The 106,882-nt window shown below is 37.8% G+C and overlaps 13 protein-coding genes and 3 long non-coding RNA genes across 37 annotated transcripts; 6 read left to right on the top strand and 10 right to left on the bottom strand.

Moving 5' to 3' along the window:
* Positions 1–9,970: 9,970 nt before the first annotated feature.
* Positions 9,971–14,422, bottom strand: LOC103950723. Of its 10 annotated transcripts, XR_007260191.1 has the most exons (8): positions 14,247–14,408; positions 13,582–14,023; positions 12,698–12,832; positions 11,509–12,560; positions 10,903–11,082; positions 10,626–10,808; positions 10,452–10,557; positions 9,971–10,270 (listed from the first exon to the last, which is right to left on the bottom strand). XR_007260191.1 is itself a non-coding variant. In XM_048589403.1 (7 exons), exons 2-7 carry the CDS (start codon positions 13,994–13,996, stop codon positions 10,587–10,589), a joined length of 1,905 nt encoding a protein of 634 aa, XP_048445360.1. In that variant the 5' UTR covers positions 13,997–14,023; positions 14,247–14,419; the 3' UTR covers positions 9,971–10,586. The 10 variants fall into 10 exon arrangements, 8 of the variants coding, with proteins under 8 accessions (XP_048445360.1, XP_009360221.1, XP_048445359.1 ...); XR_007260190.1 differs by having other exon boundaries at positions 10,452–10,808; positions 14,247–14,415; XM_048589403.1 differs by having other exon boundaries at positions 9,971–10,808; positions 13,582–13,665; positions 13,765–14,023; positions 14,247–14,419.
* A 5,009-nt stretch (positions 14,423–19,431) lies between these two features.
* Positions 19,432–21,416, bottom strand: LOC103950722 (heavy metal-associated isoprenylated plant protein 30). The gene is made up of 3 exons (XM_009361945.3): positions 20,867–21,416; positions 20,149–20,224; positions 19,432–20,040 (listed from the first exon to the last, which is right to left on the bottom strand). The coding sequence occupies exons 1-3, from the start codon at positions 21,032–21,034 to the stop codon at positions 19,718–19,720; spliced, it is 567 nt and encodes a 188-aa protein (XP_009360220.1). The 5' UTR covers positions 21,035–21,416; the 3' UTR covers positions 19,432–19,717.
* A 3,566-nt stretch (positions 21,417–24,982) lies between these two features.
* LOC103950726 lies at positions 24,983–27,702 on the bottom strand. 3 transcript variants are annotated; one of them, XR_007260131.1, is made up of 4 exons: positions 27,049–27,702; positions 26,537–26,578; positions 25,369–26,353; positions 24,983–25,276 (listed from the first exon to the last, which is right to left on the bottom strand). It is a non-coding gene; the product is annotated as an uncharacterized LOC103950726 (long non-coding RNA). The 3 variants fall into 3 exon arrangements; XR_007260130.1 differs by having other exon boundaries at positions 24,983–25,809; positions 26,215–26,353; positions 27,049–27,697; XR_667700.3 differs by having other exon boundaries at positions 24,983–26,353; positions 27,049–27,696.
* A 3,270-nt stretch (positions 27,703–30,972) lies between these two features.
* LOC103950727 lies at positions 30,973–31,519 on the bottom strand. The gene has a single exon (XM_009361956.3). The coding sequence runs from the start codon at positions 31,390–31,392 to the stop codon at positions 31,201–31,203; it is 192 nt and encodes a 63-aa protein (XP_009360231.1). The 5' UTR covers positions 31,393–31,519; the 3' UTR covers positions 30,973–31,200.
* A 2,647-nt stretch (positions 31,520–34,166) lies between these two features.
* LOC125479630 (uncharacterized mitochondrial protein AtMg00810-like) lies at positions 34,167–38,734 on the top strand. Its single transcript, XM_048589186.1, has 3 exons — positions 34,167–35,204; positions 38,417–38,418; positions 38,721–38,734. The coding sequence occupies exon 1, from the start codon at positions 34,186–34,188 to the stop codon at positions 35,188–35,190; it is 1,005 nt and encodes a 334-aa protein (XP_048445143.1). The 5' UTR covers positions 34,167–34,185; the 3' UTR covers positions 35,191–35,204; positions 38,417–38,418; positions 38,721–38,734.
* A 2,516-nt stretch (positions 38,735–41,250) lies between these two features.
* Positions 41,251–45,280, bottom strand: LOC103950728 (NAC domain-containing protein 14). Its single transcript, XM_048589476.1, has 8 exons — positions 44,955–45,280; positions 44,210–44,511; positions 43,755–44,057; positions 43,248–43,628; positions 42,617–43,057; positions 42,222–42,536; positions 41,829–42,140; positions 41,251–41,746 (listed from the first exon to the last, which is right to left on the bottom strand). The coding sequence occupies exons 1-8, from the start codon at positions 45,118–45,120 to the stop codon at positions 41,411–41,413; spliced, it is 2,556 nt and encodes an 851-aa protein (XP_048445433.1). The 5' UTR covers positions 45,121–45,280; the 3' UTR covers positions 41,251–41,410.
* A 2,329-nt stretch (positions 45,281–47,609) lies between these two features.
* On the bottom strand, positions 47,610–49,910 carry LOC103950729 (E3 ubiquitin-protein ligase MARCHF2). 3 transcript variants are annotated; one of them, XM_048589097.1, is made up of 7 exons: positions 49,696–49,910; positions 49,255–49,622; positions 49,011–49,145; positions 48,879–48,921; positions 48,258–48,317; positions 48,047–48,161; positions 47,610–47,936 (listed from the first exon to the last, which is right to left on the bottom strand). In XM_048589097.1, exons 2-7 carry the CDS (start codon positions 49,521–49,523, stop codon positions 47,797–47,799), a joined length of 762 nt encoding a protein of 253 aa, XP_048445054.1. In that variant the 5' UTR covers positions 49,524–49,622; positions 49,696–49,910; the 3' UTR covers positions 47,610–47,796. The 3 variants fall into 3 exon arrangements, with proteins under 3 accessions (XP_048445054.1, XP_009360234.1, XP_009360233.1); XM_009361959.3 differs by having other exon boundaries at positions 48,258–48,314; positions 49,255–49,555; positions 49,696–49,909; XM_009361958.3 differs by having other exon boundaries at positions 49,255–49,555; positions 49,696–49,909.
* Positions 49,911–51,690: 1,780 nt separating this feature from the next.
* Positions 51,691–54,819, bottom strand: LOC103950730 (dolichol-phosphate mannosyltransferase subunit 1). The gene is made up of 8 exons (XM_009361960.3): positions 54,572–54,819; positions 54,350–54,449; positions 54,211–54,244; positions 53,989–54,065; positions 53,381–53,406; positions 53,120–53,284; positions 52,918–53,032; positions 51,691–51,943 (listed from the first exon to the last, which is right to left on the bottom strand). The coding sequence occupies exons 1-8, from the start codon at positions 54,664–54,666 to the stop codon at positions 51,839–51,841; spliced, it is 717 nt and encodes a 238-aa protein (XP_009360235.1). The 5' UTR covers positions 54,667–54,819; the 3' UTR covers positions 51,691–51,838.
* Positions 54,820–68,329: 13,510 nt separating this feature from the next.
* Positions 68,330–71,248, bottom strand: LOC103950731 (WAT1-related protein At3g30340-like). Its single transcript, XM_009361961.3, has 6 exons — positions 69,982–71,248; positions 69,829–69,891; positions 69,638–69,754; positions 69,135–69,549; positions 68,737–68,888; positions 68,330–68,638 (listed from the first exon to the last, which is right to left on the bottom strand). Exons 1-6 carry the CDS (start codon positions 70,170–70,172, stop codon positions 68,470–68,472), a joined length of 1,107 nt encoding a protein of 368 aa, XP_009360236.1. The 5' UTR covers positions 70,173–71,248; the 3' UTR covers positions 68,330–68,469.
* Positions 71,249–76,018: 4,770 nt separating this feature from the next.
* Positions 76,019–76,920, top strand: LOC103950732. Its single transcript, XM_009361962.3, has 2 exons — positions 76,019–76,197; positions 76,587–76,920. Exons 1-2 carry the CDS (start codon positions 76,048–76,050, stop codon positions 76,860–76,862), a joined length of 426 nt encoding a protein of 141 aa, XP_009360237.2. The 5' UTR covers positions 76,019–76,047; the 3' UTR covers positions 76,863–76,920.
* A 1,047-nt stretch (positions 76,921–77,967) lies between these two features.
* Positions 77,968–79,219, top strand: LOC103950733. The gene is made up of 3 exons (XR_007260125.1): positions 77,968–78,109; positions 78,216–78,944; positions 79,048–79,219. It is a non-coding gene; the product is annotated as an uncharacterized LOC103950733 (long non-coding RNA).
* A 617-nt stretch (positions 79,220–79,836) lies between these two features.
* LOC125479602 lies at positions 79,837–83,278 on the top strand. Of its 3 annotated transcripts, none has more exons than XR_007260123.1 (8): positions 79,837–80,476; positions 80,591–80,721; positions 80,834–81,060; positions 81,196–81,558; positions 81,735–81,856; positions 81,961–82,417; positions 82,513–82,638; positions 83,073–83,278. It is a non-coding gene; the product is annotated as an uncharacterized LOC125479602 (long non-coding RNA). The 3 variants fall into 3 exon arrangements; XR_007260124.1 differs by having other exon boundaries at positions 80,611–80,721; positions 81,189–81,558; XR_007260122.1 differs by having other exon boundaries at positions 80,611–80,721.
* A 525-nt stretch (positions 83,279–83,803) lies between these two features.
* LOC103950734 (dehydration-responsive element-binding protein 2E-like) lies at positions 83,804–84,889 on the bottom strand. Its single transcript, XM_009361963.3, has one exon. The coding sequence runs from the start codon at positions 84,698–84,700 to the stop codon at positions 83,843–83,845; it is 858 nt and encodes a 285-aa protein (XP_009360238.1). The 5' UTR covers positions 84,701–84,889; the 3' UTR covers positions 83,804–83,842.
* Positions 84,890–87,889: 3,000 nt separating this feature from the next.
* Positions 87,890–90,526, top strand: LOC103950735. Its single transcript, XM_048589129.1, has 5 exons — positions 87,890–88,572; positions 89,147–89,251; positions 89,478–89,579; positions 89,782–89,833; positions 90,122–90,526. Exons 1-5 carry the CDS (start codon positions 88,188–88,190, stop codon positions 90,183–90,185), a joined length of 708 nt encoding a protein of 235 aa, XP_048445086.1. The 5' UTR covers positions 87,890–88,187; the 3' UTR covers positions 90,186–90,526.
* Positions 90,527–91,694: 1,168 nt separating this feature from the next.
* Positions 91,695–96,084, bottom strand: LOC103950737 (probable methyltransferase PMT18). 2 transcript variants are annotated; one of them, XM_048589128.1, is made up of 6 exons: positions 94,702–95,094; positions 93,484–94,186; positions 93,188–93,398; positions 92,657–92,954; positions 92,089–92,553; positions 91,695–92,008 (listed from the first exon to the last, which is right to left on the bottom strand). In XM_048589128.1, exons 2-6 carry the CDS (start codon positions 94,174–94,176, stop codon positions 91,783–91,785), a joined length of 1,893 nt encoding a protein of 630 aa, XP_048445085.1. In that variant the 5' UTR covers positions 94,177–94,186; positions 94,702–95,094; the 3' UTR covers positions 91,695–91,782. The 2 variants fall into 2 exon arrangements, with proteins under 2 accessions (XP_048445085.1, XP_048445083.1); XM_048589126.1 differs by having other exon boundaries at positions 91,745–92,008; positions 94,960–96,084.
* A 4-nt stretch (positions 96,085–96,088) lies between these two features.
* Positions 96,089–104,389, top strand: LOC103950738 (nuclear pore complex protein NUP98A). Of its 6 annotated transcripts, XM_048589122.1 has the most exons (14): positions 96,090–96,300; positions 96,503–96,572; positions 96,962–97,031; positions 97,343–97,633; positions 98,270–99,931; positions 100,054–100,281; positions 100,385–100,905; positions 100,998–101,082; positions 101,195–101,464; positions 101,586–101,855; positions 101,978–102,205; positions 102,518–102,706; positions 103,237–104,213; positions 104,307–104,389. In XM_048589122.1, exons 3-12 carry the CDS (start codon positions 97,013–97,015, stop codon positions 102,646–102,648), a joined length of 3,705 nt encoding a protein of 1,234 aa, XP_048445079.1. In that variant the 5' UTR covers positions 96,090–96,300; positions 96,503–96,572; positions 96,962–97,012; the 3' UTR covers positions 102,649–102,706; positions 103,237–104,213; positions 104,307–104,389. The 6 variants fall into 6 exon arrangements, with proteins under 6 accessions (XP_048445081.1, XP_048445077.1, XP_048445079.1 ...); XM_048589121.1 differs by having other exon boundaries at positions 103,237–104,389; XM_048589123.1 differs by having other exon boundaries at positions 102,526–102,706; positions 103,237–104,389.
* The last annotated feature ends 2,493 nt before the right edge of the window (positions 104,390–106,882 follow it).

The following is a 106,882-nucleotide window of genomic DNA, read 5'->3' on the forward strand; positions in this document are numbered from 1 at the left end:
CTTACTCTGATGTCATGAAGAAAGTTGAGGTTCTACCATAAAATCAATTGGCAATATGAGAAGAATCCCAACCTCTTATAAGCCCTTACAAGTGTTTTTTTTTTTTTTTTTTCCACCGATGTGAGACTCTTTTATCTTCGTATCCTCACAATTAATTGCCAGTATACTGCATATAATTGTTGTTGCTCACTTGTAAGATAGTCTTAAAAAATTCGTGACAAATAAAGTGAGGTTTAGGTTTAGGTTAAACTATTACGTACATGCATCCTCAGAGAATTTGAACTTCATGTTCTCTTTTGATGGGCTGCTGAATTGTTGACCAGCATTAAAAAATTAACTAGACTTTGATTGTTCACTATTTGAATCCAAAAAGAGGGTCTATATTTATATGCACTCAAAAAGATAAGTTACTATTTTGCTCTCATGTTTTTTTCATACAAAACTTTATGATAAATTCCAAAAAAATTAAAAAGAACTCATCGTCAAATCTGGCCATAGCGATAAAGGGATAGAGCTACATGGCGAGGAACGGGGAGATAGATGAGTTTCTTCTTAGTATTTGTTAGTTATATTTTTCAAAGATGTGATTACTAATTGGTTTAAAGTTTGATGAATCTTTGGTATTCCACTAACTTGCCCATAATTATATAAAACAAGGAACACTGTTTAATAGACTAGGATATGTGTAGGGTTCATTGTACTTTTGGAAAATCTTTTAAAAGAAAAGAAAGAAATGCGAAGATGAGAAGATATGAAGAAATGTCTCACATCAGATGTTTATAAAATTGTGTATGAGGTATCATCTATTAATTTTATGATGAAACCTCAACTCTTTCAAGAAATCAATCCCCTTTTAAGTGTGAAATATATTTGCTACTCTGCACATAATCCACATCCTGTCGTAACTTTCAAATGTTTGGTTCATAGATATGTCCATCACAAAAGGAAGCTTAAAGACGCCATATATATGACATGACAAGTATCCAGAGGAAATTAACGACTAATTAAAGAATCAAGAGACAACAATGTAGATTTTCCTACCTAAGAAAAATCAAAGTAGAATAAAACTTTATATGTTCTTTATATAACTTTATATCCCCAAAATTGATTAAATAAATTTATATGTTCTTTGTATATGATCAGTAAAATAAAACAGAAAGCAGAAAAATATTGTACAATGTAAGATATGACTGTGCCCTTTTTAGGGTTACTGAAGCAGTAGTGAGCATAACTACTGTTGTGTTCGGGGGTTGTCACCCTTTACCAGGACATACCCACTGATAAGTTTCTAATTAATTTAACCTCACTTTTTTTTCGTTTCAATTATATCATGGATCATATATATATACATATATATATATATATATATGTATATATAGCCCTTGGTACTCTGCAACTGGGGGCCGTCTAGAGTATACATGTGGATCATGTAGGCAGGCAGGGCAGCATGTAGGCTCAGATGATCAAGAAGCAAGATAATTAATTAAATGATCGGTAGTGTTCAGTGATAGCAGCAGCATTGCTGCAGCTAGCAGACCGGACAAGCATAACGAAAAGTGTTGGACAAGTCCCGATTGCATTTACAATATATGGACTACTGCTCCCCTCTCCCCTTTCTCATCTCTCTCTTAAAAAACACACCAAACACAAGTTTTGTCCACTTGACAATGATCGGGCACATCGGGTTGGTTTTTATTCCGATAGCTAACTTGCTTTGTCCTATTGTTATTAGGATTGAGAAGTACCCCTTTCGAAGCTTCGACACTAGCTAAACCCTAATCCAAAATGTAATTGGTTCAATTGGTCCAAAACTAAACCTAAATCAAATTATGGAGAAATAATTATGTGTCATCGGGTGTAGGACGAGGGGTAAGAGTAGGTTATAAAAGTGTACAACTATATGAGAGTTTTACGGTTTGAATTGTTGAGTTGTATTCTTTTTTCAAAGACGAAATATATATACAAATACAATGATTTCTAGTATAGTGAACCCTATTCCAAATACATTAAATCCTTATTGTGCATTGACTCACACGAATAGGTTATGTCTAAATTTGAACCAGTAACATAGAATAATTATATCTTTTTTATTTTCTTGTAATTACAAACATATGGTAGCCAAAACTAAGTTTGCTTCTTCCAACATGCATAAGAAACAAAAATACGCTGATTGAATATCAACCTAACCAAATTGATATATATATATATATATATATGTGTGTGTATGTGTATGTGTGCGCGCACGCGCCTTGGAGTATTGTAAGCACGTGACATCGGTAACTAATAAAGAAGGCAGGACATTACGGATGATGAAAAAGGAGGTGGTGAGAGGCAAACAAGACTCCAAGATTTCCTATGCGCTGCTTAAAGCCTTATCACTCAAAGCATGAAGCAGAAAGAAGAGTACAGTGCAGTCCCCACTCTGTGGAAAGAGAGGGCAATAGGATACTAGCTAGAGTAGGTTTTAGGGTTGATAGGCGTAATCAATGACGTTCACAAAAGAAAAGAAAAGTAGTCGCAGTAGAACTAGGAATTGTATTCTTCGTTTTCAGTCTCTCGTTCTTTCTTGACTTTGGCCAAAACAACTTTCATAGCACAACAGTTACGTTTTGTATCAGTCACACAATTACATAAAAATTTAGACATAATATTATATAATTAATACAAACTACGAGAATACTGGTCTATCAATATCAAGTCAGTCGTTCTCGAATAAACAACGCATTCAATTTACTCTCTACAAGACTTCTTCTGCATGGCCCATGTTGATGTTTCTTTCTCTAGTTTTGAGGAACTGGACCCTCTTCTGAGCTTAGGATGGGGATCCTCATGAGCAGTCCATCCGGACCGTTCAAACTTGATCTAACGGTTGCAATTATTATAATTTTTAGAGAAGCCTCTTGTTTGGAACCGTTTGATCAAATTTGAATGGTCCGGATTAGCTGCTCAGGAGGATCTCCATCCTGAGCTAAGGAGAGGATCCAGTTCCTAGTTTTAATGCACCACATTCCCATGATATATGAACGTGAAGACTCAAAAACACGTATACACTGTCCAAGTCGAACAATTAGTTTGGCTCTACTGCAAGTGGTAGATTTCATTCATGGTAATGAAAACCAAACAATTCCCCATCAAGATAAAATATAAATTAAAGAACTTCCAAGAAACATAGGGTGACATGGCATGCCATGGCATATGGAAAATGGGGAAAATGACAATATGGGGATCGAGATGCCATGCTGACTTTTTCTTTCCTTCCTTATTTCTCCCACTCGACATTCCATGTTTCGCAAAGGTTAAATGGACCATACACCCATCTGGTTCTGCTCACTTCAGAGTTTTATCAAAGATGCTAAACGATCAACGGCTGTGATCAACTAGGGTTTTCACTTCTGGTCAATTCCGTTATGATCTGATCACTATCTTTACTGTCATGCAGAAAGCAGGAGAAGGATGGATAATAAAAACAAAAGTAACAAAAGAACAGGGGAAAAAAATCTAAAAAAAAAAAGGAGAGAAGAAGAAGAAACAAAAAAGCTGGTGGGGGTTGTTTGTGCAGTGTTATGGACAGCTCTTCTTTCTTCTGCTAAATTGGTGGTGGCAGAGCAGCAGCGGCAGCAGCAGCATTAACAACGACAGTGCAAAGAGAGGGCAGCCGATCCCAAAAAAACAATTGCAATTATTTAGGGTTTGATAATAGCGGGTCATGGGGTGCGCACTGCACACCTCTATACAAGCTCCAAAGCAGCCGTAAAGATGTGCATAAAAAACTTACCATATTTATAAAAGGGAAGGAGAGAAAAAAGCTACTGGCCACAAATATAAAAAAATAAAATGTATTTTGGTTAATTTTTCTGATAAATTCTGACCCACCTGGATGGGATCGGGGTTGGGATTATTTGTGCTTGTGATCAAGAGCTCTCCCTCTTTTAATGCTGAGTAGCCAGTTTCATGCTAAGGTATCAAAACTGCACCCATGCATGATGCCAGAGTCCCAGTTGGCCAAACCCTATCTTCCACCCTAATCCTTACCTTTTTGTCCATTCCTTCCCTCTTTTTTTAATCTTCTTTTACACACTCTGCTAGCTACTCGTTACCAGTAACCAAGTTCTTTTGATTTCTATTTTTTAATTTTCCTATTTATTTTTTTTTATACATTAATGAGCTGGTAATATCTCAACAAAGCAGACTGAGTTGATACTTTTTTCTGGTTCAAAAGCCAGACATGAGTTTATTTGCTTCCCACGCTCATGGTGGATGGGGTTTCTCCCTAGCTACTAGGGCAAGGGTTTGGAGACAAACAACGGTGTACAAATAAGTTTAGCTTTCAAAACCCTATCACTTTAATGCTTTACTTAGTTATACACCATTAATCAACGAAAAGTAAAGAGAAATAACATTTAGTTGTCAGATTCCTTTAACATGTAATAATTTGCAACAGTGTGAGTGGGTTTTCTTCTGTTCTGGTAATGGGTTGTGGGATTTTTCTGGTTAGCCAAAGGGAAATTGGGTTTGGATTTGTTTTTTATTCATGGAAAATGTGATTAATTATCAAGTAGACACCAGCTGCCTACTTTTGTCTCCTTTTACAGTGAATTAATTTGTTATCAACATATATTCATTTATTTTCGTTGCGGTCTCAATATATGTTGTGTAACATCAAAATTTTGATGTTATGTGTGGACCATATATAGGACCATGTACAACCATATGGGGCAAAGAGAGAGAGAGAAAGACCTTGAAATTAATTTTGTCTGATGGACTAGTTTGGTATTGCTGTGCTTTGAAAAAAAATTGCTTCTGTTGTGCTGTGAGAATAAGCTCATTTTTGCTGCTTCACTTTTTCAGCTTTTTCACCAAAAACTGTAAAAATGAGCTGTTTTTAAGTGTTTACCAAACACCTTTTTGAGCTCAGCTTTTTTTTAAATCACTTCAATACCAAACCAGTACTTACATCCACACAAATGACAAAAGAGTCCACTATAAATTGGCCTTCTGAAGTTGGTGGTCGTTCAACGTTAGTCCTCAATTGTTTTTGGTTTCAAGTTATGTGTCCTCAACTTTTAGAAATGTGTTAAATGAGAACAATAATAATGTCTTTATAGAAGTTGGCTAGTTTGGTATTGTTGTGCTTTAAAAAATAATTGTTTTTACTGTGTTGTGAGAATAAATAGCTGTAAAATAAAATTGTTGAGTGTTTGGTAAATTTGCTTTTGTAAAAGTCTTTTGCCAAAACAAAATAGTGTCTGAGTATTTGGTAAATTTTTATATAAATGACTATGAATACGTTAAATGACTAAAAATGATATGTTTTTTAATATGATGTAATAATTGTTAAAGAGAATAATGTAGGAGAGATTTTTCAATGTGATCGTCACACGAGATGATACACCACGTGTCCCTATATAAATGGTGGGTTATGTGTGTTAAAAGGTTAATAACTTAAAATTAAAATTTTCCACCACTTGCATAAAAACACGTGGTGTACCATCCGTATTCACGTCACAACTAAAAATTTCTCATAATGTAGGAGCGATGATTGTGGGTTTGTAAAATATGTGGGGGTATACTTGCCATTTGAAAATTTCAATGAATGTGCACTGATTACTATGCTTTGGAAAAAAAAAAAAATTTAGAAGCACGGTAGATTCTACTTCTGTTTTTCTTTACTTTTCTACTGTCATTGACAATAATTTTTTTTTTTAAAGACACTTTTTTTTTTATCTTACCAAAAACATTTGATGTTTCAGATTTTTTTTAATAAGCTGCTTTGTGAAATAAACACCAATTCATCACAGCTTATGCACGAAATTTCTTTTTTCTTTTCTTTTGGTAAGGGGATAGATCACCCCAAAACGCCAATTCAATTTGGTTGGTTTTTGTCTATGTTTCAACATAAGTACATATCCTAGACATAAGTTGTCACATGCCAATAGAGAGATTTTTGGTTAAGGTTATCAAAATGCCTTTCAAAATCTCATGTTAGCTGTCCTGTCAAACTTTTGTTATGAGAACTACTTTGTCCTCACAAAACGCTTTCAAAAGTTTATGGACCAATGTAAAATGAAAAAAAAGAAAACATATTTACCTAAACCAACTATAATGGTAGATGGATGTCTAGGTTCAAAACGATGATGGTGATTTTATTACTCGAGGGGTTATGATTAATACTGGATACGAAATAGAAGGGTTGGGTTTTGTGGGAGGTCCGCAGTTCCCACTGCCATGACCTGTCACTTTTGGCTTTGGTGGGTGAATGGCCTAGTACATTGGCCTGCCTCTTCCCACTTCCCACTGGGCTAAGCCTGCAGTAATGTTTCATAATGTTTTCTGTGGTATCACATGACCCAACAATGATTCTATAATTAAATGCTTAAATGAGGTCAATTCCTACACCCTAGATTTGGCCATCGTGTTGTTTTTATGACATACCTTATATCTTAACGGATCATGTTGTTTCAAATTCGTTAAAATAAACAAGTAATGTGATCCAACCCAAACTCCACCCGTTAAAATTAGAGGTAGCTAATCAACAATTGGGTTGTTAATGGGTACCCATTAAGACCCATTTAGCTTTGTTTCATCTTACACCCTCATCACCATTGTCTCACTTTTATATTATAGTGATATCAAATTAAACATGTCTTAACGGGTATCCTTAACAACCCAATAAGTTAATTTGTCACCTCTAATTAAAACTAATGGATAATGTGACTTGACCCGTTACTCATTAAATAAAATAATTTTGCTTCGATAAATAATGAAAAATGTCATACTAGCTCCAGAATCAATTATCCATGTATTATTCGTAACAGGAATGGAAATATTTAGTGCCTTACCATCAATACTACCTGCCGCAGCAATCATGGCAGAGGCCTTGTCCGCTATTTGTTCTGAATCATTCTTGGTTTCTCCAACGGATGCTCGGGATTTGTTGCAACGAAGATCACGGGTCTTATCCCAATTCTCGGGATATCCAATCAACTTAAAGTAGCGACTCTTGGAGTGTCCTGTCATGCCATAGTGTGGGCACTTATCTTGGGGACGATCCCGGCTTGTCTGGCTAGGGCGAGTTTGTCTTAACTGATTTTGTGACTCGGCTCGGTCCGACCAAAAGGAAGATCCACGAGTCAGGTTCATTCTTGTCAACTTTCGTCTTCATTGCTTCCTTTCAATCGGCTTTATGACAAACATAGGCATAAGAGGCCTGAAGCCCAAGCGGGGGATCCTTCCGCAACACTTCTCCATGAACCTGATCAAACACATCATCAAGGCCACCAAGAAACACATAGACTCGTTGTTTCTGTGAAACTTTTCAATATCGTTCTCACACTCCATAGACACCTTATTAAAGTGATCTAATTCCTTAAAAATCTCAGTTAGTTCCCCGAAATACATAACTAAAGGTCAGTCATTCTGACGAAGATGTGATGACTTCTGACTCAACGAATAAATTCAAGCCTCGTCATTCTCATCAAAGTAAGCTGCCTTAAGAGTGTCCCAAATCTCATTCGAAATAGATAACCGAATGATGTACTGTTTCATAATCTCCGGCTTCATTGAAGACAATAGCCAACTCTTAATTCTTTGATCTTCAAAGAACCAATCATTGTATTTAGGATCGTCTTCGTTAGGTGCCTTGATAGACCCACAAAGATACCCCATTTTCTTCCTTCCAGCAATATGGATTTGAATGAGAAGAGCCCATAAATCATATTTCTTCTCATCCAATACTATACCAATGTTGAAACTATAATTATCCAATTGCACCATAATTGGAGAAGCAACATGAACAATCGCAGAACCAGTCGCCTTTTCTTTAGCCATCTATCTTGCTGTCAGTATAACTTAGAACCTGCATCGTTGTGATGGGAATCTGGAACAAGAGAACGGACTGACAAAAAAAACTGGGCAGCAATGACTTTAAGTTGCTCACTGCAATTGAGATGGGCAACAACTCGAATAGCAATGACGTTAAGTCGCTCGCTTGTTTACGTCGAAATAGAGGCACAACGAAAGTGTGCTGAGCATGGCAATACCAACCCAATTAAGGCTCTTTTTTTTTTCTACCTAGGCTCTGGTGCCAAGAAAAAAGAATGTTTTCCAATATGTTTCGTATTGTTCTCATTCAGAGGTATATATACAATCATATACAATCCTATCATACTAAGGAAAGAATAAATACAATTGATTACAAGAAACACATCCCAAACTAGGAAACCCAAGATAATAGGAATCCCTCAATAGTAGGAATCCCAATACAAGTCAACACCTAAGTGATAGAGGTTCCTGGTGCAAAATGGGTCTTTATTTGCAGTACAGACCGGTCAAAGTTTCGAGTACATTCTTCTCAAAATTTCCAAGCTCTCGTCGTCATTCGAGTCAATGTCAACTTGATAGATTAGGAACCATGAAGTCGTAGGTACCCATGAGGAAGAGATATATTGAGAATAAAACAGATATGAAGGGGTGGTTGGAGGTGTTACTTTTTAACTTATGTTTCAAATTTTTGGTGGTATGAAAGGTCTGTTAAGGTTGGGGGAGAGGAATGAGGATCGTCTCCAAATCCTCTTTGTAAGGATTCCGGAGATCCTTCAATCATGTCAGTTTACCGTACATCGTGCGGCCAGTTTTCGTATGGTACTGTTTATATTCAATTTTAAATAAAAAAAATTATATTGATTTCTGACCGCACGATGTACGATGAATAGACGTAATTGAAGGATTTTCCGGATCCTCAGAAAGAGAATCTGAAGAGGATTCTCATTCGGGGGAGAGGTCGCGAAAGGATGGGTGGGACTAGGATTACCTTAAGATCCCAGTGTGCGAAGCCAACTGATCAGAAGATTTCAGCCTACCAATTTCATCCTGCCCTGTTTTGTGTGAAAATTTTTCAATATTTAAATTGATTCCTGGTCACAGAATCATATATGGAAGAATGAGATCTTTTGATCAGTTGGCTCCACATGTTGGAATCCGGAGGTGATCCCAGTCCAGATGGGCGGTGATGGGAATTTGTTGCTTTTTCTATTATTTTTTATTAACCACAAGGGTAAAGTTGAATCTTCACGTTAAACTTTTGGAGAATGGGTGGCTTGAGTTTGAACTTTGAGGGCCTTTTAGTATTTTTAAGATAGAAACATTAACGGAATTGGATGGAGGTGGTGCATTAGTACCAAATGTGAAGTCTAGGTCGTAAATTCTCAAAATAAATTCTTCAGGTGGCAAATGCACACCTCCATCAAACTTAAGGTGGCACTTATGCAAACTTGTCAAACATTTACCGTCGGGTGGTGGCTGCAAACACCCTAAAATGATTTGGCTCCAAAACCTAATCCATTCATTTTTTATTTTTATTTTAAAATGCTAATAATTGTTCCCTAAATTTTAGTTGGGTATTTTGATAACTTAATGCAATGGTCATTAAAAAAAAAGGAAAAATTTGTGGGTGTGGAGATAAAAAAAAAAATGGGTGTGCAAAGAAATTTTTTAGTAAATTTAAAAATAGTAATAAACTCGTCATTTACGGTTCGAACTTAAGATATCTCACTCATCAGAGAAATACTACCAAACCAAACTATTGTACAAAGTAGCCAGTTAATGGGTTAAATAACTTAAATCAACTAAACTAAGCTATTATCGATGTAAAACTTTGTACTAAATAAAACTGAACAACGCAAGCATGCCTGTTTTTAAATTAGAGTTGAAATCAAAATCACACATTGTAAGTAGAGTGAATTACATAGAACAAATACAGTATTGTTGTAGTGTCCCGGTCCTTGCAATTTGCTCCAAGGTGTACGCTTTTCACATATTTTTTTTAATTATTTTTACGTCACACATACCTTATCTCAGAAACATTTCCCATCAGTAGGGACTGAGTTTCAATTGCAAAATCAGAATGTCAGGATAATTTGACCATGTTGAATGTCAGGATTTCTGAGCATTATCAACCAATTAAAATTCGAAATTGATAATCTCAATATTCATAGAGCAAAACCTGTATTAAGATTCAAAATTTACACGACCCACGTAGAATCTCTCCATTCTCTAATAGCAAACATAAAACATAGACCCCTTAATTCTCCGGTGGATGCACCTGCGCTATCTCTCATCACGTGACGTGGTCACATGAACACCGATGCATATTCAATGCCTCTTTAAGGTCACTCTCCCTGATTGATTTCAAAAATCATTGCCATATACTAATTACACGAATCTTGTCTCTTTCGTCGCGAAATCGCCCATAGGAAAATACATCCCTACGATCCTGAAGAAACGGATTTTCCAGGCAATGCTTCAACCATTATGTACCAGCAAGAGTTGTTTCCACTCATTCAAATACTCAGAATATTCAACCGTACGTATTAAAGGCGCGAACGTGAAATGTAAGTCACTCTATAACAAGTAGTACTATGATATACTGCATCTCGAGTACGATTTGTACATACATGTAGGTGAAGAGTCTTTAGCTTCCAACCAGCAGCCCCTTCCGGTAGCATCAGGATAAAACATATAGAGCTAGTGTATGTCTCTTGCTAATAGCTTGCCTGATACCTGAAACAGCAGAAAATAACAAAGTTAAACTAAAAACGGAAAGAAAGGATGGAAAGGAAGAAGTTCACCTTATATTTGTCTAATTTGCGGCCGCCCATTTCCACTTGCGTGTATAAGACACAAGTTTCATACTTCAGGGAACGTAATTCTGCTTCAGCCTCGAGCCATAATTTTTTATATACTAGAGCTTCTGGATCTAACTCTTCACTGTTCAGATGATTGCCTCTCAACGTGTTGCCCATAACCTGCATCTTAGCATACAAGTGTGAACTTTCAGTTTCCAAGTAGAGAAACAACATTTATGCACTGATATGATAATTTATAGCATCAGATCACAAATTATACCTGAATGATGTCATTGCTCTTCTCAGTGTCAATGCCACTACGTGAAGGACAGGAATCCAACGTTCTCTCAGTAAAAACATGAGAATTAACCTTGCGCCCCTTGTAGCAGTTCTGGTAATCAAGCTCATGCAGAGCAGCCAAAGCATTTGTCCTTGTTACTTGAAACCCCGTATTTGAGCACTGAAATACATCATTTAGGCTCTCAGACCAACATAACATAACCACTTGCATGCTGTGTCGATGCACAGACACACGGAGAGCACAATAGCCATTAGCAACCAAAAACCTTTAGTTATAATACAATATGATGATGAAAATATTTCTGTCAACCAGCTCCAGGGCAGACACAGATCAAACTATAACGATTATTTTTACTGTAAGGACATTGTTCATATTAGTATTATTATTAATCTCATCATAAGCATGATAAATCAACTAAACATGATAAATAAAGGCATGTAAAGGAAGTTTTAATACTTTCAAAGATTGAAGATTGAAAATCAACAAAAAAAAGAGTATGAATTCAAATGTAAGAACATAAAATTTAAAAAAGGAAAACAAGGTTCAGTAACCAGATTCACAACATTTAAGGACACGCGCACATACTTCTACCTGTTGGAGCTCTGTTGATTTATTAGGACAGTATGGAGTGCTCATAAGAGTTATATCAGAGATTGGAGTCTTTCCTCCAGCCCTCGGTTGGATCATGGAAAGATTATTGATTATATGCTGGATCACATCAGGCGTATATTCGTTCAGTGAATCTAAATCATTTGCCCAATTTTGTACAAGCATTTCTGACATTTCATGCATGACGTTAAGCATTGTTGGGACATCCATTATTGGACGAGTAGACAGCAACTTGGATGGTCCCACAGGTGCATTAAGCACAGAGCCACATTCTGAGTTAGGCAGGGCATAAGCGCTTTCCACTTGATGGTTGTCATTGGAAGGCTGATCGGCAATTCCATAAACCGATATGGAAGACTTTGATCCTGATTCATCAACTGGTTCATGCCCTTTGGAGAATGAAACAACAGCTGAAGATTCACTCTTTTGGAAAGATGAGAAATCATCTCCTACGCACTCACTTACATGATAATTTACTACTGTTTTAGCATGACGAGGAAAAAATTGTGGTGCCAGTGGATTCAAACTATTACGTGTTTCTTGTTCATTTTCAACAGAGTCTGAACTCGACCTTGAAACTCCAAATGGGGATTGCCAAGAAGCCAAGGTTCCTTTCCAACAAGGTGAGTCCAAATCAGAGTCATTCTCGTCTAATTTTCTCACAAGAGAAACATCTTCTTTGACTCCAAGATGTTCCGAGCTGAAATCATCAGAAGTATTGATCAAAGTAATTAGTGGATCAGATTTTGCCAATAGTAATGAACCAATACCCTCACTAGAAAGAGCTTTGCCAGCCCTCCCTTCGTTTCCTTTATCTATGGGACTTTCATCACAGTGGATCCCTTTGCCTTCACCAGAGAGTAGGTGATGAAGATCCATATAATTGTTCACAGAACAATTGCCTTTAAAATCCACATTCTTTGACAATACGGGATACAAGGGAGCAACTGTTGTGCTGGTAATTGACGGCTCAAGGACCACAGCTGGAAAAGCATTATGTTTAGGTGAATGGAAAGCCGGAGATTTAGCTGTATAAGAATCAAATTTTATTAAGCCACTCTCGCAAAAAGCAATTTTGTAACTACAACCACTCCAAGTCACTGCTGGTGCAGTATATGGTAGCTGAGTTTGAGAAATTTTTCAAGCATTGGTGTAGAGAACGTACCTGAATTAACCGCTGAAAAAGAGAATAATCCAGCATCTAATTGATTGTCTCTTCCAATATTCAAATCACTAAATTTTCCACGAACAATTTCAGAATTGTCAATATAGGGCTTCAATCCCGTAACAGCAGGCTTTCCTGTGCAGAAACATGTTATGTATGAGGCTCTTACAGCATTGATTTCACAACATGGGTAGCCTCAAAATGTAACTTTCATTTGTTAATACACCCAATTGATCATTTTTTCTTCCATATGAGACACCAAGGACTTGCCCAACTTAACAAAAGAGTAGAATAACAACACAGGAGAAAAAAGGAGGAACTATTTTCCTACAAATTTATATAGGTCTCAATGCAAACGATGAGAGTTCGTTGCCTGAAACTTCAAATGATACTTAACATTGTAATATGCAATGCTTTTAATAAGCACTCTAAATAAACAACCTATTTGTTGTTATTGATGTTGTGGTATTTACATTCTCATATAAGTTACACGCCTTTAAGTAATTCGAGTAGGAAACATTTGCAGTGATAGCTATAAAGTTCTACGAGTTATTCGAGGCCCAAAAAAAGATAAAAAAGATGTCACCAAAACCCGTCTGTTATCCTTAGTCAATCATAAACATTAAACAAGAACATAACAAATCTCAAACCTCACCCTAAGATTACAGCTCCACAGAGTGGGCAAGTGCTATGAGTACTCTTATCATAAAATGATGCATAAAACAAGGTTTTTCTAATTGTGAAATGACATGAAAATGTTGCTATACATGTATGAATTGAAACTGTTCGTCTTTTTAGTAACCAAAAGAAAGAAGGGCTTAAAAACAAAGTTATTGCAGAAACTCAATTTCATAAGCTTAGGAGCCAAAGGGGATGAAAGTTACCTAGTTCAAGCAAAGTTTCGTAAGCCAATGCAGCACTCTTGTTACTGGAGAGACTGGCTTGGCTGTGCCCAAATGATGAATGCTCTGTGTAATCGAGCAGGGACTCATTCGCGGCAGAGGGTATAAAACCAAAATCCGAGCTAGCATTAGCAGATGGGTAATCCGAAAAACAAGAATTCTCACCAAAATCAAGGAGATCATGGGAAAATACAGACGCCAATTGAAATGGATCATCTTCCAAGTTGATACCAGACAAGAGTTTGGGCATGGAAGCACAGGGGTCAACTGAAGTCAGTGTATGCAAGGGGGGAAGGGCAGTATTGGAGCGGTTCGACGAAAAGGGCTCAGCTAAAGGGGACAAACGCGATGGTTTTGCAGCAGATGAAGCTCTCCTTCCATGATCATCCCCCTCCATTTCTATGCAATCAAGTTTTCGTCAAACCTGGTCAAAACCCTCGTCCCAAACAAAAACCCAAAACCCAATAATCAGAGCAAGGCAAGAATCCATAGCCTACAATGGTGCTAATTACTAAGCTAAAGAAGTAATCTTTTGTGTTTTCTTGTTCTTGGAAAGTGAAAATTTGAACATTTTTGAGCTGCCCATTTCCATACTTATAAGCTAAAGAAACTTTAAGCTTGGAAAAGGAAGTAAATTCAGAACATACCTACTGCAGAGGCGAAGCAGTGACTTGCAGAGCAGAGGAGGAGGAGGAGGAGGAAGAAGGGTCGGTTGGTTTTCTTGTAACTGTGATCGTTTTGCTTCACAGACTCGATTTTTCCTTTTAGTATTTTGTATTTTGTACACTATTGGCCGTCAACTACCTCGAGAGTTCTTCGTGTTGATCGACTTTTTCTTTGGTCAAAGTCCTATCCTAACCATGGTACTGTGCTACACGCAAATTCCAAAATGTACGTGCAATGTAACGAAATGTTTGGGAAAATAATAAGAACAAGGAAGATTAATGTCCTAATGATTCTAGGAAATTCAAGGGCAAATTAATCAATTTGAAAAAGTGATCCGTCAGTGTGTAAAACGAGTAATATGAAGGACGTCTGATCGGTCTAATGATGAAATTTAATTTTTCATCATTTTAACCGATTGCTCTAAATTAAATATTCATTCTAATATTTAGGGTAATATTTTTCACATACTTTTTTTTTCCTTGTATTTTTCTCAACGTTTAGACTGAATTAATTAAAGAGCATCGATAAATAAAAATGCATGAGTTCACAACAAAATACATGAGTTTAAAAATAAAAATCTATTTAGTAGAAATTCATACGGTATTTGATATTGTTTTAAAATATAGATTCACGAATTCATTTTTCAATCACATAACTAGTATATATGAATCTTTGATAAACTGGTCTGTATAGATACGAATTAATCCAATCTTTAATATTCTTTGCAGACCAAAAGAGTTTAGACCATTTTGAATTGACTTCACCTTGCCTTCTCAATTAAGGAACAACGAGCCTGTAGGGATGCTGTTGGACAGTGACAAAAGTTTAGTGGAAATTCCCTAGCGAGTTTGTGTCTTCTTTCCCCATGTTGGCGAAATGGTATGAGAGATCGTTTTATATTTAAATCTCTTTTATGGGTAGTGCGTGAGATGATGAGAAGAACTTTTATGAAATAAATATGTCATTATTATTGTATATTAAACTATATATCTATTATTTTGATTTTCAGTATAACAATGACACACTCGTTGCACGAAAGTTCTTTGCATCATCCCATCTCGTAGGCCATTGTAGTTGTTCGATCGAATTGGACAAATTTACCAAAATTTCCTCTAAAGTCGGCCGCTCACTTCATTAAATTTATATAGAAATTTGCTGCCAAAAAAGTTTGAAGAGGTTCAAATTAAAGAATCAAGTGGACATAGACTATTTAGATTCTGTAAAGTTGCACTTTAAAATGTAGGAGATAATAAAAAATTCTCTCCCTTCTCTCTCTACTGAAAACACAAACATTAAAAAAGTCGTAGCCGTCCGCCCTAGCCTTTGGCTTGGTTGCCAGTTGCAACTTAAACCCCCCCCCCCCTCTCTTTCTCTCTTTTCAATTATCTCTAAGTTTTATCTCAAATTTTCTTGAGTTTTGTGTCAAAATTCTCTCTTAGATTATGTTTGAATGAGGAAAATAAACTTAAAATTTTGATAAATGTCAGGATTTATAAATTAACATGCACCAATTTCCTTGTTTGGATTCATAAACATAGAAATTTAGAATTTTTGCGTGGAAAAAAAAAACTTGGAATTGGAAAACCAATTCCAAAGTTTAAATTTCATGTAAATAGGCGTCATTTCTCAATTTCTATAATTGAGAGTTTAAAAATAATAAATTATGTATTCATCTCCATTCTTTTTTAGGTTAACCAATAAAAAAATTCACAAATTCTATAAAATAAATTCCGTCATTTCAATTTCCATCATTTTAAAATTCCTTAGGAATCTTAAATTTCTTCATTCAAATAGAGTGTTACTTATCATAGATTTGGGCTTTATTGACACACCCTGACTTGGGATATCCACCTAGACCCCGAATCGAGTTGTGTTGGTTGACACTCGGAGGATGACGAAAACATAAAGTATAGTGATGTGAAAAATGTTAATAAATTTAAAACTAAAAGTGCCTAATTATAAGAGTGCATTTGTGAGCAGGAATGAACCCCTTTCACATGTGATATCAGAGCATAAGTAAAGTACAATAAAAGTAGAATGAGAATTATACCATCGAAGGTGATCTCCAATACCAAGATTTGCTAAGAATCCTCATCGACTCGAAAACTCAACTACTTAAACCTAAAGGGGTGAAAAACAAGGGTGAGTGAGCCTAAAAATAAAGCTTTGTAAAAACCTTTTCGAAACATAATAACCCCTCGCCGTGAAGCATGTATAGTTTCCAAATATACATACTACGTATAGTGTGAAAATACTTACCGTAGCCTGCAATATCTCAAGAATTCAATACGTCACAATATTTCGTAAATAAACGCCTAACATTCAGTAATCACATAATCTCGCATAAACAAACAAATCATATCGAGTGCTTATCGACATATCCTGACACACGAGTTCATGCAGAGATATTCTAACATGAACAGAACTGTGTATAATAATGATTTATGCTCTAGTACTATAATCACGTGAAGACTGGCGCTTTGCGCATCACATACAAATCATAATTGCCTATTGCAATCTAGGACTGGACTGGCACCTACAATGGATCCAAAGTGTGTCACATCCTGACCCGGGCTCCACCACATCTCGGGCCCCGCCTCCACCATAGCACGATATTGTTTGCTTTAGGCCCCGATCACGCCCTCACAGTTTTGTTTCTGAGAACTTACACGAGAACTTCCCAGTGGGTCACCCATCCTGGGATTGCTCTCGCATGATCTCGCTTAACTTCAGAGTTCCTATGGAACCCGAAGCCAGTGAGCTCCCAGAAGGCCTCGTGCTTTATACAGGTGGGCATGTGCATATAAGGCATAGAGGATCCATTCCCCTGGGCAATGTGGGATCTAACAATCCACCCCCTTAGGGGCCTGATGCCCTCGTCGGCACACTTCTGGCCAGGGATTGGCTCTGATACCAAATTGTCACATCCTGGGCCCCGCCTCCACCATAGCACAATATTGTTTGCTTTGGACCTTGAACACACCCTCATGATTTTGTTTCTGGGAACTCACACGATAACTTTTCAGTGGGTCACCTATCCTGAGATTGCTTTTGCACGATCTCGATTAACTTCGGAGTTCCTATGGAACCCAAAGTCAGTGAGCACCCAAAAGGCCTCGTGCTATATGGAAGTGGGCATGTGCATATAAGGCATAGAGGATCCACTCCCCTGGGCGATGTGGGATCTAACAAAGTGAGTGTACAATACGATGTGAACGTACACGTGAAGCCTAACCCTGGCCCAAGCGAGTACTGACACCATTATAGCACATGATGAGCAGATAACGTAAATATGATCATGCCATAGCAATTCAACAATTCTAGTCAATATAATATTATTCATGACCGTAAATATAATTAAGGCATCCCCTTATAATAAGCTTACATGTGCATCCCGTAGAATTATTTCATAATTTCTTAACAAACGACATTTCTTATAAATATATATGTGGAAACTAACAAACATATATACTATATAAGAGAAAAGACTCATTCACAGATACTTGCAAGATCACAACCGTTCGAACTAGGAAAGCCGAAGTCTTCGATAGTAATCGCACCTAAGCATAATAGTGAGACCCATTAGTAAAACTTGACTAAAATGATTAAATTTGAGAAAACGGAGTGTGGATTCAGAATAAGTGCGTCAAAATACACTGATAAGGGTCTCGGGCAAATTTTGTAAAAAGTCAGCCGCACCTGCGTTCAATTACGTTAAAACTTTGGAATTCCACTAAATGGATGTTAAAAACAAACTCGGGGCATCAAAATTAGCCTATGAGGGTTATCAAGAAAATTTCGAAAAAGTAAAAAAAAAATCAACTAATGGTCAACAGTTTACCTTAATGGAATATTTCATTCTCAAATGAAATATTTTGTTAAAGTTATCTGGAAGGTTAACATAATATTCTAAGGGAATATTCATTCCTAAATCTTAAATGGATCTGGGTTAAGGGAATTGGGTCATGGGTTTGGGCCGCGGGTTTTGGACTTTTTTTTTTCAACCGGGTTGGGATGTGTTTTTTATGCCCTTGCCTTGGCACATATTGTCGCTTCTCCAGCGTTTTTCGTCATATTTCTCTTTAGTTTTCCACCATCTCTCTCTCCTCTGGGCGTGCCTCTTCAAACACAAACCTCCATCTCCTCCCACCCTTTCTTTCTACCTTCCTTCCTCATAATCCATCCCCAACTTATCATTTGCTCTGATTTGCAGGCTCCAAACCAAAAATGGATACTAGGTAATCCATTTCCCTCCCTCACTTCCCCTCCTCCGACCGGCATACCAAATTCTCCTCGAGGCCAAGTGTTTTGCGGCTTCGACCAAAGTAAGGGTATTTTAGATTCCCATTAGCCTCACCTTCTATCCATGTATTACCATGTTTGTATATATTTATAGGAATTAGTGAGGAGGACTTGGATTCGGTGACTATTTTTCGGTTTGGCATTTCCAATGAGGAAATCTGTTTATGAAGTGCTTCTGATTACGGCTTTGTAATTTTTGCGCTACGATGTCTTGGTTGAATTAACCACTCAGTTGTTTTCTCTAGTGTTCCTACCTTGGTGGCAACTGGCAAGATGTTCGTGGTGGTGGTGGGAGTTGCACTCTGCGTTTGGAAGATAGGGATTAAGGTTTGTCTTTGTTTGTTTATTGGATTGGGTTGTGTGTTTCTACATTACCCCAATGTATTTTGGGCTATTTTGCCTTCTTTGAGTTGGCGTGTAATCATTTTTCTACTTAATGAATATATTTTTTTCAATCAAAAGAAAGAAAGAAATGTTAAGGAGACTCTCAAATTGTAACTCTCCGCCACCACATTTTTTTGTATAATATTTTATAATGTTTATGTTGGCATGAGAATTGTGCAAAAAATTAAAAAAAATGATGGAGAGTCATAGAAAGTCTACTTAGCATTTCTAAAAAAAAAGAATCAAGGAGACTTTATTTTTCATTTCTTAGTTCTGAGTGCTCTCAAAGTTCTCAACAATGAACATGTACTCAATCAAGTCCTGAAGGATTGAAGTATAAAGGGCAACCAATTAAAAATGGAATCAAATGTGCTTGAGTTGAGGGTGACCACACCCTTGATGACAAGGCTGCAGAGAATCCCTTACAAGTGAAAACGCCAAAATAATCTGCTGTAATTGCCTAATCCAAATCATGAAATATGGAGGGAAAAGATAGATAAATGAAACATGATCAAGAAACAAAAACTGCATACAATCAAGTCCTGAAATTGTTCCATTGAATATATTCTCAACTCCTACAACTATTCAGCATGAAACCAAGCCTGCATGCTGTACAACACTATGATGGAGATTGACAAATTTATTTATTTATTTATTTTCTTTTCTCCATCCAAATCATGCATATTACTACATAAGAATAACACACATATTTCTCGTAGTCATATATATTTCCATCACATAAGTCTTGTTTTCTTGTGTAGCAGAGTTACATAAGGCAACACGCATTGACATTATCATCATTGAACATGTTGCTAACTTTATCATCTCCCCTTTGAGTCACTGGAATGGTCCCATGTTTGTCCCCAACATTGTAGCCATGCCTATAGTAGTTGTAGCTCTCTTTGAATTCATTGGTTGTGTCCTTAAAATAGTCATTTGAAGATGTGAAGTACAATGGAGGGTTGGAGTAGGGCCAGAACTCGGCCCTTTTTCCAGCCCTCCTCACTGCCTTGAGGACTTTGTTGCGATCAACGTACCCAATTACTGTCACCTTTTCTAATGGTAGATTCACATCCACAGAATCAATCCCTGAATACATAACATATACATTTGTGCACATTCATTGCCCTATTCCCAAGTGAAAAATTGATATTAATTTCAAAAAACAGAAAATGAATGATTATTTTGATAGTGTACCTCTGAGCTTGAAAATGGCATTTTTCACCACTCTTTCACAGCCAGTGCAGCACATCCTGACTTTGAGCTCCACAGTCTGTAAAGCAAACACGGTTTCAGAATCTGTTCTCATATTACAAAAAGTATGTTTTGGTTTTTCCTTCCTTTCTTTTTATTCCTTCGTTCCTTTTGTTGGTTTCAGACAGTTTAATACTTTAAGCAGTTAATAATTGGAAGCTAAAAGGGGATTAATTAAGAAAAGCCGTGTTGGGATGCAGATTGAACCTGTACCTGGAAGCTAAAAGGGGATTAATTAAGAAAAGCCGTGTTGGGATGCAGATTGAAATTGTACCTCATGAATCATGATTAATATTCTTATGTTACAAGAAACATCATTTAATTAAGATATAAATCGATGAATGATTAACAAGATTGGGACATGGTTGCAGATTCTCCATCATGGTTAGTAATTTAGTGTGCTCAAAACATGATCATTACTCTTTGAACCACTTTGAAACGAGGTTTCTCAAATCGATTTCTCTCCACTTGACAAGAAAGATTTGTGTTCTTTGTTTCTCATATAAATAAAACAAATAGTACTTTGAGGGAATATATTTATGTGCGTGCGTGTGTCTGTTTAAGGAGAGAACTTGAGGGAGGAAGAAAAGCCATGCATGGTGAACTTTCATGCTGAGATACCTTGAAAAACGAAAACAAAACAACGGGGATGAAAGCAAACCTGTAGCGAAAGCGGCCGACTCCTTGGCATGCTGTGTTTGATTTTCTTATTGTTGATGAAGCTTTGGTAGTAATGGTGGTGGTGGTGATGATCGTTGTTGTTAAAGTAAGAGTAGCATGCAATGGAAGATATGAAAGAGCCAAATGTTCTCTTTAGTAGGTTTGCCATAACCACAAGTTGTGTATATTTATACGACAGAAGGAAAGATATAACTATAGGGAAACTCTAAGACAAACCCAGGCCTAGAAGATATTCCTGTTTAGATTGGCAAGTGGCATCCTTTATCCCTGAAGTTTGATCTCAGTTTGGTAATAGATTCCAAAGCTGTCTAAAAACAATTCCAACTTAGCAGCTTTCTTGGGGTCTAAAATCTTGTGGTTTTAGGGAATAGGACTCCCAAATTATTAGAACTTTAGACAAGGCATGGTATCTAAATCCTCACATTAATGCTTGCTATGTAGATCAAGCTAACATGGCTGCTGACACTGAGAAGAGAATATATCATGTCTTCTACGGATATGGATGATCTTACAAAGGAATTGGAAAGATGGGTTTTGATGCAAAGGGAAAAATGTATTCTAAATATATATAATATATATGTATGTATGTATGTATGTATGTATATTATCTATATATTAACCATCTTTTTAAAAGAAAATTACCACACAGCAAGCACCTTGTATTTAGAAAGTCTGATAACAAAGTTATATTCCCACATTTCTATTAAGCTATATGCCTTTCTATCCTATATATTGGGGTTTTACATTTTCACAAGCCTATAAAAAATAGAATCTTTAGGTGCATATAGGCATGGTAGTTTTTTTCTTGCCTCTTGCGCTCGAGTTTAAATGTTTTTTCTCGAGTTATAGTAGCTACAATATTGCAAGAAATGAAATCGTTAGGCTCTATATACTTTTTAGTTAAAATTATCAGATTGAAGTTCTATCATTAAACTACATAGCTATAAAAGTATAAATAATCACCAAAGTACTAAACAAAAAGATGGCAATTTTATTTTTCAGCAGCCATTCACCAGACCAAACAGCATCAGAAACAAGTTTTGGGCCATATACATGTGATTTGTTTACACAAAAATCAATTAATTGACATGACTAATTGGTGTGCTTTTGTAGTAGCCACCTTGTCATTTATTTGCTTTTTTTAGTATTATCCTTTGTAGTACTTATAGTTTAGAAAATAAATGGAAGAATGCTATCCCACGTAATCCTGCATTTGCGTTCTTACCTCTTATTACAGAACAATTCCGGAATAATTCTGGTTTAATGGGAGGGTTTTGATTCTTCATTATTGTTATTCTGCTGCCTTTACCTACATATATTTTGATGACATTTCTGCAGTATGGTTTAAATCTCGGACAAACCATTCGTTGCGCATGACATTTCAAACTTCAGGAGACGAACAGTAGAAAAAAAGAATAAGTCGCCTGAATAAATAATTTACGATACCATGCATCATGCATCGAGTTCTTTTATTTCTATTTTTTTAATTGTTTCCTGATATATTCTCTTCTAACAAGTATTATACGTTATTGTCATTCATATAAGTCGAAACTGAGATCTTCTAACAGGTGAAAAAAAATACTACTAATCCATAATACTAATTTTTTAAATCAAACACTTTACATGGATTCCTAGTAGTCTAGTACTGTTGGTGTTGGACAGTTGGAAAGGCAGGGCGCAATACACACGTCAAATCTTAGAGGTTCCTCTATAATAATCCCAACATCCCAGTAATATCTTGCAGCAGATGAGATGAGAGATTCTGTCCAAGAGAATATGGTGTAGTTACAGTGATCGCTTTGTGCCATACAATGTGCTCACAGATGCCTGGTTTTCTACATATAATTTTAATACTACTTTGAATGAGATTAAAGAATTAGCTGGAGACTTACAGCTGCAACCAGAATTTTGTCTGCTTCAAATCAGAAAATTCCAGAGTTGAGGCGTAGTCGACATAAAGAGCATGTTTGCGCTTCTCAACATTTAGAGCCCGTTTGATTATCATTTTAAGTTTTTGATTTTTTGTGCTTAAGATATAATTAAAGAAAATACATGGAGAAATGAAGGATGAAAAATGGTAATGGGAGAAAGGAGAAGAATTACAGAAAATGAACAGAATCTTAAAAGTGATAATTAATAACTCACAGTAGTTTAGTTTTTGGTTTTTAACTTTTATGTATATGGCTTTCCTGGAACGTTTCTTCTATATATCTCCCCACACCCTTCCTCCACTCTATTTTCTTCATTTCTCTCATGTATTTTCCCTCCATTTTAAGCACAAATTATGTAAAAAAAAAAACAAAAAATGAAATGGTTATCAAATAAAAAGATAATCGTGTCGCTTCTACCTGATAGTAATAATTATTTTTAAATATTTTAAAACTTCTTGTCAGTTGAAATAAATTGATTTTTAAACAGTTTATCCAAGGGTAATGGGCGAGAAATTTCCCCCGTGCTAAATTTTGGGCAAGCCATTCTTTGCATAGAAAATAGTGATGTCGGTTCTATTCCACGGTGTATTTAAAATTGACACAGAAAGATTTGGTGAGGGATTTGAGGGGAAATTACAAAGATATAAATAGAAAGGGAGGGATTGGGGGATTTGAGGGATGGTTACAGAGAAAGAAAGAGTGAGGGTGGGAGGGGGGGCTGATTTTTGGGTTCTTCCTTCCAGATTTTTTCCATAAAACCTTTTGGGTGCAATTTAATTTCCTCCCCCTTTCCCCTGAAAGAAAAATTCGAACCCCACAGCTCAAAACTCACTCATATGTCACCCCTCCTTGGCTTGCCATTCTACTCATCTCCCAGTTGTTCTTTCTCTCCGTTCAATTGGATTTCAATGAGTTCTTCGTTGTCCTCATGATTTCCCGGTGGGATTGAAATTTAGGACTTTGTGGTACTCTCTCTCTCTCTCTCTCTCTCTCTCTCTCTCTCCCCCTATATATATGAATTGAGTTTTGAAGTGTGTGTGCAAGTGAGCGTGTTCTCTAACCAAGCTTTCAGGGGGAACCCATTGCTAGGGGATTACAAAGACTACCATAATAGGTGAGAACTATATCTACTTGAGCAATCATTACCTATATCTACTTGAGGCATCATTCCTTTTAGAATAGTCTCAAAAATTCATCATATATCAATAATGTCTAAGCTTTACGAATTCACTTGTAGAAATGGAGCAGATATCATGCCTTGACAATTTGGAAGATGACACCCAAAATTTAGCATGTGGGAACAGGTAAAATTTGAAGACCTCAGAAATAGGTGAAATTTTCTTTTGAACTCTTACGAATGTATATTGGCAGATAATTATTAGTTTTGTTTATTTTTATTTATTCAAAAACTGAAATTGTCGTTTTTATATTTTTTTTTAATTATTAACATATTTTTTGTCGGGTATGAACCATAAAATGTGTCTTTATTCGACGGGAAGAAAGTGTTAGCTTTATTTATTTTTATTTATTAATGGTTAGTGATGTTAGTTAGGAGCGACACAAACTTGCTTTATCTGACAGTCTATCTCAATATTTAATGTCACCTATAACTGAAACTACTGTCCTTTTTTCATTTTAAAACAGTTTGCGTTTTCTTGGTTGTTTAAAAGGACTAACCAACATCCACTACAACAGAACTGGTCTTTTGCAGCGCACAAAGAGCGCCGTAAACGGTTATTCACGGCATGAGCCCTCAAGTAGTAAAAGCCCATGTCATAAAAGATGTTTTGTCAAACACGACGTACTCTACTAGCCGTGAATAATTTAAGCAAAACACGTCGTAAATTCCTTTCAAGGCATGCCTTGCGTGCCTTGATTGATATTAGATAAGACACTAATGGAGTGTCATAATATTGTGAAAACAATTATGGCATACCTATGTGCCGTAATTATATCTGATACAGAGTTTGTTGGGTGTCATAATATTGTGAAGGCAATTACGACATACGTAGTACATCATAAAAATAGACTACCATCAACAATTATTGCTAATTTTACATGCGTAATTTACATTTATTTTAACAATTCATTCTTTATAAACCTCACTTCATAACATCTAAATAAATATTGTAAAGAATACAATAAAAAGATAACAATAATGACCATAAGCACATTAAACTCAAAATACTTGGATTAATTAGTAGAAATTGTCAATTACAGTACAATTGGAAGTTTTCACACAAACAAAAAATTTGAATTGTTTTGTTCCTCTTACAACTGCTGTACATCCTAAAGTTGACAAAGAAAACTAATGATGACTACAAAGCAGCATCATACCAAAAAAGCAATCTCCCAAGCACATTCTCCATGTCCAAAGAGCATCCAAGTGATCACAAAAGTGCACCATACCAACAAAAAACAAAGCAATTCCTTAAGAAGTGTTGGGCTAATTCTCAAACCTATAGGACCAAAATATGTATAGCTAGTAAGTAATAGAAAAACAAGAAATACTAAAGTCGAAATTGATATAAATTTAGTGAACCATCACTACCAAAATTAGTATCTTTCAGTCAAGAGCTAGTAAAAGGAGACGAGTTCAATTGGCCATGTGGTTGTACTAAGAAGTGCATCATCGAGAAGAAAAAACTCACGTGTTGGTAGAGGTAAGTTTATCCCAGGTACAAGTTTCACTAGTTGGAAAAAAGTTACTTAAAGATCAGTGCAAGGCCACAATCATCAAACTATAACATAAGCTTTTAACTATTTTGTATCTAACATAAAAGGAAGTAAAAGCCAATGCTTACAAGCAACTGAGCAGCTGATATATATGAGAACGAACACTAATAATAACACCAACAAACAGAAAAGGCGTAGCTTAACACTAATAAATAGGAAAAAAAAAATATCATCATCTATGGTGGCTCACAAAGTCTATGCCTCCATACCTGTGCTCCATGATCTTCATCACTTCAACAAACTTCTCCGGAGAGAACTGCATGAAAAGCATCTGTTCGATAAATGAATTCCTTACCGAGGTGCTTTTCTAATTTATCAAGCGTTATAATTCGACCAACCTTCCATTGGATAATACATGGTCTAATATTTCAATTGCACTCAATTAAACGTGGTGTAATCATTCGTTATATGGGGTTTAGTGATTTTATTAAATGCATATCATGCATGACAAAGTTCAGGGCAGAGGAAAAATGGCTTTCGTGGTGCCAAGGATTTCAACATGGCAAGTTCAAAAACAAAGTTATGAGCATTATGATTTATTGGAATCACATTGTAACCAAGATTACGTAAAGATGCAAGCATTACTTGAGAAAAAGAAAACTTGTCCGTACATTGAATGGTACGACAATGCTTATAGAAAAAGAAGGAAATGAACTAGTACATCATGTCTTGCCTTCAACTTTCATCAGGGCTGCAATGTTCTCCAAGCTAAAGGGCCGTTGATCAGCATTGAGACGCAATGAGAACATGGTTGCAGTTGAGCCACTTCCATAAGAGAACAGTATCACGCGCTTGCCATCCTGTTATAAAGCAAAACTTGTTAGACCAAAATTTTCAGGTCGAGAAGTCGAGCCTTTTGGATAAGAAATTTATGGCATTCAACAGCGAGCTGTGCTTGTTGTGAAGAAGGGATACAAATGCCACATAAAGATATGCAGTGTACATGTTTCCAACTTGCTTTGGTACAAAGTAGTTGGTACAACCTTAGCATCTTCGTAAAGGGGCTTAGCAACTTGCTGGGATGCCTGTAGTTAAATAAATAGTGAACGAAGATTAGCAGATATAAGTCAAAACGATGCTCACAATCAAAAGAATCGAGAATGTTGCAAGTATAATAGGCTAAGCCACCCAATTTGATTGGTGGGGGAAATCAAATGGCTTGCCCAAGAGACTCATTTCCAATCTTTTTTTCAAATACAAAGCACTTAAAGAATTATGATTCAAATTTCACAGCAACTCAAGGGCAAGCAAACAACTTTCGTTTTCAACAACTATCAGCAATTCCTTGGTGACACGATGAGGGAGATCATACCACCTACTCCTAAACTGCAGAAAACTATCCAGAAATTCATGAAACGATGTATCACTAGCCACTGACAAGAATGGGGCAGCAGCAACACAAAAACAGTGAAAATATTAACAACAAATTGATTATTCGGTGTTAAGTTTTCAGCTTTTGCGAGTCAAGATGTAATTGACATAGCAGTAATTTTACCTTGTCGCCAAAACTCCTTAGGTTTAACTTCAGCTAGCGAGAGAGCTCTCTGTTAAGAAGATCCACCACTCGCCGCGACTCCAGGGCGTTCAATTCGCCTTCGTCAGCACCGAGCCCAGCCGCCACCGCCTCGTACTGGGGCAAGTAATTTACGAAATTGCCATCCCGAGCTCTGCTCGGCACCCACTCACCTTTCTCCCACATCTGAACCCTGCTCCCCGACGGCTGCGCCGTAGCAGCAGTGGAAGTTTCGGGCACTGGATTGCTGCTTGAAGAGCGATTGGTGGATTGAGGTGAAGAGCGTGGGATTGGGATTTGGATTGGGCTCTCGAGGGATTGGATTGTTGTGGTCTGGATTCCTGGGGACGAAGATCTTTTGGGGTTTTGGGAAACCTTGCTTCCGGCGGGTCGCAGGTGAGAATTTCGGTTCGACATGCTCTACCTCACGCTGAGTCCGATCAGATTTCTATTGAGGGCAAGTGAGACTCAGAGAGAGTTCGACGTGGATCCGGGTGTCGTCGCGCTAAAGAGAGACTGAGAGATGAGATCAGCGGTTCAAGGAGAGTAAAGTGAATTGGAATCGTCTTAAAAGATTGAAGTTTGATAATTCATTAAGGCGCCATTACTTCCCGCTATAGATTTGGGAAGGAATCTGAAAAGATACCCATTATTTACGACGTGTTACGCGCCACAAAAGATAGGAACCTCAACATATGAAAATTTTATTTTACGACATAACGCGTAAATATTTTTATTTAACGATTGGCACAAAAGTGATGCAGTGAATGCAAGATTATTCGCAAGTATTACGACAAAAACCTTATGAATGTTGTGAATAATATTATTTAAGGCATGTTAGTACTGAATGCCGTATATTTCAAGTCGTAAAAGACCCAAACTGTTGTAGTAATCAAAAGTTTTTTTGTGACGCAAGCAATGATGTCGGTTCTTTTATCCGCCGGTATATGATGTTGTGTCGGATTTTTGCTAATATCCAACAATAATAGGCTTTTGTTGTCGTTTTTTCAAATGACACTAATGGGTACTTTTGTAGTAGTGACCTAGTCATGAGAGACATAAACCTTATCATTCATAAAAGAAAGAAACAATAACAAGCATAGAGCTAGGTCAGTAACCTAACCACTCTTGAAAGAAAGGTACAAGGAAAAGAGAAGGAGGAGGTTAGGCGGTGGGGGTGGACATGAAATCTAACTCTTACAAACAAAACGTAGCTAATAGGTAAGAACCTACAAAACAAATTGCAAAACCCCAAAAACAAATGATTAGGGAAAATAAACCACACATTAAGAAGGTGAGACAAACTTGTACACAATGATGTGTTTGACCCTATGCAGAAAAAAGACTTGCATACACTAGAATACTCCGTGCGGGACAATCGTGTGGATACCATCACACTGGCATACGTTTATCTTCACGGATATCAATTAACAAATTGATTTTACTTGTTGAAGTTAATCCACCACTTCTTGGTTAGCTTCACCAGAAAGATATTTTCCCTTAGATGAAGATGTTACACTTTTACATCGCTAAAGAGAAAGCTCTTCAGGTTTCAATTTGTGGTCGTTTGTTACTTAAATTTCACACAAAATCATACAAAAACTAGAGTTGTCCCTGACAATCTAGTGGGAAATTTACACAAAATCATGTGAGATGTAACTTGGTTACTAAAGCTGGTCCATTATGTAAGTCCAAACACATGTGAACTCAACAAAACTTCCTGGACTTGCATGGTCCATAAAAATAAAGGTGGAACATATTCTGCAGCACCACTTCAGTTCCTCCTGTCCCCAGAAAATTGTGTTCATGTCAATGGTTTCCTTCTGTGGTTCTCAACATGTTTTTCCTACCATCCATATGTGGAATTATTCTTTGCCACTTTTAAGCCCATCACTACCTCAGGTCTTCTTTTTTTTGCTATAATATTGTACTTTATTGCCAAAACAGCATCGGGTTTATCCAGAGAATAAACTTTTCCAAACCCTAGATGTAGTGGTAATATCATCGTATTTATAAAATTAATTAATATAAAGCTGATAGGACCAACTAACTACAATGTGAAGTATATCTTGAATTTTATGTATGAGCAAACAATATGTAGACTAGGTTCACTATATGAAGATATCACGTGCTGGCTGCTCCTTATTCTCTGTTGTATATTATTTCCTACGCATTTAGACATTGAAGCCTTGTATGGATATTGTAGGTACCTTATGAAGTCAGCACAAGTAAGAGCATAAAGAGGTTATTAGGTCATGGTCAAGTTGAAGTTGAGTATTGATCCTCTTTATGATGAAACATCACACCTATGGAATTGGACGAGTGAAAAATATCACATTTCCCTAACTTTCATCTGTAATTGTGTTTTTTTTTTTTTTTTTTTTGTCAAATGTAATTGTGTTTTGTTAGGAGATTATAAATTTGGTTGCATTATATAACTTGGCATGTCACATCATGTGCCACATAAGACGATTTATAATTTCGGTCTTTAAAAATAATCTCTCTAGCATTCCCCAAAATTCTAGACTTTGTACTTTTAAAATTCAATAAATGAGAAGGAAATGTCACGTTTTAACACTAACAACAGTTTTCCAAAGCCTTATGGACATTTTTTGGCCAACAAGACTAGGTACTCATGTCTACATGAATTGGGAGAGCAGAATTCTGCATGATCTCCCGCCAACTGTTAATACAGAAGACCTCACTACAAAAGCAAAGGTTCAAACCTACCTTGCTGCCCAAGTCGTGTGGTATTGGACTAGGGTTATTGGACTCTCTAGCTATCTTTTCTGGCCCAAGTTGGAGGGTACTTATCCTTGTTGTGGCCGCTTGGTCAAAGGGCTGTGAATCAAGACAGTCGTGGACTGGAAGTTCAATATACTACTGTCCCTTGAAAGATTACTTAATGGGCTTATAATTTTTAGGATGATTATCCATGAATTCCCTAACATAACAAATCATGGACAAATTTCTTAGATTCTCCTTTTCATTTACAAATGATATATCACCAGAGAATAAATGTTTCAGTCTCAAAACCTCGTACGCGACAAATACTCTTACTAACTTGAGCTACTAGCTTCTTTCCTTTTGGAGTGAAAACGGTCTTCAAATCAGAAGAGTAAAAGTCGTCTATTTGGCAAGAGAATAAGGATAGTGTCGCTAACTCTTAAAACAAAATATAATAAGGAAAGGATAAGAGTAATGATAATGACAACATGACAATGATAATGGAAGAATCATTATCCATACCTAAAAATTTGATTAAATCGTTCTTGTAATTAGTACATGGGTTAGACAATGTATGAAATTAATAATTACTAATCCAAGATTATTATAGGTGATTGGATTACAATGAAATGAATCCTCCCAGAACAATGAAGGAGTTTCTCACTCATTAATTTATAATGATTATAATAAAATCCAAAATATGAAATTGATACATGTTCATATCTCTACTAATTAATGAAACACTCTTTGTTAATCCAAAGAGGGTGAAAAAACAACTTAGTCTTCTATCACACAAAAAAAATGATGAGCAATAATGTAATTTCACAAGTCCAAATTTTACTGTTTTTTATTTAATCCTTACCTGTTGGAGTCAAATCCAGGATGTGATGGGAGCTCGAGCCGGGATGTGACATCACCTATAAATAATGTTAAAATATCTCTAATATTAAAAATAAAAAAACCCCCTCACTTCCCTCACGTTCTCTCTCCCTCTACCTCTCTCCTTCTCATTTTCTAAAAAAATGTGTAAACAAATGCTAGTAAAATTTATGTTAAAGTTCAACGATGCACCTTTGCATTTCGGTTCATTGGACTGCTGGATTCGCATGACTGGATTTTAACCGTTCTAATCTATCCGTTCAAATATCGATGCATTCCAAAGTTATTAACTTTAAAGAATACAGAACAAAGTACAGTTGCCATTTCATCCACCAAAAGGCGATCAAATTTACGCCAACTTAGTAAAAATAACTCCAAATATTTACACAAAACCAGAAACCCGCATCACAATTCCAAAAAGAAAATTATAAAACAAAAACAACTAACAAAGGAAGCCTTAGATACAAAACAAAAAAAAAAAAAAAAAAAAAAAAAAAAAGAAAAAAAAGAAGCCTTGTTCTTGAATGGTTAAGCAGCAGGGGCTCCAATCAAAGGAGGAGGAGGATGTTGCGGGTAGGTAGAAGCGAACGGAAGACTCCTCAGGATCAGAAACCGAACCCTCCTCGGAAAAGGGGCCGAGTGAAACAAATGCTCCAAAACCCTCGCCAGCAACACCGTGTACTCCTTCATCAGCTCCGTCACCACCGCCACCAAAATCATTTTTTTTTCAAATTTTCTCGCTTACCCAATTAATAACTCAAATAACCCAAATCAAAGAAGCAAGCTTTTGACTCTGGAAATTCCTCACCTTCTCTCTCTAGATCTTCACTCTCTCTCTCTCTAGATTCTGGTGTTTGACAATTTATAGGAAGTACAAAACGAGTGAAAGTAGGTGGTGGGTAGTGGATTTATGCGGAAGGACATGTGATCTCATATGGTTTTGGTTTTGGTTTTGGTTTTGGTTTGGGGATTTTCCAGCGGCGCCCACGGCTCCCCTATCTAAATGTCCCGGAACTTTCCAGACTTTCCAGTGTGCTTGGCTGCCACGTGCACGTTGAGACGAGTTGACTCGTTGTGGATTCAGGGTCCGGTTTTATCTGGAATATTTTTTAACCCAAAATAAAAGAAAAAGGAGGAAAGCAGATGACAAAAGACGGAGGTCACTCACTGACCGTTGGCTTTTCTCAATCATTATCCGCAGGGAGACCTAAATTATAGATAAAATTTATAAATTAAATAAGGAATTTTATTATAAATTGTTTCTGAGATTGATCAAACTCATCATTTTGATCTCTCACTTTCAAAATCAATTAATGTCATCTCTGACATTTACTAATGCACATCAATTCGGTCTTTCTATTAAGATTCCATCAACTATTCTGTTAGTTTGTATGTCGGACCCATAAATCCAATGAAATAGTGACACATGGATTTACACAAAATAAAGGTTTTTATTGCAAATGGTCTTTAACATTGATCCAACTTCTCATTTTGATCCCTGAGTTTCAAAAATCGATAAATTTGATCTCTGACTTTCAATACGGCACGTCAATTTAATCCTTAATAAGAATGAGCACGTTTATCAATGCTTAAATCATAATCCAATCATCAACTTCCATATCATTTAGTTTACAAAATTTTCTCTACAAATATAGTATCCATAACATTACCCTTATCCTTTGTGTCCTTTCAATAGGAATGAACATGTTTATCAACGCTTAAGTTATAATTCAATCATCAACTTCCATGTCATTTAGTTTACAAAATTTTGGTCTACAAATTTAGTCTCCCTAGCATTATCCTTATCCTTTGTGTCCTTTCACTACACATTGCAATTTGCATGTAGGAGATGTAGTCAATTTGGATTTCACAGGATTTTCATAGATTTTTTTTAAGTGACAGATTTGAAAGAATTTTAATAGATTCACAATTCCCTGTGGATTTTGATAGATTTATATGGATTTCTATTATAGATTTTGATAGATTTGTATGGCTTTCTTTCATGGATTTTTTAGTATTTTAGTTGACTTCTACAACACAAAATAAATTTCTTTCCTAATTCACAATCTGAAAGGAACATAATCATATATCTATTGATATATAAATACAAACCAATGAAATATGTAAATAGAATGGTTCATTGAGAATATTGATCCAAGAGTTTGAATAATTGTAAAGAATAGCTTCTGCTTTAAACATCATATCCATTCAAGAATGATGATTTCAAGTTCAAGAATAGCATATCCAATCATGAATAATAATATATGTGAAGGAGTACCAAATGGCAATCGAAATTGAATAGGAATATATATGGGCAGCAAAATCCTGGAATAACCATGGCAAATAAAAAAATAAAAAAAATAAACATTTGAACTCAAAAACATGGACACCAATTATTCGTGGAAAAAGAAGAGTGCAAATGGGAAATGCCCAATTCAGAAAATCAAAAGTGCAAATGAGAAAATCCCAGTTCAGAAGGAAAGCGTCCATGCCACAGGTAGTTCTCCTTCATCTGATCTCTTATTTGTTTTCCCTTCCTTATCTCCATCACACTCCCCAGTCATCGCCTCTCCTAGCGCTGCCCAACTTCTTTCCCATGATCCTCCCTCAACAAATATAACTTCTTCTGTGGATTCCATAGCAAACCCTAGTGTGCCTCCTGTTCTCAACCCTGATATTGTGCCCTTAGAAATGCCCAATGAGCAAGAAATTATCAGTGAACCTGAACAGCAACCGGACCTTAGTTGTGCACCTAATCCCGTACATCACATGCAAACACGCTCCAAAGCTGGCATCCAGAAACCTAATCCCAAATATGCTTTGCATGTTGTCACCACTGATACACCTGTTGAACCTACGTCCTTTAGTCAAGCCGTGAAACAACAGGAATGGCGAAATGCTATGGTCACAGAATTTAATGCCTTACAGCGTTCTGGGACGTGGAATCTTGTTCCCTACAAACCTCATATGAATTTGCTCCCAAACAAGTGGGTTTATAAGATTAAACGACATGCAAACGGCTCCATCGACCGATATAAGGCACGGCTAGTTGCCAATGGGTTTCATCAGCAACACGGCGTGGATTATGGCGAAACGTTCAGTCCAGTGGTCAAGCACAGTACCATTCGATTAGTACTTAGTCTTGCAGTCTCAAATCAATGGCCAGTTCGTCAACTTGACGTTCAGAATGCCTTTTTACACGGGTATCTAGCGGAGGAGGTCTATATGAGGCAGCCTGTTGGGTTTGTTGATTCCCAATACCCACATCATGTATGCAGGTTACAACGGAGCTTGTACGGTTTGAAACAAGCACCGAGAGCTTGGTTTCAACGTTTCTCGGATTTCCTGCTTCATTTGGGTTTTCAGGAATCTAAGTGTGATTATTCGTTGTTTGTCTTCAAGCAACAAGGTGTTTATTTACTTCTGTTGATATATGTCGATGATATATTACTTACAGGCAATCATCCACAGCAAATGCATCGTTTAATCCAGAAGCTACGCACATTATTCTCAATGAAAGACTTGGGGCCTCTCCACTATTTTCTGGGTGTGGAAGTCTCCTATTCGCATAATCTGATGCATCTTAGTCAAGCAAAGTATGCATTGGATCTTTTGAAGCGGACCAATTTTCTTGATGCCAAGCCTATTTCAACGCCCGTCTGTGCAGGTCAGAAACTCAGTCTACATGAGGGTGATCCACATCCTGATCCTTACACTTACAGAAGTGTCGTGGGGGCCTTACAGTATCTTACGATCACACGTCCTGATCTTTCATATGCCGTTAATCAAGTGTGTCAGTTCATGCATGCTCCTACTACAACCCACTGGATGGCTGTGAAACGCATTTTACGGTATGTTAAATCTACCTACGCACAAGGTTTGCTGTACAAACCTGGCAGCATGCAGCTCAGTGCGTTCTCAGATGCAGACTACGCAGGAGATCCTGATACACGCCATTCTACGGGAGGTTATGGTATATATTTGGGTTCGAACCTCATCTCCTGGAGTTCCAAGAAACAAAAGACGGTCTCCCGATCAAGCACCGAGGCTGAGTATAGGCAACTGGCCTATACAGCAGCAGAGATTTCTTGGCTACGCTCTTTGTTTCGTGATTTACAGTTGCCTTTTCTTTGTCCACAACTATGGTGTGATAACATTTCATCGATAGCTTTGGCATCTAATCCTGTTTTCCATTCCCGCACCAAACACCTCGAGGTTGACTATCATTTCGTACGTGAAAAAGTGGTGCGTGGTGAGCTTCTTGTAAACTTTATTTGTTCACAAGATCAAGTGGCTGATATATTCACCAAAGGTTTGTCGTCATCAAGGTTCAAGACTCTGGTTTCCAAGCTTCCAGTTGTGTCCCGTCCTCTCAGCTTGCGGGGGGATGTTAGATCTAGTCCTTCAGTTCAATCTGCTCCATCAACTGTACTGCAACATTCCCTGACAGCAGCACATGTGGAATACAATCTGGACAGCAAGCATCTGCTCCATCAACTGCACTGCAACATTCCCTGACAGCAGCACATGTGGTTCTCTGCCATGGTTCTTCTATAGCATTTTGCACATAAGTCAACAGAAGTTGAATGTGCTTGACACCCTTCCTCTTTTGACATCTCTCCAATGTGTTCTTAAATCTTCCAAGAGTGTCATAACCCAACCTTCTTATTCTGTCGTCAGGTGATGACATACTCATAAATGCAATAGCTAGCAAGCCTAAACCAGCAAACTCCAAGGGTTCAAAATAACCCTCTGCGAGGCTATGAATAGAGAAGCGCAAGATGAAAATAGGATTATATCGTTGTATATATTCAGCATCAGGAGAATGCAACAAACGACCATCATCAAAATTATCTGTTTGAAACTTGTTCAAGCATAGTAGTTCTTCAGATGCCACTCTATCATAAGGAAAATATAGCACGGTGGACGCACAGATTTTGGGGTCAACAACAAGATTTTCTCTAAATTGACTTCTACGGCGTTCTTTTACCGCTTCAGTATTAGTCAAGACATCATCAGACATATTCCTTTCCAGAGTCCGTTCTTTTTCTATCTTTAACACGGCACTGCCCCACAAGTGATCCATTCCAGCAACATTGGCAGGCTTTGAACCATCAAGACACTCAATTGTGCGTATCAAGTTGTATATCTCCACATCAATTTCACTAAGTGTTGCACCATAAGAAGACAGAAGCAGTAAATGCAGTTCTTTTAGATTTATGCATATATCTTTACCAAAGTCAAAACTATGTTGATGCTCCTTGATTGGAAAGAGCATCCGTAGTAACTTGACAACCTCCAACTGTCTTGCATACAGATCCGCTGTTTCCAGATTGCACTTGTGATCAATTACACTTTGGTTAGCGGAAGGGACAACAAGCGATCTTAGAATGCCAGGCATGGGCCTGGAAAATGCACCAAAACTGAAACCATCAGATGATCTGTAGTCTGAGCGAACTGTTGGCTCAAACTGAGAATGGGCAAGTAGAAGCTGAAGGTAGGGAACACGTGAAAATTTTCCCTCTGACAGCACACTTAGGAGATCTCGGATTGATTTCAAAGTTGTTGGATCTTCAAACCTATATAGAAGCGCTGGTTTCATCAATTGCTCTAGGAAAGGGATAGATTGTAATTTAATAAGACCATCAGACATCTCTCCAGTCAGTTCAAGAATGTTCATCAATATGAGAGCTTCAAAGCATCTCCACAAGGAAGTACCTGTGCTTGTTTCCTTTTGAGAACAATCAGCAACTGAAGGGACTCTTTTAACAATCCATTGCCAGATACCCACCAATATGTTCATAAACTGCATTCTTGAAGAATCCAGTTTTTTGGATGCAATGTCCAAAGGATTGTCTCTCACGTCACTGCCTGCTTCATTTGACCGACTACCTTTTGGGAATAATAAAACCTTACCAAAAGATATCTTTGCAAAAAATTTATTTACAAGGTTTAATGATTCATTGAGTGATTGAGAAGCCAATCCACCAATATCACAACCTACCAGCTCATCCTGTGACACAGAAGGTGGGAAAACGGAATTAAAAAGCTTGAACCGGTTCTTCATTTTCATTGCATTTTCATTCAAACTGAAGTGATAACGCAACATACAAATTGTTTTTCCAAGAAGACTATCAGCCTATGTAACTATTCATACAAGATACTGTCAAAGATTCTTGCTAACAGGTTGAAGGTATTATTGCCTAAAATCATATCGCCATCTCAGAATGCTTTTGTGGCGGGTAGACAAATTCAGGATTGCATTGGCATAGCCCATGAGATGTTTCATTATTTGAAGGGAAGGAAAGCCAAGAATAGATTTGAAATGGGGATTAAACTGGATATGCAGAAGGCGTATGATAGAGTTGAATGGGACTTTTTGGATGCGGTAATGGAAAGAATGGGGTTCAGCAGTAGTTGGAGAGCGATAATTAATGGATGTGTTTCGTCTGTGAAGTTCGCTGTTCTCCTAAATGGGCAGACTGGAGAGTCTTTTGCTCCCTCGCGGGGTCTCCGTCAGGGGGATCCTCTTTCTCCTTATTTATTCATTTTGGTGGGGGAAGTTCTTTCCAAACTGTTTCAGGGTGCGGTGGACCAAGGTAGGCTGGAGGGGGTGAAGATTGGTGGATCTGGACCCGTGATTTCTCATCTCTTCTTTGCGGATGATACCCTTCTGTTTTTGCGGGCAGATGTGAAAAACTGCAGGAACTTGAAACACATTCTGGACAAATTTTGTGTGGCGTCTGGGCAGAAGGTTAATTTGGAGAAATCCAGTGTTTTCTTTGGGGCAAATGTTCCGAAGGTGAACGCAGATCAGATGGGGAATGCCCTTGGTATGGCGGTGGTTAGCAATCCGGGGACCTATTTGGGGGTCCCTGCTATTTGGGGTCGGTCGAAAAGGCGTGGTCTTGCTTATGTGAAAGGAAGAGTAATGGAAAAGCTACAAGGGTGGAAACAAAGTACTCTATCTCGTGCTGGTAAAGAGGTTCTAATTAAGGCTGTTATCCAAGCTATTCCGGCGTACCCAATGTGCATTTTCAAATTCCCCGCCGCCGTTTGTCAGGAATTGGATGCGTTGGTGGCTGGATTTTGGTGGGGTTGCAAGGAGGGAGCCCAAAAGATTCATTGGGTCTCAAAGGAGGTTTTGGGTTTGCCAAAAGACTTGGGTGGTTTAGGCTTCAGAAACTTTATGGAATTTAATGATGCTCTGCTCGCTAAACAGTGTTGGCGGTTAATCACGGAACCGGACTCGCTGTGGGCTAGGGTGATTAAAGCCCGGTATTTTCCCCATTGCTCGATATGGGATGCAAAGAAAGGTGGTAGGGCTTCTTGGGCATGGAGCAGCCTCATCTGTGGAAGGGACGTGATCAAGGAGGGTTCCCATTGGCAGATTTTAGGCGGTCAGGAGGTGCGGGTGTGGCAGGATAGGTGGCTTCCATCCTTGCCTCTTGGACATCCGGTGCCGGTTGGCCAGGTTGCGGTTACTCCCAGTTTGAGGGTCAGTGCGCTTATCTGTTCGGAGTCGGGGCGGTGGAATCTTAGGTTTTTAGAGCCATTTTTATCGGGGGAGGCATTGAAGGCTATTGAGGAGACGCCTCTGGGGGATCTAAGTCGTAATGATAGGCTTATCTGGGATTTGAGTAAGAACGGATCGTATTCGGTCAAGTCGGGTTATAGATGGCTGCAAGGTAGATCAATGGCCAGGAGGGACAAGCGTCGGCCTTTTGTTCGTGGGGTTCCTAAGGAGTTCTGGAAGGGGATTTGGAAGCTGGAGGTGCCCCCCAAGTTGCGTCATTTCTTGTGGCTTACGATGCATAATTGTCTTCCTACTCGGGAAGCCCTGTACCGACGACGGTCCTCTCTGACCTCTACTTGTCCTATTTGCTGCTGCCATGATGAAACCATTGAGCACATTTTCCTTTCTTGCTCTTGGGTTGAGCCAATTTGGTTTGGTGGGGCTTTGGGGTATAAATTGGATCGTCTTTCTCTTCCGTCTTGGCTGGAATGGATTCAGAAGGTATTCTCTCCGAATTTATGCAACTTTGGAGATACAATATGGAGACAATCATATATTGTTTTTACCTGTTGGTGTATTTGGAAAGCTCGCTGTGATCTTGTTTTCAAAGGGATGTCTGTTAACCCTTTAAAAGTATTGGCTGATGTATCTGCGGCTATGAGCTCATTTATTGGTGCTAAGGCTATGGTTGGGGTGAGGGGAGGGTGTGACGGGAGGAGGGGTACCCAGGTGGCGCAGTGGTGTGCTCCGGCCTATCCTTTTGTGAAGATTAATGTGGATGCTAGTTGGTCCAAGGCCTCAAAGATGGGATTTGTTGGATTGATTGCGCGGGACATGGAGAGAAAATTTGTGGCTGCAGCGCGGTATGCTATTTCTGCTCCTTCTGCTGCTGCAGCGGAGGCTTATGCGTTGTTGCACGGGTGCAAGCTAGGTGAAGACCTGGGTGTAAGGTATGTAATTCTTGAGTCGGACTCCCTTGAAGCGATTAATTGTTTATCTAGCTCGCTGTCTAGGGGTAGTTGGGAGGCATTCCCGGTGCTGGCTCAGGTTAAACAGCTGGGGGGGAAGTTTCTTGATTGCCGATGGTCTTGGGTGCCCCGTTCTGCTAATGGCGTGGCTCACAAGATTGCATCGGGTAGTTTTACGGAGATGAGTGATGTCGTTTGGGCCGTTAGGCCCCCATCTTCGTTGGTCTTTGTATTGAATAATGACGGGCTACCTTGTCCTCATTAATTTGTTTTGGTGGTGTCGGGGGTGACGCTTCTACTTGGTGGAGGGGTCTTTGTGGTTTACCCCTTGTCATTGCTTGTTATTGTATGTTTGTTTGCCTCTTTGTAGGCCTTTTATGATATGGTAACTGGTGTTCAAAAAAAAAAAAAAAAAAACAACTATAATCCCAATTCAAGCAAATTATGGTCCGATTGTTACTCATCTTCCTAGATGAACAAACCAAGAGCATGAATTCAGAAAAATACAAGAAACATTCAAAACGCGGGAGTCTACTGGGAAATGCTCTGAACTCATGGTAGGACTATTCATCTTCTATGGTTTGGTGTGAAAAGAAATCTGAGCGGGGAGGGTTGGATTGTTGATAGCATTTGGTATTTATATCACACACTCTCAAATCCATTAAAATCCTTCATTCACAAAAATCCTAGCAAATCCTTGACATTTCCACTACATCTTGATTTGATGGACTTTTTAAACTTTTAATTGATTATCCATGGATTTGGATATGTTCTTTAAATCCTCCAAAATCCTAATTTGACTACCCTATGATTTTAAAATCATTTAAAATTCACATTTAAACTCCTAATTGACTACACTCTAATTTTAAAGTCTATTAAAATACTATCAAATCCTAATTTGACTACACTCCCTAAAAGACAGTAAATTTGCATGAAACGGGTTCACGACTATGAATAATTTTTTTGTGTAACCAACCAATAAACTAATGCCACTAAAAAATATATTTTTATTTATATTGTAACACGTAATTATTAATTTGTGTTCTAAGCACATAAATCACTCAATTAACGTGAAATTATTATTTCAAACGAAATTTATATGTAACTTATATTATTAAATCAAAAGACCAAGATCACAGAGAATCCATGCCACATGCAAGTCATTCTATACGTTATATAGGGTCTGGTTTTTTTAATTTTGATATTTATATTGTTTTCTTTTTATCAAAGCAGCTTTGTTATTCTTGTGGCGTTTCATTAGCCCGCTGTTTCCGATTTCCGACCAAAACGGCAAAACCCACCTAATAGCCGGCTGTTTTAATGTCATCATTCTGTTGGTTAGATGTCATTGTGACTCCAGGAAGATTCTCGCAACATCTTATTTGTGAGGTTAAAAATCATTATAAATTTTTTTATTTAAAATTGAATATAAACAATACCTGACAAAAACTAGTTACACGATATACGATGAACGAATATGATTGGAGGATTCCCGGAATCCTCACAAAGAGAATCCGGCGAGGATCCTCTCTCATTGTGACTACTTGATTACTGTTGATCCAACTGTAATCTGTAATCGGATGGACTGATTTGAGTGTTTTTTGTGTGCGAGATTATCATAAAGCGTACGAATGATTATCAATTATTGATGCAAATGTGATCCCACTACATTATTAATTGAGTGTCACGTCACTTACAAAATGTGTGAGGAACTCCTTATTCTGAGTAGTTTACCCTCAACCAGAGCGAATGTGACCTCACTATATCAATGCATAAGAGTATCACTCACAAGCACGTAAATGATTGTCCCAAACACCATTGTGTTCGTAACGTAGCTACGAACAACACTGTATATCTTTTGTAATTAATAAGTTAGGTCATTGCTTGACTCATTTCTTGTAAAAATAGAAGTATCCATACTTTCTCCAAATCACAATTAGACACATGCATACACTACACAAAAAACACGAAAAAATTTCAACACGTGCTAGATATTTGGTGGGTTGTAGGAGTGGCTACTTGCAAGAGAAGGAGCCCAAGTATTTTCTTGTACGCTATGCTTCCAATTGAAAACAAAACCAACTCAAAAACAGATGAAATAATAATACAAACTATGTCATTATTTATCTCACCCAAGGTTACATCCGCAAGCGCATATGATAATGCAATTTACAAGCCTAATAACTGTTTCAACTTAAAAGTAAACACATCGTGGAACGAAGCACCAATCGCCTGTGGCATCTTCCGAGCAACATCAAGGTCTAAATGTCATCCAAATCCCACTAAACGCAACGAACAGGGTTACAGCTAAAGGAATACCAACCGAAATAACAAATGTAGGACTCAGGCCGTGGCCTTTAGGCATTGTCTTTGAAGGCATTGACTTCCCAATATGGTTGCTGGGTAATGCATCATCCCTTGCTGTCCTTAACCTCAATTTTCTTGGGGCTTCTCCAGCAGTTCCACTGCTCTCATCAACTGGTTTTGTTGGTGAATCATCAATTATTTTCCTGTTCACGTCTGACTTCGAAAGATGGGACTCTGCATCTTGCCCATCGAAATTACAAATCTTCTCTCTGGCTTCTTTGACCTGCAAGGAACAAAATTGCTCACTTAGAACATCTAACATATGTATAGAGCATGCTCGTGTTGGCTTCGTTGATAATCCTTACCTCATGAACAGTTGACTGTACATTATCTTCTTCACCAGGGGTTGTATCTCTCACTTTGCTATCAGCAACTGACCAAGGTGAACTTTTCATCTGCAAACGGATTCTTCTAGGAGCACTGCCCTGAGTTACAAAATCATCTAAACTTAATGGTTGTTGAGGCTCAGGGGCCTTGATCTTGATTCCAGTTCTACCAACAACATCAGAATCATAGCTGACGGAATTCTTCATAGTGGCCAAGTCTTCATTATTGATTTCTGCATGCCCTTTCTCCTGTTCATCTGAGGTCAGACTCTGCTGTATTGCTTCTCTAGCCTGTATGAAACAATCAGAGTTAAAGTTAAAAATGCATAAGCGACAACAGAGTTATTAAGTTGGTCTCACAAAGACCCTTACCTCAGTATTAGTTGATTGTACTTCATCTTCTCCCCCGTCATCTGTGTCTCTCACATTACTATCAGCAATGGACCCAGATGAAATATTCATCTGCAAACGGATCCTCCTAGGAGCAGTGCCCTGAGTTACTGAACTGTCTGAATTTGATCGTTGTTGAGGCTGCCGAGTCCTAATCATGATTCTACTTCTACCATCAGGATCACAACCATGGTTAATAGAATTATTCCTGCTGGATAATTCTTCTTTGTCGTTGAATATTGCATGCTCTTCCTCCTGTTCATCAGAAGTAGGACTCTGCCCTATATCCTCTCTAGGCTGCATGAAACAATCAGTGTAAAGTTAGATAAATGCATGTTACAAGAATTATTAAGTTAGCTTCACAAGGACACCCTTACCTGTGTAATAGTTGATTGGACTTCATCATCTTCCCTGCTGTAGTTTTCATCGCTCTCATTGCCATTGGTAATTGACCCAGATGAACGGTCCACTGATAAACGAAGTCTTCTTGCAGCAGTGCCCTGATATACAAAGTTATCTGTATTTGGTTGTAGTTGAGGACCACGAGCCCTAATCTTGATTCCAGTTCCACCAACATGGTCAACACCATGATTCCAACTTCTTGAATCATCCAAACCATCATTAACTGAACTCACAGGAAATTGCTCAGCAAATGAGCATTCAGATAAATAACTGTCCGCCATCTTTCCCATTCTAGGTTTTTGGTCATCAAGCAATGCTTGGGCTTCAGCTTGCCAATAACCAAATGAGGTGTTCTGCAGATCCTCGGAACCAAATTGCTCATTGTACAAGCCAGATGCCATCCTTTGCAGATCATGCTGGTACACAAGAACAAAGCAAAAGTTTACTGTCTGCCTTCATTTCTAAATTACTACGAACTGATTTCAAAAGATTAATTTTAGAATTTCAGTTCCATGAAGAAGACTAAACAGGCTTGACAGGAAAACAACCAAGAATTGCCAAAATTGTGGGTTACAAGAAACAAGAAATTATTTAATTTGCCCATACCTGGGTGATATTGGTGTCCGTGTTATCCCATGCACCATTGAAACATGAGTTCACTGGCGGCGTGGTGCACGCATTACCAGATAAATAGGTCTCATTTCCAATGACCAAGTTCTTCTGACTTGTTGACTCCTCACAAGAGCTCTCATAATGGCTATTGCCGAACTCATCCAACAACTCTGTGAGGGATACATCCAGTTCACATGTGCCGTCCTGAAAATGCAATCCATTATCATAATTGCCAAAGTCACTGGTAAAAGGTGAACCCATAAAATGTTCCAGCTCTGCATTAATCTGCGAATGCAACGGTGAGAATACTTTGCAATCAATCGGGCCGCCCAAAGACTCATAGAATGCAGGATTTTCTTCCATTGTCAGATGGCCCTACAGTTGAGAAGCACAAAGATCACAATATTTGGTCACTGGTTGTTAACATCTGTAAACTTGTGTACAAATTTAGGAGTACAATTATGAATGTGACAGAAACAAAACAAAGAATGCACATCTTACCTGGATCCCTGTTTCTACTGCTCCTTGATCTTCCACATCAGAGGCCATAAAAAAATCAGGTAGCGGTGGGAGAGCATCAGGGGTCACGTTGTCAGAATTATCAGTCAACCACCTCATGATACCTTCCGCCTGATTTTCACCTTGGATCTCCGATGTAGCTGTTTCCTGAATTATATCTGAGGACTCATCAGGAGATGACTTAGTTGGGGTAGGAGATAAACCAGTTTGTTCAACTTCGTCATACTTTGGTACATCAGCCTTCTCTTCTGGTTTATGGAACAAGCGACAGAGAACAAAGGCACCCTGTATCAGAGAGTTGGTTAGACATCATTCAGAAGAAGTACAAATTTATTTATCAGTGCCAGTACAGACCAGTTTAAAAATATGCACCATACCCAAGTATATATATATGCGAAAAATGGATGAATAAGGCAAGTATTAAGCGGAGGGAGTACCTGGCCCGGACCAGTGCCATCAAGTTCCTTTTGAGTGGCACGATACTCGTGCATGATCCAGCTGGTGCGCTCCCCCTTAGGGGCGCGACCTCTGTAGAAAACCAACGTCTTCTTCATCCCAACTTGGCCATTGCTGTTAGAGGCAGACTTGCACTGACGGGACTTTATGGTCCGGTCCTTCCCTGTGGCCTTCCAGTATCCAGCATCAGTGGCTCTATTTGACCGATGGCCATTTGGGTACTTCCTATCCCGGGGGCAAAAGAAAAACCACTCTTGATCATCTGACTTTATCACTGATAATTCTGCGCAACACATATCACAACGACACCAATTACACTTATGTACAGCTTAAGGCTTCAAGCTTCAAGCTTTATTACTATGTTCAAATTGGGTACTTAAAAATTCGTATTATCCCTTACAATTACAATCGATACCTCAGTTCAGGCAGATTAAAAATTCACTACTTACATCTACAAGCTTACAACAATATTCGAAATGGGTAATTAAAAATTTGAATTATTATTTAAATTATCACAATTAGAGTGGAATTACGCAATGAATCTGCATAGCAATAAGGAGGAATTATTCACTGGTGATGTATGGAATAAAGGAAAATTCTCAATCCAGCCAATTAAATATTCTTATCCAGAAATTCCAAATACCCAATAAATAAACAACGACCATAAATTCGAATTCAAAACCCCCCAAAAACAGGAAAAAGACAGAGATGGAGAGAAACAATTACTTGGCAAATCCCAAGGCTCCCATCTGCAAACGTCGATTTCCGGGATGACTCGGACCTCAGAATCACGGCCGTTGATCTTCAGCCGCAGGTAGTGGTTGATGAGCTCCTCGTCCGTGGGCCTGAACCGGAACCCCAACGGCAGCGATTCCATCGACAGCTCCGCCATCTCCGACCACTGATCTTCCTCAAATTTCCCAATTTCTCAAAACCCTAGCTCGCAGAAAAATTAAATAGTTTCGCAACCCTGCTGCTTGTTCAGAGCAAAGACGAATACTTTATGGGTCGGAAATTTGGGGAAAAAATGTGGGCAGCTTCCTGTTTTCTCGCTCTGTCACTCGCTCGCTTTTATGTGGATTTACCAAGCTCGGGATTGGTGGACTGAGTTGACTAGAAGCTTGACCGGGTTCTGATTGGGTTGACTGAAGCGGTTGTTCGTGCGTGCGTCGTAGGGGATCTGCATTGTTTGACCGATTGCTTAAGAGGCAGGAGAAGGAGGCGCCAAGTGTCGGCTCGTCTCGTGCTGTCGTGATATGCAATCACGCAAATTCCCATTCCGTACTGTTTTTAACTTTTTGACTTTTGTTTTTTACCGCTCTGATTCTGCAGTGGAAATTGTAACGGTAATTTATGTAAGTTCGGCGATGTGGTATGAACATGTTTTGCATACAATAAGCATGAGAATTTATTTTATTTTAAAAAGGGATCAGTTGTAGTTTTGCTATGACAATCTATCTTTTTGGAGGCTAAAAAGACTAATAAAAGCATTTCATCTTCCCCCATAACCATTATCGTGTGGTTCACCAACATCAGGAATAGAAAATTTTGTATGACATTTTTCATCTTTAAAAATTAGGTATCTATCATAACTTCACCAAACAAAGCAAGCAAGCATGGCAAGTAAGACATATCACATGGCTTCCTTCTCGGTTGACAACAGGGCATAAGCCCGAAAGAAAAAGAAAGATTACATAAGCATATCACGAGGCCATGAAAATCTCAGTTATATCCGCAACTAGCAACCGACTACAAAGAAGAAGGAGGAGGTTGCTCGAAAAAGACTAGACCAAAACTGCATGATAAACCCCCAATAAACCAAACCATCAGCAACAATTTTTTTTTTTTAAGTAAATATGTCAAATTTCAAAAGATCAGTTTTGGTGCATAAGAGCATGATAATTTAATACCAAACTTCCCAAAGGGTGATTAGAAGTCATAGATTATTGCCACTAGTATAAGGATCTAATAACAATCTTCTTCGTTTGCAACGATTTATGAATGATAAGTTTGATAATGAATTATGACTAATCCATTGGGTAACTTAGCACTAGGAAAACCTCAAATATCGTCCCTTAAAAGCAAAACACAAAACATTGTTTTTTCAATGTTATGGCAGTGTGAACGTGCTTGCTTTCTGCCTTGAGCAGAAGAACAATCTTATGAATTATAATACATCATACTTTGATCATTACTAATTAAATTTAATATACCATTGTAATGATTGCGGTCAATAGCCAAAAATAGAAGAAAAAACAGACGAGTATTTTTGGATGGCCAATTTCAGTAGCTAGTTTGCTTGTACTTGTAAAATACTCGAGGAGAAAAATTGGAAAATCAAGAAGCAAAATCGTGCAGTAGTTGCATTCTTGGGATGCCAATTATTTTACTGCAGGCTTTCGGTAAACAAAAGCACCAACTCCAAAGTAAAATGTCGCCACTTGTTGCTGCCTTTAACAAAAAGTTTTATTCTCCGGCGGTGCTCCACATGATTATACCGTCTCTGTGTGTCTGTGGGGTTTGTAGCACAAAAGCAAAGTCTTGTTCGAACCCCAATGATATTCCCACGGCTTCCTATGTTCCTGGTCGGCCGGTACTTTTCACCCCGCTAAGTAAACTCTAATGAGCAGTTGGCGATGGTGAGTTGTCGATGCAGTCATTCGCGATTCAAAGTCGTCGATGTATTGCAAAATTCATGTACATTATCAAATCACAATTATTCAATAGATGTAGAATAAATGGTAGAATGAATTAAAAAAAATATATATAGTTTGAAGATAAAAGGATGCATTTGAAATTTACAGATTTGGTATCCAAACTCCGATTTGAGCTCATGATACCTTTTTGAAAAAGGAACAACACCATAAGTCTTATACGATGGATTTTGGCCATCCTGGGTAGTCTCAGCCCGTTTTAACCTTAAAAAAGTGTTTAAAGTTTCGTAATAAAAATCACTCTTTGTTTGTCATCCGATTCATATTAATTATGTTGATTTAATTCTAGAAGTCCTCTGAGTTGGTCCAAACGTTTCTAATCTTTATTTAAGTCATCTTAATGTATCTATGGCATTCATTAAGAATTAATCAAATACAACATTGGGATTTCTCTCAATTTCCTGATGATTCCACGCTTTGTTCTACAAGAAATTACGTTGGTAACTCTGATCGCTTTGTATTGTGTCATCCAAGCACGTGCAACTAATACTAGCATAGCTCTAATGAAAACTTCGGTTGAGATCAGATAGACTATGATCGTCGGGAGCCGTTGAAGCATGCCTTGTAAGACCCACATGCATCAACGGCTCACAATTATTGACTGAGTCTAGCATTTTTCGGTTTGAAGATAATGTGGATGCGCAGTTCTATACAACGTGTGCTCAAATAATGAAATAACAAGTTTATTACAAAAACCAAGTAATAAAATAGTAAATGGTACATTTGGTTGAGGTAAAACGGCAATGGGTGCCCTAGCAAAACAAACAACAAAGTGAACGTATACCCTCCCTCCTCCATCCGCGCAATCAAGTAAATTTCTACTTCTACATCATCTTGTTACTTACAACTTTTACCTAAAAAGTAGGATGGTAACCAAGAGGCACATTCGTGTGACTTGCGTCGACTCTCCGCACGACTCTCCTCACACTCCACTCGTGGAAGAATTCCAGGGCAAGTCTCAGTGCAGTGCCGAGTCCAAGAACCACAATAATACCTGTACATGTACAACGTCTCTTACAGATTACAGTTCAACAAGCAATACCACCAATCATACTAATTTCTTGAACAAATCAAATTTTTACATATCGATGGGCACAAGCGTACCTATAATGATGTTGATGGGCAGTGCGGAGACACCAAGGGTGACCGAAATTAGCACGTCCAACAGTAGACCACCTATAAGGATTGAAAACGCCACATAAAGTGGGCTTACACAACCCTGCAACAAAGACCGGTGCAGTCGAAATCATTGCATCAACAACGTTATTCATCAAGGTTACTAATAATCTAGTAGATTGATTAGTGTCTTCCTTACCCTGTCTCGATTTTGTGATCGGTAGGATGAGTCAACTCTCCAAACCCAGTAGCTTGCCTGCTATTGCAAATACACTGAGAGTTAAATTTTGACATAAAAATGGGTAATGGCAGTCCCATAAATCTATGCTCAGACGTAATAATTCACAATCCAAAAAAAAAATCCTACTCTATTCCTGAGACAATTAGGTTCAGGATCACTACTCCGAAACTTAAAAGTTCAAATCTAAGGACAGTCCAAACTACACACTAAGTTAGAAAATAAAAAAAAAATGGAACCAGTAAGATTTTGGGTACCAAAAAGCTCTGAAAGAGTCCGATATCAAACATAAAGTGGAACGGCTATCTAAACTACACACTAAGTTAGAAAAGAATAAAAAATGGATAACCAGTAAGATTTTGGGTACCGAAAAACTCTGAAAGAGTCCGATATCAAACATAAAAGTGGAACGGCTATCAAATTGCTTAGTGTCTATAGTACAATACTATTCTTTGAAGTTATAGATCAAGACTTTTGGCTGGTGGAATATCCCTTTAGCTACGCTAATTCCGCACAGATATGTTAAGTTATGGCTTGATGAGCATAAGCTATCCGTTACACCCAAAGGTTCAGAATACATACAGTTGGCTGAGCCTCTGGAGATGCAACATTTGCTGCTACCCCTCTGCATAAACAGATTAGATCTTTCTATAAAATCTGACTTTACAAGTGAGCTATTTTACAACTTGCCAATGAAATTAGTGAGGGAATTACTGGCATATCTCGCATTTGTTCGATCCCCTGGAGCGAAACCAAGCGTCTATACATGATCTGTGGGATTTCGCAAGCCCGCCTCGACATTGGCATCCGAGATCAATCAAAACTTCATCTTTCTCCTGCTGACACACTCTGAGGAACAAGCACAAAAAACCCAATATAATAAAATTCAATTTCAAAAACCATATGATCATAAACCATTAAATTGTAATTGAAAATCCAGCGATTTTTCGATACTCGCCTGCATTGTTCATGAGAGCTGGAAGTCCTCGACAGGTGGTCCTTTTTGGGAGAAGGAACCTCCTCTGAAAAATTGACCGTGGCGGTGACAGTCGGCGGTTCATGAACTTCCGATGATGCCCCACCCGAAACGACAACCTGTTGTAGCGGCAGCACCGTATCCACAGTTGCCAAACTGGGAAGTGAGCTAGTCTCAGGACCGCCGCCACCTAGCTGCTGCTTCTCCAGGTCAAGTAACTCTCCATTTTCACTCTCTTTCTCACCCCCCATTACTTCCGTGCTCCTGAATCTTACTCAAACCCCTAGAAAGTAGAAAACCCCCAATTTAATCCAATTTCCAATTTCCCGAACAATTCACATGAAAAATTTCTGTGAAAAAAATTAAATTAAATTAAAAGCAAAGTGATAATTAAGGGGTTGTAAGGAGAGTGGATTGTCTTACCTTTTGGCTACGAACCTGAATAAAAAAATTTACAGGGTCTGTGGCTTCGGCATAACCAGAAGAAGCAGAGGAGGAAGAAGAAGTTGAAGCGGTGGAGGAGAACATGAATATTTGGGGATTTTGGAAGTTTGGTAAAGCTCGGTTAGATCAGCAGCACAACGTGTTTAAGGAAAGACTAGGTGAGGTGATGGGACGGTTTGCTAGAATTAGAAGGAAAGAAAATAAGGAATTTAATTTTGTTGGTCAAGATAGCGTGCTCATCTTATTGTATTCGGACATAAAAAAAAGTAGGGGTGTGATATTTACACACCTTATTTTACTTCTTACACGTATTTTTAATTTTCGATCATCGGATCGGACGAATCGAAGAAGATTAACGGACAGAAATTATCAAGAGGTGTGTGAGAAGTAAAATAAAGTGTGCGAATAGCACATTCCAAAATGTATATGGGATCATGAGTTTGAAGCATGTCTTCGGAATTTTCTTTTTCTTCATAAAATAGAGATATTAAGAAACGAGATAATCAAACACAAACAGTTATTATTTATTTTGTTATAAAAAACGTGTTAATTATCAGAAATGTGAATACAAAGGATGAATGTCATTCTCATTCCTGATATATTATTCGTTTACTATCACATAAAAAAAGGAAAAATAAATAAATAAAATTCCTATTAAAATTCAATGTTTCATATGCAATTTCAAGGAAATATCATTCTCAAATAGAATTTATTTATCGCATACCTGGACAATTTAGATATCATTTTCACATTACCATTTTATCTATTTTGGTCAAGATTTGAAATTATATAGAATGAAACATTCTTTTCAATGGTTTAAAATTAAGGGTTTAATCCAATGACTATAGTCAACAACTTCGGAAACAAGTTACATAAATTTCATAATCCATGACAGCATGGAGAAACCATGGTCATATCAGGTTGGAGGCACAGTTGAGTCATGCCAGAGATACTGCTCAACCAACCCCAACCACAAACATTCGTCGTGTCAACTCCTCAACTCCCCTCAATCTACGATTCTACGGGCACATTTAAAACCGTTTTCAAAAGGATTAAAAGAACTTTCTGACAACTAAAAACGTTAATAAAGTGCAAGAAAAATCACTTCCAAGCACCCGAAAATTGAAAAATCTTTTTCCTCTGCTTAGACCATCTCCAATGATGACTTATAACCTAAAATTTCTCCTTCCCCCCCTCCAAAAATCCACTCCAACCCATGACCCAAAATTAACCTAAAACCTAAAACTCATTTGAGGGTCAAATACCGGCCCAGTTTTAGGCCACAAAGCAAAATGGGCCCCACCAACTGAGACTGAAACCGGGGCTGTGAAGCCCAGTTCCCTTTCCCTACTCGCCTATTCGCTAGGCATTTGCAGAAAACCAACAGCCCCACGTGGGGGTGTTCCCCCGCCTGTCAATGCAATAAGTAGGCCCAACGGCTACATTTAAATGGGGCGTTGGTTAATCCAACGGTCCAGGTTCAATTTTTTTTTTTTTTTTCAAGTTTATGTGGTTTATCATGATTTTCATGTATTGATTTAGTGATTTATCAAAATTTATCGGAATTTAAATATTTTTATGTTAAAATGTTCATAAAATTAATTTAGGATAGTCTACATAATTTTTTTTTTAAGTTAATTTAAAAAAAATAGCCTTAATTCATTCTTTCGTTGCTAATCTGGGGCTAAAATTTTAGGCGAGAAGGATTGAAGTAGAAAAACTGTTTCTGGGTTAAAACCTAAATTTTTTGAGCTAAATAATTTTAAGTTTTAGGTCACCATTGAAGATGATCTTAGGACCAAAGGGCATATTGCTTTTGGTTCTAATATTCAGCCGGGATTTTGCCGCGGTTCATGGAGCGCTCTTATAAAGAGCACGAACAATGGAAGCTGAAAAGTAGTTAACAAAGGCATTGCGACGGGTCTACTTCCCGAGCATTACAAGAAGCAACTACAAAGTACAAACAAAAGAATATATATGAACAAATTTATATCGTTCCCTCGGTTCAAAATTGTTCTAAATCAGTTAGAATTTATGAAAAAAAGCTAAATGTAACTTTAAGCGTTTACATATTGGGTGCAAAAGCGGATAAAGGGTGAATACGAGGTGTAATTTATGCATCTCATGTTGTAACGAGAAGATAGGCGAGGCCTTTCAGATATTCGACAATTTCAGATCCTCCAAGCTTTGAAATTCCATATACCCTGTCAACAAAACTGATTGGAACCTGAGGACAACAGGCAAAAAGTCCGAGGATCAGACAATAATGCAGTTATTTGAAGCCAAAAATGAAGAGAACGGGCAAATTTAGGTGAAAACCAAATTCAAATATGCAAGGGCTTGCATGAGCACGCAAACAACTGTTAATAATACTCTCGATTCTATTACATCGTATCAACGGTTACGTTTATCTAAAATTAACTATGAAAACAATACTTATAAAATTCTAGCTCACAAATTACCGGCCATTGTAAAAGAAAAGTCATCAAAGCAGCAGGGTAGCAAACGAGACTGATGATTCTAGAATCCTAGTGCACAAATTATTTTGTACTTTTGAAGGGCATTTACATTTGTCGCATTTTATCAAATATGTTCATGAATTTCTTATATTGAATGCCGTCAAAATTTCACAGTTTCACATTGAACCAAATTAACACTACATACAACGGTAAGCTATCAGTGGATACAAATACACCAGTTCCCGAATAACTTCGATGCTCTGTTTAAAAAATCAGTGGGCATCTCTTATTGGTTCCTAGTGTACTTTTCAAAATGAAGGAATCATAGTGTACTTTTTAAGTGCCTATTTCAAAATATCCTCAAGCTAGCAATACATCTTAAATCCAACAAATGCAAAGCTGATAAGCACAAGGCTTCACCATAATCTACAACCAACATCCTAGTGTCCGAAGAATGTGAAACTCAAAATAAGAACAGAGAAAACCATTCATGGTAGGAGGCATGAAAACAGACACAAGCCCCATTTTGTTTGTTATTAAAAGATAGAAATATGGGGAGGGTGTACGTGGCAGTCAATATAGAAACAAAAAAAAGACATGGGCACCAATTATAAGAAGATTGATACTTCCGATGATGTCGACAAAAGCAACAGTGACAAATGCAAAGCTTGCTTCGTGACCATGGTACTATCTATTTCAACCACAAGGTTAAGGCAAACATGCATGACATAATTGTATCTACCTCTTCGATATGGTATCCTTTTCTAGAAGCACGAACTATCATCTCCATCTGAAAGACGTAGCCCTTGCTGACACAGGAACTAATGATATCTTCAAGCACTGTTTTCCTGTAAAGCCTACAAAAGAACCACAAAAATGTCAGTCCTATGATCATGTTAAGCATGATACAGTACATAACTCAATACAATAATCAAATCTTGTACCGAAATGATCCAGTCAAATCTGATACACCAGGCCATAGTAGTGTGTGTGCAAGAACATTGGCTCCTCTACTTGTTAGTTTGCGCATAAGATTCCATCCATGGACCCCGCCACCTCTGACATAACGAGTTCCAGTAACTATACTTGCACCAGTTTCCAGCTGTTTCCTATTAATAAACACACCACAAGCAAATTCACGAGGAATTAAGAAATGAAGTATACTATGGAATCGTAGGGAACCACAAGAAAGAACTTGTTCTTACTTGATGAAGCTTGGCAAATACTTTGGCTGCATCATAAGAAGAAAAGAAAATGAATAAAACCGTGAAGGTGATGACAAGTTGGAAATCTACGGAAACATATAACATCCAAGAAAAGAATAGAAAACAAACCCAAAATGCATATCAATGTAGTGGCCAGAGGAGGGCTCCCTTGTGTTCAAAGGGAAGAGAGAATTCAATTCTAATGCTTGACTTAATTGAAATAGCAACATAAAACAAGATTCGAAAGAAATTACTCAAACAATAATTTCCCCTAAACATTTCTAACTATCAATATGAATAACAAGCACTCAATAAGCTTTAAACCAATGAGGCAGTCTACCGTAAAATAGAAAGGTAATGGCTATTATCCTCTCCATTTTTTAATTTCGCAGAGATAGCCCTCATAAATGTAATAGAGAAAATTTCCAAGTTTCTTTTGCGCTCCAAATTAACAAACCACACAACCCCTCCCATCGTTGTTTACAGTTACCGATTCAAATAAAACTGTTGGACAGCGGACGGTTATCACTTCGAGTGAAATATGTGAAGTAAACAATCAAACACCGTAAATGCTTTACATAAACATCCTAAAGACATGATATACTTACGTGATGTGATAAATCTGCGTCCATGATCACAACAAAGTTCCCGGAAGCATGCTTCAAACCATGAATGTAAGCCGTTCCTGAAATTCGGAAAAACATTACAAACTATTGCTACTTTACTTAACATTCCACACAACATGTATAACATTTCACTTGAATTGGTAATCCCACTTTGCTCAACGGAAAACAGAAAAATTGAATTAAATTTTTAACATAATCACTTACCTAACCCAAGCTTCTTAGCTCTAGCTCTCAACAGCTACAACAAAATACATAAATAATTAAATAATTAAACAAAGATAAACAGAACTAGAACAAGTCTGGATAAAAAAGGAAGAAATTAAGCAGAAAACGAAGTGCTTACGATGCGATCGTGACCGTAGAGTTGCTGCAACTGTTCAACAATCTCCTGAGTGCCGTCGGGGCTTCCATCGTCAACGACGATTATCTCAAAGTCAACATCCCTACACACCAAAAAAAAAACACACGAAAATCGAATTATTCGCCACGAATTTATTCCGAAATTTGATTATTCATGAACTCGATTACAGAGAAAGGAGTGAGAGAGCGAGGGTGGGACGATTACCGGAGATGCTTGAAGACGAGGTAGACGAGGAGGGCGATGTTGAGGCGCTCGTTGTAGGTCGGGACTATGATGCTGTACTTGTTCTTCGTCTCCATTTTTCGCTCAATTTCTCGTTCGCCGATTTTCAATTCGATCTCAGGCGCATCGCCGTAGGGAAAACAAAAGGAAAAGTTATTTGGAGAAAGAAAAATCAATTTTTGTGGTTCTGGAAAGGGAGAGTTCGGGCCCCGTTCAGCTTCCGGTTGGGTTGGAGAGGTAACCCGCGCAATTCTGGAATAATGTAGGCCCAGCATGTGTTTGGGGATTTTTGTCTTTAAATTTTTTTTGGCTTATTATATTAAACACTTCATAAATTGTTGAATAAATCTCAGATACTTGATGCACCTTACATTTGTTTTTTTATTAATAATTATATTAATACACCCCACTTATTTTCCCATAATACCATCATACTCCACATTCTTAATATACACCTTACATACATGCATCCTATATTTTCTATACACCCCACATTTCTCAAATCATATAAAGCTTTTAATTTGAAAAAAAAAATGCGGACTGAAATTTTGACAAAAGATGCCGCATGGGATTTAAAGCATATGTGGGTTGTTTTCAATTCCACCATTAAAACCCATCTCGTCAATTTTTAATATTTGGTGGTAATTTTAGGTGTTTAATTCTTCATGTAATCCATGTGATCCCTAAAAAATGAATACTAACATAGAAGCTTGAATAATGCATCAAAAGCAAGATATAATAATTATCAATGTCGTCAAAAACACTAAAACAATAAAAAAATATGAAGTCTTACCTTATGTGAAGCTTTCAAAACATCGATTTCGTGTTTCATTCGTCAAAAATAATTTTTCACAATCAACATGTTTGTAGTTTCATTGGTTAAGATTTTGTTCAATAATGGAGGGTTTGAGGGGTTTTGATAGTTAAAGAAGATAAATAATATGTTAAAAGTAATTTGGGGTGTATATAGAAATTTTTTTTGTTAACCTAATAAGGTCAAAATTGTCATTACATAGTAGGGTAAATAAGTCATTTAATACTAAAATTTAATATGGGGTGCATTCAACATTTTGTGGGATGTTAATATAAAAATCTTTTTTTTTTCTTCATGTTAATCAGTTTAATGTGGAAATCACAATTGAGTACAATCGAGACATGTGAGAGGGGTTACAAATCAAGGGGCAAGGTAGAGGGAGGCCTGGAAAACGAGTCGTGTTTGTCATATTCGTGTCGTTTCTGTGTCATACTTAATATTTTCACGGGTCGTGTTATGTCAAATCCGTTATCTTAAAGGATTCTTAACAGGTGACCCAATAACGATCCGATTCTCTAACAAGTCATGTCGTTTCGTATCAAGTTAACGGGTCATCCAACAAATTGTCATACTTAATATCTAGATTTGACAAACAATATTTTATCATATATTCTCGATAAAGTTTAAGAATTTTTTTTTTTTTTAATTTTAAATGTTCTCGAATTTGACGTTTGTCGATCATTTCATATTATTCGTAACTGTATGTAGTTTTCTCCCTTTTTAAACTTCACAAAATTTAGAGTGAGAGTGAGAATCACAAAAGCATAAAGTTTAGAAGTAGGATGAACCAAATGCCAAGTAACCACCACCCTTTACCTTTTGTTTTTATTTTTTTTTTTATTTTTTTTATATCCTTGCATTGCAAAGTAAGCCATCCCTTTATTCCAAATTTCTAACCCAAATCAGAAGTACTCCTCTCTATATATCCACCTCAATACTCCCCGTGAACCTCACCGCAAACCAACAACAATGACAAGCGAGTCACACAAAACCGGCACCCACTCCTCAGCCGATCACGGAGGCAGCAGGCACAACAAGCAACTCGACAAAGAAATCCGAGACATGGTCTCCACCATCACCAACCGAGTCACCGACATCCACAAGTCCGGCTCCATCCACCATGAGGATGAGGATGAACACGGCGTGAGGATCATCACCCTCGCTGGATCCAACACCGGAGCTACATTGAGGAGTGAGCTGGATCACGAGAACATGAACAAATCTGGAGGGCTTCATGGTGGTGGTCCAGCGTTCGGAGACGCTGATGAGCTGAGCACTTATGTGAACAGCAATTTCCAGGCTGTGAACAACTCCCTCATGATGGGCGGTAGCTACACCACGAATGACCCCGGTGTTCATTTGGACATCACGGATGTTGTGGAGCCGCACGGAGGGCATCACGGGAGGCCGGAGAGGCGGGGGTGGAAGGGTAAGAAGAAGGAGAAGGAGAAGGAGAAGGAGAAGGAGAAGGAGAAGGAGGAGAGCTTCCATAGCGACCAGCATGATGAGCAAGTTGAGGACTGATGTCATTACGTTTCTTGATTTTTCATGAAGTGGCTTGATTAATTACAAATAATAAGAAGCCTTTCTTTGGCTTTCAGGTTTGTTAAGTTATGATCAATTACTTTCACTTCCGAAATTGTCTTTTGTATTGTCTGGACCTTTTCTTTCGGCTAAAGAATGCAAAAATCATGATGAGCATTATAATTTTATTTATGGTCGATAAATTTTTCGATGAAACTGACACATTTTCGTGTCGTGCTACAAATCCATAAAATATCAACATACTATTATCTATTCATATGAGAGCATGTACATTAGTATATCACTGCATGAGCGAGTGGTCATCAGGTCCATCACTCTCAGTTTTTGTTCGTCATTGTCATTTACGGTTAGTTTGGTATAGTTGTGCGTTGAAAAAAAAATTATTTTTGTTGTGCTGTAAGAATAAGTGTAGAATTATCAGAGAGATGGGCCAAAAGCCACTTCCAACAACACCGATACTATTCTCAACTTGGTAATTACCATCTATACAATCCGTTAGGTGTGGGGTTTTATCACAAATGGTCTCGATGTTAGTTGGAGTGGGTTTATGATATTTAAACTCTTCTTTTCTCATTGATACGGTTGATGTGGGACATTTCAACAATAAGCAGCTGTGAAATAAATCAGTAAAGTGTTTGGTAATGATAATTGTAAAAGTGCTTTTAATAAAAAAAAGAATAAAAAAAAGTAATATTATAGTGTTTGGTAAATATTTATGCATAACAGTTGTGATCGTGTAAAATGACAAAAAAAACAAAACTTATGGGTTTTTCTTCCTTTCTTTTTCTTTCTGCCAAAAAGTTCATGATTGTTCCCTTTTTCCTTTCTTCTTTGTTTCCCTTTCTTTCTAGCTTTTTCTGACACACCCCGATCGAGATCAGGGCATGCTGGCCGTCACATGGAAGTGACGTAACTATGTGCACAGTGCGGAAGCTAATAAAATAGTAATGTAAATAGTACGAATAAATAAAAACTAGCATACATAAGGTAATAGAAACAAGTGCTAGCGTAAGTGAGACACAAGTTCAGAGCAATAAGCCTAAAGCAATCCAAAAGAAAACGACGCAACAACAGTACACCCGAAGGTGGTCCTACGCTGGTGGTCGTCTGTCAAATATGCCGGGAAAGCCCTCTGGGGAACCACCAAACGTGCTAGCCAACTAGAACCTGGAGGGGTGCAAAACAAAAGTGTGAGTGGGCAAAAACAAAGCTTCTCGAAAACCATTTAATAAATAAGTTCTAACCCATCGCCGTAAAACCTGTATACTTCCCGGAAAATAGATATACGTATATATACCAATCATGCTCAAGAATATGCTATGCCAAAACCTCAAAATGAAATGCAAGTGCTCAGGTAAAATCATATTAACATCATATAAACTGTCAGCCGGAGTCACCTAACGTGACCTGTACGGCTGAATCTAGAGCTCAAATCTCAATCTCACTATCTGGACCTGTACACGAGTTGGAACCACCTAAAGTGGTCTGTACGACAGGCCTGGGTGTAATACATATAAACACTCAAGTGCTACGATCACGTGAAGGCTGGGCGAATAATCGCGGGTCACCTACGAGTCGGAACCACCTAAAGTGGTCTGTATGACAGGACTGTGCACCTAACTTGGATCCAAGCTGAGCGTGTGGTGCAGGAGGTGATCATCACGTGAAGGACTGTGCCCAACTCTGGGCTGGAGCACTAACACCGGGGGTGCAGGTTATGAGCTCTCTATGTATCTCAAATCACTACTAAACGTAAATATAAATTACCACTCACCTGGCACTTACCTGTGCGTCCACAGCACCAATACATACACACATATATATAAATGCGACTAATCATGCATAACAACCGACAATATAAAAATGGCATTTAACTAATAAACATTTAATTCAATTTCTGGGAAAATATAAGTATATAGGTATATACGGAAAACCAAAAGCCCACTCACTGGTAAGTGGAAGGGTCATAGCCCCCCTGCCTCGAGTGACCGCGCTCGTCCTCGGGATAGGTCTCACCTATATGTGAAACAACTATAAAAACGTTAATTTTAAAGCACATAACCAAACTTATGAAATAACTTCTCAAACAATGCTCAAATGGGGTGTATGAATACACCAACGTGATCTACTCAACCTCAGGAACATCCCCATATTTTTAAAATAATTTTTCACCGTCGCACGCGCCCCCACGCGCCGGCCAAGGCACGGCCACGCGCAGGCACGCTTACGGCATCAACTGACGGCGTTAGGAATATTCCGTCAGATTTGACGAAATATTCCGTCGTCTTCCCTGGCGAGCCTCCGGCATCGTCGCCGGCGCCGGAAAACTGGGAATTTTTCAAATAGTCCTATCTTCTTCGTTTTTCAACCAAATTTCACGAAATTGGTACCAAAATGAAGCTTACAACGAGAGGAACACAATCATACCACTTTCAAGTGCTAAAAACCACAAAATCTTACCTGGAAAATCACCCCAACTCTGGCCAACTTCGAAACTCGTGATCCCGACGTCCAAAACCTTCAAACGAACCACCCCGAGCCTCCTAGGGACCTCACCAAGCTTTCTACAAGCTTGAAATTCCCTAAAACGTGAGAAATTACGTGTGCATGAACAGTACCAAAATCGGGCATCGTGAGTTCGACGTGAAAACAAAGGTATTCTTACCTGAAATGGGTATGGTTGGACTCCTACAAGCCTCACGAGCATGAATAAATACTTTATACCTTCGATCTGTGAAGGTTTGATAAGTTTGTGTGTGTGTCCGTATGTTTCAAGGAGAATGGGAAAGGAATGGGGCTCGGGACAAGGGAGTACAGGGCAAGGGAATGAATGTGGGTGCAGGTTATGGTGTGTGGCCCAAAACATGCCAACAAGGAACCCAAAAACAACCACAAAACATAAAGAAAATGCACTAGGGGCAAAACTGTCTTTTCACGCGTACGTTTTAATATTCCCGGGACGGGCTGTCACATTTTCATTCTTCTTTCTTAATATTTCGTTATGCCAAAATGTTTCTGGCTTTTCTTCCATTTTTCATCAATGATCCCTCCTGAAATTTCAAAGTCCTCACCCACCTTCATCCCTTCGCATTTCTCTTTCAATTTCGGCGATCTGGAACCTTCATCCTCACTCCCATTACTATTTTCTGCATTTCAATTTCTAGGGCATTACATGTTTTGGAAGGTGTGGTGGTGGATGGGTGGGTGGGATTTGTGTTATCATCTAGCAGGGAGTGCGTTGGGATCATGGTATGCGAGGTGGCGATGGGTGTATTTGGTGGGGATTGGGAGAGAGATGGGGTGGCAAATCTGGGGAGTAAGAAGAGATGAAGGGGATGGGGTGGTGAATCTAGGTCGTACGGCACCATAGAGCAATTGGAGAAAGGGGGTTGAGTCTATAACTAGATGAAGGAGAACGAAAGGGTAAAGTTGCCATTTTGAAAAATTCATTTAATGGCACTGTTCACCCATGTATTGTGATAAAAAGTTGTTTTTCCAAAGCTGGGTTTTGCTGCTTTGCCTTTTTAGTTTTTTTTTTCACCCAAAACTATGAAAAAAGGCTGATTTTAAAAGTTTACCAAACACAAAAAACTGGGTGCTTTTTTGCATACCTGTTTTTTTTTTCAAAAGTTAAGCAATACCAAACTGGTACTTGGCCTTTTGGGGGGTGAATATTACTTGGTTTCTTACCGGAAGAAGTCAGTCCCTTTCACATAACAACATTTCATCATTTCACTGTACAAATGTCATAATTTAAATTGTTAAATCTTTTTATCATCATCTAAAGCAAAGTTCATTTGATTTTAAAATAGCTTAGTCATCCATATGTGTCTAACAAATCAATAATTATAATAACAAGTAATATCATTATTATTAACTATCAATCTGCCAGAAGAAATGACCCCTTATATATAAGGAATCAAACAGTGTTCTTCCGAAGTGCCTCTAATGACCATTGCATATTATACTCTTTCACATGGTATGTTTAAGTTCCACAGAACATAAGCTAAATTGTTAGGAGCGCACCACAAAAATTAGGAAGAGGAACTTAAAATGACTAGATACAATACATATATAATGTTTTTGTAGTGCATTTGTAATATTTTAGTAGCATATTTGTAGTTCTGAGTCGTTCACTGATATTCTTTTTGTAATGCATTTTAATAATTAAGTATTAAATTTCTCGATTTTCCAAAAGTAACTATTTCTTTTGTGTATTATCATTTTTCTTCATCATGATATAATAAGATGAATTATTAAGCACATCCAAAAATAAAAAAATTTACTTAATATTTTGAATTACAATATATACGTACAATATTACATAAATGAGTCTAATTGACTAGTGTATTCATAACCGATTTTATGAAGAGACAATTGCCCATTTTATGAAGAAATAGTTGTCGGTAACTTAAACTTAATTACAAACTGCCACATACTTCAACTTATTTATGATAATACTATCACTCTGTTACCTTTGTCCTTATTGGTAAGTGTCTTCATTAAAATTTGTTGTGTGAAACCCCTTCAAATACTCCCCAGTTTTTTGCACATTATTGTGCAAACTATCTAAAGACAATTAACTATTTCGTACGAATTATCAAGAACTATTTCTACATGAATTACTAATAACTATTTCGTTCTATACGAAAGACCAACAATTGTTTCTCCATAAGCTAATGAAAATGGCCTAATTATAGAAAAACAATTTTCGATAATTTCGGAAGAAACAATTTTTGATAATTTATGAAGAAACAATTGTTGATAATTTATAAAGAAATAATGGTTTATACATAAACAGCTGCAAGTAATTTATGAAGAAACCGTTGTTGATAATTTATAAAAACACTGGTCAATAATATATGAACGTAACTTTATATTTTAAAAAAGGAAAAACTAAAGAAAATGGTCTCACAAACTTCTCATTAACCATAAGCACTTAATCAACTTTTATTAATATTAAAGACAAAAAAAAAAAAAAAAGCAGTGGCAGAGTCATAAATAAGTTAAATTTTGGTTGCATCGACTGTTTATACATGATTATTTAACTATTTATATAATCATCTACAAACAGTCGGTGCCACCTATTAGGGGACTTTTAGGTCAAGGTGGATTTGGGCTTTGAGAACGTCCTCTTGTCTCCATTGGTTCGGTTTCATACCAAGTCCTGGAATATCTTGAAAGAATTAGCACATCTTAGAAAATATCCCGGTTGGATCAATGACTCGAAGATAGGATAGTTAAGCAAATAATGGCTTGATCGATTGAGGCATGGTGTGAGGGCTAGAAGTTTATCAATTTAGCATGAGAGAGAGTTTGCATGGTTGTATGGTATTCTAGGTTGGATAATCTAGGTTTCCTAGGGTCATAATAAGGTTTTTGATGGTTGGGATCTTCAGGGGAAAACCATAGGAAATGCTAAGGTTGGAAAGGCATTTTAGAATTTTTATGCACTAAGGGAGGAATTATCCTAGCTTTGTGTAATACAATCCTCCTAACATTCTATCTTTTCTCTCTGGGCTATGAGGCTCTGTGTCATCATGAATCCTCACTAAGGCATCTGACTTATATTTGTAGTTGAATGATTCATTTTTAGGATTCCTAAGGAATCTCTAGTTGTGGCTTGGTCTTCTCTCCCATTTCTCCCTAGTTCTTCTACCACTTCTATTTAAGTGCAAGATGGCTAGGTGCTGCTACCTGGTGAAACCCGCATCATGCATGTTTCCCAAAGCGTTGCTTTCTCGTGTTAGCCTTCCATAGGCGTTACTTCTTGTAACGCACCTCATGGTTTTCATGTGTCAATCTTCTACGTGAGCTGGGAAGAGAAAGTCAGCTTTTTTTTTCATTAAATGCATGTTTGATAGGCTTTCACGTGTCCCTAAGGCTTAGGGCTTGATTCTTTCTTAACTAAGTTGGTTAGCTTGTTAAGGAAGAAGGAAACTAGGGTGATTCTCTCTCAAACTTACCCACATGGACTACAAAGGTTATAGGCTTCTATCTTTTGGCTCCCAAGCAACCCAAAGTCTTCCATAATCTTGACTTGACAAAGGCCCATAATTTTCTGTAACCATTCACACTACAATTCACTTGACAAGCCCCAAACATGTGGCTTGGGCTTACTTTTGCGTGAATAGTGATTAGCGTGATAAGGCACATGGCTTGATAAATATGCATGAATTTGCGTGGGCATGATGTGATTTATATGAATGTCCGGCTTAATAACCGTAATGTGACATGATTGTAAATATTTTCCTTTCTCAATTCTGCACCTTTGCATGTGTTTTGAGCTTGGTTTAAGGCTTGCATAGTAATTGGGTTTTGAGACTTGACCGGGCTTGTATGTGATATTTTTTGGCCTCAACACCACCAAAATTCATGTATAAACAGTTGACTTAATCATCTATAAATAGTCGGTGCCATCAAATTTCAAGTTAATTTGTGTATAAATAGTTGACCAAATTATGTATAAACAATCAGTGTCACCAAAAGTGATGTATACAGTTTATCTAATCATGCAGAAACCGCTAAAGTTCAACTTAATTTATGTTTAAGGGTGAAATCTTTTACCAAATTACCAATGGTATCACCAAATTTGTACCAAAGTTTTGTATCAATTGATAATGTTTACAGTATTTGTATCGAACTATACATTTTCGATATGGTAATGATATTCAAAATCATCACCGAACTGTAATACTTTATCGAACCAATATTATATAGTTTTCTATTATATAATTAAAAGTTCTTCTCAGCTCAATAACGCAGCATAAAAGAAATTGGTGGCATAAAATGAAATGGCGGCAAAGTGGGATAGCCGAGCCAAAAAAAAAAAAAAAAAAAAAAAAAGATTAGAAGATATAAATGAGTTGAAAAGAAAGAATGCTTTTAAAATGTTACCTGATCCATTAATATTAAGTTTGGTGAAATCAATTTGATTCTTATGACACGCGAGAAGGGCTTGTGCAGCTACAACATGTTTTGAAAAAAGAATTGATATATATTGTAATTACTATTAATTGAATTTTGTAAAATAATTTAAATTCTATTTAGATGGAGGATGAATTTAAGACAATAACACATTTAAGGCTACAAAATATGAGCTAATGGCATACAAATTGAACAATATTATATTTGCTCCTTGAATTGGACTTTAAAAAAACATATTTTTGTGTCATAAAATATTGCCCAATAACATAGCGACAATATCATTATTGTGGTGCCTAAAATAATCTCAAAAATTTGAAAGGTGACATGTGGACCTTTGCTCAAAAAAGACAAGATTGTCCTCATTAAATGAGTAGGCTCCTTAAATACTCTTACGCGCAGCTCAACACCCCTGAAGGCCTTAAATATTCCTACGTGCAGCTCAAGACCCCTGAAGGCCCACAACTCACATGCCTTGATAAGGAAAAGTCAAAGTATTAAAGATAATGATTAATTACACGAATCCTATCTTTAATACATTTCTAATTAAAGATTGACTTCATTCAAGTAAGTACTTCATATTTAAATCAATCAGGAATATTTACATTATTATCTCAATATATTATTTCTTATTTATTATCTTGAGAATATTTTTTCCACACACTTTGGCTAATAGGATGCCTCCATGTATAGGGTAAAACCCCTATACCATGGCCGACACTCTTCCCTATGTGTGTGTGTGTGTGTGTGTGTGTGTGTGTGTGTGTATCTCTCTCTCTCTCTCTCAAATTCTACCAAATTTTGGCAAGCTTTTGTTGTCCCTAAAAACCCTAAACGCATACTTTTTTCAAAGAAACAAATTTAGGCATCGAAGATCGATTAGCCTAACCCCTCATCCCCACCTCGTGGGTGCATGAGGCTTAGATCTTTAATCAAATGTGTTGATTGTTTTACATGTGCATTTTTGCCAAAGGAAGAGACGCATAAATTTTAATCGGCAATTATTATACCATACCAACTGAATTATTAGCATACTAAAATTTGGGGTTACGAAATTTTGGCAGGGTAATGGTAGTAGATTTTGCAATACTAAAAGATTGGTATAGTAATTGGTACAAGAGTTTTGGTACAGTAATCGTACCGAACTCACCCTTATTAATGTACAAACAATTAACTTAATCGTGTATAAACAATTGATCTGATCATGTATAAACAGTCGATGTCACAATAGTTCAACTTACTTTAAATAGTTGACCTGATTATATATAAATAGTCAAGTTACGCAAATGTAACTACTTCCCAAACTTCAATTTATTTACGAAAAAGCCACAATTTTTTTTTACTTCATCTTTTTTACAGTATTGCCACTAAACTTTGGTGGGGGACTTTTAGGTTGAGGTGGAGTTGGGCTTTGAGAGTGTTCTCTTGTCTCCTTTGGTTCAATTTTATACCAAACCCCTGAATATCTCGAAAGAGTTAGCTTGTCTTAGGAAATATCTCGGTTAGATCAATAACTTGAAGATTAGCATGATTGGGTAAATAATGGCTTGATCAAGAGAAGTGTGGTATGGAAGCTAGAAGTTCATCAATTTTACATGAAAGAGAGAAGGATTGGATGATTGTATGGGTGTTTGTTGTTTGATAATCTGGGTTTCCAAAGGTGGTAGCAAGACTTAGAATGGTTGCGATACTTAGAAGATGGACATGGAAAATGCTAAGGTTGCAAGGTGATGTTTCTGGGTTTTCTCTGGTTCTCTGTGTAAAAACTGGGGAATTGGTGGATCCTTTCTCTAATGTTCTCCACATATATTTGTAGTTCAATGATCCTTTCCCGAGGGATCTCTATTTTGGACGTGTTTCTCTGTCCCTCTTCTCCCTAGTTCTTCTTTACCCCCGATCCGTAGGCGGTACTTTTAGTAACGTGGCTCATGGCTTTCACGCATTGAACTTCTGCATAAGCTGGGAAGGGAAAGTTAGCATTAAATGCCTGTTTTGAAGGGCTTTCACGTGAACTTAGGGCTGGAATCTAGTTTAGTCCTAATTGAACTAGTTAGCTTGCTAGGAAAAGAGGTAAAACTATTTCTCTCTCAATACCTGCCTATGTGGACTTCAAAGGTTATGGGCTAGGATCTTTAAACCCCCAAGTAGCCCAAAGTCTTTCGTAACCTTGATTCCACATAAGGCCGATGAATTTTCGTAACCATTCACACCACAATTCACTTAACAAGCCTCGAGCATGTGACTTGGGCTTATTTTAGCATGACAAATAAGTATAGCTTGATTTATGAATATTCGATTTAATTACTGTAGTATGACATGTTTGTAAATTTATTTCTTCATCGATCCCACAATTTTGCATATGTTGGGCTTGAATAGAGGCTTGCATGGTAGTTGAGCTTTGAGACTTATTTGGGCTTGCTCATGACATTTTTGGGCTTCCAACAAACTTCAACTGATTTTTCAAACTATCAGTGCTACTATTTTTTTGGGCAAAACAGAATAATTGTTTTGATTTTTGGTATCTATAAAATCAAAGTTATTCCATAGTTATCACTAGTAGGCATGGCCTTGTTTCTTTCTTCTAGGTCCTAAGGCTTGTTAAGACTTTATTTTATGTATTTTATTTGTCCCATTATGGGCTGTAAGATAATTCATATAAATCAAAAGTTATTTTTCATTGGGCTGTGTGCTCGCAAACATGTGTTGCGCATCAAATAGTTATGAGATTCGCACGTCAGACTATTGGACTAAGTTTATTTTAATAAAAAAAATTATGCTATAACTTTATTTAATGAAAAAAACTTAAATTTTAATGAAAACTCTTTAAATTTTAATAAAAAAGACAAAAAACTTAAATTTTAATGAAAAAGAAATAATTTTAATATTTAAAAAAAAATTTGACGCGCGGACCCGCGCTTCCCTCACACAAACTGTTTATGAAATTTAATACACTGTTTATAAAACTTAATGGTACTGCACTGTTTATGAAACTTAACGGTACGACACTGTTTATAAAATTTAACGATACTATACTGTTCATGAAACTTAACGGTAGATGCTCGTCCCAGATTTTCAAGTTCTATCACCAGAATGCAAAAAAAAAGATTAAAAGGAAAACATGATAGAAATCAACGTCCACGCTGTTAAAATCATGCATGGCTAATAGCTCAATACCATTACTAGAAAAATGGGTGATGAGTCCAATGATGTTGTTAATGGTGTTGCCCCACCCCTACCCCGAACCATTCCAACCCACACTTGACCGACTCCCTCCCAACCATACCTCCGCAGATGTGGTTCTGAATCGAACGGAACCCACTTCAATTTGAAATTTTAATTTTAGGGGAATAAAATATGCTTGGATTATGTCAAAGGGTTATGTAATTGAAGGATTGGTTGGGTACTTTTTGCATGCGCCTTTAGTTAGGTTTTTTTTGTTTTTTGTTTTTTTGTTTCTTTCTTTTGTCCTTATCATTAAATAAAGTTATATAAAGGTTTTTTTTGGTTAAAACTCAAGGTTTTGAAGCCCTTTTCATTAGTTTCTTTAAAAAAAAAAAAATTTTTAATGTCATTTTCATTAGTTTTATGTACTTTAAAGTCCCTCATCTAGGAATTAGATCCTCTCTGGATCCCTTCACTGGGGATCCCAGGAATCAATTAATAACAACCGTTCATCAAATATCATGCGGCCACAGTTTTTCTCTTTTTTTATATTTTTCATACAAAACAAGATTGCTTTACTTTTGAAAAAAACATTCAATTGTGGCCGCACGATCTTTGATGAATGGTTAGTATTAATTGATCCCCCGAATCCCCAGTTTAGGAGATCTGGAAAGGATCTAATTCCCCTCATCCAAACTTAACATTAAAATAATATATGAATGAGGATTCTCTCTATATTCTCTTTGTGATGATCTCGGGGATCCTCCAATCACATCGATTCAGCATACATCGTGTAATCAGTTTTCTTCAAGTACTGTTTATATTCAATTTTAAATAATAAAAAATTACAATAATTTATTACCATACAGTATACGATGAACGAACGTGATTGGAGGATCCTTGGGATCCTCACAAAGAGGATCCGGAGAGGATCCTCAGTCTGTTGTATATGTTTGCCTTAAACCAAACACTATCGGTCTAGAAAGTTGTGTTCGAAAAACATATCGAATATTCTAACATCGTGTGTGTCGCTGCATATTCCCACTGTAGCAAGAAGTAGACATAACTTTGATCAATTAAGTACGTGATTACAACGTAAATTTCCATCCATTTTAAGTGCGCGATTACGATGATGACGCCTCAGCATCTAATTTGTCAATCTTCCACTAGAAAAAAACAACATCAAATGGTAAAGATCTCAACTACAAAACCGGTAGTCCTTCTAATTTGTTTAACATATTCATTACCACAAGCCTCACAAAGAACCATGGGGGAAATTTTGCAACCATCAGATAAAGAGGTGAAAACTTTTATCTACTTTTATTCCGGTTATGACAGATGACTTTTCTTTAAGATCCTCGCTAGAAGACCATAAGAATCAATTGGGAAGAAAAAAATGAAGGCTTTTGAACGTGAAAGCATATGAAACTCGGCTTCAAGGACACCGCGAATCAACGGAGACTGTGATGGCGGGTAAATGCGGCTCCTGCTCTTTGACTGCTTGAGATTCTTGGACTAGTTTTGTCGCACATTTCTGCATCTCTTTTTTCTTACCCCATAGAAGAATGTACAAGCCGACGATCACAACGATAGATCCTAACAAGCTGCTCAGTGTCAATGCAGCACCAATGAGGAAAGCTATTACCATAAGTAGTAATCATATGTAGGTATTGGCAACTGTAAAATAGATAGGAAAGTTCACCTTCCGAGGTGGAGTAGTTCATGGAAGATGGGGATACCGATTAGGGCCACCATTATCTGCACGAGCGGGCTAAAAGCTGCAGTAAACACCGGCCCCCGTTTCCTCACACACCATGACATCCCCACAAAACCTAATCCCGATGCTATCATTCCCTGTATAATGTATATATAATTATACACCAATAGTAAGGCATGTAGCTGAAGCATGTATAACTTTTTTTTTTCTTTTGAAAAAAGCGATATTCTAAGCTTCTTTAATTTCCTGGAAACGGATATATTAATTGCACTGGCCAACTGACATTACCTGGATTCGTGAAGTTGTATAACTTTTGGAACTAAGATACCAAAACCCCTTAAGTATTTTTGCGTAATTGTAATTAAAAGAAGGGTAATACTTACAGAAAACAGGACAGCTATGACTTGTGTCCTTCCCCTCAGAACCCACATGGAAAGGTTCCTTCCTGTGCAAACACATAAGATTGCAGACTGAATGGCACCAAAGAAATTCATTATTGTGGTGCTAGAATACTGGCAAGGATACATCTTGCTAATGTTTGTTTGAACAAGAAACCATGAAGACCACAGTAGGGTTCCGCCAACCAAAGCTATCGAACCAATCGTCCAACCCTCATGGTTTCGCGTTGACCTCAGCTGCATGCCATGATCTATGGTTTGAGTACTAACTGTGGATTTTGAGGAATCAAATAGAGGAACTCCTTTGTAAAGAGTTAGTATAAAAGCTCCACCGATGCACACCAGTGTACCGAGTACTTTTGCTCTCCCGCTGTGGCATTTTAAGTTCACTTTCTCTAACCTGCAAGATTAAACGCTCAATTTCGTACAGCAGCACGTGAACAAGATTCAAAGAACATGTAAATGAGGTTTTTGTGACTTTTTTGTACCCAAACGGTAACGCTATTATGAAAGTGATCACAGGCACCATGTTGACGAAGGCACAGGCAAAAGTCGCAGATGTGTATTGGATTCCGAGGAGAAAGAAGTATTGCGTTAGGGATGTCCTGCAACAACAAAAAGATATAGACACATGAAAAAATGTAAAATTGATGTACAAGTCTCTGTCGAGTTTACTAACCCAAGAATTGCACTTAAGAAGAGAAAACATGTGATGCGAAGTGTGAGCTTTGGTCTAGTATTCCTGCAAGCAAATCAGAAAAATCTTCAGCAAGTTAAGGCATAGAAATATCAAAATGAATTTCCGAAAAAGCAAGGAATGATGTTTGCCTACCTTTCCCCAAAGTAGCTAACTGGTGCTAAGAAAATGGTAGCAATCGTCAACCGGTACGTGATAAGAACCAAATGGTTCATTCCCTCATCGAGCACTTTCTTGAGCAGAATATTCACTATAGCGAACGAGAAATCGATTGCTACCATGGCAATAAAAGGCTTCCATTCGCTACACCCTTTCACGTCCGTCATTTCTGTGAGTCACACTAGGAGGCAGGGCTGAGCTAGCCAGGCCTCTCAACAACTCTGAGTTTTAGAGGATGATTTTCTTGTGCTTAAAAACACAGCAGAGGGCGGGCCAATCTGTTGAGATAAATAGACAAGCTCCAGAATAAGTGGGCACAAAGCAAGATTTAAATTCTCTAAATCACATCACTGCTTTAAGCAACCAACTTTGACATAATTTAATCTTTGATTCCCTTTCTTTTTTCTTCCTTTTTTTTCATTGACTGATACTTTCCAATGCACACAGACTAACCGGGGAATCGTTTCGTACAGTTCTTTTCGGGCATCGAATTCACGACCCTCATACATCCCTACCCTAGAAGTTGTAGAGTCTTGTCATAGGCCATGAGTTTTTTTTACCACTGTATCAGGTTATGTTCTTTGTCCTAGTGAATCTTCTTTAAGTCAACAATTATACTATATATAGCTCATCATAGGCATCTCTTTTGAGTGGTGGTGTTGGAAATAAATACTCTTCTACCTCCTTCTGTGCTTCGCATTGGCATCTAATACTTCATCGTCGAACCAGGACGAACAGCAGCCGTATATCTTCTACACATGGTCTAGAACAACATATCAAATCTTCCCACCAAGAAACTTAAAAAACAAAAAGAAAAGTAATGTTTAAAGCATGGGATTGTGATCAATTAAACTATGTTGATCACCTACCCGGGTGAGGCAAGCGAGGTGAGGTAGGTTTAGATTAGACGGAGGAGATTAATAACGTTCATCTCATGAAGCGCCACTAACTATATCCTTTCTAGGCAGAATGCTTGTTCTTATGTCAATAAATCGTCGATAATATTGACTGATAACAGAAAAATGTATTATTATTCATACATTATGGCCATTATTAAATCTTCCTACCGTATAACTTTAAAAAAAAAAAATAAAGAAAAAAGAAACATAGTGTTTAAAACATGGGATTAGCCACTTAGTATTACGTTCTAATGGTATTCCTCTTCACTTATAAGTAAGAGGTCTTAGGTTTGACTATCTCCAAAGGCGAATTTGAATCATATTATTATTTAGCCAATTGTAAGGCTAAGCCCACCCCTCCTCCTTAGTGTAGATAATATCGTTTGTTCCAAAAACAACTCTTAATGTAGATAATTAATATCGTTTGTTCCAAAAAAAAAAAAAACATGGGATTATGCTCAATTAACTTAGTTTGATCATTGAGCATGACCTGCATTCTTTATTAAAAAGGACAGACTATAAATATACCGTCAATAATTAACAGATAACGTGTCAATAACAAAACGTATCAACGAATAAGTGATACAATTACAAATATCAACATTATTGATAGAAAACCTAACCTTTAAAAAAGTATGAATATCATGCACACTCAATTTCTAACTAAATCAGTACATCAATTGAGCACATAAAACATATTGCGAGGGCACTGAAGCCCGATAGCTGAAAAGCCGAAGATTATGGAAATAAAGAATGATCAAAACTCAAGCTTTCTGTTCATTTTTCACAATTATAGGCATGCACGAATAGCAAAGTCATCAATGTGATTTGGCTAACATTATTGAATCACTAAATCACCACGTGTAGTCATTATCTTTACGCTTAGTTAGCTTTTTTATTTCAAGCTCCTTTCCTTTTTCTTCAATTTTGTAGTGGGAAGTGATTTTCGCAAATATTTTTTTTCTCTCTTTACAGACTTTTAACTATGTTTTGTCATTGAATTTATTGGATTAAAGAAAAATTGTAGAATTATCAGAGAGACGGGACAAAAATTTACTTCCAACAACACTGATATTGTCTGCTAACTTGTTAATTATCACCTGCACATTCCGACAAGTACACACTTTCAACAAGTCCCCTGACTTGTTAATTATCACCTACATAGTTCGACAAGTGTGAGTGGTTTCGGTATTAGTATCAGAGAGACGGGTCAAAGGCCTACTTCTAACAACATCAATATTATCCCCTAACTTTTTAAGTCCGACAAGTGAAGGGTTTTAACACAAAGAGGAATTAAGATATTTAAACTCTTCTTTTTTTTAAAGATACAATCAATGTGAAATATTTCAACATAAACAACGAACATAAATAAACCAAAGTATGCATGAAGAGAAAATAGAAGTGTGAAAAACATCTCCGTTCTAAAATAGTTAGGGCACCGAATCAAGAATCTATACGTCAAATTAACTACTTTCTGGCATCACCAGGACCATCAAGCAGTTACTTTTGTGGGATGACCATGACCACTCTTTACTGGGGACCCAAATTTGCATGTCCATATATACTACCTTTTTCTTCAGTTGCTATCTTTAGTAACTCCACTTAGCCTTTGCCTCATGCTTTGCATATATAAAGGTTTGAACTTTGAGGAGTGATATGTCCTGTGATTAGTACAGAGATTAGTCGGTTGTTTTAGCTGAGCTTAGTCACGCATGCCTCTATTTCCCATCATCTCAAACTTTCTCAATCAATTGGTGGTTATGTACCCGAGGAAGAAAATATATGCTGATATAAAGTGACAAAAGCAACAACGATGACAAGAATTATTAAACAGTAAACTCTAGAAGATAATATGAGATAATCTTAAAGTTTATTTGATCATCAAGAAAAATATCTGATACAAAAGCATGACTTCTTAATCATCAAGAAAACAATCATAACCTAAAAGAAACAATTATGAAATTATTTGTAAAATATCAACCTTTCTTAAAAGCTCTTGAAACCCGATTATGTTTAATTAAACAGGATTATTGTGCCAACCAAAATAAAGAAGTAAAGTTTCGTCAAACCAAGGAACAATATTGTGTTACAAGCAACATATAGACATGTACAAAATTGATGCTATTGATAAAATCCACTCATTTCCATACACCATATTAGCAAGAATAAATAAGTAAAAATAAAAAAAGCTCCAGTACAGCAATTGATGATCAAATCTGCAAGAGAAAAAAACACATTTGGGGGTTGTTTCTGCCACTAACAAGTACAGAGTAGCAAAAAATTCCGATTAGAAAATAACATGTGCTCAAATTTGATGCTCAATCTTCATAATTTTGCCACTTTGCACCGTCACATGTCAGGAACAGTCAATCAGCTGCAGAGTTTTCATGAAGAAGCACGTACTCCCGGCTACTATTACCAAACCTATTTGTGTCCTTCTCGACAAGTTCATAATACCTTTGAGGTTCAATTGCACTACCATTAATAAATGTTCTGTTCGTGCTTCCAAGGTCAATTAAGTAAGGCCTAACTTGATTTTCTTCTACTCGCTGGAATTGCACAATAGCATGCTGTTTGCTGTAAGACGGATGGAATGTAGGAATGTCTGCCACTCTCGTTTCCCTCCTGAAAAGAGGAATCTTTGACGATGCAATTCGTAAAAGGGTTCTTCGCTCGAAACCAATTTGCCATCCTTGAAAACGTACAGCCTCCACCTTACATCAGGTTTGTGTGAATCTGCAGGCTCAGTGTATAGTCATGTTATGCTCTGGAATCTATCGGTTGCAGCAAGGTTTCTAGACAGGTTAAAGTTGGAGCTTGAGAGTCCGACGAAGACATGAAGGGATTTATGTGCACCGCCTTATTTTCTGGTCACATTCGCATATACAAAAAATTGTATTGAACACGAGCGTGATACTACTAGGTAGTGCTAGTAGATAGAAATCATAGAATTGTGAATGGTTGCGGCTTGATAAATCTGACTTCTAATCAAGCAATTGAGGATCGAGTGTGGAACTAACTCAATTTGGTTCTTTTCTACACCTTGAGAAAATAAATAAAACGAATAAGTTTCCTTTGCATAAGCCACGAGGGATTTTTGGGGCGAGCTAGCGAGCGTTACCATCTTGAGAGCACGTTACCAGCCCAACATGAGGGTCACATAAGCCCTGTTTAATAGGCTGGATGAGATAGGTTATGATAAATTAAAATGAACTTGAGTTCAGTTCATTGTTTATTGTGTCAAAATGTAAGATGAACGTAATTGAACATGAGGGTTTATGAATCCACAACAGAGTGGATCTAACGTATCATTTTATATGAATTACAAGTTATGTCTTACAAGTTCCTACTAATCTAATTATATTCGTAAGACCTAGTTCCATTCAGCCTACCAAACGGGCCGATTACAAATTGCATTCATATGGAATTACAAAGTGAAAATCACAGGAAGTGACCTTGCTATATATAACATGTCCATGTCACCGCAAACATGGCTAAAAGTCCCACAAGTTAATGAGAGCAAATTTGAAAGGAATTGCAAATATTATATATTTTATGTATTAAAAAAAATTAAATTGGTTAACTCTGGTTATAGTGGTGTTTTCTTACAATGGTGGTAACGTTCACCACTTAAGAAGGGCGATAACCAAATTTAGACTTTAAGGCTTTCACAATAGTTTGAATGAATGTGATACTTGAATATAGTAATCAGGCAGCCTGAACTTGATGCTTATTGCACTAATGCTACACTAGTATGAATCCAATATATTAATATTACACTCATGAGTATAATATATTGTATTCATAAGTTTAATATATTAAACTCACGAAGTCAATATATTAGTATATCACACTGAAACTTTTCAACATCATGTAAAAGTGTAATTCTTATATGAGTTTAATATATTAATGTCATAGTCACTTTTTCTCTAGAACACCTAACTTTATTTGAAACAAAAAAAAAATAAATTTATAGTACAATGGACATATTTTGATGAGAGCAAAATAAATAAATAAAAAGACACACTTTTACAAAAACGACAGAAGAAACAACTTAAACGCAATTTTTTGTTTGTCGTTTGAAGGCATGGACTTAATTTGAACGCTACAGTTACGTTCTCCGTGCTTTCTTTCAACCCACGCTTACTTACCCGCGCTTTCTGCTTACTATTAATGCTATTCATTCATCCCAATATAAATTACTCGCTCTCAAATCAAACCCCAACTCTGCGACTCTCTTCCCAAAAAGAATAAACCCTAATTCTCTCTCTCGCATTTTATCGTCTGATGTATCAAAATTTCGCTCCATCTCAAGTACTTCGCAAAACCCTTACTCTTACAGTTTTTCTCTGTTTCTCACATTATAATGTGAGTAATTCAACTTTTATTTGAGCGATTTCTCCCGAGATTTATATGTGTAAAGAGAAAATCGGAGCGATGGTTCTTAAACGACTGAATTATAGCTTTCGTTTATGAATTAATTGTAATTTTCGTTCATGAGGGCATGAAGTAGAAACCCTTCAAATTTTGTTTTGACAAAATGTGAAGCATTGAACCTTCATGCCAATTTACTCTTATTCAAATTGTTGCAACTGCAAAATTACGTTAACGGGTAATTGGACCGATTGAATAGAGGATTTACTGACTAGATTGGCTTTTGAGGATTTATGCAAAAGTTTGGATTTTTTGATAATTTATTGTATTTGAGGGCTATTAAACATCATCTATATGACTCTGTTTTCGTTAATTTTAATTTCAAATTGTTTTTAACTTTTCGTTCTGTTGTTGTTTCAGTTTTGATTTCCACAAGCTCTGAAGATGGGTGGTGATTCCCTTCGGTTTCCTGGCTGGGGTTCAACTCACTGTAAGTTTTCTCGACTCTATCTTTTCATATGAGCCATGAGTCAAGATTTCCGTTGTACCGTGTTAACTGCATTCAGTAATGTTCAGTTCATTCCATATTTGAATGATTGTTTTCTGTTTTTTTCATCTGGTATGCATTTATAACCAGCTGGGAGTATTTGTGCTGCATAATCTCTTGTTTGTTCTCTGTGGAAAATAGTTTAATTCATTGATGCATATTGTTTAACAGCAGGTGGGAATTCGTCTGGAAGCCCATTTTATTCCCAATCGTTCTTGGAGCATGAGTGGCGCAACAACAACGCTTCTGCTCCCAATCTCTGCAGGTGCGGTGAAAATGGTTTGTTTGGAGCAGCGCAGTCTTCTTGGCCCTTTCCTCCTTTTGGAGTACCTTATACTCCTGGTCTCAGTAGCTCATTGTCACCAATTGCTGGTAAGCCGCCTCCCACCTGTGCTATGTCATTATGGTGAAAGATGGTTATTAGAAATCATGTACAATGTCACCTTCTTAAGTATGCGATTGTTTACCTGTGCTTGCATATCTAGTTTTGTCCCCTACATTAAACCCCAATTTGAGTTCCTTAATTTTCTTTTTCCCCGAAAGTTTATGCCTATATATAAGTGGTGGTTTCTGTATGACATTAATATGTTGTTGAAAACATTATGTTCGCTACACATCTGGATCTATGAGCTGACTTGTGAAACAAATTTTGTATATTGTGGGAACTTCACCTGTTTATGTAGTCGGCATGTGCCCTAGAATTCTTTCCTTGAAAAATATATTTTGATTATGATTTATGAAGCACATAAATTACTGTGCAGGTTTCTGGATGTTTGTTCCCTTTAGTTCGACACGTATCCCAGCCTTTGCCTCTGCTAGCACACCAGCTTTTGGTGCAACAGGCTTCGCGCCCTTTGCTAGAACGACAAGTCCTATGTTCGGAAGCAGAGGAGATGGGTCTTATGGTGGATCATTTGGAGCTTCAAACACCCCGGCTTTTGGTTCATCTAGCTCCACCATCAGTACTTCAAGCAACCAAGCTTTTGGTGCTTCAAGTACTATTGGTTTTGGTTCATTTAGTAGTACACAACCTTTGAGCTCTTCACCAACTTCCGCATTTACCCAATCAAGTTTCAGATTCAGTAGCAGCCCATTTGGTGCTTCGTCTCCTTTTGGATCACAGTGTTTTCCATTTGGTGAGTATTCTAGAGGTATATGGGTGTTGGTTTTGAATTGTTTTGTTACAGTAAAGGAATGCCTCATTCTGTTCTGTTTTATTTTGTGGTGCAGTAAGTCAATCAACAACAATTGGGAACACCGGGCAGTCAGCTTTTGGTGGCCAACAACGCAAGGGTAGTAGCGTGGCTTCATACACTGCAACTCCTGCAGTTGATGATAGTAGGAAAGTGGAGTCAATATCTGCAGCCAGAATATAAAGACAAAAGTCACGAAGAACTCCGTGTGGAAGATTATAAATTGGGGAAAGGTATGCTTTCTAGTTCAAAATTTTCAGTAACTCAGAATTTTTTCCGCATTTGTCAAAGTTTACTAAGTAATCCGTTAAAACTTTTTCTTCCAGTGTTCAATTTCCTGCCGGTGGGAGTACCATTGACATTTCTACCTCACAGCCGAATCCTTTGCATCCTGCACCATCACTTCTTCAACCATCTTCAAGCAACCCAATTACTTTTGGAGCTCCTCTGCGGCTAGTTCTACAAGCAACCCAATTGCTTTTGGTCAAGCTACTGTAAGTTTCTTTTTCTCCCATATATTTTTAATTGAATAAATTTTAATTGATGGTTTTGGCTAACTTTTTGCCCTATTTCTGTTTTCTGTGCAGCCTTTGTTCGTGTCATCTCAGCCTCTTCAGAGTAGTGGTTCTGTCTTCAACATTGTTAGTCAAACTCCGCAAGGTAACATGTTTTATGCATTTTGAATGGTTATAGCCGTTGGTACTGATTTCATCAATTGTTGTCTTTGGCTTTGTAGGCAACACAGGTGGTTCGACGGGAATTCTTGGACAGAATGGGTTTGAAAGCTTTTCATCAATCCCTGCGTTTGGTCAATTAAGTTCTCTGTCCGGTTGCTGCCAGTTATGCGCTTCATGTGGTGAGTATTTTGTTTTATTTGTGAAGGTCGTTGTGTTTTGTTTCATTCTATCTGTATCATATTCTTATACTTTATGATGCAGGAGCTCAATCAACAACTGGAAACACTGCTCTGGGGAAGCCAGTTTCTGAGCGTCGGCCGGATGAAAAATTCCACTCAATATCGTCAATGCCAATTTATGGAGACAGATCTCACGAGGAAATGAGATGGCAGAATTATCAATTGGGGGATAAAGGTAAATTTTGTTTTATAAACTTTGGATAACGCATAAGAATTTATTGTGAGGAATGATGGCCTTTACTATGTTCTACGTATGATTAATTTCCCATCTTAAATTTCAGGTGGACCGGCTCTTGGTGGTGTGACTCACTTTACCTTGCTTACCAAGAAACCTGCACCGACATTTGCTCAAACATCTTTGAGTCTGTCCAATACCTCTACTGTATCTAATATATCTGCTCCACAAAATCCATCCATTACTGCTGCGGTCTTTGGAGCCTCATCTACACCCAATCTTTATGCATCTTCATCATCAACTGGACCCGCATCTACATTTGCATTTCCTTCTCCAGCTCCAGCAACAACTTCGACATGTAATCATGGCCTATTCGGTTGCACGCCGTCTGTTGCACAAACAGGTACTCCTAATGCCGTACAAACTACGACTTCCTCTAGTGGGTCTACAACACCCCTTCCACTAGAGGTTAGTGCCACATACAAACAGCTGTATCAATTTTTTCTTCAATCGAAGGTTTTTATTTTACTCCCTAAAGATTCATGGAGGCATTATACATCTGTGCAGTAAAAATTCCTCAATACGCCCGTCTTGCCCTAAGTTTGATAGGTTTTTGATCCCGTCCTCATTATCTTAGCATCAATCTAACTTAGTTTTCGTGTTATAATTTCTATTGAGTGATAGTTCAGTGTGTTAAACCTCACATTAACGAAAATGGGATGTTACTGAATGTGGAATTCACTTTGTCGTTGTTTTCTGCCAGGAAATGAGGAGGCTGCAGGTGATCATTGAAAGAAATTCAAGCATGCATAGTAGTGAGGAAAATGATCGAAAGGTGAGGATGATGATGCATCTAATGAACTCTTACATCGTTTTTCAGCACGTTCTAATGCGAATCTGTGCTCACACATCTTATTGCAATATTTTTCCTTTTGCAGGGTTCTTCGTCTTCCTTTTCATGGTGAAAGGCGCGCAGGCAAAGCAAGCAAACGAGGATTGAATTCGAAGAAGAAACAAGTCTTTTTCTTTCAATACAATTTCTGTTCAGGTTGTTATGAGCTTTGACATAATAAAAAATCATTGAAAAGAAATAAAGTTCTGGCAACCAAGGATTAATTCATCTTAACAAATGATTAACAAGACCTATATAAATTTTCAAATATTGATTACATCTTTAAGATTGTCACTCACTATGCAAGTGGTAAATTGCTCCGGTGATTAGGACAATTCCTCTTCAATTTATCGCGTCCCAAATTCAAACCATCTCCTCTCCCCTTAGTACTGTAGTTTATAAAAGGAATATCACTTACATTCAAATTTAAAAAAAAATTGTCCCTAACTACTGCAATAACACATGAACAAGGAGAAAAAACTTCAGTCCAGTTGGTTGATAAAAATGAGGATAGCAAAAGCCTAAACCCTAAAAACAAAGGTCTTCTGGGGCTGCCGTAACTACTGATTGGAACTAGACGAGGACATTTTGTATATAAATATATATTTCTTCGTACCTCTTTTATTTTTATTTGAATTTTCCATAAATCTAAAATATTTTTCCATACATTTAAAATAATTTAAAAAATTTATTAATATTATAATTTGTGAATATATTTCTTCTATACGGACCTAATTTGAACGCTATGCCTATTATTGCAAATACTGACGTAAGCCTCCGCCCCTTCTTTCGTGCAACACACGCTCTCTCTCTCTCTCTCTCTCTCTCAATTTCATTCACTCACTCCGATTAGATACTTTGCAAAACCCTAACGTTTATGGTTCTTCTGTGTTTATCAGATCATAGTGTGTTAATTAATTGTTTGCTTTGATAATTAAACTTGTATCTAAGCGATTTCTCTCAATATTGATTCACTGAAAGAGATTATTGAAGCATTAGGACCTAATTGTAGCATTGGTTCTTGAATTAAATATTCAATAAAACTGGTATCCGAATTTGACAAAACGTGGAGCCTCAGTCCTTCATGCCAACTTTGTTAGAATTTTTCATCCGTGTGTGTCAATGTGCTTAATTTTGCCACGAATCGAAATCAAGGATCAATGCTCTACATCATACCAATTTTGATGGATTCTTATTATTATTTAGGATCAAAAGCTACAGTTCGGTCATAGTTTAAGAATCAATAATCCAATTTACTCTCACTGAAATTGTTGCGATTGCAAAATTACCAATGTGTAATTGGGCGAATGAAAAGACGATCACTGGACTAGAGTGGAAGTGTTGTTAATTTTCTGTTCTATTCTTATTTCAGCTTGATCTCCACAAAGCACTGAAGATGTTCATGAATCCGTTTCAAGGGTCTTGTACTTGTACACACCACTTTTCACCTGTCGGGTACTGGGGTCCGACTAACTGTAAGTTTTCTCATCTCAATCTTTTATATGAGCCAGGAGTCAAGATTTTTGTTTTCCTTGTTAATTGCATTCAGTAATTTTCAATGCGTTGCATATGTGAATGATTGTTTTCAGTAATTTTCATCTGGTATCAGCAACTCCTTTATTGCATCGGAATAATATTGAAGCGGAGAAATTGAATTCAATATCAGAAATCCCAGAATGTAAAGACAAAAGTCATGAAGAACTCCGTTCGGAGGATAAAGGTATGAATTCTAGTTAAAACTTTTCAGTAATTTAAGAATGTTTCCGGTTCTCTGTAATTTTCATCTAGCATGCCAATACGCGGCTGGGAATTCATTGAATATTGCTTAACAGCTAATGGACAATCATCTAGAAGGCCAAGTCTGTTCCCATCGGCCTTTGAGCGTGAGCGGAACAACAACTATGCTTCTGTTCCCAATCTCTGCAGGTGCGGTCAGAATTGTGTATTTGGCACAGAACCTCTCTCCACAACAACTGGTGCTTCATCCGCGCAAACTTTTAAAAATACAAAGCCTCCTTCGGAGCATCTTCTACACCTAGCTCATCATCATCAATTATTGGTAAGCCTGAAAGATGGTTATTAGAAATTGCGTACAACGTCACTTTCTAAGTATGCGATTGTTTACCTTGCTAGAATTCTTCCCTTGCAAAATTTATTTTATCTTGATTTTTGAAGTACATCAATTAGTGTGCAGGTTTCTGGTTGTCTGTTCCCTTTGGTTTGCCATGTATCCCGACCTTTGACATTGCTAGCACACCAGCTTTTGGTACTACAAGCTTTGCGCTCTTTGGTTTGACAACAAGTCCTACGTTTGGAAGCACAGGAGCTGCATTTGGATTTGGGATATCTAGTGGAGCGTTGGTTTCATGCACCGCGGCTTTGGGTTCATCTAGCTCTATCTTTGGTACTTCAAGCCACCCCAATTTTGATGCTTCAAGTGGTCCTCGTTTTGATCAACCCTTCATCAACTCATGCGTCATCAATTGCTGGTTAGCCGGTGGACTAAATTGAATTTCTCCACTTTCTGTCCACTACAAATCAACTGTTTCAGATTGAGGTGAAAGATGGTTATTCGGAATCATTTACCATTTCAGTTGCTTACATATGAGATTATTGAACTTCCCTTGCATATTTAGTTTCATCTGCTGTATTAAACCGCAATTATGAGTGGCTTGAATTCTTTCCTTGCAAAATGAATTTGGATCATGATTATGAAGTAAACTTATTTTGTAGGTTTCTGTTTGTCTGTTACATCTGGCTCAACCTGCATCCCAGCTTTTAGTGCTTCCAGCACACCGCCTTCAGGCGGTGGAGCCACTCTACCAATTTTTGGGGGCCAACAACGCGGGGATGAAGTACGGTTTCTAGTTATAACTTTTCAGTATCTTGGAAATTTTGCCGCATTTCACAGCAATAATGACATTTGCTAAGTTCAAAATGTTATAATTTCGACTTCCAGGTGGTCCAGCTCCTGCTGTTGGGAGTGGCCTTGGCACTACTACCTCACAGCCAAACCCCTTTGAATCCTGCACAGACATTTTCTCATGCATCAAGTCCTTTTAATGCCACAATGTTTACTCCAAAAGCTCCATCCTTCACTAATACAGGTTTTACAACAACGTCTACGCCATTCAGTTCATCGAGTTTTGCGATTTCTTGTACTTCAACCAGGTCCTTTTACACTGTCACAAACCTCATCTCTGACTCTCTTTAGTTCGTCAAGCTCTGCATATTCATTTCTGCTCCAGCTAAATCAAACTCCTATCCTTCACAAACCTTGTCACCGTGTCTCTTTTGGTGGTGCTTTTACCACTCCATTTTCTCAGCCATTCAGTAACCCTCCTACTGGCTTTGCTTTGGGGATCCCCACTGCTGCTGGTGCTACAAGCAGCCTAATGGGTTTTAGTCAAGGAGCTGTAAGTTTTTATTTTTAGTTTTTACTTTTAATCGTAAAAGGTTTTAATTGATGATCATTGGTTAACTTTTTTTCTCTATTTTCTTGCCCGATCAGCCAATTTGTTGTTCTGCACCTTTCCCATCTCAGCCACTTTTCGGGTTGAAACAAGACTCCTGTGTGCTACTACCGAACAAACTGCGATCTCTGCTGGTGGGTCTACAACTCCCTTTCCCCAAAGAGGTTAGTGCTACACACAAACAGCTATATCTATCGATTTTTTTTCCTTCAATTATTGAAGGTTTTTATGTTACTCCCTTTAAGATTCATAGAGGCATTATCCTTTCGAGTACTTAAAGCCGTGTCCTAAGCTTGCTTTGATAGGGTTTTAATCCCGGTCCTTCTCATTATCCTGCCATCTTTCGTGTGCTAATTTTTGTTGAGTGACAGTTTAGTTTGTTAATGTTAAACCTCACATCAAAGAAATTGATGTTTCTGTATCTAACATTCACTTTGCTCTTCCCCCCCATGTAAAAGGGGTGTGGCTGATCTAATGCGAAAATGATCCAACGGTGAGGATGATGCTTCTAATGAACAGTTAATCTCTATTCATTTCTCCAGCACGATCTAAAGCAAATTTTGCGCTCACACCTTACTGCAATCTTTTCATTCTGCAGGGCTCTTCATCTTCTTTTTCGTTGTCACAAGCGCCCAGGCGAAACAAGGAGGATTGAATTCGAAGAAGAAAGACGCATTTCGTTTTCATACCTCCTACAAGTAGCATTACTTTGGTGTTTCTTGTTTGATGGATTGATGTAGCAAGTTTTGAAACGTGACCAAATCCCAAATTTTGCAGTTCTTTTTTCTCAGTACAACTCCTTTTCATGATGGTAATTCAGTTTGACAAATTCAAAAATCACGCGAATGAAAATAATTGCTAGAATCCCAAGCTTAAATACATGTTAAAAATTATTAACTAAACCATATATAAATGTACAAATATCGATTACATCTTCTTTAAGGTAGTTCTAACTACTGCAACACGTAAACAAGAGAAACTTTGATAGAGTTGTCCAATAAGGATAACTCTCATGCTAAACTACAAAAGATCTCACCCTTTCGTGAGCAACTTATCAATGACGGTAGGAAATGCATACCCTAGAAGGGTTCATAATTTATTGGGGCACATACATGAAAGAATTGATTAGCCTGCAAAGCCTATGTTGTAAGGTTAAAATGGTAAAACAAAAAGAACTACATAGATTAATTATAAGGAAAACTAATGAAAATAGCTTGAAAACTTTGAGTTTTAACGATAAGGTCGAAATAAAGGGTAAAGTGAATAGTATCAGGATTGACTTTTAATGTAAAAATATGATTTTTTATTAAAGTGAACACTACCGAGAGCTTTTCGTTAAAATTCTTTTAATTATATGATATGATCCCATCACCCTAGCACGGAGGAAGCATAAAAAGGAGGATCCCAATTGGCATTAGCTCCTCCCCAATTGCTACCGTCACAGTGCAAAAACTGCTGCTGATCTGAACACCAACCACCATCACCATCATCACCACCATCAGCACTACCATCAATCTGTGACAGAAGCTGCGTGCCCACGGCCGGCAACGGAAGCTCCATAGAGCACTGTTCTGGTACATACGGCATACTGTTATTCGGCCACGTGGACCAATTTTGCACTTGCTCATATGCTACTTGGCTCTCGTTGGCCCACACCATGGTTTGGTTTGATGGTGCTGGGTGAACCTGAAGTTGCCACTGATTATCTAATACAACTGGATTCTCCATGTGGGGCGGTCGCGGATTGACGGATTCAGTAACCGCACCACGTGGATCAACCGGAGACGGCGCCGCTTTAGTGCCACGATTTCCTTGCGGTGGTTGTGGAAGCACACGATTTATCACCTTACCATCCTGCAACTTAGCTCTAAGTGCCCCCAGCAACCCCTCAGCTTCCACCTCATTCCCACACACCGCCTCAAACGAAAAAGGCACATTCTCCGCCACGCCCGCGCCACCATTGCCGGCCCCATTACTCTGTGGCAGCTCGAAATTGGTTCGGGCGTTGGCACCGCGGAGTGCTCGGGCAGCATCATCATAGGCACGAGCCGCGTCCTCCGCGGTGTCAAAAGTCCCAAGCCAGAGCCTCACTTTCTGCAGAGAGTCCTTGATCTCCGCGACCCACCTCCCGGACGGCCTCTGCCGCACCCCCACGAACCGGTGGTGCCCCCTCGTCGATGATTTCTTACTCCTCCGTACGCCGTCGTTTTGTTCGCGCAAACCCATTTACTAAAACCGTCCTCGTTTTGCTTCGGTCTCTGATTGAAACCGTCAGAGAACGGATTGGTCGTCGATTTATACTCTAGGATAGCTGAAGAATCCGGGAATCGAAGAAGCCGACAGATAACAAGGTGACAAAAACGTCGCCGTTCTAGTCTTGTAGGCTTTAATTGTTTTAAACGTCGGAGGATTAAAATAATTGGAGAAATGGTCAGCAGTTGTTTTTTGCTTCCCGTTTCTTTTTATTGTAGTTTTCGATGCATCATTGCATACGATATGTCGCTTGTCGATGCGACGGGAGGATGGATGAAGGGGCGTGAAATACCCAAAATACCACAATTAGATATTTCGAACGAAAATAACGTACATAATTAAATAAAGATGTGTATTAGGAGAAAAAGAGTGAGTATTATTTCTTAGATGAAAAATCATTGAATATATAGTTTAACTTGTCAGATATGAGTTTAGTTAAGTTGGCTAAACCAGCGTAATTTAGATGAATTTAGTAGAATTATCCCATTTTTTTGTATAAATTACCATTTCACTTACTAGCGAGATATTTTTTTTTTAGATGAAACTACATTGGTTTATTATATAATGTTAAGAATTGATAGGAATATCAAAGAGCTCATTTAAGATAACATTCGATAGATCCTCAACCCAGAGAAACTTTAACAAAACATAAAAAGCTAACTTGGCGAAATTCATAATCATCGGTACAAGTAGGTTTGAGGGCGAGACAAACTTGATAATAAGCAAAGGAACACATCCAAGTCTTGAAATCATTTACACACAAACTGAGGGCACTGATATGGCATTCCAAAGCAAGAGAAACTCCACATTTAGCGAATTACCATTTTATGAACTTCTACACACAAGGCCTTGAATATAACAAACATGAGCTCACGGTTTGTCAACGACTAGCGCCGACTTTAAAAAGGAACTGACTATGAACCAACTAATGTCCATGCTACTATGACTTTTATGCGCAACACCATCAACAATGATATCACTTTCAACAAAATAATCTCAAGAGCAGCCAATAACTTACCAACACAATATTAAAATATTCATGAGGAAAAACTCACAAATAACCACATTACGAAAACACTTATAGAGGGAAATACTAAAACAAAAATAAATAAGCAACAATTAATGAGAATATAAAGGAGGAAGGCTAGAAAAATTGAAAGAGGGATTGCCATCGGCGTCGAGCCGAATCATGAGGCCAATTAAAAATCGACATTGCACAACCTGCTTTTTTTTGGTAAGGGGAAGGAGAGAGAGGGGAGAGAGAGCGAAAAGCACTACAGGGAGGGAATTTACTAGGGGTATTTGGGAGATTTCGATCTCGTATTTCTTATGATTGGGTACGACGTTAATGATATTTTGTTTTATTAATAAACCAATTAAAAAATCGACATTGCACAACCTGCTTTTTTTGTTTTCGTTCGCTCCACTTTCAATAACACTAGTAAGTTCTTTATATTTGCTTACGTATACAATGACATGCTCTCAATGCCTTGTCATACGTTTTGTTTTGTTGTCTATGGCCATCTCTAATATAAAAAAAATGGAATTATGCTATTAAAGGTAAATGAGTTTTCTTGTAGATTCGAATTTCGATACATGACACTTGCGATTGAAATTTTATTTGATTTTAATTTCAATTTGATGGTAGTATCATGTGGCATTTCTATATTCTTAAGATAGTGTTATTAGTTCACTTAAATTAAAAGACATTAGCATATGGCTTCATACATTTTGTGTGTGGATAATTTTTTTTATTTTTGTTTTCAAGACGAGGAGAGAGGGAGAGAAAGAGAGAAAGTGAAGATGCTCGATAAGTTTTTGTTTTTATTTTTATTTTTTAAATTAGAGATTTGTTAAGATCACTTGTAGGTGATACTTTTAAAAAATATAAAATTTAATTTGTGCAAAATTACTTTATTATCCATTATTTTAGTTTATAATAGAAGATAAAGATGTTTTTTCACCCTCTTTTGGTTGACAAAGAGGATTTCATTAATATGTAGTTTAGAGGATTATGCTTGTATCTAGCATGATCATGTACGTGTGTATTAGAGTCGAAAATAATTTTGAATAAATTGATATGTGTTGTTGTTGCATCTTATGCTCAAATTAAATTATCACTAGCCCTTATGCATGCACTCACGCGCGTGTAGAAGGCATTTTTTGAATCACCGCGTGCTACGCGTGACTTACATGTTTTAAATGTATTTATATGCATGAATTGACAAAAGGAAAGTCAGATATTTAAAGTAAATGAATAATCTTATATCATGCAAGAAAAAACACCTCCCAAACCAATCAAAACAACTGAATTCACATAATAAAATCGGTCTTTCAATCTCCATCTACATTCTATTGAATTTACATTAAGAATAGAGAAAATAATATTTAATAAACAACTGATTAAATCACATTATTACTAACCCATTGTAAGGCTAAGCCCACCTCGCTCCCCCCAAAGTGTAGATAATATTGTTTGTTCCAAAAAAAAAAAAAAAACAATCATTTGACAACTAATTTAATCACATTATTATGAGTGTACAAATGACTTTTTTTATAATCGGCATTACAAGCATATTAAGATGTTTTGAACGTGTTTAAAAATAGAGAAAATAAATTTTAATGAACAACTGATTGAATCACATTATTGCTAGCATATTGCGAGGTACTAATTTAAAAAAAAATTGTACAATAAAATTAATTATTAAAATAATACTGTTAAAATGACGAAAATATCCCTGCATTATTTGGTGCATTATTTTGGATTGCTTTTGAAATTTTTTTTGTTTTAGGGGCATTTTTGTCTAAATCTTTTTGGTGAATCTTGTGACCCTAAAAGGGGTTGTTGGCTTTATATATAAAGATTTAATGTATAATTTGAATACTAATCCCAAAACCCTAACCTTAAGTCTCAAGGTCGCATTTCTGGCAAAATGTCAATGTTGCATGCAATATACACATATATACCCAGTTGAAACAAAAAAATATGAATAAAGTAAACAACACGATAAATTTTGTCAATTTTGATTTATAATGCAATAATTTAACCTGCTCGACGTTATAGAGAAGAGAATTTGAACTTAGCTGAAAGGAGATGAATACACTACCTTGTCTAGTGACTAACTTTACAAGTAATGTAGTGATGAGAATTTTTTTTTTTTTTTTTTTTGGATAGTCGTTCTGGGCCCCAAAATAGTCCAATTTGATTCACCTGAAGTCTAGGAGCCCAGCCCAGAAATTTCAAACCATACAATTATACTTTCAAATTATCGCCAAATTTATAATTTAGGAAACCTTTGGCCTTTCTCCGAATTCTGACATTCCCATGATTCGCGGGAGCTAAAAGCTCTCCTCCCTTCCCTCAACATTTTACCGCCAAATCCACATGTCAGAAAGCTCAACTGCCCTAGTTCCCTAATTACACACCGGAAAACCTCCATTCTCTCTGAAACCGGACGCCATGGAAACCAGAGCTCGGCCGCAACCAATGCGACTCGTCGGATTCATCGCCGGTCGAACTATCCTTGTGTCGGTGGCTTCCGAATCCGCCCTGAACCTCATAAGCACATCTATAGTAGGTGAACTCGGCCTCGAAGTCGATCGGAATCTCTCCCCTTCTTTTCCGCTTGCAAACGGCACGGCGGCGAGAACCGACGACGTCGTGTCGAATCTGCGGGTGGAGATTGAAGAATACGAGTATGTTTCGGACTTTCACGTTTCTCCGCTGCCGGATTGCGACGTGGTGTTCGGGGCCGATTGGCTCGCGTCTCTAGGCGCTGTTGTTTGGAATTTTAGGGAGAAGTGGATGAGATTTACTGTAGATGGAATTAAGCACACGTTGGTTGGTAAGCTCCGACGACGATTCTTCTGAATTGCATTGCAACCGTTTGATAATATTGAGATTTTACTGAAAATAGATGAGATTGTTGGGGCTTTCTTCCAATTCTGTTTTCTCTGCAGGACTAAAGTGCAATTTCCAGTATATTTAATTTCCCTTCAGCTGTTTGATCCTGCGATTTCTCTATGAGATTGGATATGTTGTTTAAACAGTTAGGATTTTAAAATTGGAAGAGCTAAATGTTTATTTTTTTGTGTGAGGAATTGAATTGTTTTATATTTAAGGCGACAATTGTTCACTCAAATTATAGTGTTTTACGTAGTCTATACTTGCTTGTATAAGGAATTACACGATTGTCTCGAGATACTGTCACCATGGCACCTCATTTGCATTTATGTTCTTGTCGTAGAAGAAGTAGAAACGAAATTAGAGTCCTAGAGATTGGAATAAAGACCTACCGGACTTTGATGCCTTTAAGAAAATTATTGTATTTGTTAGGGTCATGTCTCTGCGCTCAATTAGTTCATTGTTTGGAAAACCTGTAAACACTGACGACTCCCTCTCTACATTTGGAAGCGCAGGAGTTGGAGCGTTAGAAAGAATTTGGTCAATATCGAGGATGCCTGTCTGCGAAGATAAAAGTCACGAGGAATTTAGATGGGAAGATTATCAGTTGGGGAATAGAGGTACCATTTAATTGACAAGTAGTATATTTTGTAGTTTCCACTTTAGTCGCTTGTCAATAACCTCTACCGGCTTACATGTATTTGTTATCCGCAGTATTTCTTTGTTATTTGGTTAACATGTTCTTGAGTTCATTTTTAGAGAGTCATCTTTATATGCGCAATTACTCCATTATTTTGAATGCCTTTAATGACTGAAGACTCTCTCTCGCTCTCTTTGGGAGCACAGGAGGTGAAGCGAGTACATTGCAGTCAATATCGAGCATGCTGGTTTCTGAAGATAAAAGTCACGAGGAACTTAGATGGGAATATTACCAGTTCAGGAATATAAGTATGTTCGATTCTTCATTTTCCTGCCTTGCACTAGCATGTGGTTTTTCATGCTTGTTGATGTCAGTCATGTGTAGAACTATATCCACTTTAGAAGCTTGTCAATAGCCTCTATCTAATTATATGGATGTGTTATCAGCTCGTGTTCAGTTGATGGTAGTGACTTTTATGAATTGGTTGCCTTGCCTCTGTATGAAACGCAGGTTGCTTCAGTGATTCAGCAGGCATTCTTGGTCAGAATCATTTGGGACAGTTGTAAGTTATCTCTTGTACTTAATGTATCCCCCATGCATGTTTAAGTTTTAGATTGACTGTCGTTGTTCTTGATCCAAATTCGAAGAAACAAAAAGGGGTATATCTTCTGTTTGATCTTAAATGCTATTCACTGTCATTGGAAAAACATTGGGAGATGAACCAGATCTCATTATCTGTGAACGTCTTAGTATTTCGTCATTCATTCCCGTCCCTCTAACAAATAGTTTTGAGTTTACTTGTTTGTTACGGAGAAAATAATTCTAATCTCATTAGCTGTGAATGTCTTAGTATTCCGTCATTCATTCCCGAGCGGCACCGTGGATTCAATATGGACTTTCGACCATGCCTCTGATGTGAAAATTCGTATGTTGTTGTGTTTAATCTGAAATGTTGTTCTACTTGACTGTTACAAGCTATTAGGGAGAAGAGATTTCGAATCCAAAGATTTAGATTAGTTAGTATCAGAGTTAAGTTTCTTGATTCGACTACGATACGTACTTAGACTTGAGTTAGAAGAAAAGAAACGCATGAATTTTCAAATGATTATGTAGCTCTTTCAATTCTAATCTCACCCTCTCTAGTTACTTGAGCAGTATTTGAGGGTGAAACTTATAGCGTGTTTACTTATCTGGAATAGTTATTGAAAGTATACATTTTTATAAACGCCCTCGATTGAAGATGTCCTAATTGATTTTTTTTCATTTTCTTGATTTGCAACTTCTCTCATTTCGAGTAAGTTAATATGTCGTTAAAGATAATAAAAATACCTTCGTCTCATTTTCCTTTTTAACATTACTTTTTTTTCTTGACTCGCAAATTCAATAATTGCAAATGAATTAAACATGTGATTCACAACAATGTGCATTTTCATTCAATTCGTTTGCTTTCATAGCTTTACTAATTCTGTAATTTCACCCATTCCAAATACGTATGTTAGTATGGACGATACAATACTTTCATTCAACTCATTTTCTTTTTCAACTCTACTTACGTTCTTATCTAACTTGCAGATTTCACCAGTTTCGAATAGGGTAACGTGGCCCTAAAAATATACAATATTTTTCATTCAACTCACTTTCCTTTTCAGCTTTGCATATTCGTGATTCACGACTTCACTAACTCCGTATAAATAAACATGTCATTAAAGATAATACGACTTTATTTTCTTTCTCATTAGGTAGTGTGTTTGCATAACATCTTATCGTTGCAATTTGTTGGTTTGGACGCCACGCTAGCAGCTAAATCCGTTTCAAATAAATTAATCTCCTCGACAAAACTTTCAAGATCAATTCGATAAAGTCAAACATATAATCTTAAATAAATGAATAAATATTTTTAATCACTTGAGTTATAAGTTGTGTTTAGATAGCCTATTACCAGGCTGATGACTCTTAGAGTCTCATAACAAGTCCAAGACCTTAATCCACTTATTAATAATCTTGGATAGGGAAAAATTAAATATCATATCTTGTATCGATAAGTCAAAATTATTGATCACTTAAACTACAAGTCGCTTGCAGATATGAATTTAGAGTTTGAATACCTTAACTCAAATACTATGAGTTAGGGGATGTAGTTAGGAACTTTGGACTGCCTTCCATTATTCAAATTAATTTTAACATATGATGCCATTTCACTATCTCAATGAATCAATATTAATTCTTTTACAAAATCCTAGAGCATAACATTGATTATGCACCAAGAGAGTTAGAATAAAGGGAGTTTTAACGAAACACTCTCGGTACTGTTCACTTTTAACGAAAAATTATATTTTTATCTTTCCCTTGTACTATTCACTACACTTTTATTTGTCATTTTTCATTAAAACTGAAGTTTTTTTGAACTTTTCATTAGTTTTCCGTAGAATAAAAGCTCAAATAAAAAAAAAAAGAAAAAGTAGAGTTGCAAGCAAATGGAGAAAAAAAAGAGAATATACTACCACATCTCTACTACCTTTCTTTTTTTTCTTCACCAGTCCAGTAAGTTTTCTCAGTAAGAAGAATTTTCTCTGGATTAAAAGGTCCACTTTCATGATCCCTAATGTGGCTCTTCCACCTCATTCCGTCGGTAACCGCCTTTATTTTCACCAGGATCTCTACAGTATCCCTAAACACAACCGTTCCTTCCGGCCTCAGTATCCTATCCATCTCCAGTAAAATGAGTGTTATGTCACACCTGCAATGTACAAACCACATTAGGCCTCAAAGTAACAAAACTCAAAGACCAACGGCATATTGTCGCGGAATGAGCTTTACCTGTCCTGATATATGCTGAAGACTCCCCCAGCGTGGATTAGATCATATGTTCTGGGATAAGTTGAAAATGCCCCGCACCAATCCTGGTATGTTCCAATGAAACCCCGTTCGTAAATCACTCCAAGGGTGTCCTGGTTTGAGTTGGCAGGGACTGTGTTCATAACCCACACCGGATATTTTGACAACGCTGCAGCAAATCCACCGAGGTAAGCATTCATGTCCATCACATTCCTATACCTTCCATTGGAAATTGGTATGATACGCTTGTAATGTTCCACCCTTTCTTTCCACAGTTGATTATCCTCGCGGAGTTTCTCAGCAGTGATTCCTGGTATTGAACCACTGCTGATTCTAGGAGGGACAGCAAATGCACGCTCCGGCCATTTCTCCAACGCCCCACCAGCAACGTCATTGGGATTGCTGGTCTCCTGTAGAGGAGTAATGCATCTCTCCATGTCTCTTTCCCTTTTAAGCACAAAACATGGCACATTAAGCAGAGTTAAGTACAGGAGAATTTGCATTCCAAATCAAATAAACGAAATCACGAATGAAGCTCAGGGAGTAGTACCAAGCCATATCTGGATTGTCTGATTTGCATATATGTGGTGTTTTATACACCTTCCTGCTCTTAACGCATTTGACGTGGTTGATAGGTTTTTGCCAGATTGCAAGATCGTTCTTCTCGATCACCTTCTTCCAGCACAGGCGCTTTGCAACAGACTCAATAGAATCTTGCTCTTGTTTCAAATCCTCTCGAGTTCTGTTCCATCCCCTCCAGTTTTTTTTCCAGTGAATAGGCGGCCCGGAAAGAATCCAATAACCACCAGGCCTTAGAACTCTGTCCACTTCAATTAGATACATACCATCTGCAAAAATAGTCCAAGAGAAAATCCACATGCTTTTGAAACCACATCATATGAAATTGGTATCTAATCCAAAATTTAGTTGAAGCTGTTAGTTCAGGAGGTTTGAATAGATATATACATATACACACACACACACACATGCCTACTTGAAGTATGCAGCTCCAAAAACTTCAAGTAATGTGAGATAGTCTAATATGTTGAAGCAAACTAGAAAGTGAGACATAGACACTTACCATAGTTCATCCAAGGGATCAAGCAGCGGGAACAATGGGCCATATCGAAAGCCCTTGCAGGGTAGGGAAGCCTCTTTGAAGCCAGGGCACCAATCATAGCAGGAACTCCGCGCTCCAACGCAAACTGGACCTGTGCTTCATGCGTATCTCTTGGCGCAAAAGACATTGTCACGATGTCCCTCTTCAACAGGTAGGCACCCCAACTGGCTACCTAAATACCCAAACAGGAAAGTGCATCAGAATTTTTTAGCAATGTAGGAGTGTGAATCAATTATACATATATATGTGCTACTTACACCACAGCCAGTATCGATTGCAGTTCTGATGTTGCCCTTAGTGAGAGGAATGAGCGCGTCAATGTCATCTATGTACGCATCAGCTCCCTTCCGAAACATGGTACCTCCCCCGGGGAATCTAAACCTGTCACCCACGACTTGAATCCAATTCTGGCCAGCTTTCTCAATGCTGAGTTCTATACGGGGAATGTTGTCATACCAAGCAAAATCACGACTCTGAGGCCACTTGAAAGGGATCTTATACTTTGGTGGAGCAGGAATAAGGCAAAGAAGTTGTTCTTCTTTGGTAGGGCAATGCCTCTCTCTGTTTTTCCACATGTTCCTATCAAATTTATCCCCTCTTGTTGGATCCTGGCATGGAGTGTACTCGATATAAGACATGTCACACAGTGGGAACTTCTGGACAGCCTCGGTTTTGTTGCTGTCTGCTTGATGATGGCTTTCGAAGTCCAAATGAAGCGATGATGATGACACAGATGAGGAAGTTTTGTTCCCGGATTGAGATAACGTTTCATCACAACTGAACCTTTGGTACAGCTCAGATTGATTGACAGGGGCAGAAATGGTTTGCCAAGCTCCTAACATGTAACATACTACGCACAAGGCACTAACCCCGAAGATCCAAGTGAGCTTCTTCTTCTTGGATTCTAGGTAATGGTGCTTTGGCAATCCACCACTACAATCCATTGTCATATTTTTCTTTCTGCAAGAAGTTCCAATTCGAACGAAGCATCAAGAAATCACATTTTACCCATCAACCAATACCTCAAGAATTTCGAGCCTTTTTCACAAATCATAAGTTCCCAATTAATATAACCATTCACAATTAAACAAGATCACACTCTTAACAGTAACAATCAATCGAAAACGTAAAGATTCAATCTTTATTCATAAATCATAAACCACACATAAAAAAAACATACATATCTCTGTATAGGAATAAGCAGAAAAAGCAAAATGCAAAACATTAGGATCCCTCACTACTCTATCAACCAAATATGTAAAGATTCAATCTTTGCTCATAAATGATAAACCCAACATCAATAAAACTTACATATTTAGCTTGGAAACACAAACAAAGCAAAAAATGCAAATCTCACAAAGCAAGAACAAGATCCAAACACTCGGAAGGAAAAGCTCAAAAATCCCATTAAACAAAAAAACGTAAAAATTTAGGAAATGGAAGGAAAAAGAAATGAAATGCACTCAGAAATGTACCTATTTCCAGCAACAGAAGTTTGAATCTAGAAACAAAACAAGGTACTCAGTACCCTAAAGTTCTCACAAAATCTTAGAAGAAACTCCACTGAAGTCTGAATCTTTCTATCCCCCAAATTTTATTGGCAAAAATATCACAAACCCAAGAAAGTCCACTGAAAACAAGCAAAGATTTGTACTCAGAAGCAGCAGATGCAAACTGGGTAACTTGTATTTCTCTAAAGAAAAAGCTTCTGAAATAGAAAGTGCTTTTTTTACCTAATGTGAAAAAAAATCTCAGCCAAGGCTCTCTGTTTAGACCTTCCTGACCTCCCCCAGTAGAATAGTACGTCAGACAGAACCTCAGAACTGCAGAAATGGTAATTTCCAGTGGTATTTGTTTCCATATTTGTTTAATCAGAAAGATATAAAATTGGAAAGAGGACGCAGAAAAGGTTATTTATTTAATAAGAGTGGGAAGCATGGGAGGAAAGGGGGGAACTTAATGGCGTGTTTACGCCGAGAGTGGAACGAGAGGATGAACGACAATTGCACTCAATATTCCATGTGATTCAAATGTTTAATAAAAATATATGTGGGACCCATATAATATGGAGATTAGACTCCCATTTTTCCGGAATCTGACTCCGAACAATGTTTGGCATTCGGATTCCGGGAGAAATCCTGCATGCGGAATCAACTTTTTCTACCCAAAAGATGGGAAGCTGAAAAGAGTTGGAGGATGTGGAAGAAGAACCAGAAGGATGGGGTGCGGGCTTCACGAGAAAGAAAAATGAACTGGATTCAATTCTACGTCTGCCCATGTCAATTCCTCTTCAATTTATTGCCACTCAATTCAGTTCTTCCTCCACGACTACAGGAAGAGGAGGGTCAGTGGTGGTTGGGGAGTGCAGGCAATAATCTTTGTTTCGTTTCTTTTTTTTTTATATGAAGTGGAGGAAGTGAAAGAACAAGCAGTGAGTGCAGAGTGATTGAGAGAGAGAGAGATGGAGTTGTGATTGGATGCCATTAACAACAATGCGGTAGTTTCATTCAACTCATTCTTTTGTAATTGTATTTAATTTCTTCTTTGACTCGTGATTTCAGCTGTCTCGATAGGTAAACATGTCATTAACAATAAAACGGTATTTTCATTCAACAACAGTTTCATTTTAGCTTTACCAACTTTCTTTCCTATTAAGTAAACATGTCGGTAGAGTCTATATGATACTTCATTCAACTTGTTTTCTTTTCCAACTCTACGTACTTTCTCGTCCAACTTGCGATTGTTTTACTTGTTTCGAATAAATTAACGTGTTGTTAAACCAATACAATATTTGTCAGTCCACTAACTTTCCTTTTCAGCTTTACATATTCACAATTCAGACTTCCCAAATTCCATAACATCCCATCTGACATTTGTGAGAGTTCGGGAAGCTGCGCCAACTCGCCCTCGCTCTCTCTCTTTTCCCTTCTGCGACTCCAAACCTTCCTCCCTCGCCCTCTCTCCTCCGCCTTCTGCCGCCTCCGATCTCAAAACTCACAACCTCCGTCGAGTTCAGATCGATCACCGACGCCTCCGCCTTCCAAATCCCTACTTTCGCCTTCGCTCACTTTCAGGTACTTAGAAAACCATAATCCTTGGATTTCTTCTGGTAATTAGGTTTACGATTGCGATTAATGCCTGATTTAATGCGTTAATGCTGTCGTTTGCGTTTTGTTCGACTTGCGTTTTAGGAATTTCTTGCGTTTTTGAATGCTTTGTTAAATATGTGCTTTGTGCTGCAATTTGTGTTAACTTTGTGTTCTGTATGCGTTACAGCTCAAGATCGAGGAAATAGCACGGGTTTTGATTGCCGAATCGTAAGAGAAGATGTTCGGTTCTTTTAATCGTAAGCTTTCATTATCTCTATATCTTTCATTCATCCTTCGGGTCAGATTTTGTTTCATCATCAAAGCTGCATTCAGTGCATTTTAATTGGTTCCGATACGAATAATTGTTTTTTGTATTTTCATCAATCATATATCGATTTTTCGGAAGATATCGATACACTTTTTATTTGCTTCGTTGCAAGATGGTATGACATACATTTATTAGCAGCATGATTACGGGCAATTAGGTTTAAGATTGCGCTTAATGCCTGATTTAATGCGTTAATGCTGTCGTTTGCGTTTTATATGACTCGCGTTTTAGGGATTTCTTGTGTTTTTGAATCCTCGATGCTTTGTTAAATATGTCTTTTTTGCTGCAATTTGTGTTAACGTTTTGTATGCGTTACAGCTCGAGATCAAGGAAATAGCCCGGGTTTTGAATGCCGAATCGTAAGAGAAGATGTTCAGTTCTTCTAATCGTAAGCTTTCTTTATCACTATATATTTTATTGATCCTTGGAGTCAGATTTTGTTGCATCATTTTAACTGCATTCAATATATTTTAATTGGTTCCGATACAAATAATTGCTTTCTGTATTTTTCATCAATCATATGTGATATGCTTCGTTGTAAGATGAGTATGACATGCATTTATTAGCGGCATGTTTAAGGGCAATTGATTGTGTTTATCTGGTCTTCTGTTTATAATGTTTGATTGTCTGATAAATATTCGGCCTTGGTAATTTTTTTCGTTGCGAAAATAATCTAACTTGTGGAATATTGTTTAACAGCTTTTGGGCAGGCGTCTAGCAGCCCGTTTGGGTCTCAATCAGTATTTGGGCAGACCAGCAGCACAAATAACAATCCTTTTGCCCCTAAGCCTTTTGGTAGCACAACCCCATTTGGTGCGCAAACAGGGAGTAACATGTTTGGAGGAACTTCAACTGGTGTATTTGGCGCAACTCAAGCTTCTTCACCTTTTCCTTCCTCCACAACCTTTGGTGCTGCGTCCTCACCAGCTTTTGGAAATACAACGCCTGCTTTTGGAGCAACTTCTAGTCCTTCACCATCACCTTTTGTTGGTAAGTCAATGGATTAATTTTTTTTTTTTTTTTTTTTTTCGTTTTGTGTTCGCTCACCACATTTCAACTGATTCTTTTGATATAACTTTTATGATATATGGTTATTGGAAATCATTTGCATTGTCCCTTCAAGTTTGCATTGAGTGTTTTTCTAGAAATGTACGAGTGGATTATACTTTCAGTAGGTGATATTAGTGGATTATGCATTCTGCACAAGATGGATATATTGTTATTGAAACTTTCTATTTGGTACACATCTATTGGTGCAGTTGGCTTGTGAAACGACAAATATCATAAGGGGGGGAATTAAGACTTTGAGAGTGGAATAGGGATTATTACCATGCCTTTACTACTCTGGCTGTACTTTTTGTGTGATGGATTGGTTTCATCTTGTATTTCAAGGGGCATGTGCTCACTTTGCTTCTTAGTTTATGTGCGGAATCATTTTCACTTTAGAAGCTCATCAACAAGATTGATCTAGTTATACTGGGATGCTCAATCCATACAATTCCTGTGTTATTTGGTTACATGTTATTCATCTCTCTGAGCTCAATTGTTTCGCTATTTTGATAACTTCTTGTCACTGATGATTTTTTCTCTGTTTTCTCCCCCATATGCACGCACCTCTCTCAACAGGTTCATCTGGGTTTGGTCAGAAGCCTGTGTTTGGAGCATTTGGGTCCAATCCTGTTCAAACAAGTCCTTTTGGATGTACAACACAACCATCACAGCCAGCATTTGGGAGCAGTATATTTGGTTCCTCCACGCCATTTGGTGGATCAAGTCAGCCAGCATTTGGTGCTACCACCACCCCAGCTTTTGGTGCTACAAGCACCCCAGCATTTGGTGCTACAAGTAGTCCAGCCCTTGGTGCTACCACCACCCCAGCCTTTGCATCTACAAGTAGCTCGGCCTTTGGGTCCACAACAAGTCCTACATTTGGAAGCACAGGAGCTGCATTTGGGGTGTCAAGTTCTCCTTTGTTTGGATTTGGGGAAGCACTTGGAGCTTCAAGCACTCCGGCCTTTAGTTCATCTAGCTCGACCTTTGGTACTTCAAGCACCCTAGCGTTTGGTGCTACAAGTAGTCCAGCCTTTGGTGCGACCACCACCCCAGCATTTGGTGCTACCACCACCTTTGCGTTTGGTGCTACAAGCACCCCAGCGTTTGATGCTACAAGTAGTCCAGCCTTTGGTGCTACCACCACCCCAGCATTTAGAGCTACAAGTAGCCCAGCCTTTGGTTCCACAACAAGTCTTGGAAGCACAGGAGCTGCATTTGGGGTGTCAAGTTCTCCCTTGTTTGGATCTGGGGGAGCATTTGGGGCTTCAAGCACTTCGGCTTTTGGTTCATCTAGCTCGAACTTTGGTACTTCAAGCACCCCAGCGTTTGGTGCTACAAGTAGTCCAGCCTTTAGTGCTACAAGTAGTCCAGCCTTTGGTGCTACTACCATCCCAGCATTTGGTGCTACCACCATCCCAGTATTTGGTGCTACCACCACCCCAGCTATTGGTGCTACAAGCACCCCAGCGTTTGGTGCTACAAGCACCCTAGTGTTTGGTGCTACAAGTAGTCCCGCCTTTGGTGCCACCACTACCCCAACGTTTGGTGCTACCACCACCCCAGCTTTTGGTGCTACAAGCACCCCAGCCTTTGGAGCTACAAGTAGCCTGGCCTTAGGTTCCACAACAAGTCCTACATTTGGAAGCACAGGAGCTGCATTTGGGGTGTCAAGTTCTCCCTTGTTTGGATATGGGGGAGCATTTGGGGCTTCAAGCACTTTGGCTTTTTGTTCATCTAGCTCGACCTTTGGTACTTCAAGCACCCCAGCGTTTGGTGCTACATGTAGTCCAGCCTTTGGTGCTACCACCACCCCAGCCTTTGGTGCTACAAGCACCCCAGCCTTTGGAGCTACAAGTAGCCTGGCCTTTGGTTCCACAACTAGTCCTACCTTTGGAAGCACAGGAGCTGCATTTAGGGTGTCAAGTTCTCCCTTGTTTAGATCTGGGGGAGCATTTGAGGCTTCAAGCACTCCGGCTTTTGGTTCATCTAGCTCGACCTTTGGTACTTCAAGCACCCCAGCATTTGGTGCTACCACCACCCCAGCATTTGGTGCTATAAGCACCCCAGCATTTAGTGCTACAAGTAGTCCAGCCTTTGGTGCCCCTGGTTTTGGTTCATCCAGTACTCCATCTTTCAGCTTTCCATCCACTCCTAGCTTTGGCCAATCAAGTTCTACATTTGGTAGCAACCAATTTGTCGCTTCATCTATTTTTGGAGAACAGGGTTCTCCATTTGGTGAGTATTCCCGATGCATATGAGTGGTGGTACATTTTGAAAAAATAAAATGGACCAGCCAGATGCCTCATTCTATTTTGTATCGTTGTAGTTGTATTATATTCTTATAATGTGTGATGCAGGAGCTCAATCAACAACATTTGGGAACATTGGTGCCCTTGGGCAGTCAGCTTTTGGGGGCCAGCAACGTGAGGGCAGTAGAGTGGTTGCATATGCTGCAACTCCTGAACCCGATTGTGGAACTGGGACTAGTGCTGCCGGGAAATTGGAGTCAATATCAGCAATGCCAGCATATAAAGAAAAAAGTCATGAAGAACTCCGCTGGGAGGATTATCAATTGGGGGATAAGGGTATGGTTTCTATTTATAACGTTTCATTATCTTGAAACTTTTTTGCGTTTGTCAGCAATAATGACATTTGCTAAGTTCAAAATGTTTCTTTTTTGACTTCCAGGTGGTCCAGCTCCTGCTGGTGGGCGTGGGTTTGGCATTACTACCTCACAGCCAAACCCTTTGAATTCTGCACATACATTTCCTCAAGCATCAAGTCATTTTAATGCCACAACTTCATCTAATTTGTTTGCTCCAAAAACTTCATCCTTCACTAATACAGGCTTCACAACATCTACACCATTCAGTTCATCAAGTTTTGGGATTTCTACTTCAACAAGTCCTTTTACACCATCACAACCTTCTACAATTTTCTCTAAAACCTCACCTCCGTCTCTTTTTAGTTCTTCAAGCTCTACATTTTCATTTTCTTATCCGGCTGCGACAACAACTTCCACACTTAATTCAAATCCATTCAATCCCACACCTCCGGTTGCCCAGACAGGTGGTGCTTTTACCAGTCTATTTGGGCAGAATTCAACTCCTTTTTCTCAGCCATTCAGTAACCCTTCCACTTGCTTTGGTTTGGCAATCTTCTTTGGTGTTGGGGCTACAAGTAGTCGCATGGGTTTAAGTCAACCAACTGTAACTTTTTATTTTTTGTTTTTACTTTTAATTGGTAAGAGGTTTTAATTGATGATTGGTTGACTTTTTTCCTTATTTTCTTTCCCGTGCAGCCAACTTTTATTTCTATGCCTTTCTCATCTCAGCCAGCTCAGAGTAGTGGTTTCAACTTCGACATTTTTAATCAAACTCAGTCAGGTAACATATGTTTTGAGCATCTTTATGTTTCCTTAATTCATATAGCCATTGAGGTTTTATCTGTCAGTTGTATCGTTGTCGTTGTATTATATTCTTATAATTTGTGATGCAGGAGCTCAATCAACAACATTTGGGAACACTGGTGCCTTTGGGCAGTCAGCTTTTGGGGCTTCAAGCACTCCGACTTTTGGGTTATCTAGCTCGACCTTTGGCACTTCAACCAATCCAGCTTTTGGTGTTTTAAGTGCTCCTGGTTTTGGTTCATCCAGTACTCCATCTTTCAGCTTTACATCAACTCCTGCCTTTGGCCAATCAAGTTGTACATTTGGTAGCAGTCAATTTGTCGCTTCAGCTCCTTTTGGGGCACAGAGTTCCCCATTTGGTGAGTATTCCAGATGCATGAGCGGTGGTACATTTTGAAATAATAAAATGGACCAGTCAGATGCCTCGTTCCTGTTTTGTATTGTTGTAGTTGTATTATATTCTTATAATTTGTGATGCAGGAGTTCAATCAACAACATTTGGGAACACTGGTGCCTTTGGGCAGTTAGCTTTTGGGGCTTCAAGCACTCCGGCTTTCGCTTCATCTAGCTCGACCTTTGGTACTTCAACCAATCCAGCTTTTGGTGCTTCAAGTGCTCCTGGTTTTGGTTCATCCAGTACTCCATCTTTCAGCTTTCCATCAACTTCTGCCTTTGGCCAATCAAGTTCTACATTTGGTAGCAGTCAATTTGCCTCTTCATCTCCTTTTGGAGCACAGAGTTCTCCATTTGGTGAGTATTCCAGATGCATGTGAGTGGTGGTACATTTTGAAATAATAAAATGGGCCAGCCAGATGCCTGATGCTGTTTTGTATCGTTGTTGTTGTATTATATTCTTATAATTTGTGATGCAGGAGCTCAATCAACAACATTTGGGAACACTGGTGCCTTTGGGCAGTCAGCTTTTGGGGGCCAGCAATGCGGAGGCAGTAGAGTGGTTGCATATGCTGCAACTCCTGAACCCGATGGTGGAACTGGGACTAGTGCTGCTGGGAAATTGGAGTCCATATCAGCAATGCCAGCATATAAAGAAAAAAGTCATGAGGAACTTCGCTGGGAGGATTATCAATTGGGGGATAAAGGTACGGTTGAATATGCTGCAACTCCTGAACCCGATGGTGGAAGTGGGAAATTTGAGTCAATATCAGCAATGCCAGTATATAAAGAAAAAAGTCATGAAGAATTTCGCTGGGAGCAATGTTCTAAAAATTGGTCTAGGCCGCCTAGGCGGTAAAGGCCTGCTGTGATTTTGTGCAAATCGTTTTGTAAAATCGTAAAATTCATCTGGAGCTAGGCGGTCCTAGGCGGCTTGGCAGTTGGTTTTTTTATTTATTAAAAAATAATTTACTTAAGTGGCTAGTGTCCTTGCCCCTGGTAAACTAATGCCTAAATAGAATTGCAGTATTTCCACAATTCTCTCTCGCCTGGCGTCTGTCCATCATCTTTTGGTCTGCAACTACAAGTCTACAACAACTCCAGCTCTGGTCTTAAGCCGTCTCCAACTCCGTCTCTAACTCTCATCTGATTGTACAATTTGTGCAAGGTCTCTGGCAAATACAATCTCGCATCCCCACGGTCTCCAGGTACTTCTGCATCTGCAATGGAAACATTTGATTTGATATTACGGAAAGATAAAGTTAATGGGTTAATTAACTTAATTGGTATATCTGCATCTAGATATCAAAGTTTGAATTACCATTCTTATTCTGTTTTAACTTTTATAATAGTTCAATTAGTTTAACCCTATCAGTAATTTAAGGTCTGTTTTTTAAATGGATTAATGGGTTTCCTACTTTGTTTGATATCAAAGTTCTTAACTACATAACTAGATCACCGAAAATATGACTTGAATTTGAGTCTTCATCATTCGTACCGAAAAATGACTTAAATTTGAGTCTCAGTTTAAATTAGTTCATCATTTGTACAATTAAATTTTCCTATTCTTTTTAGAAGCTGTTGTGTTCTTGAAAGCTTTGAGTGTAACCGTACCCCATTTTCCTCTTTACTCGATGAGAATGGTTCTCATATTGGTTTGGTTAAAATTTTTTGAGATATCGATTTTGATGCTAATTCTCATTTTGGTTTGGTTCTCATAATGGAATATTATTTTTAGATGACAGGCACTGCATCATTCGGAGCATCTAATGCAATGTCGTCCTCCTCCTAAACCAAAAATTTGTTGAAGCGTAGTTTGGATGATGTGGGATGGGAGTATGGGATCTAGCAAATCTTATAAAACTCAGCTAAGGTGCAGTGTAAGTTGTGCAACGAAATAATTAGTTGTGGAGTGTATAAATTGAACCAACACATAGCCAACATAAAGGGAAATGTAGCCGCGTTCACAAAGTCTTTGGATGAGGATAAAGTCAAATGTTGAAGTGAGGGAAGAGGTTCAGCTTCAACAAAGTGAAGAGGAAGAAGACATTGATGTTGTTGGGTCAAGGAAAAGGTCGCACGCTCATGGATTAGGATAGGGGATCCACAATCAATCCCAATTCTTCAAAAAAGCAAGAAGACGGGGCAACAAAACTTCCATGATGCAATTTGGGAGGATAAAGCTCATCAAGCATCAACTTTTGGCTCGATGGGTGTATAAAGCCAAAAGGCATTTCCATGCCATTGATGATGATAGTTTCAAACGCTTTGTGCAAGCAGTTGATCAATTTGGCTCGGGTTACCAACCTTCAAGCCAATACGATTTAAGAAAGCCTATATATTGAAAGAAGAGGTAGAGAGTGAAAAATTCACTCAAGAAGAATGAAGAAGGGTGGGCTTTGAATGGTTGCTTAATTATGACCGATGGTTTGAGCGACCTGAAAAGGAGAAGCATATTGAATTTGTATCTTAATTGCAAGGAAAGCACCATATTTCTTTCTTCCAAGGAATGCCCTAGTGAACCTCTCACTGGAGAATACATCTTTGAATATGTTGACAAGTGTGTTGAAGAAATTGGAAGTTATTTCCCGATATATGATGTCCAAAACCAAGTGACAAATGTTTGAGATGCATAAGTATGACAAAAAGATGATGAATTTGGAAGACATTTGGCCGACATTGGATGCGTTGAGAATGATGACAACTATAATCCGGGTATTAATATTCACATATGCTTGTATTTTATTTATTAAATTTGGCTATGCTACTTATTTTTCTTTACTAATCGTGTTTATTTTCCTTCTTTAGTTTAATGTTGGTATATTTATGGAAATTGTATACCTAATTTGCAAATGATGGTTATAAAGATTCTCTCGTTGACTACAAGTTCATTCAGTTGTGAGAGGAATTTGAGCACTTTTGGGGGAATACATACAAAGAAAAGGAATAGATTAGATACAACAAGATTAAATAATTTAGTCTGTCCAATTCAATGCAAAGATCATAAACAAGAAGAAAAGAAAGAAGGAGAAGAAAGTGGATATATTACTTGCAAGTGAAGCTAGTATGACGCAAGAATGTATTGTGGAGGGTAGTGATGAAGAAGTTGAGCTTGATTCGGGAATGGATGGAGAGACATTGGAGGTGGGTAGTTCCCTAGAGGCTAGGAGAAGTTTTAGAAATGTTGAAGTAAGAGAACTTCATGATGAAGATTTTGTATCGGATGAGGACATGGAAGGAGATGATGAAATTGAGTTTGAGTCTAACATAGAGAGAGAGAGAGAGAGAGAGTCTTGGAGGGATATGGAAATAAGAGTGATGCCTAGCTATGCAACTTTGCAAGTATCTAATATTATTATATTTCTTATTCCTTCTATTTTGCATTTTATGTGTTTTTAAATTGTGAACTTGTTGGATACATGCATCATCCAAGTATACTCCTCACAATGATTATATGTTTAATGTGTTTTTAAATAGTGAACTTGTTAGATATATGTACTTTATGTATTCTTCTACTTTTATTTTTGCATTTTATCTTTTATTTTTATTATCCATAAATTATAGGTTTTTTTAAAAGTGAATAATCACATATTTACAAGATATACAATAAATTTACATAAATCTGTTTAGGCCGCTTAGGCGCTACGTCTCTGCCGGCTGATCAACTAGTGTCCAACGTCTTTTAGACCCTTAGTTGTAAGGATAATCAATTGGGGAATAAATGTATGGTTTCTGGTTATAATGTTTCAGTATCTTGGAAATTTTCCGCGTTTGCACAGACATTTCCTCGAGCATCAAGTCCTTTTAACTCCTTATCCACATAAACTATAACATTAAAAAAAAGACAGCCACTAATTGTTTCCAATCGAAATGCCAAATCCTATATGGCATGACATGGAATGACAGCAAATGGACTTTCTGTCAAATTTGACGACAGCTTCAAATATTTTTTTTACTAATTATTGAATGTATTTTATTAATATTTTAATGTCATTTATTATTTGATTGTTGAACGGTATAGTTAGTTTAAAACGCTACCTCTTTCTTCTTTTTGAATCAGCAAATTTGTTTCAATTATCCATCTTCCATTTTCCCATAACCCTGCACAAACACCTTCAAAAACCCTCCATCCATGGCGGACCTATTCTCTTAACCCTCATCACCCCCTTATCATCCTCCTAAGAAAAAAACCCACCTCACTCATGGAGCTCTCTTCTTCCTTCACACAAGTCCCCAACCTATCCGCTTACCATAACAACTCATTCTCCTCCTCCTTCTCGCAGCTCGCAACCCAAATCCGCCTCAAAACCCCCAAATTCCCAAACCACAGATTGCAAAATCTCCACAAAGAGCTCTTGGAGCGCAAAAAGGCGACTTCTCCGAAGAAGACGGTGCCGCCGGAGCAATTCATACTCCGGGCGCCGTTGGATGACAAGAGATTAATATGACTTTTATTATGAATTATTTATATATAAAATTTAAAGTATAAGACAGAAATTAACAAAAAAAAATAATGTAATAAAATAATAGTTTAATTTGACATATCGGGTTGAGAGCAAAACATGAAAATATGTCAAAATGCCACATAAGCTATCAAATTTAAATTTTATGTTCAAAATTTAACATCTTCTTTAGAGATGGTCTAATTGCCACAACTTCATCTAATTTGTTTGCTCCAAAAACACCATCCTTCACTAATACAGCTTCACAACAACTTTACATTTCAGAAATTCTCGCCGATCCCGATCTATTTGACATAGTATGGACAAATAAAAAAAAACAAGAGGAAACAAAATGTAATTCTTTTGTATACCTTATATATATATATATATATATATATAGGAAGTCTTTAAGGAAAATGATTTCTATTTTTTTTTTTAAATGAGGATACTCTCTTGATCGTTAGATTTGGCTTTAATGAAATTCTGTGGTTGAGATTATGTGGCATGTGATTTAATCTCAACCATAGAATTTCATTAAAGTCAAATTTAATGGTTAAGAGGGTGTCCTCATTTTGTTTGAAAAATGGGGATCCCTTCCCTTAAAAGACCCGTATATGTATAAAACCTCTTACAGTTTTCCCTCAAACCTCATCTCCATCTCTCTTTAGTTCGTCAAGCTCTGGATTTTCCTTTTCTACTCCAACTGCAACAACTTCCACATTTAATTCAAATCCATTCAATCCCACACCTCCAGCTGCCCAGAAAGGTGGTTCTTTTACTAGTCCATTATCGGATTGTTAATGGGCATCCATTAAGATCCATTCAATTTGATGTCACTTTAATATTGAGGTAAGATTTGTAGTGTAATGATAGTGTAAGATGAAATCAAACTAAAAAGTCTTAATGGATACCCGTTAACAACTCAATGAGTTGATTTGCCAC

The sequence above is a fragment of a genome, unplaced genomic scaffold (genome assembly GCF_019419815.1).
Source record: "Pyrus x bretschneideri cultivar Hongxiangsu unplaced genomic scaffold, Pyrus_bretschneideri_v1 Contig3, whole genome shotgun sequence".
NCBI lineage: Eukaryota > Viridiplantae > Streptophyta > Magnoliopsida > Rosales > Rosaceae > Pyrus > Pyrus x bretschneideri.

Bases quoted from the DNA above. Each gene is read 5' to 3' on its own strand.
- LOC103950723 (XM_048589399.1), bottom strand. From the start codon at position 13,996: ATGGAGGGGGATGATCATGGAAGGAGAGCTTCATCTGCTGCAAAACCA. The intron at 12,833-13,581 runs GTAACTTTCATC...GTTTCTGCACAG, and splicing joins CGAAACTTTGCTTGAACTAG to GAAAGCCTGCTGTTACGGGA. The intron at 10,809-10,902 runs GTATAATTTGTG...TTGTATGCTAAG, and splicing joins AGAGCAATGACATCATTCAG to ATGCAGGTTATGGGCAACAC.
- LOC103950722 (XM_009361945.3), bottom strand. From the start codon at position 21,034: ATGGCAAACCTACTAAAGAGAACATTTGGCTCTTTCATATCTTCCATT. The intron at 20,225-20,866 runs GTTTGCTTTCAT...TTTGCTTTACAG, and splicing joins GTCGGCCGCTTTCGCTACAG to ACTGTGGAGCTCAAAGTCAG. The intron at 20,041-20,148 runs GTACACTATCAA...TTATGTATTCAG, and splicing joins TGCCATTTTCAAGCTCAGAG to GGATTGATTCTGTGGATGTG.
- LOC103950727 (XM_009361956.3), bottom strand. From the start codon at position 31,392: ATGATTTTGGTGGCGGTGGTGACGGAGCTGATGAAGGAGTACACGGTG.
- LOC125479630 (XM_048589186.1), top strand. From the start codon at position 34,186: ATGAAAGACTTGGGGCCTCTCCACTATTTTCTGGGTGTGGAAGTCTCC.
- LOC103950728 (XM_048589476.1), bottom strand. From the start codon at position 45,120: ATGGCGGAGCTGTCGATGGAATCGCTGCCGTTGGGGTTCCGGTTCAGG. The intron at 43,629-43,754 runs GTAAGATGTGCA...TCTCAACTGTAG, and splicing joins CAGTAGAAACAGGGATCCAG to GGCCATCTGACAATGGAAGA. The intron at 41,747-41,828 runs GTAAGGATTATC...TGTTCCTTGCAG, and splicing joins TACAGTCAACTGTTCATGAG to GTCAAAGAAGCCAGAGAGAA.
- LOC103950729 (XM_048589097.1), bottom strand. From the start codon at position 49,523: ATGGGGGGTGAGAAAGAGAGTGAAAATGGAGAGTTACTTGACCTGGAG. The intron at 48,922-49,010 runs GTAATTCCCTCA...CTGTTTATGCAG, and splicing joins AACAAATGCGAGATATGCCA to AGGGGTAGCAGCAAATGTTG. The intron at 48,162-48,257 runs GTAAGGAAGACA...TCTTTGTTGCAG, and splicing joins GATCACAAAATCGAGACAGG to GGTTGTGTAAGCCCACTTTA.
- LOC103950730 (XM_009361960.3), bottom strand. From the start codon at position 54,666: ATGGAGACGAAGAACAAGTACAGCATCATAGTCCCGACCTACAACGAG. The intron at 54,245-54,349 runs GTAAGCACTTCG...ATTTTGTTGTAG, and splicing joins TCTACGGTCACGATCGCATC to CTGTTGAGAGCTAGAGCTAA. The intron at 53,407-53,988 runs GTAAGTATATCA...CTTATGATGCAG, and splicing joins ACGCAGATTTATCACATCAC to CCAAAGTATTTGCCAAGCTT.
- LOC103950731 (XM_009361961.3), bottom strand. From the start codon at position 70,172: ATGACGGACGTGAAAGGGTGTAGCGAATGGAAGCCTTTTATTGCCATG. The intron at 69,892-69,981 runs GTAGGCAAACAT...ATTTGCTTGCAG, and splicing joins GTTAGCTACTTTGGGGAAAG to GAATACTAGACCAAAGCTCA. The intron at 68,889-69,134 runs GTAAGTATTACC...TACATTATACAG, and splicing joins TCATAGCTGTCCTGTTTTCT to GGAATGATAGCATCGGGATT.
- LOC103950732 (XM_009361962.3), top strand. From the start codon at position 76,048: ATGAGTGGCGCAACAACAACGCTTCTGCTCCCAATCTCTGCAGGTGCG. The intron at 76,198-76,586 runs GTAAGCCGCCTC...ATTACTGTGCAG, and splicing joins CTCATTGTCACCAATTGCTG to GTTTCTGGATGTTTGTTCCC.
- LOC103950734 (XM_009361963.3), bottom strand. From the start codon at position 84,700: ATGGGTTTGCGCGAACAAAACGACGGCGTACGGAGGAGTAAGAAATCA.
- LOC103950735 (XM_048589129.1), top strand. From the start codon at position 88,188: ATGGAAACCAGAGCTCGGCCGCAACCAATGCGACTCGTCGGATTCATC. The intron at 89,252-89,477 runs GTACCATTTAAT...TTGGGAGCACAG, and splicing joins TTATCAGTTGGGGAATAGAG to GAGGTGAAGCGAGTACATTG. The intron at 89,580-89,781 runs GTATGTTCGATT...TATGAAACGCAG, and splicing joins TTACCAGTTCAGGAATATAA to GTTGCTTCAGTGATTCAGCA.
- LOC103950737 (XM_048589126.1), bottom strand. From the start codon at position 95,087: ATGGAAACAAATACCACTGGAAATTACCATTTCTGCAGTTCTGAGGTT. The intron at 94,187-94,959 runs GTAAAAAAAGCA...AACTTCTTGCAG, and splicing joins GAGATTTTTTTTCACATTAG to AAAGAAAAATATGACAATGG. The intron at 93,399-93,483 runs GTAAGTAGCACA...TTGGGTATTTAG, and splicing joins CAATCGATACTGGCTGTGGT to GTAGCCAGTTGGGGTGCCTA.
- LOC103950738 (XM_048589120.1), top strand. The intron at 100,906-100,997 runs GTAACTTTTTAT...TTTCCCGTGCAG, and splicing joins TGGGTTTAAGTCAACCAACT to CCAACTTTTATTTCTATGCC. The intron at 101,083-101,194 runs GTAACATATGTT...TTTGTGATGCAG, and splicing joins TTTTAATCAAACTCAGTCAG to GAGCTCAATCAACAACATTT.